General features: G+C 43.7%; 1 protein-coding gene across 8 annotated transcripts; it reads left to right on the top strand.

Moving 5' to 3' along the window:
- The first annotated feature begins 12,052 nt into the window (after positions 1-12,052).
- pcdh7b (protocadherin 7b) lies at positions 12,053-132,606 on the top strand. 8 transcript variants are annotated; one of them, XM_039609644.1, is made up of 4 exons: positions 12,053-12,555; positions 12,850-16,114; positions 67,271-67,490; positions 128,112-132,606. In XM_039609644.1, exons 2-4 carry the CDS (start codon positions 13,040-13,042, stop codon positions 128,582-128,584), a joined length of 3,768 nt encoding a protein of 1,255 aa, XP_039465578.1. In that variant the 5' UTR covers positions 12,053-12,555; positions 12,850-13,039; the 3' UTR covers positions 128,585-132,606. The 8 variants fall into 8 exon arrangements, with proteins under 8 accessions (XP_039465578.1, XP_039465577.1, XP_039465582.1 ...); XM_039609643.1 differs by having other exon boundaries at positions 12,669-16,114; XM_039609648.1 differs by adding an exon at positions 126,841-126,859 and having other exon boundaries at positions 12,053-16,114; positions 67,271-67,466; positions 128,112-128,250.
- Positions 132,607-132,955: the final 349 nt, after the last annotated feature.

Below are 132,955 nucleotides of genomic sequence, written 5' to 3'. Positions count from 1 at the left end.
CACGATGTCTAAGGTGTCCGCACGCTTTTGGCCATTAAGCTTAGTTCTAAATCGCCGCGACGTCGGCTGTTAAATGACCTGAACTCATTAACTTTGTTCACTTTGATTTTATTTGCAATTCCGTCAGCTTACACAGATCATAATCGCTTCTGACAAAGGTACCAAGACCTGCACTGTTTCACAGACAGGACCCAGGAGATAGACATCATGTTTTAGTGAAGAATGGACTTCTGAGTGACTGGCAGATACCTCACTGAGACAGAGAGCTCTGGCAGTGTTCCAGCGAGAGGGAAAGAGAGAGACACAGAAAGAGAGAAAAGGCAGCATTCAATGGGAGCTCCACTGGAGAGGATGAGATGCCCTTTCTGTGCGCGCTGAAGGATGGACAGAAGGGGGGCAGGCAAGTGGAGGAAGAGAGAACGAGGGAGCAAGAGAGGAAAAAAAACAACGGGGAAGAGAGAGGAAAGGAGGAAACTTTTCAGCCTGTGTTTTCCATTCAAAGACATTTTGACAGGGCAGAGCCCACTCTGTGGCAGGGAGTGGAGCCATTTTGAAGTCTCCTACCGGCAGCTTGAGGGAAGCAGGGAGCCAGAATAGATATATCTCGGGGCTGCCTGGGTTTTTTTCTTTTCTCTTTTTTTTTCTTCTCCTTCCACCGCACTTTCTTTCCCGTTTTTTGACAGCCAGCTCCGAATCGCCGAGCAGGTGTCTTCTCATTTTCTGCTGAAACAGTGGGACAGTGCACACAAACACTCCATCGCTGTTCATAAACAGATAAACACATGGGCGGACCAGACAGACAGGCAAACAGACACGCACACGCTCGCACATACATATAAACACAGCGGCGGCACTCAAGAAGTAACTATGCATTGGAAATGACTACCCTTCACACATAATGCTTTCCACACGGCTGCTGAAGTTGAGAGAGGGCGCGAGAGTGTGTGTGTGGGGGGGTTGGAGGGACAATCTGTGACTATCTCCACTGACACAAAATGAGTGTCAGAAAACAGAGCGCTATTTTCACTTTAATGCATGCAAATAACAGGCAGCCACTGACACAGGGGCGAGATTTAGTATGCTCTGCAATTTTTAGGTCACAGGAGAAGGAGGGGTAATCCATCCTTATTATCCCCTCACCAGATCCTAATAATGTGGCTACTGTTGCATGCTCCGGCTCATATTTTTCCTCTTTTTTTTCTTCTTCTTTCGGGAGGGTAGGTCGCAGGGCTGCTGAATTAGAGGAGTTATTGTGCCTAACTTCCCTTTTAAGTGTCAGATTTTCAAGCTTTTTCTCTGTGACAAGTGTCGAGCTCATTGATGTTCGGCGGGTTGAAGGGAGGAGTACAGAGTGTTGACACCGGAATTAGCACAATATAAGTAGCCTCGGACCAAATTTCCTCCAAATCAGCCTATTCATGACAGCCACAGCAACCCTTGTCCCATTGAAAATGAGCCTCTGAATAGATGGTTTAAGAGGTCCTCCTTTTGAAGTCTGAAAAGCAGTGTGTCCCCACTGGTGTCAGTGATTAAGTTGTGACTGGGTGTCTGAGTGTCTGGGTGGGGGTGAACAATGTCTACACAATGTATATGCCCCTTGTACTGACTGTCATGATATGGTGCCAGTGCTTGTAATTGCTCAGTTCTTTGAAGGCTGAGTCAAATATTTAAATATTTTGAAATAAACACATTTTAAAAATTAAATACATGTAATATCTTAAAACGTAAAAAAAAATATATATATATATAAAATCATATAAATCAATCATTTATATTAATTTATATGATGTAACCTCTCTTTAGTACCTGTTTGGGGGTTTTCTCAGTGTTGACAGTGATCTGTATTGTACAGTGCTGTGCAAACGTCTTAAGCTACCCCCATATTTCTTTATATTTCGCTTCCAAGCAGCCAGATTTGGTCTTGAGCGATAGTTTCTAGGCTTTCTGAAGGCGTCTGTTTCACTCATTGTCACTCCAGTTTTTTTGTGTCTGGCCATTTTCAGAGGAAGGTTTTTGTTTCTTTGTTTGTCAAGCCACTTAACAATGACCTATGAATCATTTATGCGTAAAAAACAGAGGACGTGACTCAAAGGATGGCCCAGTGTTACAGATACACAACAGAAAACTTAGCAAAGGACTATTTTTAAATCTTTAGGCACTTTGTTACTAGGTGCCTGTCATAAAAATACGCAGTTTTTCCATATTTCTTCAGTTAAATCTGGGGAAAATGCCAAAGATAACAGTTTGGCAGACATAACATAGCATTTTCACCCCAAGGTGATTCCAAGAATCAGGTTTTATTAGCTAATAATACTTGGTATATCTCAGTGTGGTGTGCAATGTGTCCTTAAAATATTTGAGGAACTGAACGATTAAAAAATAAGTAAAGATGAAAGCAGATGAACAGCATCTAAAAGTCAAGTCCTAATGAAATGGGGAAAAAAATCCAGTAAAAACCTGACACAGGACCTGAGAGATGCATGTGGCCTTTCACTTGATCCATCTACTGTTCACTGACAGCTCATCAGAAATGGTCTCAGTGGAAGGCTGGCTGTCAAGAAGCCATTCTTAAGGAAGAGAAACAGGGAGAAAAGACTGAGGTATGCCAAACTACGCAAAATCTGAAATCAGTGAAGCAGGTCTGATGGAGTGATGAATCGGAATATCAAAGTTTGGCTTAAATCGTCATCAGTATGTACAGAGGAGGTCAGGAGAGAGGTACAACAGTGAGCGTCTGCAGCCATCTGTAAAACACAGAATTATAAAAACAGAAAAGTACCAGCAGATTTTGATCCACCATTCAATACCAAAACCTAAGATTGGCAACAGCTTCAGGATGATAATGATCCCAAACACACTGCCAGTGCAGAAAAGCATATCTGGATAGAAAAACACACAGTGGAGTACCATCAGTCATGGTTTGGCCTCCCCAGAGCCCGGACATCAACATTAGTGTGGGATCATCTTTACAGAGAACTATTCCTAAACACTACTGAAAGAAACTGGAAGAAAGCTGCTTCAGAGAGTTCAGGATGTGTTGAAGAATAAAGGTGGTGAAACCAAATATTGACTTTCAAGCTCGTTAGAATTGTACAAACTGTTGTCTTATATTCTGTATCTCCATGTATTTTTTCACATTTCATTAAATCACTGTACCTACGTCTCATTTTCCAAGCAAGAATACTTTTTTCAACATTAAGTAGAGTTGTATGCTGTTTTAATATCAAAGTAGTCACCATTTTTGCCTATTTCACACATCCAAATGGAAAAGCCTCTGAAACAAGGACTGTATTAAATGCTAACATTTGAATTTTCTGTAAAGGTGTGTGTTTAGCATGTGGTTTAAAAGCAACCTAACCCAAAGAAAGGGTGTCAGTGGACCCGGTAGATGTTAAGAAGTTTTTCGATAGAAAAAGTTTTATGATAGAAATTATTGATATTTCTGTATTTGAAACTACTTCTTTGAAATGTAGCATCATTTTAGATGATACTTAATTACCAGTTTACTATCTCAACATAATGAAATCTTATTATTTTTGTTCATGGTCTTTTTCAAAAGTCAGCAGTGACCTAAAAAGAAACACAGTGCATGAAAATTTCACAGGAAAGACCTTCCTCAGCCTTAGCACACATGACACTAAGGATATCTGCACTTTGTATGCCCATCGACCATCCAAGCCACCACTGCAGCTACATGGGCACCATGAACGCGTTGCTTCAATCTCTAAAAAAACAAAACCTAAGTAGCCTTTCGAGGTGATGGAGAGATTGCTTTTGCTACACTCATGTAAATTAAATTAATTATTTGAATTTATATTTGTTATTTTGCTGGTCCTGTGTGGAGCATCGTTTATATTCTTCATAAGCATGAGACATACGACTCTGGTAACCTCCAAATCTTTCTCATTGAAATGCTAGCTGCTGTGCTGACGTTAGCTACTAGTGAGTCTATTGCAGTAACAAAAGATGTGATGTGGGTTTCTAATTTTTTGACTTACGTTACGTTTGCCTGCCAAGTCCTACAGACGGACGTTACTTTTTCAGTTAGAAATAAACTTCTACTAGACATTTGTGGTCTGAATAGGCCGAGCTGTTGTGTACTTTTAAAGGAGGAAACCCCTGAATTGGGAAACAGATGGAGACTGTGTGTGGCATCTGCACAGTGTACATGTTCAAATGATTAAAAAGAAAAGCAGCTGAGCAAGCTTGTGAGTATTAGCATGCAATGTGGCAATAAGAAAATTAAAAATTACTGAAATATAAAACATACTAATAATAAACAGGATGACCAATGGCTGGCTGCTTTATCTGTAATTAGGGGAAGTTTAGGGGGTGAGTGGGAAAAGAAGAGAAACAAACACACAAACCCTCATTCACTTATAGTAATAAGAATAATCTAACCTTGTTTATTTTTGTTTAGCTCTGTCTATTTTTGTATCATTCCCCAAATTTAGTGAAGAGTCCTGGCTTGCTGATATTTTTGACCAATGAAATTAATTCCGAAAGTTTGAAATGTAACATTTTAGCTGGTCTGAATGAATGTGACAAATGTGCTACTTGAAATTCTAATTACTCTTAAAAAGTCCATGTAAAAATAGTCCAGTGTCCCAAATTAAAATCCTCATTCTATCACTTCTGAAAGCCTTGCGTCTTCACTATGGCTTTCATTTGCATGACTCAGGTGTGGGAATTCTTTAATATGTCACTGGCTTCAGCCTGTGCTCTGTTAGAGTGAGATTTTTGACGCATTTAATAAAAAACACAAACAAATTCAGAGTATACTGTAAGATGCGGTGATTAGAAATGCAAACCATCAAGCCGTATCAGTACTGGTGTCAAACCAGCAGCAAATATAACTCATGAAAGTCACCGCTGTTCTGACTGGATGTGTTTAGAAGGAACCGAGAAGTAGGCATGCTGCTTTCTCTTCATATTAAAAGGCACGGCGCCATCCATTTTACCCCCTGTGACTAGCTGAATTATCTGGGCAGTATTGAAACTTTTCTGAACCAATTCTATTGTATTGTGATCTCTTCAACAGTTCTTGCAAAGCCCAGAGGGAGAAGGCAGAACAAGGCGTTGGGAGTCTCAAAATAGCAACTCGCCAGAGGGAGTTAGAGAGAAAAAGGCTCTGCTGAGCTACACCGCCATCATGCCGGACTTTTCCTTCTCCGTGCTGTTGAGTCACCGCTTGTTGATGTTTCTCTCTGCGGTTCAAAGCCGAGGATGCCGTGACATATTACCTCTCGGGCAGCACTACAAAGAGTTGCCTAAGAGTGGCCCGGCTGGCTGCCTGCCCGCCATTCTGCAGACTTTTTACACATTCTTGACGAATGGTTGTATTTCTCTCCCGAGGCCACGCCGTCAGAGTACACAGCGAAGGGGCTCGGCACGCGCTCGGCAAGGGACAGTGACTGACACATCCACGTAGCGGCGTATAAGGAAAAACAGGCACATATGCGCAGAAAATATGCCCACACACAAGCAGTGACACATATGGATACGCACGGGAAAGCAGTGAGAAAGATAAGGGCACGCACATACACGGATGCTAAGGGTTAGGCTCATTCCTCTAACAACGGGGAGTGTCGGCACAACGCAGATAAGACACTGAGTGGGTGTGATTTCTGTAAAAAGATAGCCCTGACAGGGGAGACTGTCATTTAAAAGGCACTGTCCACATTTAGACTGGATTGCATCTTTTTGTTTCTACCTCTCAGAGTCTTTGTGCTAAAGTGTGCACACAGAAATATTGTGCACACTTTTATATTATTTAATGCCACTGCTTGTGTAATGTCTTAAAGGTTCGAAATATATGTAATTATGTCATTGTCTCTTAACTGCCACACTTCTTGCAAAGTCATAATTAATCAAATGCAAAGACAGGCCAGCTAAGCATCTGCGTTCTAATGTTATTCAAAGCCCAAGAAATCATCCTTCCAACGACGACAAATAGGCTGATTTTTTTTCAGACTGTTTAGGGAATGAAGAGTAGAGTTATCCAGCTGTCATGGCATAGCATTAATGCGTGGATGAAAATAGCCGCATATGCAAAAGAAAAAAAAATGAAATGGGAAAGCCAATTAAGGAGTTGCATGCATCCTGAATTGTCCAGTTGTTGTTATGCATAGCACATTTCCAAAGAATGAAATAACTAATAACTAAGTATGGTATGAAAATGAACTTCTTCTGCTTCTTTTTTTAAACTGTGACAGCTTATCCTGGATTGTAGATGTGATGTTGCTGTTATACTCATTATTTCTACCATTTCTAAACTAACTTTCACACTTTCAAAGCAAACAAATATGATGGTATTCCTGCTTTCCACATGAGATATCTGTGGGAATTATCTGACGTTACAATGGTAAAGTTCCATCATAAACCGTTACGAAGAAAAAAACCCCGCTTCTTTTGAATCTGTAATTTCGAAGCCGTGCTTGAAATAACGGCGCCAATTTTGCTTGTGACATCTAAAATTTCCACCGTGAGCCGAGAAGAATACCTGAAGCCTTGTTGGAAAATTGCTAGCATTGTGCTATCTACTGCATCACGGATGAATGCCAATTAGCAAGATTTTGAAGCAATAAAGCAGGGCTGGCAATCGTGCAGTTTGAATGTATGAGTTCAGCAGAGGCTAAATCGCCTGCATTCAGATTGCAAATGCAGTGCCAGTCAGAAAAGTTTTCAAATTTATTTTAGACTTCAAATCAGAGCAAACAGAGCAAAAGCAAAGAAGATGAAAGCTTTGCTTTAAGCCACACTGCTTTATTATTTTCATTCATACATTTTCTTTCTTTCTTTTCTTTATTTTTTTGCTAAATTATATTTTGTGAGGCATGACATGCTCGTATGGCTGTGCCGGGAAAGCCACGGGTCAAACAGGTGGAGTTAGGGTTCTTTTAGGATTTTCAGAGATAAAGCTATTCTTGTATAACAGAATCGAGTCTGAGGCTTTTGCTGTGTCTGAATATGATGCTAAGATTAAGATTCAATGCAAAGTCCAATGTAGTGACCAACGTTTTTAGTCCAGATTGCTTACCTCAACATTTACTTCATAATAAGTGAAAGCAACAAACATGCCTACTTCTACTTTAATTTGACCTAAAGTAAGCTAAAGATCTGTCTCAGTGTTTTGAATGTTAATCTAAGTTTCTTTTTGTTACAAATAACACCTCTAAATTTTACTTTAAGTACTATGAAGTTTGTCTGGTGAAATGCTGTATCATACTACAGTCATACATCAGCTGGAGACAGGAACCCGGCCTAAACCATTTGGACTTGTGATGTCACTGACATTGAAATGGTTGCTCTGAAGGTGGGGACCAGGTCTGCGACCGACTTTGGTGCTAGATGGTGATAAAATGGAAATAAGTTGGAGTCAGTCTTTTGAATGAGGTCAAGTTGGCAGTTAATGGCAGTGTGTTTTTGATAATATGACAACGAACTGTGATAAATGGGCCAAAATCACAAACCTCTTGCTGCCTGCTGCAAATATGTTCCCATCTACATACACAGAAAGCCACATTAAACAGGAATTCATGTTAACTAACATTCATAAATCTGAAGCATAACAAACAATGCTGCAAAACAACATGCACAACATGCGCATCCTTGCTTTGATATAGAAATATGACCAGTATACAACCAGCTGGCAACTCGTTAAGTCAAGTCCCTTATTACAAAGAGAAGTGTTGCACACAAGTTGTGCTCATCTCAAAAAATGACTCAGACTAATTGCAACATCTTGGTAATCGGTCTGTTTATAAATTAGAAGGCAAATATTTACGAACCTTCACCAATCTTTCTGAGAGTGATTGCAGACAAATACATTTGTTAGCAGACAGGTTGCCTACCACCAGGCAACCTGTGCAATCACTTTGTGATCAAAAGTGAGATCCTCAGCTACTTGCAACCAGTCGCTAAATGTGAAAAAATTCAGTGCGGTCACTGCAATTTGTAATTTTACTCTAGTGTCACTAAGCCATAAAGTGGCCAACAGTTTGCAGAGCATTACTTGCCTCTCAGTCTACAAGCTTTTTTACAAAACTGTGTATGTATTCTGTATGTGTGAATAAATTTGCACCATGTTGCTCAAAGTCTTCTATTCAAGTGCAAATATTATCCTCTAACAGCACAGAAACAACACTGCAGCTTTGCCTTCATGTCTTCATCTGCACTTTTAGACACTGTTATTCTGTATTTACTAAGTCCGAGTAGCAGACCTTCTGCCGTGAGTTGAAATCTAGCTATTTAGCAACCTTACTTGCAAGTGATCATTTTTATATGCAAGTAATTACTTTGAACTGCAACATTTGTCAGCGCGCAGAGGCTGTGATAAATGTAGAGAAAGGACTTGCCGAGACACTGGAGGAAACAAATGCGAGGAAGATAGATATACTGTATGTGCACTTTTGTTACCTATAAAAAATTAATCTGTAGAACGATTATTACATGGTTAGGATTTAGGTGTCTCTCTCCATTAAAGCCCTATTGGTGAAATGTGTCAAATCAATCCGGCAAACCTATAATAACACTAAGGTGTATTTTTGTGCTTCAGCCATGCAACCAGTGATTTCAATACTCCCATTCTCTCATCAGCGGACTACAGGAATGTAATTTCATGTTGACAACTAACATAATTGCAATTTTATTGCACACAGTGTCACAGCACTACAATATGCATTAACCACTGTAATGTGCCAGTAAGGACATGGGCAGCTTGTATAATGTTTATGAAATGAAAAGCATTAATTCGACAGACTGTGCAATCATCTCGGTTTTTCATTTTCTTTTCCCACATTTCGTTAATGCTTCCAGACTGTCCATGGGGAATGAGCAAAATAAGTAAAAGTAAAGAAATGTGTAAAAAGATGTGTTTCTTTTGAAGCTATGACCATTTGGAAATCAGCCATTACTCAACATTTGATTCAAAAATTCTAATGTGCAAAACATTTAGTCTGAAAAATACTTATTTTTGTGGCCAAATCATGTGATGCATCATCTCTGATCATACCACATTTTAATCTCGATCAGTCATAGCGTGGGAGTATGAGTCACTTTTTTTGAACATCTCATTTTCAAAACACCTCGCTCTCACTGATGAGGTCTTTGTAACGGCATTGAGTGCTTTCCCTTGCGTCATTTTAGACCACTCATTCACTTCAGAGCCGGAGCAGTGTTACACACAGATATGATAATGATTTTCAGTGATGATGCCGAGCCTTGATCGCTGGGGTTCTGCTGGTAAACATGGTCTCTGAATCACCTACGTGCTCATTTTCACTTAGTAACTGGATATTCCAACAGCCTTGGGGCACAGAGTAACTGCTGTTATTTCTTGCCAATTCTTGTTTGATCAAGTGGAGTCACACTGGTTAATGAAAAGTGAGATTTCAAAGAAGACATCAGTATCAATGTGATTGTGCTTTATTTATTCTTGTCACACAGTCACTGGGTCAAGATTGCGACAGTTTTTCCAGTGCAGCACAGATGCAGTAAATAGGTTAACTTTATGATGTATCTGATATCCCCCACGTTCCTGTTGTCATCATAATTAATGTTGATCTAGGTTCAGCATTACAAATGAGCAGTCACATTGTTATGATGTCATAGCTCTGCAGCGTGGGGAAAAAAACCCTGCCGAAGTCCATTCCCTCCAAAAGAGAAGAGTTAGGATCAGGGTTACAGGGCAATAGTTGAAGCTATGCTTATGGGGAAAAGGTTTGGTATGATGCTGTTTCCAAGTTACAAAACTATGACATCACAACAATGTGACTGGTCACTTGCTATGTTGAACCTGAACCACATTCGTTTTTGATGATCCAGGAACAACACCAACATTAGCTGGTGCTCATGGGTGGAATAGTGCTCTCTGTGTTTATGTTGGGCAATCTAATATTATGTAACTGATTATTAATACAGTAGTTCCTATGGAGGTGCAGTGGTTAGCGCCGCTGCTTCTGGGTCAGGCCTTTCTGTGTGGTGTTTGAATGTCTTCTATGTGCCTTCATGGGTTTCCTCCAGGTTCTAAGGCTTATAAAGTTATATAAAGTGTTTTATGTGTCTACTATAACATACTTAAAGTCTGGTTAAATGTGGCTTGTGGTCTTAAGTGCTTTGAGTGGTTGGAAAGACAAGAGAAGCGCTATATAAATGCCAATCAATTTACATGTCTGTGTGTGGTTGTCTGTCTCTTCGTGTTAGCCCTGTGATGGGCTGGTGACATGTCCAGGGTGTGCCATGCCAAAACAGCTCATCACAGGGTAAAGTAACCCAGTATTGTAATCATCTGACTTAAACAGGACCAGATAACCAACAGACCCATCAATGTTTAGTGCACGGATACATGATGAAGTTAATAATTATCTGTCTCACTAATACAGTCAAAACACTGTGAGTCATACAGAAAGCAGCCCTTATTTCATACATAAATCAAGAACTGCTGTGTGTGTTAGTGTCTGAGTTAGAAAGCCCTTTTTTGATTTTCAGAGAAACTAATCATCTGAATGATCCGCCAAGTGCCCGCAGTGCATTTGCACCACGGAGCTCTCTCTGCTGTGCTGCTGCCCGAAGTGTTTTGAGCGGGTTTGATTTTAGTTCGACAATAGAGGGCGCAAGTCAGCAAGGATAAACCCACTGCTGGAATTCAGAGAGCCGTGTACGAAAGATGCAGCTGCTGAGACTGGCTGCCTCTTGTCCTCTCCCCCTCCTTCTTCCCATCCCACTGCCCCTCACTCATTCACTCACTCATTACACTCATCCACTGTATCTATAATTTCACATGCGCACCGCAATGCTCCCTTATGATGAAAACGGGGGGCGCCCCCCCCCCACCCTCAGTTCAAAGTTGAGGATATCCACACGCACGCGTATTAAAGCACGTTTTTTGTTTGCACCTAACACGACAACGCGTACGTGCTGTAACGGAGACGAATCCACCGTAAGCACCTTAAAAATGTTCTCATTTACGTACCTCGCACCGTGCGTCCGCACAAGGCAATGAAATCATGCTGCTGGAGAGAGCGTCCGCGAGCATGTCAAGGATGTCTCTCAGAAAATGTGCCCTGCACAAGCAGTTAAATGACAACTGTAGTATTCACACACTGCACACACACACACACACACACACACTAATCTGACACAGGGAAGTGGTGTTTGCGCAGTGGCCGAAATAACGAAACCCTTTGCTGTGATCGTCTGGATAGCCATGCAGGGCTGATCTATTTCCTTTCTATCCTTTTTTGGGGGGGTCTTATTCCCTTTTTATGGAAATGAATTCATAGACACGGTCTCTCACATTCCTGGACGCTGAGCGGACTGAGCAGCACGCAGCCGAAAGACACGGAGCTTGCTGCGCCGGAGAGCACAGCCACTGGAGACCACACGCATTCGTATTAGTAACCACAGGGAAACCACAGCTCTGCGCACACAGGAAGCCCTGTCCCGTCTCTCCTGTCCTGCTGCTGCTGCTTTCGTGTTAAACTTACAGTCTGTTTTTTTGTTTTACCACGCAAGTTGTAACATGTGTAGGTGACATTAAAACCGATAACTTGTGTCGGTCTGGCAGTGCGTAAAAGTTGCACTCTGGATTTGCGTTCAGGGTAATCTCATGCAGCACAGGGTGGAAAATAGTATAAGAGCGGTACGTTATTGTTCAAGATTTTCAAATCACAGTTTTGTTTGGTTTGGTTTTGAATCTGATCTCTCGCCATAGCCACAACATAGGATGTTAATGGATTAATACGAAGCATCCGAGAGATCCTCGCAAAGTGCCGAGCCACGTCTCGAGAAAACACCGATGAAAACGAACGTCTGAGTGCATGTTCCTCATATGTCTCCCCCTTTATTATTATTATTTTTTCCTAATATTGCCTGCTGGCCTCTAGACCTGGCGATCGAGACTTAAAGTCCGACCCTGTTTACGTGCGCTGCTGGAGTAGAGGGGGGGGGGAGAGAAGAAGAGAACGGAGGAGGGGGTGGAGAGAGGGAGAGAGAGAGGGGAAAGAGAGAGACTGCAATATCATTTGTGAATCCCTCTCACAGTGCTGCAGATAGGGGCTGCCAACACACGCGGCGCGTCTGCAGGTGTGGGAACAGGAGGGATATGTTGGACAAAGTGAGAAATTCAACCAACCGCTTCCCAACAACTGCTTCGGATGTACATTCCATCTTTGTTTTGTTTTATTTTGTGTATGTATTTTTTCTTTTTTTAAGATTACCTTGATTTTTTTTCCAGTAGGTTGCACATTCGTGCAGCAAGCTCGTAAAAAAAGAAGCGAAAGAGATAGAGCGAGAGTACTATTCTGCTAGTTGCAAGTGACTTGGAGGAAGACAGCCGGACAGGTAATTTCTGCCTTACGTTCGTATCGCCGAGATCAAGACAGTTAACGAGCTGTTAACACAGTCGGCCGGGTGATGACTTGTCTGAACTGAGCGGGCATTTAAATGATCCTCTGACATATATGGACATATCACCGGACAGAGGAATACAGAGGAATACTGGAGCCTCACCCAAAAATTAGAAGAGCGGGAGAAAGAGAGGAGCGTCTACAAACTGTGAGTAAAACGGAGCGGCTTGGACTGAATCTACTTTCTGGTTATTTGATGCTCGGACTATAACGTTTTGGCTTTTTTTTTTTTTTTTTTTTTTTTACGCGCATGACATTCAGATATTTTGGGAGGAGGGGGCCACTGTCCGGAGCGCACGGAGAATCCGGCTTGTTCTCTACATCACTTTAAAACAAACAAACAGAAAATTCTAAAAGAAAGGAAGGAGAGACATTCGAAGGAGGGAAAGCAGAGGAGAGCTGGGTAAGCCCGTGCATTTGCTGATTTTTTTTTTCACTGCAGCAGGAGCGGCGGAAAAGTCGTCCGGGAGGATGAAGTCTCACGCATCCCAGACCAGAGGGCTTCGCTCTGAATGAAAGCGATATTTCCTTCCCATATTCGGACTTTCTATTAGTGATTTTTTTTTTTTCACTTACTATTAAAGTGGACATTTTTTTCCTCTCCATCCCCCCTTCCTCCTCTGGGCTGAACAATGAGGACTACTGGTGCAGTGGACTATTTGTACTATTGCATGCTCATCTTGCAGCTTGTGCATCAGCCCGCTGCCAAGCAAGTGCTCCGGTACCGTTTAGCTGAGGAGGGACCAGCAGATGTCAGAGTAGGGAACGTAGCCACCGACCTGGGCATTGTCGCCGGGTCCGGTGAGGTGACGTTCACCCTCGAATCCGGGTCCGATTTTTTCAAGATAGACAACATTACAGGTGAGCTCTCCACCAACGAGAGGCGGATAGACCGTGAAAAACTGCAGCAGTGCCAAATGATATTTGATGAAAACGAATGTTTTATTGATTTTGAGGTGTCGGTGATAGGACCAGCGCAGAGCTGGGTCGACCTCTTTGAGGGAAAAGTCATCATATTAGATATAAACGATAACACCCCGTCTTTCCCTTCCCCTGTCCTGACACTGTCTGTGGAGGAAAACAGACCCATTGGAACCCTTTATCTGCTGCCCACAGCCACAGACAGAGATTTTGGCAGAAATGGAATAGAGAGATATGAGCTCATTCAGGACAATGGGGAGAATTCAAGGCGATTGGGGTCTTCTGGGGATTCGTTTTCAGGGAAGAGGAGATTTGAGGAGGGAGCGAGCAGGAGCAGTGTCTTTGAATTGCAAGTTGCTGACACTACTGATGGAGAGAAGCAGCCTCAACTCATCATTAAGGGGGCCCTTGATAGGGAACAGAGAGACTCCTATGAGCTTACACTGCGCGTTAGGGATGGAGGAGATCCCCCTCGCTCCTCTCAGGCCATTCTTAGAGTAATGATAACTGATGTGAATGACAACAGCCCTCGGTTTGAGAAAAGTGTGTATGAGGCTGACCTGCCTGAAAACAGCTCCCCTGGCGCCCCCATACTCCAGCTCAAAGCGGCTGACGCAGATGTGGGGGTTAATGGTCAAATAGAATATGTGTTTGGGGCAGCCACAGAGTCAGTAAGGAGACTGCTGAGGTTGGATGAGAGCACGGGGTGGCTGAGTGTGTTGCACCGCATTGACCGTGAAGAAGTGAGCCAACTGAGGTTTACAGTAATGGCCCGTGACCGAGGCCAGCCACCCAAGATGGACAAGGCCACAGTGGTGCTGAACATCAAGGATGAGAACGACAACGTGCCTGCTATAGAAATTCGGAAAATTGGACGCATTTTCTTAAAAGACGGGATAGCCAATGTGGCTGAGGATGTGGTGGTGGACACACCCATTGCTTTAGTTCAGGTGTCAGATCGTGACCAGGGGGAAAATGGCATAGTGACTTGCACAGTGGTAGGAGATGTGCCCTTTCAGCTCAAACCGGCCAGCGAGATGGAGGGCGAGCAGAATAAAAAGAAATATTTTCTCCACACGTCTGCACAATTGGACTTTGAGACAACACAGGAATACAATGTGGTCATAGTGGCCGTGGACTCTGGGAGCCCCAGTCTGGCGAGTAATAACTCTCTTCTCGTCAAAGTGGGCGACACTAATGACAACCCTCCTATCTTCAGCCAGAATGTAGTAGAGGTTTCGTTTCCTGAAAACAATGCACCTGGTGAGAGGGTGACAACAGTGAAAGCCATAGATGCAGATAGTGGGAGGAATGCTGAAATAGCCTATTCCCTAGACTCATCAGTAAATGGGATTTTCTCTATTGATGCAGACAGTGGAGACATCCGAGTAAACACCATTCTGGATAGAGAGCTAACAGAGCGCTACGAATTCAAAGTGATAGCCAAAGATAAGGGCATAAACACCCTTCAGGGTTCTGCAACAGTGGTTGTCCTTGTGGCCGACAAGAATGACAATGAGCCAAAGTTCATGCAGGATGTTTTCACCTTTTATGTCAAAGAGAACCTTGATCCTAACAGCCCAGTTGGCATGGTTACAGTAATTGATGCAGATAAAGACCAAAATGCAGAAATGGGCCTCTTTATTGAAGAAGAGGAGGACATTTTCTCTATTGAGAATGAAACCGGGACTATTTTTTCCACCCTGTCCTTTGACCGAGAACAGAAAGGTACCTACACCTTCCGCGTCAAGGCTGTGGATGGAGGTGACCCTCCCAAATCTGCCACCGCCACGGTTTCACTCTTTGTCATGGATGAAAATGACAATGCTCCAACAGTCACTTTCCCAATAAACAGCTCCTACACCCTTCTTCCTCCCTCCACTAACATCAGAACTGTGGTCAGAACCGTCACAGCTAGTGATGCAGATACTGGCATCAATGCGGTCCTGAACTTCAGCATCATTGGGGGTAACCCCTTCAGACTTTTTGAGATTGATGCAGAGAGAGGGGTGATTTCGCTAATGGCAAAGCTGGAGCAGAAGCATCATGGCCTCCACAGACTGGTGGTTCAGGTGAATGACAAGGGGCAGCCTTCGCAGAGCACCACCACACTAGTTCATGTGTATGTTAACGAGACACTTTCCAACTCCTCAGCTGTGGAGGCCCAGGTGGCTAAGAGCCTGAGCACATCTCTGAACACCAACATCGCCGGCGACCCCAACTATGACCTAAGCAAACAGCGGTTAAGCATTGTAATTGGAATAGTTTCAGGCATCATGACAGTCATCCTCATCATTCTTGTTGTTGTCATGGCCCGTTATTGCCGTCCAAAGAACAAGAACGGTTATGAGGCCGGCAAAAAAGACCATGAAGACTTCTTTACGCCACAGCAGCATGACAAATCCAAGAAACCCAAGAAAGATAAGAAGAAACAAAAGTCCAAACAGCCGCTCTACAGCAGCATTGTCACTGTAGAGGCCTCGAAACCCAACGGGCAGCGCTACGACGGCGTCAACGAGAAGCTGTCCGACAGCCCTGGCATGGGCCGCTACCGTTCAGTCAACGGAGGGCCGGGAAGCCCAGATCTGGCCCGGCACTACAAGTCCAGCTCGCCACTGCCCACAGTGCAGCTTCACCCGCAGTCACCGACAGCTGGAAAAAAGCACCAGGCAGTTCAGGACCTGCCCCCTGCCAATACCTTTGTTGGCACCGGAGATAACATTTCCCTTGGATCTGACCACTGCTCTGAATACAGCAGTCAAACTATCAACAAGTACAACAAACAGGTAAGAAGACACATTTCAGTGTTCTTTTGTCTCCCTCCACTACTCTTAAATGTCTTCTGCTTTTTCCTCTTAGTGTTCTCTCTCCCATAATGCTTTCTGACAGGGCTAGTCTCAGTAGTCTTGTTGCCTTTATGGTGCTAATGTGTGTCAAGTTAGCGGTATTGATCTGTTTTGGTTTGGAGTGCCATTCACATGTAATATTGAAAGGAAAGAGAAAGGGTTTAGATTAGCTCAGGAAAGGATACTGTTACAACTTAACCAAATGTCCGACTATTTTGGACTTTCATCTCAGCGCGTTAAGCTGCCTTTTCCGTCATGGGTGCCACAACTCCTAACCTTGGCAATATGTGTTAGAAAACTGTAGACAGCTCACATAAGGATTTGGTTTGCAGTTATTTTATCCCAGAGGGGAGCATGCATGGCAGGGGCTGGCTGCACTCCCCTCTGCCCTGCCCTCTGTCTGTGACAAGGCTACCTTTTCTTCTCATGCAAGGGAAGAAAAAAAATGAACAAAGGCAAAAGAAAAAAGGGAAAGGTAGATGCAACACAAATGTGGCTTTGTAAGGGCTCTGAGTCACTTTGAGAGAATCTACTTGACTAAGAACATCCGGCTCCGAGTCACATTAACATCATGGTGTGCTTCAAGGTCTGCATCAATTCATTGACCTCGCAGTGAAAACTGACACTTTTATATCAACTCCCATGTTGTGCTTCAGCTTCACATACTCCGTCTTTTCTTTTCCTCCATGTTTATAAATGTATGCCGTCTTGTACCTGCTCCTCTTTCTCTTCCACACGTATCCGCCCTCCACTCGTCTTTCCCCTTTCATGTTTCCTTTTTCTTTTGCCTTGCTTCCTCCCCCTCCCCCCCACCTTTAATTCTTTTCTTTCTTTCACAGCACAGACAGAACTTGTAGGTGACGCTATTAGATATTTAAAGTTGAGGAAGTGTGCGCTTTTATGGACTCGGTCATTATATTTCTCTGGCTGCTTTTGCACTGTTAGGTGAAGCAACAGCGAGGAATCAAAGATAATACTTAATGAAGCCAGCTTATTTGCGTTTTCGGGAAAAAGAACACCATTGTATTTTTCCTTTTTTTTTTTTCCTATGGAAGTCTAATGAATTATTGATCTTTCTTTTACTTTGTGTCAGCACTACTCCTTTTGAAATCGGTAGTGTTGCTCGCTTGCTTGCACTTTTTTATTTCCTGGTTTCCCCCTTTTCCTTTAGATATCTTTGTTCTTGCTTATATTCTTCCCCTTCCCCTCAAACTCTTCCTTGGACCTTTGTAGAACTCCCTTGCATGTCTTGCATCCACCTGTGCCGCCTTTTTTTCCTCTCTGTAGCTCTTCCTCTCACTCTATTTATTCCAGCCTCATCCACATCCTAGCCCGCACAGCCCAACTCCTTTTTTCCCCTACAGAGCTTTCCTTTTTTAATCTTTACTGTCATCTCTCTGTGCCCTTCTCTCCTTCCCCTCTGTATTTCTCCCCTTCAAATCATTTCAGCCCTCTTTTAACTTCTCTTCCTTCTCTTTCCCTGCTCTGTCTCTAACAGCCTCTAATATAGTGCATTCACTGAGCTGCTTCCCAGAGTGTGAGGAGTGCTGTTGTTTTCGGATGTCTCCTGCATAATTAAAAGGGCACTCTATTTGCTGCTGCGGCAGCGGCATGTATTGTGTGTCACTATGCTCCACTTATATAATTATTTATTTACTCTCTACATTAATGCACCGCTAACTTTTATGGACTGTGCATTTCTTACCATCCAGTATCTTGGAGGAGGAAAAACAACAACAATCTGCAGCACATTTTTAAAATGTATTTCTTTATTTTTTGATTCACAGGTGCTTAATTTTGGAACCCAAATGGCATTAAAATAGTACAAAATGTGCTTAGTGCTCTACTGGGCAATAACATCTAAGATCACTGTGTCGTGGTTTATCATTGAATATACAACTGATAGCATGTGTTCAAATATCCATTTATGCACTCTGGCCTCAGTAAATACTTACTGTTGATGCATTCAGTTTGGGTCATAAGGACATAATTAAATGGCTACACAAGAGAGCTAATTGAAGAGAAGGTGTGTGCTCATGTGCTCCAATTATGGCATTAAACAGCCACCTCTGTATGAGATTAAGTAGTGAAGCGGTCACGCTCTTGATTTTAAGATCACTGCATCTAAAAATATTCTGTTGTCTGGCGAGTGCTACTGAGGCTAAGGACATAATGAAACACTCTAGGAAACTCGTGTGCCTCGCTTATGGGAACAATTTGTGCACAAAAAAGGATAAGTGTTAGAAAATGATAACATCAAAGAATGCTGCCTTTTTATCATGTTTCATACATTTTTAGACCTAAACTCATGTTCCTGAGCTTATTTAAATGTCAGATTGACCCTTTTATCACATTTGGCCACAATTAGTTTCTTATAACTTGTGCTCTTTCGGAATATTTGTCACCGTGCACGTGTTTTGTTACGCACACACACACAAAACCTTTCTTTCTCGCTTTTTTTATCCATCTGTGGGAAGGAATAGAGACGGGCGCAAGAATGACGGCCCTGTTAGCGGTATAGAGAATGGCCCCCACTGTTTCACAAGGGACTTGGGGTTGGGTGGAAAGACAGAGAGAAGGACAGCGAGAGAGGGAGAAAAGTGCTGACCACTGACTGTAATGTCGGAGGTATCGGGTTCCATCTTTCTCCCTTCTCGCTCTCCTAATCTTACAGTAACCGCACAGGCAACCTGCTCGGGCAGGTAACCAGGCAACTGAGGGAGTTTATCAGTGAGGCGAACCTTTCTTTTTAGCCCGACAGACATTTAAACAGTCATTAAGTTGAGCTAACTGTGAGGGAGAAGCCAGCGTGTCACCCAGCTGCTGCTGAGTTTGAACAGGAGCAGCAGCAAACCTGACATTTCATCTCTTCCTGCCACTCCATTGATTGCAGCTTACGTAATTTGTAATTTTCTTTATTTTATTCTTCTTCTTTTTTTTGCTATATGTGCACAACATTATGCGTGGTCTGACTGCTCCTTATATACCCACGGCCAAGCCATTCCATCCAAAGGCTGATGAGAAGCGCATTCACTTAACAGAACACTTAACTTTATTACTTTTGGCAGTAGCTTCTGTTCTGCGCAGCGGCAAAAAAATAATGCCATCCAACCTTGTGAGGAATGAAATCACTTAGTCACTGAATTAGCACAAGCCATCAGCTTTTGTTTTATCATTACACTTCAAAGCGGCGCTCGTGCCCAGGTGGATCACTTTTAATCAGTAGTGAGCCACAGCAGCTTGTATTCTCTGCTCTTGCAGCGTAGCCCCTCAGGGCAGTCAAAGCCGCCGTCCAACCACTTACACCAGGTTATCTTGCCTCGGGGCTGATGCGGCAAGCATAACTGGACGCTGCCCTTAACCCGGATTCCCTAGTGCTCGTCTCCTGCACTCTGGCCAGCTGTTCCTCCTGCACCTCTCCTGCACGAGCTGAATATGGCCGCGAAGCATCTGATTTGCATAGGGCAAACCCTCGCCCCTCTGCACTTATATAGGACAAACAATATCGCCATGCAAATGGAGGTCACTTGGGTGGTGGTTGTAGCCAAAACATAGGATGCGATTGCCCTTCAGACTCTAAGACGATCAGGAAACCAATATGGAAATGTGACTCTTTGCCTATGGCATCATTTGTTTTAACTTAGGAAATGTAGCTGCCTAAACACCTGTAAAAACCCACAAGTGCACCAATTTAAACTGACAAAGGATCAGTTAGCCTCTATATTAATGCTTGTATTTAGGATTATGTAATCATGTCTCTGATTTCAGCCCTTTACATGTGTTTTTTGTATTCTAAATACACATACACAGGCATCAAACTCTAATAAGTGGGAGCTAGTGACTCATTCAGCTCAGTAAGACAATTACTTGCTAAAAGGTTCTGCTGAGTCTGTCAGAAGTTTAACAGGTTTAGTCATGCCCCAGTCTCCATCTAATTGTTGATTCAGATCACTTATTTTGCTTTGTTATAATGTGAGCCAGACAGTTGCAAAATCAGGTAAGCAGATAGCTGGGCATGTGGCTGGTTGATATAATCAGATCAGATTTCGACTGAGCCAGATCATGAAAATTGATTGTTCAGATTCAACTGCGGGATATTAATATTTTAGAATTTGAGATACATTATGAAAACAACCCATAATGCATTTGGGGATTGTGTATTTTTGGTTCTGTCAGATGAGTTTTCTGCTTAATAAAAAAAAAGGAACCTGAAGGATTAAATACATTGCTTTATTGCACAGCTCTACGTCCTTTCATTTAAAACCACTTAGAGTCGACCCTCACTGCTGGCTGTTCTACCTGCTGTTCTTTGCTCAGCTAGCATCCCACACTGTGATATGTAATTGCCTTTAGAGTGCTGCTATTCGAGATTTGGTAATCTTGCATCAGTGCACTTCGGTCTAATGCTGCTTTGAAAAACTGGCACAAAACTAAGTTGGATTTTCTGATCCCGGACATGGGATTTCCAAACGCACATCATTAGGACCCAGATTAAACATTTTTGGCCAACTGGCACCATTATCAAATTAGCAAAACTGATAATGAAAACATTTGAGCTTCACAGAAATTTCCAACAGAATGCCAAAAATGGGGGGAAAAAAAAGAATAATCTTGAAATCTTGTCTTTAGTAAGAAATAAGATAATGTGCAATGAGCTGGTTTGTTTAATGCCTCATTATTATTATTAGTGCTCGTCCTTTGTACTGCTGACTGTGGCTAATTTGATCAAAATTGTTTTGGATCTATTACGGCTTAATTCAATCTACGGCTGCTCGGGCTTTTGTTGTTTATGTTCCTAAAGGAAAATGGAGGGAGTAAGAGAGCTCAGTAATACTCATGAAACTGCAGCGGGCAGCATTTTCTGGTATAATGTGGTTTGGTGATTTGAATGCACTCGCTCTAAGGCAATTACTAATCTAAGGATTAGACTTACCTGATATATGGGCAGAAAATGGTGGCGACTGAGAGAAAAAGGCAGGGAGAGATTGCAACGCCTGGTTGCTACAGTGTCTGCTATATTACTCTGCATAATATTTTAATACTGAGTGTGTTTTTTTCCTCCCCACACTTTCTTTACTTATAGCACGAAAGCATTTCTTCATTGCTTTCCCCCTTCTTCTTCACCTCCCTCTTTTCTTTGCATATGGCAGCGAGCACATAAAAAATCGCAGCGCTTGGGCAAAAAAGGTTCGACTCACCTGCAACGTTTGTCACGATAATACGCCGAAAGACAGAGGAAGAGAGGGGGGAGTGAAGGGAGGCGAGGGAAAAAACAAAAAGACGAGAAATTTAAGCCGCGTGCCACCTTGATTGCTCTCCACGCTGCTGATTGTAAGTGGCAGTGTCGAGGATGCCACCTTCTCCTCGCCGCTTCTTTCAATTTGATGTCATCGAAAATGGAATTTCATTTCATACTCGGCAGCGATCACATTAGATAGGGCTTACCAGGATAAAGCCGATTCATATTTGCAGATTTGCTTTTCCTGTGGCACTATCAATCACCGCGCACTCGCCATATTGCACACTTGTTTTTCACGGCAATTGTTCTGAGGAGTTTGTACAGTAAATTGACTTTTACAAGGCTCCCAAGGTTTATGATATGCTATGCTAGCCTCGTTGCTTTCCCCGTTACCGTCCCCTCGCATCGACTCCACAGCCCGGAGCTCAGCTAAATGAGAATATCACTTAGCTCTACTGCTGTGCTGCTATGCCCCGCCCCCCCAGTAAGTTTCCTGTTGACAGGTTGGCTCACAACACAGATCAAAAAGTAAGAGGGGCTGTTTGTGAGACTAATAGGCAAAACAATAGCTTACTGTGACATTGTCCTCATCAAAATTGCAACAGCGTCTGGCAAAGTCAGGTACATAATAATGTGGGGGGAAAAAAAAGGTCACAGGTCATTTGGTCTCTTGGTGTTGATTCAGTTCATTTTAATGTATGAACAGGCGCTTCCCTTTGCTCCCACTACCACCTGTCGGGGAGGGAGGGGTGGTGATTTAAAACCCCATCCAGCATCGGCCATGTTGTCACATGTGGCCTTCATGAAAATGAGAATAAGAGCCGTGAAAGCCAGACACGCCGATCCATAATTTACCCCTAAGTGCCACCCTTTGCCACCGGCAGGCAACTGTAAAGCTCCTCAGTGCAAAAGTGAACTTGTTTATTAAGCTGACAGGTGGAGAAAAAGAGGCTTTAACTGGCATGCGGTCTCCCAGCTGGGCAGAGGAAAGATGCTGGACTTAGTAAGACAATGTGTGTGCGTGGCTGTGTGTGTGTGTGTGTGTGTACGCCATGGTGTCGACAGGGGGAAAGTTAAGAAGTTCAAAGGTGTAATTGGAGCGTATTTAATAGGTACAGCGTTCATTCTGGATTCAGTTTTTGTTTCTTTTTTGGTTTTTTGCACCTGTTCTATCTTTCTTCCCACATTTTTAAAAGTCCTTTTTTTGTATTGAAAATCTGTTGAAATATTAAGATGGACAGAGACCTCCTGACTGCATAAGACAAAGTAAGAATTGTCCGTGATAAATAATGCATCCAAAGGCTTTGTTGTTTTTTTTTCCTTTTCTTTTCTTTCCAAAGGATTTGCCTTTTTATTAACAGGCTGCAGTCATGCATATTTACTAAGCAGCAGACTATAATGGATATGACTTGACTTGGGTAGGGGAGGAATAGGACAGCTTGACTGCTTCTATTAGCCCTGTTTTGGTGCGGCTCCCACCATGTGGCCCCCAAATGAGATTATATGTGTATGAAACAGGAGGCAGAGCACTCACCGACCATCCATCAAAGCCTGGGGGGACCTGTGTGAAAGTTTGTGCATGTGTACTCAGTGGGTTCGCTCACTGTGTTGATGCATGTGTGCATTTGTTAGGGTGTGATAAAGTGTGTGGGTGTACAGTATGCACGTGTGTGTGTGTGTTTGTGCATCCTGCGAGGACTGGAGAAGAGAGCAAACGGGGGCCTCCACAGTTCAGCCTCTCCATCATCCTGCACGCCAGGCACACGCGCAGCGACATGCCTGAGAGGGTTTCAATATCCTGTGTATGTGTGTTTGTGTGCCTGCGAAGCTGTGTTTACCCAAGGAATGCAGTTCATTATATTTGTATGTGTGTCTGGTTATTACATATACTCTCTACACACATGCGTAAAGAAGCAGATGGAGACTGAAGGCAGGGGCAATACTTTATCTACACCTTTTAAAAATCCACAACAAGCTCCAGCAGTCTGGGTGTTGATAGTGCGCCTTTTTTCGTGGCTCTCAGCAATCACAAGTGCAAGGGACTTGGAACTTCTTCGCCCCGGCTGAGCTAATTATTGCAACGCCAGCGCGTATATATTTACCCTTTTCAGCTTAAACGTTCGCAGTTCCACGTATATTAAGTCCTGCAGATATGCTTGGAGGAAAGAAAAAAAAAGCTGAAATATTCATTAGCAAAGTACTGGCAGGGGCAGCAGAAGCCCCTGTATCGATGGGGCCTTACCTGGCAGAGAGCAGGCTATTAGCCAGGCCCGATAAATCTTGTCAGAGGGTGGAAGAATCTGCCTGCCTGCTGAAGAATGAAGGTCACGGGGCAGCTGGAGTTACGACCGGCCTCGCGAGGTAGCTGCTACCAAATCAGCTGAAATATGAAGTACAGCTAGTCTTCTTTTTTTTTTGAAAAAGCAAATTTTTCAATTTGCCTCTTTCTTGGTGTATAGTTCCCTCCGATAGCTTCTTTCTCTGTGCTGCATAGAGCAATGTGAATAAGTGCTTCCTACATGCATTTTTTAAAAATCTGGTCTTTGTACTTGAAATAGAAGCATTGACAGCAATTTGAGACCAATCCAATTTTTGTTCTGTGGCATCAGTAGTGTATGATTTCATAATTATTATTTATTCTTTTTAGAATTGAAGCAATTATTGAGCTGTTATGGACAGAAAATCAAGCATAACAGACAGTCACAGTTTCAGTCTCTTGGTAGCCTAGGGTCTCCAACTTACATTATAAAGCGCTTTGAGGGGACTGTGGTGGTTTGACGCTATATAAATGAAACTGAATTGAATAGAATCTTACATGTTCCTGTTAAAAAGGGAGTTTTTCCTTCCCACTGTTGCCAAGTGCTTGCTCATAGGGGGTCATCTGATTGTTGGGGTTTTCTCTGTGTTATTGTAGCGTCTTTACCTTACAATATAAAGTGTGTTGAGGAAAATGTTGACGAGATATGGTGTTACATAAATGAAACAGGCTTGAATAGAATCCTACATGTTCCTGTTAAAAAGGAGTTTTTCTTCCGCACTGTTGCTAAGTGCTTGCTCATAGACGATTGTCTGATTGTTGGAATTTTCCCTGTATTTTTTAGGGTCTTTACCTTACAATATAAAGCACCTCATATCCCGACTTTTGTGATTTGGCGCATGTAAAAAAAGATGAACTGAACCGAATCTTACGTGTGAACACTAAAAGTATTTTTCTAACAATGCGGATATCTTTTAGTTTTAGAACTTTGTTTGAGAAAAATGAGAAAAATCAGTCTGAAGAAGTTAATTTGGGCTTTTGGGAAATGACTAGGTTTCACTAGATCAATAATAATCAAAATACAATCTGTTGCGCCTTAGTTACCATTGGAGTAATGGGTCTGGAATTCAAATATGTGTTCATAACTTTCGGGATGATACAGCGCATCTGTGGTAGATTTTGCTGATTAAAAAGAAAAGAAAAAAAGATGTCTAGACTAAAAATGAGTTAAAGTTTTTGCACAAATCTGTATCATCCTTCAAGAATAAACGGCACTGTATATAGTCTGACACCAGCCCTTGTGCGTTGTGTGTATGTACTTCCACGACCGGCGCTGTTGGAAACTGCAATATAAAGCAAAGACGACTGGCTTTAGTCAGACAAATTCTACTGTGGATTGAGGAGCTCCAGACATTTAATATGGTTTCATGTATTGATTTGCGGCACCTTGCCCTATAGCCTGTTTATTATCTAGCTTTGGTTTCACCTTTTACTATTTTTCTGACAGAATCTCAGGAGATTGAGTCCTCCCAGTTATTTCTCCTCCACTCTTACCGGCAACAAAGTTCTTGATAGCGACTACACATTAGTCTCTCTCTCAAACTTTGCACTGGGCAAACAACTGGCCTGCTGTTTAGGTTCGCTGATGAGTGGGCGACCCCAGGTGCTTGAATAATAAGAACGTGTTCTGAGCTGTGGCTTTTGCTCAGTTTTCTTCAATTATGGAGGCGAGACAAACGGGGGGTTGTAATCAAGACTGAAAGACTGGCCTTTGACAAGGTTCATTTACTCTTTGAGTTGCTCCAGTGCAACACTTGGGACGCAATAGCCAATTGTAAATTACAGAGTGGATTCAGTGGTGAGAAGTGCCTTGAGGGGGAGCCGGTCCACAGAGTCAGGGTGGGGGGAAATAGGGGAATGTTGTTACATTTGTTGCCATTCGGGTCGAGGTTGATGAGGTCTGGGATTGGGGAGAAAAGCAAGGAAATCAATCAAACTGACATGTCCGGGGCGGTGAGATTATTAGAATAATGGTAAACAAAGCAGCTTAAACATGACTGGGTTTTTCCTGTTTTTTGCTTTTTTTTTTTACCTCAACTTTATTCCTCACCCAGCATTTGCTTAATAAGCTTCACTTAACGTCAGATTCATCACTTTTAATCTGCCTGTAATGATATATTAATAACAGTCTTCAGTGGAAGGAGGCAAACTGCTGTGAGCGTAAGTGTATAAAGGAAGCCTATCACACAGTGAAGGGCTCTTATGAACTGGTGACGTGAGGGGACCTCAAAGTGACATCGACAAGCGGCAAAGTGCCTACACGGGTGACATTTACAAGTGCGTCGCGGAGATCCCCAGCTGGACTTAGAGGGAAGATTGTTACTTTCTGTTTAATCACCATCAGAATTCTGCGGGTGCTGCATCAAATGTTTGAGTAGCGCAGATTACTCTCCCCCGTGAAGCCAATTGCGGGCAATCGTTTGATGTCTACGCAAATGTGCTTAACATGCATAACCGTTCCTGCCTCCCTTCCCTTCCTCTGCACATTTGAAAGATTTACGTCGGGGTGTGAGCATGTGTGTGTGCGTGTGCCTACACTTTAAAGTCTCTTTGAATAAGCTTTTCTTTGCAGAAGCAGCCTCTTCTTCTCTGTGAATTGGGGACATGACATGACAATTGGAGACCTTGTAATTTATGTTTAAAAATGCCAGCGTTATCCGTGCCAGCGTGATTTTGTTTGAACACGGAGGCACACTGGCTAGGGTCCTCAGTCGCTGTTTAAAACCTTATGCCTGTGTTTGCTCAGGAATCCTTGGTGGGCTATCCATTGTTACTATGGCAATATACCTCCGCCACACTCTTCCCCCACCCACCGCAACTTCTCCCGTGGCCATATGCCTGGAGTTTTTTAAAAGGTTTTCGCTGCTCTCTCATCTCGCTTGTACCCGGTAATTCAGACCCATCAGTGCCAAAAGCTGAGCTCAGGGGCAACGTCCTGCTTAAAAAAAAGTCACGGTATTTTAACAGCTTTGGCCCGAAGTTGGATGAGGCGTGGGAACGTCATGTTCCGCTAAACTGTTTTGATAAAGCCATCTGGGCAAGCGGGGAGCATTTCAAAGATGAAGGTCCCTGAACACTAAATTGGCAGCAGTTTGCTTTACTACAGTGGGCTCATCTCTTCTCTGTGTCACATCTCCTTAGGGAACCTTTGGGATTTACTGCCCTTCCCACTTTGAGTTCTTGATTCATGAGATCAAATTAGACAGTGAGAGAACATCAGTGGTTGCACAATGCTTTGCTCTTTAACTCAAGGCCAGTATTTTGGCAAAGCCTCAAATGCGCTCCACTTTGCTGGTTAACCATTTCCTACATCTATTTCTGCTCGAAATGTGTGAATCATAATATGAAACCGCTACAGAGAGATTTGAAATACTAGTCAGGACCACTATAGCCAAAAGACGATCGGGAATTCCATCTGCAGTAAATTATACTGGGTGGTATGGCTCTGTTCATGAACTCTGCACATGCAAACTTGCATACTTGGAAAGACCCATCTCACATTTCCATGAGCGTACGTGGAAAGTCAGAACCAGGTAGAGCAGCGGTGAAAACAGAGCAGGTATCAGTGACAACAGATGTGCCATTGATTCATTCAGACGCAGCATTAAGCCTAGATTACACTTATCCGCTAGGGTACGCTTTGGTCCCATTGATGTAAATTTCATCGGGGTCTGTGCGCACATCCTTATGCCTATCTGACTCGTCCATGGTTTCTTTACATTACACTGAACCGACTGCACATGCATCTCAGGCGAAGGACCTCAAGTGGACTTTGAAGACGTATAACAGGAATAACAGTCTCCAGAGTTTAACCAGGTCTTTAGAGAAAATGAGCAGGGTTGGAGGAGGGTTACAAAGGAGCTTGCAGTTGTGCAGCAATTGTGGGGAGGTTTAAACAACTTAAATAGTTTGCCTTATGTGAGATTGGATAATTTTATGTTTAGAAGGGTAATAGCTGAGGCACCAGCCGATGTGGACTGGCACTGGGATCAGCTGACCTACTGGGATTGCCTGAGCTTAATTTTGTGGCTCAGTTATAAGCATTGTTACAAGCCCTTTTGAGCCAGAAGAGAGAAAAAAATATGCTTGATGTGGCTAAACAACAGCAGTTCCAGCCCTTCTGAGACAAGAAATGCTTTGCAAGGTCGAGCCTATTATTGATGGGACGTATTGAAATCTTGTGTTTTTTAAACATTCCACACAATCTCGTCATGAATCAAGAGATGAAACAAGTTGTCTGTATTTTATTCCATATCTGAGGAGAATGACGACTGAATAGCAATTAATCCAGTGAATGATGGCTGAATAGCAATGAATTCATTCAGGGAGATTAAAGGAACTGGTGTTAAGGATCAAAAAGAAGGAATGTTGAATGCATACAGTGAATGCCTAAGGACTAGAGCGAATGACTAAGTGTGTGTGTGTGTGTGTGTGTCCATGTGGTTGTGTTTGTGTACGTAGAGTGAAAGGCAGTAAATCACCCTATCATAACAAGAGGTACACAGGAAGCTCATCAGCCCGCGGCTTAAAACCAGAAGCAAGAATAACAGGAGTGAACTCCAGAAGTTGTGTTTGTGTAACTGTGCGTGCATGTCTGTATGTGTGTGTGAGTGTGTGTAAATCTAGCTGGAGAGCATCTCTTCACCATAATGACTCTCGGCAAGCATGCGGCCTAATGAAGTGGGACTTTGCCTGTGTGACGACATGAATGCGCCTGATTGGGAAGTTGCTGCGAAATTGCCCCCAAAGACTACCTGCAGTGTTTGAACACGTTTGCTCCGTGTGTTACGCTCGGTGACGATAAACACTCACCTTTGTTTTGTTAAATCTTGCAGTTCCACTACCATTTCAGCGTACGCACCTAATCCTGTAAGGAGGTGCTGTATTTGAGTTTCTCACTCACTCACTCACTCACTCACTCACTCACTCACTCACTCGACGTTTAAAAAAACAAAAAAGAGCAAATTTTAATGGAACATGAGATATTAACCTGGATTATACAGTCTCCATAAGACATTGCTAGACTGCAGTGGCAACTTGAAGGATTCTCTTACAATAATAATATCCCTCCTCCTCGTTCTAGAAAAGCTATAGCTGCCTTTAGGAACACACATTGGCTCCTGTATGATTACTGGCCTCTGCGCCTCTGCAGACTTTGTGTCAAAGCTCATAATGAGCGCTGTGGGCAGTGAGCGCCGGGTTCCTGGGTGCGTGATAAAACGAGGGGCAAAGAAGGTGTCTGTGCATGCTTCTCAGACGTGAGCAACACTAACACAAGCTACCGGCTGCATTTTACCTGTTCCACCTGCAGCAGCGGCCTGATCTGCTTTGCCTGCTTAGCATGTATCTCACTCCAGGCAAGGCTGTGTGAGAGGCTCAGCTGTTTTTATTAACATGCAGGAGGTATAAAAAGGTCGAAGAGGAAGGCAACCAGGTAAAAAAAAAAAAGAAACCAGCTCCACTTCATAAACTGCAGCTGATGGAACTGACTAGGCAATGTGTACAGTTTCTTATATATTGCCTCAGCCATCGTGGCTTATTTATACCGCTCATATTTTCAGGCGTTTGTGTGATTTTTCAGCTCTGACTCAAATACGCCGCACGATATTGTGTGTTGTCAAAACGCAAATGGAATGGCGGCGAAAAACCCACCGCACCCCCCTGAAAAAAAACACACGCACCCTGTGTCCCTCCCACAATAAGGTTTGTCACCTTACAGTGTGATCCGAGAGTGATGCATTGTGGGAGGAAATGGACGCTGCTGCCTCACGTGTTTGCCGTGCACAGGCACAATGACAACAACAGTTGCGACAGCACTAGGAGGAGGCCCCTTTTGTGCAGCGCGAGCTGATACACCGAAAGGGAGTGACAGGTTTGAAAAATTGGCAAACAGTGTTTGCTGGAAGGCTTCCTTGGGGCTTGGGTACCTTTTGAAATCATGTGCGAATGCAGAGGAGTGTGAATGAAAAATAGCTGTGTGATCCTGCCATGTTGCTTCTGTCAAGAATGCGTGATTTTCTATCTTTCTTTCCCTCTCTCGCTCCTTCTCCCTCCTTCCCTCCCACAGCTTGCTGTCATCCTCATCTGCCCCTCAAAGCTCACCTTTTTTTCTTCTTCTCCCTTTTCCCCTCTCGCTCTCCGTTTCTCATCGTCTCTGTTTTAACACTCCCATTCTCTTACCAACATGCCCTCCTCCGTCTCTCCTATGTGTTTTTGCTTTTCTCTCGTTCTCACCCCCCACAAATCCCCCCACGCCCCTGCCCCCCTCCCTCTGTTCTTCCAGCTTAGCGGACGTGGTTATTTAAGGCTTAGAATCCATAAAACCCGCCTTAGGTGTGTTTGCTTTTGTTACTTTCCCAAAATGGTGCAGTGACTGCCACATTGTTTGCTGTTGATCCTCATTCAGCCACTGCCTGTTAAGGGGAGAGCTTCATGTGGTTTAGCGGTGACTCGCGGCCTTGATGGGGCCCTCCCGTCAGTAGGTTTTAGGTAGCGTACATTCTACCTGCCCCTGACCCTTCTTTTCCTTTCAGCAGGGCTGTAAATGTAAGTTATGATTACTACCGGTGTGCAATACTGCAAATTTCAGTATCGAGCCAATACCAAGTAAATACTGGGCTAATATTCCCGAAATTGATAGCAATACTGATACTTTAAACTTATAAAGGCAGAGGACAGAAGTGTGTCACGATTCATCAAGCTAATCATCATCGATTTGCTAATTCTGAACACATTTTAATGATTATTTACACAATAATTACACATCTTCCAGATTTTTCAAGGCCTGTCTTTAAGGCCCATTGGGTCAATTTCTGTTTTTTAAATGTGTTATAGACCATAATTAACACATTTAACAGTCAACACAATAGGGTTCACACATTTTTCGTAGTTCATCTTTGAGGTATATTTTTTAATTTCCAATTCAGTGGGATGAATATATATTAATTGTCTATCTGAATGTAGTCTACATGTACTCTGGGTTAATGTTAAAGTCTGACTGCATGAGAAAAGCGGTGTCTGCACAGATGTGTCTCCTTTCTTGATGAACGGGTTCAATGTACTGAACTTAGAGGACAGAAACAAACAAAAGTATCCATCTTATCGCGCTTGTATCAATCTGATACCAATACCAGCATTTGTAGCGATACTAGCATGATTTGGAAACCATAAATGCAATCCTGAGACTAGCAGAAGCCCAACCCGTACAGCGGTAGAGCATGCTCAGCTCCAGACCCATGTGTACGAAACAATTAGTTAATCTCCCCATCTGCAACAGCAAGATTTTTCTTCACCCCCTCCCCTTCGCTGCAACTCAGACCGAAAACAGTCACAGCGTGATTCTTCCTGCACAACATCTGTCCCAGATTGCTCTACCCTTCCTAATTAAACCCTGTTTACCTCAACAGTCTTAAAGCAGACTACTGACTAATTATTAGGCACAAGCTCCTCAAAGCCATGTTTAAATTTCACAAGCTGATGAGGGTGCTGGTTGTTGGAGCTGGTGAGTGAGCATTAGAAAAAGAGAGAGAGAGACAGGAACGAGAGCCTTTCCCCTTGAGCGTCCCCCTCTTCGTGTCGTCGCCTGGCATCGCTCTTTCACACCAAAAAAACTTTAATTAATGCTCTGAACAGTTGTTAAACATTGTTTTGGTATATTCAATGGACGAGACTATAAAAGAGTAGAGAAAAGGGGATATGGAACTTGCGGCAATTTCCAGTCATACATTTTTAATGTTTATTTCACGGTTTCTTAATTAAGTCCATGCATCAGAAAAGCCCTAGTATCAGAAGGGAGTTCAGGGGTTGGGTTAGCTGACAAATTTATAATGCGTTTATTTTCATGAGAAGGCCCATGAGGGATTTTAATAGATATATATATTTTTTTTTAAGTGGAGTTACACATTTGCCCTTTTGGTGGAAGGACCGGTGGCCCTGGTTAGTGTGATTTCTACTCGGGAAACTGTGGATACGCCGCAACACATCTTTTCACATGTGAAAATATATTGGATGGTTATCTGAAGCATCAGCACAGAAGGATATATTTTAATGATTTTTCGGCCTGGTTTAACAGACTCTTTAAAAACACCCACAACTCCACAGCTTCTCTATCTTGTGCCTCTCTCTCTCGCTCACACACACACACACACACACACACACACACACACACACACACACACACACACACGCACAGAGTTATCCTGGGCGGCAGCCTGATTCAATTAGTAGGAGGTGAGGAGCAGAGAGATGAGGGTCACTCTCGCCTGTTCCAGCCCGAATGGAGATGCTTCCTGGGAGACCCAGTTTGTCTCTAAATTTGGCTGCTCCTGGGTCATTGTTTCATCACAGCCCCAGAATGGTTCCCCGGGCTCTCCGTGACTCTATAAGTCTATCTATACATCTATAATGTATATTTCAATTTAAAAGCGTCTGCTCCCTTGCTGATTTTGTTTTCTTCCAGTGTTCCCCGTGTCACTGGAGTGAAAACCCAACACCCCTCGAAGCTATTGGGAGATGCTTTGTTTGTTTTTCTCCCCATACACGAGCAAAGCAATGAAGCTGGAATTTACATTTAACGGCAGCGTAAGTACATGCGTATTACTACACTGACATTTTATTTCCAGCCCAGGATTTTGCCTGAAGGCTTTCTTTTTTTTTAAAAAAATTAAGGATGGTGGAAAAAGTAATATAAACAACTTCTATAAAATCACTTATCACCTATCCCTGAAAATATAATGATAACTAGCCATGCTAGTGCTCCGGTGTTATTGAAGATTTTTAAATGAGCATTCATAACAAGAAAGGTATTAGATATAGATTTCCTGTAATGGCAGTTACTGACAACGGCTGGCCCTCCCATCAAGGTGTAATGGACAGAGGGATCAATGGTGAATAAACAGCAGGCCTCAGTATTAGAAAGCTACTCAAACAAGCAGCAGTTCCAATCTCTGATCAGAGTCCCATCAGACCGCTGAGCCAAGAGGTGCAGCGGTCTGATAGGATGCAGAGAAAAAAATAAAAATTCTTCCATGCGAACCAGTCCATTACATGTATAAATAGCACTTCAGTGCAAGCTCACAAAGCATAAAACTCTGTGGCTGCTTGTGTTCACACATTATTGAGGTCTTTTACTTTGCCTTGTTTGTCCACAATGAAAGATTCCTAACCTTTTAGAGCGAAGGCCTCGAAAAGCCTTTCTGGTTGTGTTGATTTTTATGAGAGGCGGTGGATTTAATCAGCGATTAAACAGGCCGGAAACATCTCTCCAGGAGAGCCAGCTGTATGTGTTACCGTAGTTTTACCTGGATTATCAGTGGCTGTAACTCAGCAGGTAGAGCAGGTCATCTACTAATCTGAAAGTTGGCGGTCAATCCCTGGCTGCTCCAGTCTGCATGCCAAATATCCTTGGGCTAATCCCAAGTTGCTCTCTGATGCATCCATCGGAGGGTGTCTGATATGTGAATGTTAGATAGAAAGCACTTAATGGGCGAATGAGGCATGTATAAAGCTCTTTGATTGCTCAGGTAGAGTGGAACCAGCAAATTAGCATTAATCAGCATTAAAATGATCTCCTTAATATTATGTAGATTTCCCTCATGTCGCTGACCTATCGAGGCGCGGATCCAGGACATGTGGGGGTGTTGCGGGGCGGCCGGTAACAGAGCCTTTGGGTTGGGGATCCAATCCAACACAAAAACCCCGCAGTCTGCAGCGGTGTGGGTGGTACCTGTGGAAGTAGCGCGCAACTGAATACCAGAACCAAAGGTTTCCCAGTGAAACTTTACCTTTAAAAAAAAGTTAATCCCCTCACCTGCCAGTGATTTTAATGTTGTGACTGATCTGTGTAGCCGCGCTGATACAATATGCAGAGTGGGGAGATCATCTAAAGACATCAAAGGCACAAAGCAAGAAAGGGAGCTAGCTGCGGGGTGCCTATATTACAGATAATGATGGACAAGGAAGGAAATATTTATGCATCTCGAAAAAAGAGCAGCCTAGAAAATTGCGTTTATTTATAAAAGAAGTGGTGGAAATATAATGTTTTCCCTCCCCTGAGGCTTAATTTGACTTTATTTTGAAATATTCAGTGTATTAAGAAAATATAATAAAAAAAGAAATCATGTTTTCCTCCTTCAAGCACAGTAATTTTTTTTCCTGCATTTTCAAGACTCCGGCCCTGCGTTGGTGTCACCTCTGCGGAGAGAGTGATATGTATCAAAGCGCAAATACAAAGGCACTTTTGAACGCTTACAGAAGCTATCCAGGTCTTTTTGGTCTGTTCGGGATGAACAAAACGAAACACCAAGGCATCAACAGCACCCGCAGGATTTAATGTCTCATCCTCTCCACAGCCGTGTCTACATGTATTAATAGCAAATCTTACAGGTTTCGAGGATACGGGCGCGAGTCTCCCAGAGTTAACATTGTCTGAAGTCGAGTGAGTTCTGGCACTCGTCTCTGAATCAAATTGTGTGTGAGGCATCTTCCCCTCAGGGGAGAAAGGGAAGATGTGAAGAAGCAAGGAGCTCAACAAAAAACAAGTCTTTCTTGTTTTTTTTATTCCACTCAGTGATCGCTAATTACAGACTGACAAGGCTCTTGTTAAAACAGTATAAAAGGTGTGTGTGTGTGTGGTGGTGGGGGGATAAAGACATGAAGAAAACATTAAATACCCAGCGTAATTACATTTATTGTGGCACGCCGGATGGAACTCACTCCTCTTATTCTCCGGAGACTCCCACATGCTCGTGGAGGGAAATGAATCTGTTTCATTTTAATTAAATAAACACAGATAACTGATAATTTACAGTAGGTGATGGCTTGTGTCAAAGTTAAGAAGGTTTTCTAAGAGTTTTGGAGTGATTTCTACACTCCATTGAATACCTCAAAGGACCACCGTTGAATACCTGGCTCCTTTCCTGTTGACAGAAGTTGTCGCCAAGGCCAACTGTTCCCCTAACTAGTCTAAGCTCTTTGCCAAGTTTTCCTCACATTTCCTTACTTTACTTACACGCCCAGATCATAAACTTCAACCTACCTGGTTTAAGTGAAAAGGAAGCGGGCGACTCAGATCTTTGTATATGCCTCTATTCGCACCATAGTAATAGTAATAGTATGGCAACAACTGTAGTGCAGTTTGGATTAGTAGTAATTCTTAGATGAAAGGGCGCATGGCTTAGAAAAACCATCTCGTGCCAAGTTTAACGTGAAAACATTGAGGTTTTTCTTGAAGTCATTTCTTGTTTTTTTTGGCTTGCTTTTGTGTTCCAGTGGGCGTGTCCATCCTGTGCTGTCAGGCTGGAATGAAACAGTAGCTTGTTCCTGTCATTTACTCTTAAGGCATCCATGTGGTTTGTTCTGGTTTTTCCTGTTCGGTCTCCGTTCGCGTGCATCTCTTTCGTCGCTGTGGCACATAGTTCCAAAAGTGTTTATTTCATGACTGCAACAAGGTCACAGCACTCTGCAAGGTTATTCCACGTCAGGGCTCCAGTACTTCTAATGTCTTAGGGATCGGCAGAGAGTTGAAAGATGTAGATGTGGAACAGGCAGGCTGCTCATATCATAGTGATTTTTTTTTAATTCAAGACATTTCTGTAGCCTTTGTAAAGGTTGCTTCAAAAGCGGTACAGTCAGAGAAGTATGAGTCACAGGTAAATGATGGTGCTGCATATTTAAGGTGAAGGAAGATTAGGCCGAGCAAATCAAAGAGATTTTCCCATTTGGAGGTGCTGATATCTGACCATTACAAAATCAATAAACAACTTAGAGAGTTCCACAAAGAAGACTTTAATATGCTCTTTCTTCAAATTACCACCTTTAGTGTAATAGTTACCTTGCTTTTACTTTTAATACTTTCTATACACGAGCGCAACAGCACTTCCCTCGCTTTTATACTCCAGAAGATGGGAAACGACTTCTGCGATTTCTTTGAGACCACCACGACACCTGCCTACCTGCCTCTTTCTTTCTTTTTTTTTTTGCTTTCCGAGATTTATGTGATCCTACAAGGAAATGTTGGAGTCTGTGTACAGTAATAATTCATCTCATGTCTCAAGCTCACAGGAGCACTGTCTGTTGCTCACGTTTCAAGCCCCTCTGCATCATTAAAATGCCTCTGGCAACGCACTCCTCGTGTAAGCTGTTTCTTGTCTCACACTTACTATCCAACATCTCATTTTGGCAGAGCGCAGTTGGATCACCTCAGAAAAGTCCAAATAAGGTGTTTTCTTGCAGAAACACCTTTTTTTTTTTCTCCTCCTTCTCGCTTTCCACTCCCGCTCTTGCGGCCCCTCATTTTTCTAAATCAGCATGCTCTATTAAAACAACGCCAAACAAGGAGCTGTAAGCAAGGAAACAAGCTTAGAAAATTCATTAGTCAGGGCGTTGTTTTTGCAAATTAAACATTAACTTTTCTTTCTTCTTCTTTTTTTTCTCTTCTTCTTCTTCTTCTTCCCGGCACCTCGCATGAGACACGGTTGCCTGAGTGTTGTTTGTAGCTGTTTCATTCGCCTGGGATAATGAGAAAATTCTGCATATCAATATTAGCCAAAGAAATCTCATATCCATAGTAGGATGAGGCTGGGTAATTTGAATTTATACCAAGGGATTTACAGTCATTCTGTGTTTTCTGAAATAGGAGGTGGAAAAAAAAAGATGTGGTTTACAAACCCTTTTTGCTCTCTGTCAGCCCGTCGGTTTGATAAATGAGCGATGTTATGCTTTTTTTAGTCGATCTCGGAGTGTAAGTAAGGAAGGTGGCGTGTGCCTAATCACGATGTGATGCACAAGGTTTAAAGATTGGGAGAGGGCCCCAGTCTTTCTATCTGTGTTATTAGATAGGTCTCACTGGAGGAAAGCTACTGTCACTGTCCTCAGGTAGCAAGTAGGGTTTTGCAATCTAGCAACTCTTCTTAGTCTGACTGCAGAACCAGGAAAGATCATGTAGAGGAAAGGGTGAGTTTAAGGCCTGATTCAGACTTCTGTGGTGAATCTTTGTGGAGCCCACAGCGTAACCAATGGAAGTGGCTGATGTCATTGCCAACTTTTACGCTTGTCTCTGGTGCATTATGTCTTAAATCACTTTTATTTTCAGTTGTAATTATATAGTATAGTATACCAAATCACAACAGCAGTCACCTCAAGGTGCCTTGTACTGTAAGGTAAAGACCTTAGAATGATACAGAGAACACCCCAACAATCAGATGACTTCCTGTGAGCAAGCATTTGGTGAGAGTGGCAAGGAAAAACTCAATTTTAACAGGAAGAAACCCCTGGCAGAACCAAGCTCAAGGACGGGCATGCATCTGCCGTGACCAGCTGGGGGTGAGGGGAGGAAGACAGGACAAAAACACAAAGTGGAAGAGAGGCATCCTAATTAATATGTGGTCATGTCCTGGTGTTTTATTTGGAGATAAAGTATCTGAATTTCAGGAGCGGGAGCATGACTCCAAACACGCTCCTTCCGGTTCTCATCTATACGTTTCCCCAGTTCTACAAGCTATTCATTCTTGTTTACATGACCCACCCTCCCTCCCCTTTTTAATTCTTTAACTTCTTCACTTCTATTTACTACATGGGGATCTGCCAGGCCCGAGACGCCACCAGTCCCCATCAAGACCTTCCCCAAACTGCAGTTCAATTCATGTCCAAGCCATTCACCTTTATCTACTAAAATGCTGTCAAACCTCAAATGAGGACGTGGGCCCAGCGAGTGAAATGCTGTGCCAGCCAATAGAAACAGATAAAATCCTTTTTGTTGTGGTCAGTTTTTTACAAAAAAATGTTGCCACTTCTTTGTACATTCCCTCAAATCCAATTCAATAGTTTCCCCCTCCAGAAATTTACTGATATTTGTGGGTGCTTATAGTAATACTATTGAGATATTGAGGTGATCATATCACTGATGTACTCAGCAACTGCAGCAAAAAATTAGCCATGCATAGGATGAACATGCACTATCACAATAGCTGCGGTTTGCGATGACCCAACGTGTACTTAGATTTCTTGAGGGGTGCACGTCAGGTTTCAGGGTTTCAGAGGGGTTTGCGGTCACGACGTAGCAACGCCGTTGATTTCTCACTGAAGCATAAATCCCTGGTCTTGCTTAGAATTGAAGACTGGAAGCCAGAAGACTTCACTGATAATGAAGAATAAAATCAGTAAATATACAAAATAAGCCAGCAATGCACAACAATCAAGTTATGTGTAACAAAGCTTGCTGGGTTAACTAGACAATGAAAAGATGTACTTTGAATTGACTGATGTTAACTTTAAAAGATTTCTATGGGGCAATTACTACAACAATTTGCAGATCCTATAATATTCCATTGGACATTAATATAGATTGGACTTTAAAGAAGAATTTAAAAGATGTGAGACAAACAGCTGTAAATCCTGCATTTATGATGTATTAGTGTGCACACTGTACTTAACAGCAAAGTGTGCGGATATATGTCTCCAAACACACATTAAACTTTATCTTTCCCTAATGGTGTTTATATGACCTACAAACCTGGCCAAGTACCATTAGGTCAGAGTGTGCCACCAGCCTGGCTCTTTCTAGCAAACACATAAATTTGAGTACGTCAGTCGGTCGAGTCTCATTTTCACTTCATTACTGGAGGTAACCGAATGCATTAATTTAGCTCTGCATGCGGAAAATGTGTTAGCCTCAGCATTTTCATCCATGGAAGGCCTTTTTTAATGAGAGCTGTTTTTATAGTACAATGCATTATTCAATTAGAAGGATGAGTAAAGAAAGGCCCGCTGTAAAAGTCTCCGACACGGGGTACTGGCCAGACAGATCTGGGACCTCATTGAGACGACTGGAAAGAGAAGGCAGAGATGGTGAGATGGAGGAATGAAAAAGTGGGAGAAAGAAGGAGAGGAGCTGAATAAATGAAACTCGGAAAACATTCAGTCTCAGTCAGATTATTAACATGAACCCAAACACACACTCACGCTACCATAGCCTTGCTGGTGGTAGCGTTACTAACCCGCAAACGAAAGCAGAATGATAATAAAATATTTTAGCTTGATTGGCGTGGTACATATAAGACTGAGAGCTATTGTTGAGTTGCACATTTCTTCGATGTTCTTGCTTTTTTGGATTATTAGGCCAGCTATTTAGCGCTGTACATCAAGTTCTTTGAGAGAATTGGAAACTGAGTCCGTTCAGGATATGTTTTCCGCAGAAAGCGAAGGCAAGTCTTGAGCTTGAGGAAAATGGTGCCTTTATGTTTTCATGTGTCCCAAGCCAAGTTTGCCTTGTGTGGTGTCAGGGGCCCATTAAAAAACAAGCAGGTGCACAAACATACTGTAGCTGCGTCGAACAACACTTGTCAACGGTTCCTTCTCACTCAGGCAGTGAGCCCAGTTTCTCAGGGTCCCTGAACAAAATGAGCGCTGATTGAGCCTGATGTTTTCAAAATGCTTCGCTGCTTTTCCCCTTTCTGCGCTCACACCGACACACATGCCCGCATGTGGGCGCAGGCAAATAGCCGGAGTTGTGTTAAGAGTAACACGCAGCTGAAAACGAGTTGAGATATCGCCTCGAAATAGCAACTGCCAGTTGATGTCTGCTCAGAGATTTCTCTTCCAAACAATAACTGGGACACAGTCTCACTCAGCGGCCAAAGCGGGATAAGAATACAAATGCCCGTTTTGTATGTGGGAGAGAAAGCGAGGCAGGCTGGGATTGCACACAAAGTCCCTCAAATCCTCAGAGGCGCTAGGGGCCATCATGTGCCGAGCGGTAAATTGATCGTGACATAGCTCTGTGGAAAAAAAGGAACCGAGAACGTACGAGCATGTCAAAGGCACAAAAGATGAGGCGGTGGATGCAGGGCCAGAGAGAAAGGGAACACACACCGACCGCATCATTTAAACATCTTCGCTGGAAAGCGGCGCTGCGGCGTCTTTATGTCGACGCACCTGTGCGCCCGATATAAGAGGATGCCACTTTACCCCATGTACAGAGAAAAATCGGTTATGTTGACATTTTGCTTCAACTTACAGTTAAATTTAAGTTTACAGGCTTTGAAAATATAGAAGTTGAGTAAAAAAAAAGGATGGTTTCAGAGTAGATTCAGTGTTAAACAAGCCCTTCCTTTGAAGTGAAATTCTCTGACCCAGAGTGTGCAAGCACTTATGCGCACAACCTTGAAATATTAAAAGCCGCATGCTGCAAAGATATCTCTGGGAATCCTCTGTTTGCTTTTTCTTGCATTTTTTTTTCTTTTTTGGACCGTCGCACGCAGGACAGTGACCGTCTGGATAAACCTTGCAGGATTTAGTAACATAACCAAATGACCAAAGAAGGCAAATCTAGCAGTGAAGTATTAGGAATGAGGTCAGACCAGTGACTGGCTTAACCCAAACAATCTGGCATTTTTAGAGTGAAGACACAGTAGAAATGTGACTTTCATCTTGTGCGCCTATGCTGCTAAAACGTGAATGGTCCAATGCTTCATATGACAAGCTGTTTTGTTTCGATGAGTGTAAGCTTGGGCCTTGATGACAGCAAGTTTTATGTTAACGCTGTTTTTACATGTTAGGTTTAATAGTTTATCCAGCCTTGTCCTGGATAGGGAGGTTGCTTTGCTAGGACCATATTCTGTTTTTTATCACTGAATCTCTGGATTGATTTTGGATTGTGGTCTAAACTGGCCACATAAATAACCCTTGGTTACCATTGGGCTACTTGAATGTCCTCTTTTGCTAAGCCATTGTCCGACTTGCTTCCATACAACTGCGCTACCCCCCCTCTTTGAAGTGATGCTTACCCTCAGTCTGCCCTTTGATGTGCTCGCCTTGGCCTCCCTTGAACTCTTAACTCAGTAAATTTCTGCACATGCCGTTGGGAGTCTAAGAACAGGCTGAATGAATACGGATAAATGAAGGCCATCCCAATATCGCCGTTTCTCTAAGGGGCAACAAAGCAGTCTTGAGGTTTTTTAAGGAGCCTGTGTCTTTTGTTGCTGGATTTTGTCTTGCATAGGAGCCTCCTGCTGAGGTTTAGAAGGATTTCCCCAAACAGGTGCCCTTGCACCTAAAAAAAAAGAGGAAAAAAAGGAAAAAAGAAGAGAGAGAATAACCATTGTGCTTGTGAAGAGTAAGTGCCTCTCCTAGCACATTTTGCTTTTGACCAGAGAATTGTGTCAGAATATTTCTGTCTCTATTCATACGATACCCTGCCCTGTTCCCAGCAAGTGATTTGGTTAACCATTGAGCAGCTAGTGCTGATTCTTTATGACTCACGCCAACATCTTTTTCCCTCATCACAGTAGAGGGGCGACCACTTTGTCTTTTTATACACCCAACAACAATAGAAAATGCTGTTGAGTTTTATTCCTCCTTTGACATCAATAGCATTTTAGAACTATGCTGTTGAGGCGCGGCTTCTCTGCAACCGAGCTGGCCTCTCTCTGCCTGGGGCTACAAATGATGCGTGCAGCATACCTCAGCAGTGCTACACAGCTGAAGAACCTTCGCCCCGGTCCCCTCTTGTCTCCAGTCCCCTTCTTCCCTCACTCTCCCGGCCAATTACCAATTCCCTTTTGAGATACAATGACATTGAGTTTTGACAGCTGAGGGTTTTCTCTCTTTTTTTTACTTTTTGTTGCCACTGAACTTTTTTACTACCCCCCCATCTTCTTTCTTTCTCTCTCTCTCTCTCTGTCTATTTTTGAAGGTCTTTAATCTCGGCTCAAAGGCAGGTGGGGCGGTTTAGCCGAACACTAAATGAAAGCCTGTGGAATTGTAGTTGCCTCTTTGACCTCAGGTTCTCCTTCCTCAAGAGCGGGCCTCGTTACCAGCAGCGGGATGTCACCTCGGCGCGAGCCAGATCAAACGCAGCGAGAAGCGAGTGCTCGCTCGCGTGCGCGCATCAGCCAAAATCCTATTAGAAAACCTGATAATGTCAAAAACTGATGGGGGATCGAGATAAAAAAAAAATTAAAAAAAACTTGACACGGACGCATTTTAACCAGCTTTTCAGGCGTTCAGACTCCTCTGACGGGCTCGAAAGTTTTAGCCGGAGGATCAGATTCAACTCGACTGTCATTCTGTTTCAGCTCGTCTCTTGATAACCATCTGCGATTTACAACTTAAAGGTCAAAGTCTGCATGAGGAAAACTGAAGCTAATCCATCTGCTGAGGATAACTCTTTTTTGATGACACTTTCTGATGAGTATGGCGACATCCTGGGTTTGGAGAAAATCTAATATTTGCAACATGCTGTGTTATTGAAAATGAGATTTTCCATCGTGGATGGAAAAAGCCTCGGTAGACAGAAAAAAAGAAGTTTCAAAACTATTTATAATATTCTCCTCCTGCAGTTGTTGTGTACTTTTGATGCCCGGAGCAGCATCTTTCCCACTATTACACTCTTCTTCTTCTTTTTTTTTATTCATCTCTCCTGTTTATTTAGTTTTGTCTCCAGTCCCCTCATTCAATCTTTCCTCAATCTGGTGCTTCTGTCTCCAGTGCGGGAACAGGTCAAGGGCAGGAAAATGATAACATTCACTCATTCTCTGGTCAAATTAGGAGCGCGGCAACCTGCAGACTATCAGGCACACACACACACACACACAGCACTGATGGATGAAAGGTCTCACACCAAGGATGTAAACATGATTCATGGTTCCTTTGTGGGTATTAGTCCTACACACATCCACGTGAATGCGCGTGCACGCTCTTGACTGCGCTTGTATTTCAGAAATGCACTCTTTTGTCAACACATTTTCTTTATAATGCCAGATGGATTCCACCCCTGGCACTTCACTAGCAACAAAACCTACTACACTGTTTGAATGTCAACAACAAGAAAGAAGCAGGGAGCATTCAACACACTGCCTCCAGTCAGTCACGGCAGGTGGAAGAAGGTTCAAGGAGGTGTTTTTATACCCAGACACACTGCCACACACTCAAACACACACCCAAGACACAGATGTCGAATGCCTCTGATAGTATTAGCTTTGTTTATACGTGTAGGCTTACGCGCATCAGGCGAAGTGACGCAGCAACTCTTCCTTGATGAGTGCACCCCCCCCCACTGATCTCTTAAACAGGCATACATTCAGTCTTCAGAAATTCCAAAATGCTGAGTGGGAAGAAAAGAGAAGAAGGCACAAAGAAATGAGGAGAGAGGTAAAACATAGGAATGAAATGTGAAGGATAAAGTGGGTTATGAAGAAGAAAGGAATGAAGGCAAAGACAAGGGTAGAAAAAGATCAAAGAAGAATAAATGGTCTGGGTCTAAAGCATAAAGGGAAAAATATTTCATGCACAAAAATGTGTGCAAGACACACTGAATGCAAGAAATTATTATATTAACAACATGAGGATGCAAGATGTGTAGTCTATAGTCACACTAGCTGCTCTAAATGGCTGTAGCTTGACCATCAATTATACAAATTATAAAAGTTGGGGGACTTCACTCATGACTTTGTGAGGTCCTATTTCGGAGCCTTAATTTTGAGCATTATTGCTATCGCAGTCCTTTGGAGGTGGAATTGACAATAATCAGAAAAGAAGTTTGAGTTAAATTTTGTTAGTAAGGTACATCCATAACACGTATTGATGCTTTACACTGACACAGATGGCTGCTAATTAGTGCTGAGCACAGACTTCTTGGCCATTCCAATAGGCTCTCTGCCACAGTGTGTCTTTTTTCCTGGCTCCCCCACCTCACCACCAACTAGTTGCAGCAGATAGCTGCCCCTCCCTGAGCCTGGTTCGACCAGAAGTTTTTTCCTGTGAAAATTGAGTTTTTCTTTCCCTCTGTCACCAAGTGGTTGCTCATAAGGGGTTGTCCGATTTTGGGGGTTCTCTCTTTACTTTTGTAGGGTCTCTAAATTACAGTATAAAGGACCTTGAAGGATCTGTTGTTAGGGTTCCCTCTAAACGAGTCTCCAGTCTATCGGAGAGCAAATACCATTCACACCTGTTGCCAGTTTAGACTCACCAGTTAATCTAACCCTGTAGTGCCCAGAGAGAACCCATGCACAGGGAAGAAGATGCAAACCCTACATATGGCAGATCGGAACCCAGGGTCTTCTTATTATAAGACAACAGTGCACTTTCACACATGGTCCTTTGAGCCAAATGCCTTTGAACCATCAGCAAGCTAGCACACAAATAGCAAAAGGGAGAATATGTTAAAATGTTAAGTATATTGTTTAACAAGGTTTCTGTCTTAGTTTAACTTATTGACAAAGTAATGTAATATATCAAAAACAACCATGAAGGACAAATCTGAGGTTTGCAGTAAAGAGATCCCTGAGATCAAAACATCTATCCTCCATGAACTTTCATTTCAGTAGCTGTCTAAAAATAAAATATATGAGTTTCATGTTGGTAATAGACCTACATGCATCATGGGATCCCCAAAGTCATTAGGATTCACCAAATGCAGAACATCAGTGTCTGGATTTATTTATAGTAAATGGTAGATGTACATGTTAAGAAGTCTCTCTGAATGGGTAATAGCACTGACCCACACCACAGCTTCTGCTGGAAAGTAAATAACTAACACGTTTCATGGCAATCCATCAAATAGAATTTGAGATGCTATATTTACTCTCTGGACCAAAGTGGTGGACAGCCCGACAACACTGTGCGAATCTTCAGCATGTGACCATTTTCTCTTTGACACACAGTAATAATTTAGACATCAGTCTCTGAACTTAAGCTCCTTTTCGCTCATCTTCTTCCATGCCCCCACTTCTTTCGTTTCATCTACTTACAATCTCCTTTATCTTATTCATTTCACCGACTCTCATCTCCTCACTGTATCGCTTTTTAAAGTCCCCCCCCCTCCCCCATGCGTGCACGCTCACACAAAAGTATCATTTTCCCTCTCTTCCACTCATTTTTCTTTGTTCTCTGTTTGGCTTTTTATTCACACACTATAGATGATGTCTATTTTGTCCCTGTGCTGGATGCTGAAATCTGACCTATTTTTGCTGGAAGATTTGGAGGCAGTTTTTTTTTTTTTCTTTTCAAACCAAGGCCAGTCTAGCAAAGCTAATTGTATAAAATCCTCACCACATCATCTATTGTGAATTCCTCTGAGAGAATTATTTAAGATGCCTGACCAGGTTGATATGGATAAATGTTCCCATTACCACTAAGTGAAACCCGCAGCTCCGCTCTGATTTTAGATGACACTGACAGCAAAGACAGCTATTTCTCAAAAGAAATGTAATTTAATTCTCGTGTACTCGAGATTTTTCATCATTTGTCGCCATCAAAATTGAACTCTGCACACTTTGCTATTTCTCTCAAGCTTATTTCCCACAGTCACGTTAGTATGTGACCACGGGTAGGCTCATAGCTCACCCATTGGGTGCTGTCCAACGGATTTGATCCCCTGCTCTGGCCACGGCCATCTGTGTCTGTTGGCGTTGTAATAACGGAAATCCGCCCGCTGGTCTCTCCTCCAATACTCAGCCTCGGTCCTTGTGCTTGTGCTGAGCGCTGGACAATAGTAATTTGGTACAGGCCTTTCATATATTAAGACCATGTAGTCCTGTCCCCCTGCTTGCATAACCTTGCGGATGATGAAAACCGGATAAAAGGATAAATATATATTTGGAAATTGAAAATGAGCCAGGCACAAACAAGTACTATTTTGCTGTCTCTCTGCTCAGTTAGGCTAAAGAGATAGGGGAAACATTCTGCTTATCCCTTCAGCTAATCCCTTTAGACAAACGCTGAATCCCTCAGAGCATGGTGCTCATTGCAACACTAGCCAATGTGCTCTATCGTAACTGATGATTGATTACTGTCCTATATTAAAATATTTCTTTTTTTGGTCATTTTTCAAATGAATTTCTCTTCTTCTTTGACTCCCCATTTGTGCTTGCAACAAAATTTTGACTTTAAGTTTATGAAATATTAGCAGACGTTATCTTTGAGTGGTTAAAAATACACATACCACAGATAATTCTACAATTTAAAATATAGCATGACCAAGATATTCAAAATAAACGTAATTTCGTATTCAGTATGATACTGGATGAGTGACAGAGCACATAAACGCTGCAAGAAAGTGTAGACAGAAATCAATTTTCTCATAGACTTCTATAGGACCAAAAATCCTATCGCCATCTGATAGCCTTCAGACAGACTGCAGGTTTTAGGCACTTCCGCATTAGCTTCTTTTTTCCAATGTGGAAGCTATGTCCATGACGTCTGTGATCTAAGTGAAAATGGCGGTTGCGCCTTCCCTCTCCTAAGCTGTCTTTGTGTAAAGCATCATTTTCTGTCCACCTGTCTAGCAATAGATTTGAAAACTCTAGCTATACTACAAAATTAAGAGAATGTTACCTATCAGTCAGTAGGCTTTATTGTGTGAACAAGCACGCATTCATTTACAGCTTCATATGTTAAGCTACAGACAGCAGATGGCTAGCTTAGCTTACCTTAAAGACTTAAAATGAGAAAACAGGTAGCCTAGCTTTGTCTGAAGATAACAAAATCCATGTACCTGAACCTTAAACTCAATAATACACCTTGCTTGAGCTTTATAAAACTCAAAAGTGTTAATACAGCATCTTTGAACCATCAAATAGGGTATGCAGCCGAAGATATGCTAGGAGGTTGCTGACATCGTCAAAGCAAGGCTAGGCTAACCAGCTATAGCTTAGCTTCTGGGCAGAGGGTGGGAGGAGCGGTATAGGTCCTTTCATCCAACCTCCAGTAAAGGGAATAAGGGTAGGCTATTCCCAGAAATGTCAAACTATTCTTTTAATAACGAGTGTCAAGAGGGAGAGAAAGTCTTTAAAGTGACTTGTGCATAAGAGTGAAAGTGTGTGTGTGTGTCGGGCTCTAAATCCCATAGTGGGTGCCTCCCCATAATAATGATGCTATTAAACCCTTCTCTTAAGCTGACTTTGCTTTCCTTTTCCCTCGTCCTTTATCCCCCCCTTCCCGCCTCCATCTTTCTCTCTTTCTATCTCTCTCTCTCACTCTCTCTTTACACCCCTGGCCCCTCTCTCACACTTTCTGAACGCTCAGTTGACCACCCCACCCCAAACGCCCAGTCCCTCCGTTTCTTCCCCCCCGCTGCATTATTAGTGCGTATGGCTCTCTCCTGGCTCTGCAGAAGCCATTAGCTGAGATTAGCAGCGGAGGAGCCAGGCTCTCTCTCTTTCTCCCCTCCTTCTCTCCTTCTCTCTCCCTTTCGTTCACTCACTTTCTTTCTTTCTTTTTTTTTTTTCATTCAGGCTAGCTGTAGCCGCCACGCTTGCTGAATGATTACCATCCATTATAGGACCTTATTGTGCTGACAGAGGCAACTTCAGACCCCAGCCCTGGTCATAAAGAGAAAGAAAGAGTGAGAGGGGGGAGAGGGAGAGAGAGAGAGAGAGACACTCACAATCTTAGGTACATTCCCTGTAAGTGTAATGTGTAAAGTGGAATGTGTGCAGATGCATGTGTAAGGTAGAGAGGCAAAGAGTGAAGGATGGAGGCCCGAAAGGAGAGGAGGGAAAAGATAAGGCAAAAGAGAAGTGGGGTGTCTGCATAAGGGATTTGGAAGCAGGAAGTGGCTGCTATGAATGCGAAACAAGGGGTGGGAATCTGGCAGCGATCGGGGCGGTTATTACCAACTATTCGTCGAGGTCTGACGGATGCTACGGTACTGCACAGCCGGATGCTCATGCACACTACAGGCAGCGATGTTAACCTTCTCAGCGAGGGACGGGGCTCCCGTACCCTTGCTGCGATCCCTCAGGCAGGAGGCATCCAAACTCTCACACGATGCAGCTTTTTGCTGTACCAAGAAAATTAAAAAATAAATAAAACACTAAAACTTCAGACAGGGCGACAAATCAAGTGTCATTTTTATTTAGAATAGGGGGGTGGAAGAAAATTTCAACAAAACAAGCTGGGCTCATTTCCTGGCTGCTGGATCGGATTGTTAGAGAGACAGAGAAAGACGCAAGCGAGAGAAAATTCTGTCACTTGACTGAAACAGGACAGGCATGGAATATCAATCATTTCTCTCATTTTCTTCCACCACCCCCCCCTTTTTCCCTTTTGTTACAACTTCTCCCTATATATAAAAGAAAAGGATGCTCTCTGTTGGCAGCATTTTTTTTTTCCTCTTTTAGCCCACAAGGCCTGCAGCGAATAATGCGAAGCTCAAGCTCCGATCATAAAAATACATTCTTTTGTCCCCATTTCTTTTTCTCCTAAATGTTGTCTGGAGAAGAAGTGGGCTTTAAAAAGTTGCAAGTATAGTTGGGGAGGAAGGAGGGGCGGGAGGGGTTAAACAGTACAAATCTGTGTGATTTCATGTAACAAACAGGAGGAGGGGGGATTTTTTTCAAGTGTTAACAACTCTCAACACCCCCAAAACACCCTCGCTTCCTCCATCTATCAGTCTGGTGCCTCTCTCTCTCGCTCTCTCTCTCTCTCGCAGCTTCTTCTTCAGAGGTTTGCTGAGCTGCATTTCAATGAGTTTGTCCCAAAAATGAAAAAAAAAAAAGCCCCGTCAATTTTCTTGACAGATCTCTAGAGCGTGATACTGTAAAACTAGATAAAAATGACAGGCAGCGGCAGAAATTCACCTGACTTTAAATCTGTATCTGGATTTTTTTTTCTTTCAAGAAAAGGCATGATGAAGACAGAAGAGTGTGTGTGTGCGTCTGTGTGTGTGTTCCTCTTCCGCATGTGCACAATTTACTCCCTCCATCCGTCAGCTCATGGTCACCACTGTGTCTGTTGTTGACAGCCCTGGTAGTCTTTACAAGGTCTGGATTAGCATAGCATCAAACCTTGGTCCCACCCCTTTCACCTTTCATAGTTGCTGTCTTTAGCCAATACTAATACAGATGCCGACATTTTTAACCTGTAGAGGCAGCTAATGTAGGGCGAAGTAGCGTGTTGTGATTTATGAGATTAATCAACATTCGTTTGCAAATTCTGAACACTAAATCATTGTGATTTTTACTTTCTATAATAATTAATTAACACAAAAAACACACCTTTAAGCTGTTCGTGTACTTTGTGCCTGTCTCTAAAGCACTTTGTCTCTAAATAAGCAGTTGGCTCTAAATAAAATAGAAATGCCATTGAAAAAACAAACACACACACAAAAAGGTTCATACATTTTTCACAGCAGATGTTTGAGTTGTAGTTTTTTAAAAAACAATTGACTTTGATCCACATGTATCGATGCTATCATACTAGTATCGATCCGATACCAATACCAGCGTTGGTGTCCATGCTATCTATATTTGGATCGATTCGCCCACCTCTACCGAATACCTCTGCTCTTAAGTTTGTGCGTGTACCACTTTCACGTGTCCTCAGATACAAGGTGCAAGCCATCTCTGGCACTGGTTAAAGCATCACCTTCCTATATTTCGACCCCATACATTAGCACGTCCTGCAATTGCATCCACTTCGTCTCCACTCTCCTCCATCTCCCCCTGCCCCTCCGTACGCATCACTCTCAATCACATCTATCTTCTCGGACCTCCTCCTCCCATTTTCCCCTTTCTTGAGACCCTTCTTTATTTGTAATCTATTTTCTCTCTTTTAGTGAACCTTCTCCCCCCCCCCGCCAATACCTTGCTATCTCTTCCACTTCTCCCCTTCTTTTTTATACTACTTTCAATCTCACCCCGTTCAGCCATGCTATTCTCTTTTAGTTTTCCATCTCATCTCGCTTACTCCCCCTCTCTGTCTCTCTTTCTCTCCTGCCTGTTTCTCACCAGTCAATAATGAAAATTGCTTGCTACCTTGAATGGATTATGGGTGTGCGCAGGGGCCCCAGGTAGTTTGTTTGAAGGCGCAGCGGTGTCAAATGAAAAGGCCCGGGCCATTTTCTACCTGCCACGGGCCTTCTGCCTCCATCACCGTTCCCGGGGAAAATAAACAACAACAACAAACTGGCGCGCACGGCGGGGCGCGGGAGACACGCACGAACGGCCACATGATGGAAGGAACCGGACGTGAGCGCGCGCACACGTGCATCCATCTCATCGACGACAGCGGATCAGGCGTCGCCACCGCGCTCAGGCGCTCTCCTGCACCTTTCGTCTCTCTTCATCTCTCTTTCTCTCTGTCTCTCTCCTCCCCCTTTCTCCCTCCGGTCATGTATTATGAATGTTGCCTAATTACGCAGCCCCAGAAATTCCTCATACGGGCTGGCGCATTTATTTGTTTGCTTTGTATCTCTTTGCCTTTCTCTTGTATGCAAAATCCTTCTGTGATAGACTTGTTTATTCTTTGGCTCTGCCTCGCTGAGATCAAACAATGAGCAGATTGAACGGGGACCGGTGCGCGATTGATGGTCAATCCTCGGGGTCGGCACGCGCCGATGGGGGCCAGATAAAGTGGTAAAACATGCTAAGCAAAGGGTGCGTGTCTCTCCAATCCGAAGCACATATGCTTCAGCTGTGACGCGTTTTGTTTGCCTGCCGTCTTAATTATGCTAACCAGTTTACTGCAACGACTTGTGCAAATGTGTGAATGCACGCGTGTGTGTCTAAGATTCAACGTATTACCACACTTTGGTGCTGTGTATGATTTTTTTCGATCATTTTCTCTTCTCTCTGTCTGTCTCTCTTTTTTTCTTACAGCAGTGATTTCTCCCAACGGTGACTCATGACAACTATTAATTAGGCCCACGAGTGGGAGTGTGTTTTGAAATTCGGTCAAGCTCTGACTGACAGCTGCTGCGTTATCGCCATTGAAAACATAATCACATAAAGCTTTGCATATTGCATCGTCCTCCGGCGAGTGTAAAGTAGCCGCATCTGTTTGACAAATATGTTAAGACGTCGCTTTTTCAACATTGATGCGGACAGAGAGAGATGGTCTGTGTGTGTGTGTGTGTGTGTGTGTGTGTGTGTGTGTGTTTGTCCAAACGGGGCTGCCTGTTTTAATGTCACATCCACTTAAACGCCATGTCCGTCCCTTTGCGAGTGCGCAGATGTGAGCTTGCGTTGTTTCGGCACTTGTGTGGGAGTGTGTGTGGGAGTGTGTGTGTTACTGTACTGGTGTGTGCGAATGCACACTTTTATTAATGTATAAAGATTTGTGCATGTGGGCTTCTCTTCTAAAGATCTTCGCTCATATAGTGAGAGGTAGGTTTTTTTTCTCTTTCTAAGCTGTCCAAACACATTTTTAGGATAATGAGGATCAAATTGAGATGTGTATATATAAAAGAACACAGCTCGGGAGTGAGAACAGGAGAAGGGCATTAGAGAGGGAAACAGCACTACCTATAAGCATCTTGTACGAGTGAGCAATCTCCATTCACTGACCTTAATCGTGAATTTTAATATAAAGCAAATGTTGGTTTTTTTTGTTTTTTTCCAGCCAGCGACCAAAGTAAACCTGGGTGGAACAAAGACAGGCCTCCTTTGCATCTACAGCAACAGGTTTTGGACATAATAGTGCTTTTGTCCTTCACCCTGCATTTTTACTCCTGTATAAATTTGTGCAGAAATCCCCCAAAAAAAGAAAGAAGGAAAAGAGAAAAAAATCCTCTTACAGAAAACCAATAGTGCTTTCTGACTGAAGTCTGTGAATGCAGAAGGAGCTTTGGGGCTAAGATTTCACAGCCACTAATAAGCATTCAGCCTCATCTCCTCCTCTGCCTTGTGGTGACTTGGCTGCTAATGTGTGACTGACAACCCTCGGCTTCTGTGTTGATTGGGGCCGTTTTGCAGGTTGGATAAGCGCATGGCTTGATGGACGGATCTGGGCTGCACGTGGGATGGGCGTGTCTCCTGTCGTCTCGTGCGGCTCGGGATCATACGCGTCAAAGCTTCGTCTTTTGTTGGCTACGCTTCCGCGAGAAGGTGTGCGTCTCTGCTCTCTTATTGGCTCGCGTCGCTGGGGCTTTTGCTGAACACTATAATGCTGAAAAAGTTTTCGGTGGATTTCAGCCATCTCTCTGGGATGGCCTTGGTTGGCTGGCTGCAGCGGGGAGCATTGGTTTTTTTAGTTTGCCAGATTGCTGGGCCTTGCCTCTCTTGTTTGCCTGCTTAAATTAGCCCAGCAGGGACCTGTGGTTGCCAGAGTGATTTTATCTGGTCAAATTTTAACATAAAGTCGGTCCATATCTCCTTTTCGCTCCCTCCACATATTCCCTTCCCTAACAATCCGATCGATACGTATTAGCTCCAAGGAGGCTAGCAGGCTTGGAAGGTCACAAGGTCACGTGTGTGTGTAGTGCACTGCACAGAAAGCAGGTTTGGCTCTCTGTGGTCACTGCTAATTATTAGTTGTCCCAAATCAGCAGTAGTCCTGACCCACATCAGTGGTCATCAGAGCCACCGAGCATTGTTTAGTGCTCTAGAAAAGCACACTGAGCTCCTCTCTGTGTTTACGCAAACTCGACTTGGTATCTTAAGCAGATAAAGACTCGGGAATCTTTTTAAATCCTATCCAGAGCCACCGTGCTCGCATCCGAGTGAAAACAACAGCATGTGACTCGCATCGCATATTGGTCCCTGCATTCAAATAGCACAGCAGTGCAGAATGGTGAGGATCTCCTGTACGTTAACAGCCCCCTCCTCTTCCTCTTCCCCCTTCCCCACACTATCTTGTTCTGACATTCTGTTTGTTAAGCCTCCCAGCACTGTGAGGTATGGGCGGGGTTAATCAAAGGTCTTGAATGAATGAGGCATTGTTAATCCAGTTCAGATGTTGTATCTAGGGTAAACCCACGGAACCCAGCATGCACCAAAGACCTACACAGCACACAGTTAATGCTCCTAAACAGATGTCTTTTGGTGAGAGCGCACGCCAACGACACGCACACTAATAGCAAGAGCTTGCAAATTTATTGTCAAAACACACAGCCTCGCACAACTATTGTACAAATATTCAGCTGGACTAAGTGGCGTAATTAACCGTCATTTTACAGTCCACTGCGCCTCCAGCAGCCATGGTGGTATCACATTCTTACTTTCCTAAACGAGGAATTTTGTCCCACACCAAAGAGAATCTATTCTCGAAGCAAATGGCTGCGGTCGCCTCTCATTTAGCTACGCGGCACTTTAAAACCCGAAATCTTCGTTTATTTATGTGGATTCTGGTGGTCTCTTTGCTATATCCGCCTCACTCGCTCCATCTCCGCCTGTCAGCCGCCCACCCACCCGCTCCTCATCCTCTTCCCATCCTTCTTTTAGTCCTCTCCAACTGCAGCGAGGGCTGAAATTAATTTCAACTTGTTAATTCTGTTTGAAAAAAAAAAAAAGGGTGCAGAGAAGGGTGAGGAGAAGAAGAAGACAGAGAATTAAAAAAGCAAGCCAGGTCGCTGTTTGAGTTTCTAATTGCCGGGGCCCCGAACGTGACCTACAGATGTGAGATTCCACCACTTGATGAAATATTAACTAGATTGTAGGACTCGGCGGAGATCAGCTGTGCCGGGAAGCGCTGCATGGAGAGAAAGGGGGGGGGTGACGGTGAAGAATATCAGGGAGACGGTGGCATCTCAACACGATTGAGGTTGATAGGGTCATGTAAAGGAATGTGGGAATGAAATGGAACTCATTAGTGGAGAGGGAGAAGGATGACAGGGACCTTTATTCATATGTGTGTGTGTGTGTGTGTGCTTCCTCGTGAGTGTTGAGACACCCGAAAGTTCCCCCAAGGTCTTTACATGGCAGACAAAGCGTAATGTGAAACATACCGCTCACCTTATCACTGGATTTACAACCCAACAACCCCATTCGTCTTTCTCCACCTTGTTAGTATTACGCATCAGCCCCAAAGTATTGAGATAAGCCGAGCGCGAGACGCGAGAATTAGGGAGTGGAAGTGAGCGTGATGGATGAGATGGCGTGAAATATTCTTGACAGATGGATGAGAAATGAAAAGTTGTTGGTGCTGAAAAAACAAACTCACTAATGGCGATGATCACATCTGGATGGGCTGATACCTTGCAAACGTTGGTTTAAATTTTAGAAAAAAGGCGCTTGACTCCTGCAAAAACACCACGAGCATTGTCTCGTTTTTATGCTGAACACGTTTGTTTTTCGGCTGCTGTCTTCAGCCGTTACGGGACCATTTCTATACCGTCAAGTACCAAAAGAAAAGGACACTCACCTCAAACCCAACCCTCTTCAAAAGCACTCCCTTGGGAATACATGTCAACATTAAAAATATATATATATATTTATATATACTACAAAGGCAGCATGTGCAATTTTCCAGGACTTGAAATAATATTCAAAGACAGATTTGCCTCATGGTGGTAAAGTTGCATTGCATGCTAACCACTAGCAGGGCCACCACTCACGCGTCTTTGTGGTGTATTATTCTGTAATGTATTGAGTTGTCATTTCTGCCTGACCTGCTTTTCTTTCTGGAGTAGAGGTAGAAAAAGAAGTAGAAGAAGAGGAAGACCAGAGGCACAGTGATGGGTGGAGGAAGGGTGGTGGGGGGGGCAAACTAAGTACATGGGGGATAACAGAGACTGTAGCCTTCTAAATAACTAGCCTTCCAATGCCCCAAATTCATAATAATATAGTCTGCACTGCAGATAAATAAAACACACCCAATTTTCTTGTTAGTGTAGAAATGTGGGCCAGGCAGCTGCCTCTGTGTCTTTTTCTTTTTTTTTTCGAGATCTTTTACGGTATTTGTGAGAGAGGAAGAGAGAGAGATTATTGTTGTGTTCTCTATCCAACTCCCTCCATGACCTCTACCTCTCAATTTACGCAGGGGGGTTAAATTAGCCAGCCTGATGAGGGCCGTCATTAGTGCGGCAGGGTGCTGGGCTTTGCTGTGCTACAGCGGTTGGCTCTTGCTTTTGCTTTTGTGAGACGCTGAATAGGGAGAAAACCTGTTCTGCAAAAACTAGGTGCAGCAGAGTGGATGGGGTTTGGAAACAGCCCAGTCTGAGGAAAACCCTGGGCATTGTTCTTAGATCAAAGAAAGAGAAAATGGCAATGTAATACAAGCTCAAATTACATGGATGTTTTGTCTTTTTATGTGACAGCCTCGATTCGGGGGCCTTGAGTCTTGATGTTGGGTTGTGGCTTCATTTTTTTTTCTTTTTCCCAAGCAGCCCTGTTGTGACTAGATGACAGAGGGAGGAAGATATTGAAATAGAGGTGGGCAGGATGGAGGAGGAGGGACACCGAGAATCCACAAGGACGCTGGAAGGCCTATTTATGGCAATCACAAACACATATGGGTATTGATCTGGCATCACAGACTCATGATCTTGCCGCTTCACGTGACGCGTGGCGCTCGTCACTGATAGCCGTCACGCTGGTCTCACTTTAAATCGATACCCAGACTGCCGCACAGGATCACTGCCACCTACATCAGCTATAGTGTAAATACAGGGCCTGCATTGCATCAGTCCAATGCCAATACCAGCGTTGGTATCGATGCTATCGATATTTGGATTGCTCCGGCCACCTCTAACACCAGCTCCTTTGTGGAGCTAGCGAGCAAAACCAGGTGCCGTCACTCCATATTGTGTGTATGCGTGTGCGAGCACAGTCTCATATATCACCCTTCCTCACCATTAGTCCAGGTTACCTCAATGGCAGTCATTGTTTTTCTGCTCCCCCTCAAAACCCCTGGCCTTCTAATTTCTTTCCATGTCTTGATTAAAAAATTGTTAGGGGTGGAGGTGGGGGGCTCATGCTTCTGCATTCCAGTTAGGTGCTTTCACCTGCACCATTATGAGAGGAGGGCTTTCACTTCAACACAGGATCCTTTCCATCTGCACCGCTGACGCTCTCCCACCCACAATATTCCTTCATCCTCCGCCGCTGCTGGCTATCTCGCTGAAGACTCTTTTATTCCTAGGATACCAGCTGCCAGTAAGGTGATAGGTGAAACAGGTGAAACACACATGTAGACATGCACACAATTGGGCGGGGACCGAAAGCACAAGGGGGCAATGGTACGCTGGCACCGAGCTCCCAAGGGAACAGATGCAGGTGTCGAGTAATAATGGCTGCTTGACTTCTCGGTACCCTTCGTATGGCTATATATCTATATACATATATATATATATATATATCGGTTCAAATATTTTCTGCATTCTGCCTGATGCCTTAACAAAGAGCTTCATTGTTGGTGGTGTCCTATGTAACCTGACCACTTCTTATTCAGTCAATGGGAACAGCTTGCAGGCTACAGAGGGCAAAAACAGGGCCAAAGTCAGTCAGTTCTGAATGAATGTCTTTTGTACTCCTCCTCCAGTGTTTTCATTTTTTTTTTTCCTGCGTTACTTTTGACTTATTTAAGGAGAAATACTAGAGGGAACAAACAAGCCGGACTGTTAATTGTGTTTTTCGACACTCCTGTGTTCCCTTAACAAAGTGCCACAAGCAGAGTGCTGGAAAGCTGTGACAGTGGGGACCAAAACAACCTGACGCCATTATCAAATTTCCCATTAGCTTCCCCACTCCCACTCAGAAAAAAAAAAAAAAAGTCTGCCCAGTCAACAACTGAGTAATGAGATCTAATAGGGCTGGATGAAAATGAGACCTTAAGAGCATGTTGTGGACCTCCCTGGTTTTATCTTCTTCTTCTTCTTTTTCTTCCTTTCACTGGGAATAGTGTCAGAGAGAAGGCAAGATTGAGGAAAGGAGAGCAGAGAGGGGCTGCTTGCTAAGTGCACTCCAAGAAGAGCCTTGGAGGAAAAGGACTATTTTACATGCGGATTAGTGTGCATATCGCCGTCATCAGACAGTGATACGGGGCCTTGATAGACTGTCTGTCTTTGATGCCTTCTGAGGCACGGGAGCCTTATCCCTTTTTGCCTGTTTTCCTCAAACACACATAGACTGATTCAGCTCTTTAGAGCGGCTGAGATTCTGCAGATTGGATTGTGAGATGCGTTTGCCACTTTTTGTAAAAGAGATCATGTGCCTTTCAAAGTGCAGGCAAATATCTGAACTGGCCCGTGTTAGTATGCAAACGTGCTTTAAATGGCACACACACAGGCACACCTGAGCCTTTGTCTTACCTTTAAACACCACACCTAAGTTTGGGATACTTACTTTTGAGATTGGCTCACACAGAGACCCACAAAATGTGAGCGTTTACCGTTTCCATACAGTTCGCTGCTGAACAGCTGTGTTGTGCACTGCTACGGCTACTTCATTTTGCATTCCTACGTCAGACAAAATGAACTCCGTCGGCTGGAAAAGCGGTGCCGCCTTTCTTCTTCACCCCCACCCCAAATGCTATTAAAATTTTTGTTATGTTTTCCACTTCACCCCCCCACCCCCATTGGAAATAACACTTGGGGATTGTCTGGGCAGGAGCCAAACACACATAAATTTCAATATTAATTTGGTCGGCACCTCGGCAGCCTCCCCAGCCTCCTAATCTCCTACTGCATATCTTCATTATCTGAAAGTGTGCTTTCATCTTAATTCCATTTTCATCCATCAAACGTCGGGGAGGTTTGACCTTGCGTGATCTCGACCAAGATAGCGAGTCAGGAAGGGAGCCGCCGAGAGTGACAGAGACGGAGATAGCGGAGCGAGGGAAGGGGGGAAGTTGGGAGATAAAGGGGTCCGAGTGGAGATGATGAGCAGGGATGGAAGGATTGTTGTTGAAGCCGTGTTAAAAATGTCTTTTGAATGCTTTCGGTAATAATCCTTACGTAACGCCGGCTGGAGTGCAACGCCGTGACTCCTCGCTCCTCTGTCGACTCCTCTCCTACCCCGCTTCTCTTTATTCATTCCTTCCCTCACTCGCCCTGGGCTCTTCCCATCCTCCTTCATACCTCTCCCTTCTCACCGTCAGTTTATTTATCCTGACATTAGGGTTTAATTACTCATTTGTAGTAATTGTTTTCATAATTGTTTGGATCGTAATCGTCCCATGCTTCTGTTGTCAGGAACAGGTGGTGGATGGGACCTGTAAGGGAAGCCTCTGTGTGTCTGTGTGTGTCTGTGTGTGTCTGTGTGTGATCAGGACATACAGTTGGAATTCATTTGATTGAGGCAAAGACACGCCACCTGGTGGTACTGTTTCATTGAAGTGTGGGACGTGTGGGTGTTTCTAAAAGATGACAAGAGGGCGCAGACAACAGACGAGAGCTGCAGACACGCAAGGAGACGCACGCTACTTATCCCACATGAATGATACATGCCCCCATGATCATACTCAAATAGAACGCCTCATTAGTGGATAAGCTGGATATGCTCTCTAACCTCCCTCAATCTATCTCTCTTCTCTCTCTTTTTGCCTGTTTGGATGGCAGCCCTGATCCCCTAAATGCAGGTTATCTGTCATCAGTGACTCAGGATGGTAAATAAAGAATCATTTATCAGCCTTATTAAAGGCTCTACAGTGTCTCTTTCTCTCCTCCTTATCTCTGTCTTTTTCGTTCTTTGTCCCTCCCTCTCCGAAGTCTGTCTATCCCCTTTGATCATATCGCTCCTTTTTTCTTTTTCCTCCCCTCTCCCTCTCTCTGCGGTGGCGTTCGTTTTCTTTAGATATGGCATTTGAAGGCTTTTTACATCTTCCATCTGTGCATGTGTGGGACAGGTAGCGACGCAAGCGAGCTGCCGCCTCTCATATCCTCAGCGGCGAATGCTCGGCTCCTGGCATTTGGCCGCTTTGCGCCGACTCCGGGCTTTGTTGATGCCATGTCATGCTTTCTGCTGACACCCAGACCTGTGTCACAACGAGCTAATGTTAGCGCCAGCCCCAGGCTTGTCACAAACTGACAGGAGTAGGCCGTTGGTCAGACGCGGCGCTGCCAGTGCCTGTGATGGATCCCCACATGCGACACCTAGATACCCGCCCACCCACCCCCCAAATGCCAGAGCTGAGAACCTCAGCTGAGGGGGGTGACATGAGAAATGACATGAAGATGCCAAAGACATGACACATACACATGAATGCTGACACTCAGACAGAGGAGAGGGACACTCGCACACACCTGAATGTGCAGGGAGCGATTTCAACTCGATACGCGCACACGCTCAGTGAATGGCACGCCATTCAGCTGTCATCGCATAAACCGAGCACTGAAGTAGAAAAGGAGGGGGTAAAAAAATCCAGGAAATGCGATCTCAGGATTTGCAGGCAGACTCTATGTAAGCAACACCAGGGTCAGGGTTTGGTTGACACTCGTTCCCCGTGTCTGCCAGCACTTGTGTCAGCAGCAGCGGCTCTAACACGGCGACACAGGAGAAGGTCCCATCCATTCCTAATGAGAGGATGCAACATAATTCGCAGTTGACGGCAGCGGATGTTGGTGTTGAAACCCGCAAAAAAAGGGGGAAAAAATTACCACCCTATACATGGAAGTACATCGACACTGACAAGCGTCCCTTTTGTGAATTACGAAGCTTTCATTTATGCCTTTGAATGTCCTTTTTTTAGCCTCATGCGGTCTGCTACATGACACTGGGCTCGCCTTCATAGTGTTCTTGGAGTCCAGCATCCAAAAAGCAGCTGAATCCTACAAAGGATGTTATTCGTCAGCCCAAAGCTAATCCACTGCCAGTCAAATCTACCCCAACCCTCCCCCCTTCTCTACTGTCACCACCAACAACAATTCATTTTGCTCCAACACCCCATAAACCAAAAAAAAGGACTTTCTCTTTGGCATTCAGAACAGGTCAGGGGTTGGACTAAGCTTCTGAAGATGTTCAAACCCATCCCCCCAGAATAGTATCTCTGTTACACCAGTGGCCTAATCCGCCACTTGAAGAGCAATTAAAAGTTTAGCCCAGACTTTAAGAAAGTAACCACGTGTGATCTTTTTCCTGTCTTTTTTTTTTGCTTCCTCCGGGCCCGTCTCTCTGGCTTTGTGCATGGGGCGCATGCTAATAGCAAAGCGCTAGCAGTGGCACTCTTCCAAAGGCATTCCAACCCCACTGAGGAAAGAAAAGACTAAAGTGGACGAAGAAAGGAAATGGATCTCGGGATGGAAGGATCACCAGTTTTTATATCTTTTTTTTTTCATTTCAATTCTTTAACCTTTCTTTATTCCCTACGCTCCTTTTCACACTCTTTCCAACGTTTGCATCTTTTTTTTTTTCCCAACTTCAATGTCCACTTCCTCTTTTTTTTTTCTTTCTTTCTCAATCCAAAGTGGTTCCCAAAGCACAAGCTCTGAGAATTGATCCCCGCAGAGTTTCCTGTGCCTAGCAACAACTTTATATGGCACAACCCCAACCATACAACAGTAAGAGGCATCGGAGAGTTCGTGTTTTGGGTTCCCCGCTGTCTTTTTGAATTTCCTTGAATGGTTTTTTTGTCTTGCTGGACCGCATATGTTTATACAACTCTTCCTTATGCCAAAATTGAGGGCAATAAAGGGTCAGTGAGACCCAAGAGAACGGCGGTGGACGAGCACCGGAGGACAGTCAATTGATCGGCGTTCTGTCAGACCATAAAAGCGACCGCATGGTAAAACGGAAGAGTAAAAACTACCCTCACGATTCCAAAGATCGACGGGAGAGTGCTAATGGCATCAACGCTTAACGAGACCGTGCGCCGTGTTGCCCGTAATGTCTGCACCTCATGTAATAAAACTTTTTTTAAAAGGTGTTTAAAAATGTTATTATCAAGCTTTGCGCCCATGCTTATTAAAGGACCCCACAGCTCACTGACGTAGTTATGAATAAGAGATTATGTGCACAGTTAGGGCTAGAAGCTGGAAGCTGGATGCCCTTGTAAGCCTGGCTTTTCAAAAAGAAAGTTAAAACAAAAGAAAAAAACTTTTCCTGAACTCAGCAGAATAGAAAAAGAAGAAGAGGAGGAAAAAAAACAACACTCTTTGCATCTTTGTTGACTCTGAAGATAACGTTGGAAAAAATTAAACCCTCAACTCGCATGAGCCTCTTTTATCTCGCCTTTGTTTTTCTTTGGTTTCTCCTGGAGTCTCGGGTGTTCTTTGGAAACGGTACCCCAGTTTGTCTTCTTCCTCCTCCTGTCTCTCTTTTTCTTTCTTTTTTTTTATGGGAAAGAGTGACCTGGGAGGAATGTGCACGGAGCAGTGAATTCTGAAGAAGACGAGGAACGGGAAGAGGAGCGCTGGAGCTTGACAGGGCCAAAGCTATCAGTCAGGCTAGAACCTGATACCTTCGACTCTGCGGGCGGTTGCCCTAAAAGAAAAAAAAAAGTTGCAGCCAACTGCTCTGTGAAAATTCCCACAACTTACTCAGCCCTAACTGAATCATTTTAAACCTCCGCCTCCCCACCAGCCAATCACAGGGGGGACCTAACGGGCTGGAGAGACCCTCCACTTTCAGCCTAACGCCGCTTGCTTTTAACTGCTGAGGCTGCGACGCATCAGCAAACTGAGCTGCACCCAAATAGAACCTGAACCCCTCTTGATCAGATTCCGATTGATTTCCAGTCAGTTCACCTTGAGGACATTTGTCTCGTTTAACGCTTCAACATCAGTGCATCTCATGATCTCTGGAATTTGCGGTACTCGAATCACACCGCGTGCATTTGATCTTTGCAAAGCGAGCAGGCGCAATTGGGTTAAGCCAATTTTGGATCTCTGTAAGTATGTTGTTTGGTGTACCCTGGCTATTTGGCACTTTCTTTGTGTCTCAGGTGGCGTATCACAGGTCACTGTCTGGTTGCCATTAAATATGAAACATGGGTTCTTAATTACCGATTGGCACTTTTGGCAATCGCGAATGTTCTTGTGTGCCATTCCTTTCTCTTTACTCTATCCTGGCCTCTTTTTCTCCTTTCTTTTTTTAACCAGGGTCTGTATCTTTCCTTCCATCTCCCTTACTCAAACTTCCTCCTCTGGATCCTTTCTCTTGGTTGACTGCAAAAAGACACTGGTCCTGCAGTTTCTGTTTGCTCCCCTCGCCCCACGTTCAACCCAGCCACAATTGCTTCCTGTGGTTCACGGTAGCGGGTCACTGCCATCTGCCAAGGGTATTTACAGCTGAAATTACACACACATACACACACACTGTGCATTTCAGCCAGACTCACTTCCATCGTTCTTCCATCCTTTTCTTCATTCAGGGGCTCCATTATAAAGCCAAGTCTTCCTATATGAAGAATTTAAACACAGAACACACACATTTAGTGTGTGCAGTGTCACATTGGCATTAATGAGTCAGTTTTGCCAAGTTAAACAAAGAAGGTAAGTGGACTTCTAATAATAAAGAGCCCCTTGACCGTACTTGACGTTAAAGTCATTGTATAACCTAGACTGATCTTATCAGCTATTTTCAACCAGGGTTGTTGGTCTGAGGTTTCATGAAGAGGCAGAGCTCTCCACTTTAAGCAGTGGGTTATTGTTCAAGGTTTTCTGAGAGATAAAAGAAGAAGTAAGGCTCACACAAAGTGCTGCTGACAGCGGCTCAGCATTTTGTTTTGGGGGGGAAGAGGAAATGAAAATCAAATCCAAGAGGTCACACATTATTGACACTAGTGGCACGGGTCTGTTTTTATTGGCTCCAGGTTCGTTTGAGTGCAGGCTGCCCATCTGTTTTCCCTTTATCATCCAGGAAATAGGCCGGACCGAGCTTCAGCCAGAGGTCCCAGTAAACCCGTGGCTTGTTTGCATTGTTCATTTTTTTTGAGGGATGACGGATTTGCTCAATCATCCGTTGCTGTCACAGCTGGATTTAGATTGCAGGCACACCCCTTAAAGGCCCTCTGCTGTCAGGACCCTATAAGACTTCCTGGCATCTGGCAAAAATAAAGCAAAGGAGCGTTAACTTGTAATGAAACCCATATATTAAAAGGTTGGCTACTCTCTGACAGGTCACAGCATGGGGTTTTTACAGCGTACTTTCTCACATATAAAACTATGGCTTTTTGTACAATCTCCCTCCCCTCATCCCCAGCGGATCGCAGCCTATCTGAGCTGGAAGTTTCTTCCTGTTAAAAGGGATTTTTTCCTTCCCACTGTCGCCAAGTGCTTGCTCACAGGGGGGTCGTTTAATTGTTGGGGTTTTCTCTTTATTATTGTAGACTCTTTACCCTTGAATATGAAGCGCCTTGAGGCAACCGTTGTTATGATATGGTGCTAAATAAAAAAAATGAATTGAATCGTCTTCCAATGTCCACAAAATATCCATCATATATTGGACAGTCAATAAAGTGAAGTGGCTTAATCACAGCTTAAGTTTTTTTTGTTTTGTTTTTTTAAATCCTATGGCTGTACTTTAAAATGCAATTTTCATTACATGTGTGTATGTGTGTGTACATGTGTGGCAGTGTCTCTGGCTCAGTCACTGCTGAAATGACTGGCAGCTGATTGGAGCAGAAGGGCAGGAGGTCAGGGTAGGAGGTACGGGGACCAGCATCAAAGGGCTTGTAGTAAGTCAGGCTTAACAAACACTCCAGGTCTGAAAATGGCCAATAGCTAGTGAGAGGAGGTCAACTCTGTGCCATATGACAGCATGGATAGACAGTGAGGAGGGCAGCTTCGCTCACTTTTTATTTCTCCGTGTGAAATCTCACTTGCCCGTGCTCATGCATTACATTATCTTTGAGCAAAATCCCATTTGTCAACCCAAGTCCTGTGTGTATGCATGCGTGTGTGTGTGTGCGTGCGTGTGTGTGCGTATGCAAAGCAGATAATTGTTAAATTTTCCCTGCGGTTTGGACATGTGTCGAGTCCCAAAATGGTCTTCCCTGTGAATGAGAGAGAGAGAAAAATTGGTCGTGACAACCAGAAAGCCATATGTTATTTCACACAGCATGCTGGACAATTATTTATTTATTTATTTTCCTGTGCTGGCAACTAGTGAAGCACGCACCTAGATGTAGGCACACAAAAAGAAGTCGAGAAAAAAACTAAGAGAACCACAGAGAAAGAATCACTTTAAGAAAGAAAAATTCATTTATTTAAAAGACACAGAATGAAGGGAGCGAAGGTTGCTGTGCAGACGGCGGCGGTTGCTGCAGATTCTAATCCAAAGCCTCCGGCGATCTCTGCATGAACTCCATTTCTGGTCTGCAAACAAATTAGGTTTTTTTTTTCTTTTCTATCTTGCTTTCCCTCCAGTGAAAATAAGGGGGGAAATTCAGGTGAATAAAATGCATTTGTTCATTTTCCTTTCTTTCTTTTTTTTTCCTTCTTTTCTCCCTTCCAGTCAGCTTCTTTCCCCCCCACCCCACAAACTCAATTTTTTCTCAGCGTGCACCGGCTCGAGTGTTTCTTTTCTTTGCCGCGATCTCGCCTGCTATTCATTAGGCAGCAGTCATTTAATTTGTATCATTAGAAAACCGTGTTTCCCAAGGACTATGGCACTGCTCTAAATCTGATCCAGACAAAGTGTTTGTTTTTTTTTTAGCTCAAATGGACTTGTTAACACACACCTCTCACTAAACAAGTGTTTTGAAGAAATAGAATAAAACCAAACAAACAAACCAAAAAAAAACAAAAAAAACAGGGTTTAATATCTTAACATCTCTTCAAGTGTTATTACACTTATAGAGAGCAGTTCTCCTTCTGGGCTCCGGTTTTAATTATGCAACAAATGTTTGACTATCCAAGTGAAATTTGCATGAATATTTATACCAATTCATTTGTTGAGTGTTGATTGTAATTACATGGAAACATGATTTATTGCCAAGATTGCTGTGTTAGCCAGCCAGCCATAGAAAGACAACCAGGCAGAAATATATAAATATATGTAAATTTGCCCACATACACACACCCGTTCAGCAAAAAAAAAGCTCTCTTTTTTCCCAGTGGCTTGTGGGAAATTTTCATTATCAGAAAACGAATACACCACAGTGTGTGCCTGGCAGAAGTTTCTTAAACTAAGTTTAAGTGTGTAAATGATGGAGAGGTCCACTTTAAAAAAAAAAAAGACTGTTCACCTCAAAATCAGGTTTACAGCTATTGACCGTGACCTGTAGTGCTGCGCTGTTTCGGTGTCAGTTTGCAAGAAATCGTCTGTAGACATGCTGGACGTCTCTTGAATATAATGGAAGTGAATTGCACTCACTGTGTTGGAGCCCAAAGCACCAGAACAGTAGATTTTACAAAAACTCAGCATCAGTGTTTCTTGTCATAGAATCATGGCCTGGTTACTTAAGAAAAAAAAAGGGGAAAAAAACTGATAAATGAACTGTAAGTAATTATATTTGATCTTAAGTCATGAGGTGACCAGAGACTTTTGGCGACTTAACTGACTTTGAGCCAAATAACCTTTGGCGACTGTTGGTGGATGGGACCCGAGATAGACTTTTCTCAACTTATATGCACGAGACTGAAGCGACTACCTTGAGAAGATAGGATACCACTGACTGAGACATGAAGTGGTAGTACATCCAATAGTACGGTACCTAGGCAACGGGAGCCTGGAATGTCCGAAATGGACTACGAGTCTGTTTCAAAGCAAATTGTTTCCAGGTGAAAGACAGTATAAAAAAAGGACGTAGTTACCGTGACATTGCTCATTGTTCTTTTGAAGTCTCGTTCAGATTCCTCAAGATGAGCGTTGTCAAAAAATAGATGTGTCGAGAGGTGGTGGGTCTGATTGTAAAACCACAGGCTGAGTCGCTAACGAGTTCTACTGAATAACTTACAAAATATACTTAATTTTTATTCTAATATCACCTAAAAATGAGTGACTGAACCCATGAGCAGGAAAGAGTGTACAAAGGTCATTTTAGAAACCCATTTTCCAATAGACCAGTAATCTTTTCCCACGTGTGAGACTAATAAAGGTTTATCTTATTTTATCGTTTATGTAACCACTGCTATCGTCCTCTGATGGCCTTTGCTATGTCCATGTTTCATGCCAAGTTCCAGATACAACCGAATTCGGATGTCCGAACTCAGGAGCAATGTCACTTAACGTCTAGATGCACCAATCAAAAGAACCAAGCAGCTGGCCAACATCACAGCCAAGCTCGTCCTCATATCACCGAGCTAGATGCTTTTTTGGGTGGTGGGATACGGTTGGTATTTTCGGCAAAATCAAATATGTTTTCTTTTCTTTTTTGAGTAATTTGGTCCTGACAATAGACATTTGTGCTGAGTTTTTTTTTTTTTTTAAAAAAGCATTTTTATCTATTTATTTATTTTCGTCTTTTGTGGACCACAAGGCTATTAACGTCTACTCAAGAGAAGGGAGACATTTTTAGAGCTGATTTCTTCAAAACTAGGCAACTGGGATCGAAATGTTTGACTTTACAGTGAGCTGTCCCTTTAAGATGGCCTTTGTTTTTGAGCTAATGGATCTCTGCCACGTGTAAATATCTGTTGACAGAAGAAGTTTGACGCGATGCTGTCACATCTGCATCTGAGATTGAGCGACAGTGTTAGATGAGTTACGCATGATGTGCACATTTCAAAGTGCAGGCAACCGTGGCTGATAATAGATTGTACTTCATCAGGTGTCGCGAATGGGGAACGAATGGAGGGAGAATGCTTTAAGAAAAGAACATTTTTGAGTAATGGGCCTCTGTCCCTGTGTAATATTCTTATGATGAAACGAGGAAACAAGGAGAGCAGAAGGAGGAGTGTGTGTCTGTGTGTGTGGAGGTGTGTGCGTGGGGCGGGGGGGTAAAATCAGAAGAGATGGAGAACACGAGAAAGTGATGAGGTCCAGTGAGGTGCAAGAGAGAAGATGTGCTGCACCAGAGGCGAGCTCCGACAGTGTTTGCATGTAATTAATTAACGGCATTAGCCATTTGTTATGCCATTTATTCTGGTAATGACCAAGCCTGGTGTTTGGTTCTTCGCCCTGCGCTCATTCTGTCTTTCATTTCTCCTCTCTGCCATTTACCTTTGTACAACGCTAAGACGGGGGATTAGGAGACACGGAGAGTGGAAAAAGAAAATCAGGCTGATACAGTGAGAAAGAGGCCTCGGCTTTAATGACATGCTCTGTTACTGCTTAACACAAGACACTGTTCAATAATGTGTTAGAGCGGGCTACACATATTGACAGCGTGAACCCACAGCTCATCAAGAAAAGCCTTTTGTGCGTGTGCACTTAGTCGCATGCTGTCAAGTGGGTGTGCCTATTTGTGTGCGCCCGTCTTTTGCCTTTTGCGCCTTCGCTCTCTGGCGGCGAATCAGACCTCCCGGAGAGCTGAAAGCTTGTTCACCTTGTCCTCGTTTTAGTGGGAAAGTAAACAAGTGAATGAGGCTGATGCACCACCATTCCCCCACTCCCACTCCCTCTTTCCTTTTTAGCTGTATTTAACACACAAATCTAGCTAGCTACCATGTCTCCTTGGTCCCTTGAGTTCTAAGCGTGCTTGTGAAAGACTCCTTTGTGCAGCTTCTTCTGTGTCCTTTTGAAAGTTTTCAGGGTTAGAGAAAGGCAAAGTAGTTCTTTCTTGGCTACTCTGATAGAAGAGATCATAGTTTTATTTTGGAGGGGGGCATTAGAGCTAGTTTGGTTGCTAAGGTAGCTGTTAATACCCTTAGCCATGCCCTTCACTGCAGTCTACGTATCCTAGCCTCCCTTGTTTTCCTAACCTATGTCCCTGCCATCCTGACTTGAATCCCTTCTATTTCCAAAGGACCCCGCTCCCAAGCTGACATCCAATAATAAAAGTTGAAAAAAAAAAAAAAGCAAAGAAGTCCCTTTAATAGTGACCCCCGGCCGTTTGGTTTCTCTTGTAGCCGTTTCGCCGAGTGACCTTCTCGGTGGTGAGCCAGCCCCAGGATCCTCACCAGCAGGGATCGCTGCAGAGCTGCTACGACAGCGGCCTGGATGAGTCGGAGACACCGAGCAGCAAGAGTTCGTCGGGCCCCCGGCTGGGCGCCCTTCCCCTTCCCGAGGACAGCTACGAGAGGACAACGCCGGATGGCAGTGTCGGTGAGGCAGAGCACATGGAAAATGGTAGGGGCAAACACTGAAAGGAGATTTAGAAACCGTTAAGACACAGGAACAACACATGCACATAACTGGCTAGAGAAATCCAAGCGGGACGCTGTAGAAAGCATCACAAGCAAAGTGCAGAAACACACGAGCATCCCTTTTTCTTTCTTTCGTTCTTTTTTTGTGCTAAAATGCTTCTGTTGTCAGTTCGACATTTCTCTGTGCCAAGGGTATGGATGTGGTGTGGCGCTTGTGATGCAACTATTTTTTACTGAAGCCTAAAGCTCATTCAGTGTACATTGTATGAACAACGAGGTCCGGGATTTATTGTAAAACCGAGGTCTCTGTTTCAGAAACAGAAGGCTTATTTGATCAAAGGGGCTACAAGAGGGAATATGTAACAGACGAATTCTTTTAGATCAACCACCTTTCAGGGCCGTCTTTATCCTACTAGTTTGTTGCTGCGTTGCACCGTTTTACAAATCCTGCTGAATTCCGTTTGCAGTCTAGATCTCAGCTGCAGGGGAGGATAGGTGTTCAGGAGGATCTCGCTTTCTAGCTCGCCTTGCATTCTTTGAGATAAAGTAAAAGAGGTGTAACGGGGAGGGGGCTAATACTCAACCTGAATTGTTTAGAAGCTGTACAGGCAGCTGCTGCACTGATTTGTGATTTGCGTTTGGCCTCGAGGCCCTCACGAAGGAGTTCATTTTGCTTCAATTAAGGGATCGAACCGATGATCCGTGTGTTGTAGTGCATAAAGACTCCAGCCTAGAGAGAGTGGACGGGAGCGGTGGCAAAGTGAAAAAAAAAAAATCCTTTTGTAAAAGCAGTCTCCTGATAAAGTGCAGCTTCTTCTCTTGCAGAACCTTCTCCTCACAGCTAGCCTGAACTAGTTTCCTACCAAAGCCAAAATATGTATGTATGTGTGTGTCTCTATGTGTGTGTGTGTGTGTGTGTGTGTGTATCTGGGTGTGCAGTGAGAGATGAGGGTAATGGTCCCATTCATAGTCTAGGAGTCTGAGGCGATGCTTAACAAGGAGTAGCTGTCTTGAGAGTGCTAAGCCTAAGTGCAGAGGCTTCCCCGCTGCAGCTTAGGATAAGGATATTCAAATGGCTTAAAGATTCACATCCTCTCTTTTTTACAATGGAGCTGTTAGGCGGATGATGCCCTTACCTTATTTTAAATCAGTGCGGTCAACACAAAGCGTCATTGCGTCCACAAGGTGGAGCCTGGACAAACGCCTGGTTCTACCTCGAGGGCCGATGTCTAGTTATGGTGTTTGCACTGACTCGAGACAAGCAAACAGAAAGTTAGTCAAATCAGACAGATGGGCACATCAAACAGGCCGTTACACCGGAGTGTCCACAGTGAGCTTTTTCAAATTTCGGCCCCGACGCAGATTAAAGGGGATTTGAAACACTTTGATGTGAGCATGTGAGCTGATAAGGCTACCTCGTGGATATTAAAAATCTCAATTTTCCGACAACGGGCGCCCATTAAGTTACCAAATTAGACTTTAAATTAAAAGGATCGTTTCATTTTGGTTTCTGTTACAGGAAGGGGGGTGAGTCGATAGCGATCCAGTTAAGGAGCCTGTCTAGTAAAACCACTTTTACAATAAATACGGCATAAATAGTGAAATGCATTGAACCAAAGATGGAGCGTTTGATACCCAAGGAGCTCTTGTACTGGTCCAAATATGCCCACCAGTTTCACTTCTTAGCTCAATGTGCATGTTTTGCTAATTCCTCAGTTTGGTGAAAAGCAGGAGATTTGCTGGAGAACAGAGTCAAGGTCAATTCATGAATCAGTCTCCATCTAAGAGAAACAACACGCTCCGCTGTTGCTGCTCGCTATCTTTAGTGATCGGCTGAACTGGTGTGTATGCGTGTGTCTGTGCGTGTGCGAGAAAGGCAAGGCAACAGCACATGTGTGGTTGGAAGAAAAGGGAGCGCTTGTGAACGTTGACTTGATATTGTTTCCAAATCAGCCTCTACATCTCACATTTCTTTTGCAGCACAGTTATACAAATTGGAGTTCTTACACAGTTTGTACTTCGAGGCTATGAGCTGATATAATCTGGTAGGCAGCGGGGTGGCCTTGTGGTCTGAGAGACTGTAATTGGTCTAGGTCCTGTGATTCAGTCCCAGAGAGAGAGAGCGAGAGAGAGGGAGGAGAAAAAAAAAAGCATCTCTGTGCTTCCAGTTAAAGCGTCCTTGAGGACGCCGCCGAGTCCCGGCTTGCTCACTTATGGCAGGTCGCTCTGAATGAGGGCATCAGCTAAATACCTAAGTGTAAAGTAAATGCAATCATCTAAGGTTAGGCCAAATATTGGCAAACTGCTTCAGCCTCTGCGGTCATTAGCATCCTTTCTCGTGTTGTGGCAGGAGCTCGCACAGAAAGCATCAGCACCGCATTTACTCAGTGTTAACCCCCACCCACCCCCACCCCCCAAACATGCTTTTTTTCCATTTTTTTTTAGAAAATGAGGGCATTACGAGGAAGAAGGAAAACAAAAGTCAGCAGATGGCTTGCTGCGGTGCTCGATGCCGACAAGGGCATCATTAGCGGCATGTAACTATGTAACTGCAGACATTTATGTGCGTAATGCAACGGCTATTTGTTGGGAGGGGGGGCGTGCTCCTGTTGTGTCCCATGGAAGGCCCAAATCTCAACCTTGCCCCTGGAAGCATTAGTATCTGTTTGACAACTTTAGAAAGCGAGGATTTGAGAGTTGTTGTATTTCCCCCCCCCCCTTGTTATCGATCCATCATGTTTGATTGCCGTCTCTTTGTGTTAGGGTGAAATGCAGACAAAGGCGAGTGTCCGCTTTTTTCGATTCGGAGCATTTTCCAGCTCTCGGTTGCTCGTCGTCGATCGATGTTCACACGGTGTGCGCGAACAATCGGCCTCCACTGCAGCTGCTCACACTCATGAATGCATGCATGCAAGTAGCCCCCCCCCACCACCACCACTTCTGGCCAGAGACAAACACACACACGACAACGCACGCACTAACACACTGTGTTCACCCTGCCTCCTTTTCCCTGTCCTTCCTTTCTTTCCACCCTGCACAGATGTGCTGAGGGACCGTGTTTTCTTTTCCTCATCTCCTTCATCAAGGTCATGTTGCAAACTTTATTATTTTCTGTTGGGTTCCTTCTTTCCGTGGGGAGCGTTAAAAGAAAAAAATTTAAAATAACAAAAGCAAAACAAGAAGAAAATATCAACCTCTCCATCCAAGACAGATTCTTCCCGCACTGACTCAGAACAGGGAGTGTTGGGGTTCATCGTGGGAATATGAACACATTGTTGACCTCAAACACACACTGCTTGATCAGCCTGAGAGACAGCCAAAAAGTCGGTGCCAGGAAGCGATGGGAATTTTCCTGCACCTCTCCCAACGCCGCTGAACAAGACTGAAATTTCATACTTGCGAGTTACCAGCTCAGGACGCGAAATAATTCAATTTTGCTGCCATTATGCTCGGGCCTCCGTATCGCTCAGCGACACCACTCGGTACGTCTCAATGAAGTCTTGATCTTTTTTTGATGCTCAGTTGGACCCCCACCCCTCCTCGCACCCCCGCATCCTCACTTATTCATAAGCTTACCCCGGCGCTCATCAGATATTCATAAACATTTGGAGTCAAACAGCCGATTAGGCCGTTATGGATGTCGAACAGCCCTTCCAAATGTACGCCGTTATCGGCGGGTCAAAGACTCGTGCTCTATTATTGATCTCCGCATCGCCAGGGGGGCAGAGGATTTTTCAATTTTTACCGTGTTAGTTCAAGTGCACTCCAAACTAACATGCTTCCACATTGCTCTTTCATGATGAGTTACGTGTCTGAGGTGTGCAAAGTGTTTTTTTTTTCTTTTTTTGTAAAGGCTCTGCATGAATCTGAGCAGCTCCCGGCACTGAAGATGTAATAACATTTTTCAGTAGATCAGTGCAGCTATGCAGTGTGATGTGCTTGTTGCTGTAGGTCACGCTGCCAAGGATGTATCGAATTTGATCCACAACATCACATTATATATATATATATATATTTTTTTTTTTTTTTTACAAAACTGCTAATATATATCTTTAACCTTTTACTTTTAAGGTTCACCTTTTGCATTGAAACCTTGTTATGTGCACTGAGCTGGCAGTGGCTATGCTGGGGTTAGCAAGGCCTGCTGATACTACTGTATGTGGACATAGCACCAAATCACAACAGCAGTCGCCTCAAAGCACTTTATATTGCACGGTAAAGAACCTACAGTAATATAGAGAAACCCCAACAATCAGACGACCCTCTATGAGCAAGCATTTGGCGAAGGTGGGGAGGAAAAACTCTCTTTTAAGAGGAAGAAACCTTTCTCAGAGAGGGGCAGCCATCTGGCCTGACCATTTGGGATAGAGGAGAATGTAGAGGACAGGACAGTGTTAATAAACTTTGTATTTTCTGCCTGAATTTTGTTTTCAAGAAATATACAATGCTCGTGTGATATGCGCAGTATAGCGATCCCCTGCAGGTACAAGTCAGGTTATACGTTAGTTGACTCAACTTTTTATTTACCTCTGCATCACAGTGCAGATCTCACAGAGGCTGACGCCTGTGCTGAACGCAGAGGCAGAGGAGCGCTGCAAATTTATTGTAGCCTCTAAGAGAGTGATAGCACGTCCTACTGGCTGCTAATGTTAGCATGCCTCCCACGTTTTCTTTTCTGCATTGGCTGGCAGACAATCACCCACCAGCACACACACACACACACACACACACACACACAGACCAAACACTACCTTTCTCCTGTCTGTCCTGCTGAGAAATCTCGGGGTACCACCGCTGGATTACAAACATCATCATTTAGCATTGGCTAGTCGGTTCAATAGAGTAGGACAGACAAGTGGCGCATCACAGCGGTTATCAATCAGGTAGTCAGCGAGAACAAACACCATCTGAGCCTTTGCTAACAAAATCACCAAGTACAAAGCAAACACCGGACAGACAGACGCTCAAATGCCCACTTTTAGACAAAAATCAGCTCTTTGCCGTCTTACACACACAAACACGCGTGCACGCACACACATCCACCCTTCATTCGGCGCAATGAGCCACTGAGTCATTTTCCAGCTCTGTGAAGCACCTCACTAGATCACTTCATTGTTGTTGTTTCTCCATTTCCAAAGCTTTACCCGTTGGAATGCCGCTTTGCCTGGTTAATAATGTGCGTGTGCGTGTTTGTGTGTGAGGCTGTTCATTAGGCAGGCCCAATTGTAGGGCCAGATGGCAAAGCGAGTTTGTTTAATTAAAACCATTCATATTTCAAGAGTCGAGCGGCAGCGGCGCTGGTCTTAGGTCTGATTTCCCTCAACTTGGTGGCGAGATGTGTGTGTGTGTGTGTGTGTGTTTCTGTAACCGGTAGTGTAAAAAAAAAGGAAAAAAAAAATCACTCAGCGGAAGGGAGCCGTGCTATCAATCAGCATGTTACACAATATATTCACCCCACCGCCTCCCGCTTGTGCATTCCCCAAGGTCACAGCGTAAAAACACCACAGCATTAATCCGAAAATTAAAGTCGGCAAAGGAATGAAAGGGAATGATAATCTGTTACATCTTTAAAAAAGCCTATAAATTATTCGGACGCTTGTGCATTTTGCAGCAGGGTTTGTATTCTGCGTGCGCCTCCAGTCGTGCCGTGTGTCTCTCATTCATTTCCATCTGTCCCTTACCACTCGCCCCTTATTTTCTTTTTTTTCTGAGAGTGTGTGTGATATCCTCAGGCAAGGGGACAGCATGGGAGATAGAAAGAACAAGAGAACCTGGTGTGATGATGTGAGGAAAAAAAAAACACTGGGGAGGGGGCATAAAAAGAGGCATGAGTGGCAAGACGGAGTAGATGAGTAACATGCCGCACAGGAGCCTAGAAATGGATGGGAGGTTGGAAATAGACCAGGAGATAGCGAGGAAAAAAAAATAACAGACAACAGGAGCGAGAGAGAGAGGAACAGGAGGAAAACGCCAGGGATGGAGGTTATGGAGTCGCCGGCAGGGAGTGGCGGTTGACAGTCAGAGATGATTGATCACTGCTCAGGTGGAGAAGGCAGGTATTCAAATCATACCCTAGTGTCACATCCGCGATCCCATCTTTCTCCTCACACAGGCACATTTGGACTTTGAAGCCCCTTCAGTGCAGCTTTCACTTCAGTGCCGCAGCACGCTGACAGAATTAAGCTCGAGGAATACCTGCTCTTAAAAACCAAGTGGAGAAACCCGAGGAAGGAGCGGGCGAAGGCTCATTTATGTTTACGATGAAGGATCGGTTCAAGCAAAGTGCCGAAAACAAAACTTTCTCTCATTTACTTCTGTTTTCATCCACGGAGCCACATAAATCATCTGCTGGCATCATCTTTGACCGACATCTGAATGTTGAGTCTCGCTAAGCTCACCTGGGCTTCGATGAACTGTTTAATTCATATTTTCATTCTCTCCCGCTTTGATCATCGCAGCTCACAGTTTTCATAGTCCGTCTCCAATTGATGCAGAATGCAGCAGGTCACATAACACACCTACTTCTGCTTCCCTTCACTGGCTCCAACTGAAATCCACTTTAAAATCCTGTTATTAACATAAAGCGCCACATGGGCAGACCCCTCATTATATATATATCCAGCTACTGAGAGCTTATCGCGGCGGCCGACTACTCAGATCATCTGATCAAGGTCTCCTGACTGTTCCACCCTTCTTACTAAGGCCGTCGTGTTTATAAGGTTGTTGCGCCCAAACTTTGGAAAAGCCTTCCTCGGCCTATCAGCTCAGCCGAGTTTGTGCTTTGTTTGAAATGGCTTCTGAGAACTAATTTCTTTACGTTATATTCACTTTAATCGTTCCCTCAGTTTGTTAAATTGTATGGAAGTGTGTGACTCTATGGTTGATGACGTGTCTGTGTGTTTGAATGTGTATGCTTACTTTTAATAGTGTGGCTTTTATTCAAACTGTGAAGGACATTGTAACTCTGTGTTTTGAAATGTGCTATACAATTAAAGTCATTATGGAGACTTCACGGTTTATTTGAACAAAATTTAATGATATACATCGGAGTGTTTTCTTTTTTTTCCCCCAGCTAACAGAGTGGAAAAAATGCAGTTTAAGAAAAACATGAGGTTACTTTTCTGTGGACAGAAGCAGCGATTTCAACTCAAAGGGTAAATAATGGGGTTATTTTGTTGGGAGATGATTTAAAGATTTAATTGTGCAAAGTAATTATGTCATTTTTAAGTTTTTTGGGGGCACAGATTAAATTAAGCTCACCTGCCTGCAATTTCTTTAGGGAAACGGGAGACAACGAAAGGCAAACAGAGGCAAACCAATCCACTAAATCAGGGATGTCAAACTCATTTTACATTGTGGACCAGATGTAGCCCACTATGATCTTAAGCGAGTCAGACCAGTGACACTCCTCCTTCTGTCAGTGTAAAAAAGTTTAACTACATATTTAATCCCTGAGATATGTTAACATAAAAAAAGGAACCTCAACAGGACATTGCATTTTTTATTACATGATTAAGAAGTGCTACTGTTGTAGATGAATGAAACCTGTCAGCACCAGTCTTAGTGGTGAAAAAGTTCTGTATGCGATAGCTAACTATCTGTCCTGGAATTATAAAACTGAAAGTTGTGGTTAATTAATTAATTTTACTGACATTGTGCATTGTACAAAATATAAAACAGGAATTTTCAAACATTTAATTTTTTATCTATAACTTTAGTGTTTGAATAGCCATGTGGGAGGTCTTTAGCAGTAACGATTAAGTTGTAAAACCTATAAAAATGCATTAAAAGGACAAATATTTTGCCTTCTTTCATGTTTTCTAAAGGGATTCAATAGGGCCGATATGGAGTCCTTGCCGGGCGATTTTGGCCCCTGAGCCTTATGTTTGACATCCCTGCTCTAACTCGATTAAAATGTGGAAGAAGATACAATTAGCAGAGATTTGTTTTAAGACTTGAAAAAGAAAAGATTTGTTGGTATGGTTCTAATATCACTACCTGCGATGTAACTTACAAAGCAACCTGCCACAAACTGAAAACATACGTCGTGCACACACACACCTACACACACACACATACTGTGGCTGTCTGAGTGTGGATAATGGAATTGCTGCTGTGGTGTTTTGTGAAGCCAGGGGCAGACTGACACCCACTCCTGACAGAGATTACAAAAGCCATTCTAGCTGGCTTACAAACACCGATACACAGAGAAGCATTACACAACCACAATGGCCATTTGGGTTAAGAGAGAAAAAAGTGGAGCCATTTTAGATCGACTCTGTATGTATGGTGTACGTACATACACACACTGGAAACGTGGCAAATGCGTTTCTAAAGTGTCATTGTCAAGTAATTGCAATAAGAGCCCCCCCCGCCCAACTTAGAGAGGCAGCCATATTGTTTTGCCAGGAATGTGGAAGGATACTCGCGCCTCAGAGTTGGCAGTCGGTCGCATTTCTTCATCGTCTTCTCCGATCCGGATGCACTTACTTGATAAAGCGGGCGAGTCGGGTCTTGCAGCAGAGAGATTAAAAGAACAGAATGGTTTTTCACGCCGTTCGCTTAGACACGACCGCCATTTCAATGAGGGCCTACAGTCACGTGCGCCGGCGTGCGCAATTCGTGGCTTTTTAGGTGCAACGAAGCAGCGACGAGCAATTTGGCTCGCCTCCAAACGGCACAGGGAAAAAAGCGCTATCTTCAACAGCTGTTAATTTGGTATGCGCCTAAGCTTCACACGTCTCTCACGATATCTTCACTCCTCATCTGCAGGTGTGGAGTTTGAGGGCGACTGGGATGGGGCGGTCTTCAACGAAGACAATTAAACACCTCCAGGACATCCACCTCCACCCAAAAGCTTCCTGCACTCCACTCTCCATTCCACTCCTTCCACCCCCACCACGTTTGTCTCAGGGCGCTCTCGTCTTCTGCTCGGTTTCCCTCCTCACCTCCTGCCCTGATCTTACCCTCCTCTCTAACTCTTCTTCTTGTTTTTCTTTTTCTTTTTTTAACTTTCCTCTCTCGCGTCCCAACATCCCGTTAAGATTCCGTGCACGGTTGCGTCGAGGTGCAGAAGTTGTGCAGAGCGAGCACTCTGGAACATCAGGTGTGCAGCACTGGGACACAGTGGGTGCTGTGTCTTTCCCAGCGTGAGGTCCACAGCGAGGGAGGAGGATTGCCCGTAAGGCATGCCAATAATCCTAACTCGCCAAGTGTTCATTTATTTATTTGCGCATTTTCGGATTCTCAAGCACGCGATGAAGAGACCGTAAGGTCAGAGGAGTGCGTGTGTTGCAGCACGCCAGCTTCACACCTGAAGCAATATCTGAGAGGAATACTGAGAAAGACAAAGCATTAAGGTCCTATTTTTATGTATTTTTGCTTTTCTCACTTCAGGGAATTCGTCCAAAAAAAACCCCCCACAAACATACAGGATTCAGGTGTTCGCACGTTCTGTAGGCCGACGCCGAGCCGCGGCTCCTCATGCATTCATTCATGTGTTTGCCAAACATGCTATATTTTATGTGCAAACACCGTCTCTTGCCACACCGCCTCGTCATATCTTGCGGTTAGGAGATGGAGACAGAAATGCAAGCGTAATAGCCCTCCTGTAGGTTTTTTTCCTTGCTTTCTTGCTCAACATTCCACACATCTGAAAACTTTCAATGTCATTTGCACGCAAGGAGTGCTGCACTGATTGCAAAAACCAGGCAGACCTTTTCCCAGAGAAAGAAAAAAAAAGGTGAACAGGGAACAAATCAAACTGTCCAGAATGGGATGTAACCTACTTGTAGCCAGTACATGAACTGTAAAATGTAGCTCTCATTTTTGGAGAAAGTTTGTCAAAATTGCTGTAAGATATTGTGACTCTGTGTGTGTGTGTGTATGTGTGAGGCTGTGAGAGACAGAGTTTCAGCCTGAATATAAGCAGTGACACTGTTTTTGACCTTTAAGGTAGAAAATGCAAATCGTGTATTTTTCCCCCCTCTCTGTGTTTGTGCACGAGCTGACTCATGCATGTTGTAGCTCTTCCTCTGTTTATCTTACACATTATGTATGTGTGGCACCCAGCCTGCCAGCAGCTTAACCTTTGACCTTATGTCACACTGTGCTTTTTTGGCCACCCGCAACTCTACCCCTCATTCACATTTAAAGGAGTGAAAAGCGACACAAAAAAAAGAAAAAGAAATATATTTCCAAACTTTAGTTCTCCTCGTCTCGCTACCTCGTCCGAGTTTACCCACGTGTGTCTATTTACAGAGCAGCTTGCTGTTCCACATCTCCAGTAGGCACGGCTGCGGACTGGCATTCCTTCTGGGAAAGGATTTTGTCAGGAAGCTTTGCCAGCAATGTCTGCTGCTACCGCTAATTGATAGCAATTAGGTCGCATTATTTAGGAATTTGACATCGTGTTTGTCTTTAATCGGGCTGGTTTGATGAGTCAGAGGCACGGCTAAATGCTGTAAAACTGTCACAACACAGGAAAACAAATGCTTGCTTGCTGCAGGCATTGAATAAAAAAACAAAAAAAAAAAACTAATAATAATCAGTGCGTGTTTCTTTGTGATAGGATGGCCTCGGTGTATTGTGTGAAGTGTATGGATGGTATTACCTTAAGATGCATTGTGAAACGTTCCCATGCTAAAGCTACGTATCTTTGTTAGTATTGCCTGGAAATTGCTGATAAGCAAAATAACTGTAAATCTCAAGCATCATTTTCTTGTCGTGACAACTGAGCGAACGTCATTCGACGGTGGAAATGATGAAATGTTCAGGAATAAACCCCGGGCCTTAAAGGGGACTTGCAATGTGCATTTCCACCTTTGCATTTCTATGCTTGGACTCTACTATAATAGCTTTATGTGATTCACAGATAACAGAAATAATCTGTATTTACTTTTTACTGAGTCTTGGTGCAGCCTGTCAAACAAAGCCCAGCAGATGAGTGGCGCTCAGTGGAGCTCTATCCGTGACATGACCGTTATGCAATACTGCGCAAATGTTTGAGTTCCATTGTGTGTTTTTCTATCTAGGGATGCTTTTACTGCATTGTCACTTTCCAGATGGAATTGCACGGTGGATCAAAATCTCGTGGTTATTTGTGTGTTCGGTATTTTATCGGTTCTGACAAGATCCCCAACAAAACTGACTGAAATGTAGCACCAGAACATGACGGAGCCTCCACTGTGTTTTGCAGTTGAGCGTAGACTCTCAGTCCTGGCCTCCGTTGTAATAACACTTTATCAAACCTGTTGCTGCGGATTTTTAGGCCAGTTCCTTTGCAATTTGACATGCTTTCCCTTTCCTTAATAGTTTTCATACATCGAGAGCAGGCAGGACTATGGCAATAATGGCTTCTTGACAGCCACCCTTCCACAGAGACCATTTCTGCTGAGGCTACAGTGATAGTAGTTGGATGAACAGAAAGGCAGATGCGTCTCTCAGGTCCTTCATCTGCTAGTTTTAGGCCTGACACTTCTTTTGTTCTCCACTTGTCCAGTTTCTTCAAATATTTTAAGGACACAGAGCACACCACGAAGAGAAAGGGGAACTTTTCTGCTTCGCTTTGTTGGTGCAAAATTACTATTTTATGTCTGTCAAACTGTGCTATCTTTGGCATTTTTCACAGATTCAACTAAAGAAATGGAAACACGCTGTTAGTAACAAAGTGCCTAAAGACACAATTTAAAAGATACAATTTAAAACTGGTGCTTTGCTCAGTTGTCTGTTATTTGCAGACATAACTCTGGTTCAGTGCTGGAGTTAGGTACTTTTTTTTAATCCTTGAATAATTCATAGGTCAGCGTTAAGTGGCTTAACAAACGAAACAAAATAATGCAAGAAAAAAAAGAAATATTTTCCCTTGGAGGGAAAATATAAAGACGTGAGGGGGAGGCTCAAGACTTCTGCAAGTGATACGTGGTCTGACTGACGCCATCCAGAGCATTTACAGCAGCCTCAATATGGAGCTGTCGTCTCATTATTTGTGAAGACACCTGATTATTTGAAACTTTGGCCATGTGTAATAAAAGCAAACACATTATAATGTCATTTTAAGAGGCTTAATTGGTGCAGAATCACACACCAATACAGTTATGTTATACTGTATCGTCTATTAAACTCTTCCCATACCAGCTATAGATACTTCGATAATTACTTATTATCAGTCATTATAGATAATCATAACCTATCAATTAAGCATTTAAAGAAGTGTTAACAAATGCTTAAGATGGCAGCATAAGAAAGTGGAGGAAATCAGTTCTAACTGCTGTTAGTGCGAGCATGTCTGTGTGTGCATAGATGCACTCGAATCCAAGCAGAGATGCATCATGCTCTCAGCGGTGCACCAAGACTACCTCGGCCCACCAGAACTTATTTTTACTTCCCTCTTCCCCTCTCGCCCCTCCGCTCCCCTGCTCTTCGCCTCATAAAAATAGATGAAAGCGTGTAACAATGGAAGAAGGGGGATTATCCTTCCGCTCTCTCTCTCTCTCTCTTGCCTTCTCTCTTTGAGGACACAATTAATGTGTCTCATATGGTGGAAGAGCGAGGGAGGAGGGAGGAAGCAAAGCGAAGCGAGGGAGGGAAGGATGGACCGAAATGAAAAGCTAGCGCACGGTCTACAGGCTGGGACCGTCCGGGCCGCCTGTGGCACATTTCGCGTTCGAGATCTCCGCGCGGGCCCGCGCTGCCACCTTTGACATCGGCGATGCTGGAGGGCTTCACAACACCGACACACACCGCTCCGAAAAGAGTGACACGGCTGCATACAAAACACTTTGACACACACACACACACACACGAAAGTGCTCACAAGTACTTCTATATACAGCTGTATGCATGGATGTGCACACCTCCATTCACCTGGAGGGACAATATCCTCCTGAGCTCCTGTAGCTGAGGAATTTCATTATTTTCTCTCTTCTCATTTCCATTCAGCTGCACTTTTTTTTTTTTTTTTTTTAAATAGGAACTGTGCTCATGGACACAATAACTCTTGGCCATATATGTATCAGCGAAAAGAAAAAAAAATCCTCTCTCAAAGCAGATGTGTGATTTTTTCTTACTCTTTTTTCTATTTCGCAGGGAGGAAGAATGCTCATTATTTTTCTTACCCTGAACAATCCTTCCGCGCTTCTCTCAGAAGTCGCCGAGAATGACTTAATGCATTTTCCAACCGACGTTTTTTTTTTTTTTTCTTTACAAAGGCTCGTCCATTTAGTCCATCAAAGCAGTTTCCCTGGCGAGAAATTCGCAGAACGGTCAGCATTAGCACCATACATGTTTTATGAAGGCCGGGAGCTCACCCTACTTAAGACAAACGGCACGCATTCGCATTCAGCGCATTCACGTGGCTGGGAAATGGTGTGGTTTGTAGGTGTGTGTGTGCAAAACGAGAAAACTGCCTGTGTATAAGTGTGTGTGCTGCCAATATTTGCACTCTGTCTGCTTCTCCTTTGTTAGTGTGACGCTACTTGCTTATGCATTGTTGACCCATTTAAGGGCTTTAGTGCTCTCCTAGCTCACAGTGTAAACACTTTATTCCCCTACATATAGCGTCTGCAGTCACAAACAACAGCATAACTATATACAAAAAAAATCACTGCATTTGGATGCTTTAAAAAAACAAGATTTCTAAGCAGGCCGGCCCTTATTTGTTTTCTCTTCATAAATACTCTCTCTCGCTCGCTTCCTTCCTCTATAACCTTGTCTCCCGTCTAGGAATGCGAGGATTTGCAGCTAAAATGAAATGTCGTGAGTCGCAGCAGGCAAAAACATTGCCTGGCTCTGCTGACAGCTTGGGAATTATTTTGGGGCACAATGCACCATTTCCCACCCCCCCTCCCATCATGCTGGGGGATGAATATGCACCCGGTAATTGAAGTGCGGCGTCAACTCGAGCCTGTGACTTGACAAATTTCACCTGGCCCTGTTTCCATCACTGCACGCCACTCCCTCCTCCGTGTTGTTTGCGACTCGGAACGCACCTGGTCGTGAAAGGCAAGGAAGCGTGCTCAGATATTAGATCCCGCCCTTCCTCCAGGTGTGGATGTTATTCTTTCGAGTTTGTGTGTTTGTGTGCGTGTGTGTGTGAATATTTCTTAACCCGAGGTCACACAACAAGCAGGAAAAAAAAAAAGGGAAGAATTCTCCCCATCCTTTGTGTGCCATTCACCGTGGCAGCTGTCCTTTCAAGCCTCTAAATGCAACGCAATCACCTCACAAAAGCAGGCGGCTCAGTTATGCACGGGCTCCGATGACTACAGTCCTGAGCGTGCACAACTTCCTGTGAGGGATGATTAGAGTGGCCAAAGTGGCTGTCAAAAGCCTCAGTTTTAAAACCACAATAGGAAAGAGAGGCCAGGAGCCAAAACACATAGGCAGGGACGCGCAGTCAGAGCGACGTAACCCGACACCTTCAGCCAAACAATGAAGGTAAATGTGGTGTGGATTTGATGAGTGATATAGCCTGGTGACTGTCCACCCCCCAACCCATCCTTCTGAGGTTTACAAAAAGATTAGCTCCTTGAACAAATGCAATGAGGGCACACCTGGGTTTTTTTGTTTGTTTTTTTTGTGCACTTGTGGCAAAGTATGTGTTTCTTTGTCTGTTTCCTGCCCTTTTGTTTCCAGTCTCGCCCGCAGACTAATGGCTACCTTGAAGGCTAAAACAATAGCATTTATCTTCTCTGCAGTTCAAACTTAAGCTTCAGGCAATCACTTTAGCTGAGGTTTGTAAGACTAGAAGTGCCTGCACACAGGGCGCAGGGAGGATTGAGTTTAAGTGGTGGAAAACTAGCGAGCAGTGATCAACAGAAAGCCAAAGAGCTGTTTAAGGAACTGCTTTCGAAGTCGTTTTTCTTTTCTTTTATTCCTTATTACTTCGTGTTAATTTTTTCCCTGTTATCGCAGGATCAAACAACCCTTTGACTTTTATCAGGTGTTACGAGTGAGCGAGCAGAAAGAAACAAGAAGATATGATGACAAAAGATCCCCTTGCCGCTGATGAACTGACAAAACAAAGCATCCAAATCTAGTTGGCGCATACTGAACAGCACACAATTGTGCAAAAAAGCTCATGTTCAGGATGAGATTTGAACACATGCAAAAAAACTCCCAAAAAACAGATATATATTCAATCTCTTTACACATGCCTATGCCCTGGGATCAGCTTTTAGCAACTTCTACAAACATTGCATTGCCTGCAACTCACTGCGAGGTGTTTTGAGCAGTCGTTGGAGAGATGCTGCTGGCGAGATGTCGACCTCAGGCTGTGTACATACGTAAGCAGGAAGGTGCTGTAGGTGTTTAGCCGGCTTTGGAAGTTTTGAACGATTATGAGAAAATGCGCTCGGCTTACTCCGCTGCTTTTTTTTTTTCTTTTTGCTTGCACCGGGCTACTGTATGCACTGGGGTCTGGGGGATCCAGAGTAGCGCTGTTTAGGCTGCCTCCCACACACAAATGCACAGCTCGGATTTGAAAATCTCCTGGAAGTGACAGATTGGGTTCACGCACGCTGCTGGGAAACAAGTTACTGTCATTATCCAGTTACAGCTGCCGCGATGAACTCGTCCTCCAACTGCTCTTAGGGTAGTTGTCTCGTTTCATCTGTTTGTCCTCTCTCGGCGCTCTCCAAACCGTAAACATTATTGCTTATTACGGCCTTTAAATATTTAAAGGGTAATTCACATCAAACTCTGTTCGAACCTCTGGGCTGCAAACAAAAAAAGTATTTGGATGTTTTTCTGGCTCCTGGAGGGAACCGAGTGTAATCTGATGAACTGCTTTCAAGTGATGTCACCTGAGACAAAAGAAGGACTCAGGTGGAAGACTAAAAGTCTGACAGTCACAACAAACTTAGGGTTTAGAGTCAGGCACCTTTTTCAGCTGTCATCAGCCCATTAAATGGGCATTATCAGTTATTGTCAGTCCGTTATGTGTTGCCAAAAGGTAGTTATCACCTCACTGAAATGTGGCCGTTCTGCTCTACTGAACAGGAGGAATGGGTGGTGTCTGTCCGGTCTGAAAATAGCAACAAAAGTCCACATTAGGAGGTAGTAAGGGTGTTGAAGAGGAAATCCATTTAACTTTCAGCAATGATACATGAGTTTGAGACGCGTCGTTTGAACTTTATCTTCTATTTTCTTGGCATAAGCAGCAAAACTTTTAGTTCAGAGTTGGAAAAAGGTCACAGTGTTTGGTTAAAACGCACCTTTTTTTCTCCTTACAATGCAAAGCACATATTGCAGTGCCATAATTTGCTAGCTTGCAGTGGCATTCATCCACAAAGAATTCACACATCCGCAAGGTCTCCTACACAATCTGGCTCGCTCTCTGTTTATCACTGATTAGAATGGATGATAACCACCTTCCTAGCTTGCTAGTAGGTGGAGGAGGGACTGATAACAACTGACAACGGCAGTTTAATGTACTGATAGCATCGAGATCGGATGAGTGAGAAAGAAGGAACAAGAAGAGCGGCCAAACCTCTGTAAACATCCACGTCTCTGCTCGAGGCTAGCAGCAAACCGGCGGTCAGATAGCATTGTGGGAAATGCAGATGGCGGCTTTTGACAAGAACGTGTGTGCGATAAAACAGGTGCCTGAATCAACTGCACTGGTTGTGATGCATTTCTTTTTCTTTTTTTTTTACAGTTCTTTGCGAGTCATTTCATCAGAGTGCGACGCTAAGTCTGCGAAGTGCTCTTTTTGTGACACCCAGAATCCTCTTGTTTACGCCGAATGCACTTAGCCTAAATAGTGCACTGGCGGTAATGAGAATCAACACTTTGTAGACGGTTTAGCTTTAAGAGGAAGAGCTCTACAAGTTCGATTTTTTTTTTTTACTGACAGCGAGAAGGAAAGAGGGAGACAGATGAATGATGGTTCCATCACCTTGCACACTGTGAATGTGAAGTCACTCCAGGGCAGCATAAATCATCTTAATCCCTGAGTGATTGGAGATGAAGCAAGGACACACACACGCATCCATGCAAACACCTCACCTTGTTCCAAACTCCCGAAATCACTGTTTAAATCGCTCATCCTTATTTTTAAATGAAAAAAAAAAAATCTCCTGCCCTCTCTTAATAGATCACGGGCCTCTAATCATAATCAAAAGCAGCTGCAGATTATAACTAAGAACAGATGGTTTGGGAGTGAAAATAGTATTTTGCGGGCATTTCTTGATTGTTTGCGCTTTTTTCCCCCCCTCCTTAACCCCTCCTCGGTGTTATTATGATTATTACTATCCCTGCTTTTGCCGATTTCATTTCGGCCTCATACGCATTATCAGAGCTTAAGAGTTGCTGACCAATTCCCAAACCCCCCACCACCCCCAAAAAACCCCACTCCTGTCACGATCTTTCATTAGCGTCAAAGTCTTAATCCACCTCAATACATACATGTGGTAATCCCCCCCTCTCCTCTTAAAAAGACCATAGCTGTCAACACTCGTGTTCTTTGGCTGAACTCAGCGTGAGGACAAAGCAATTTGTTTCTAAAACATCAGAGGGGTTAGCGGGGGGGGGGGGCTTTGGAGGAGGCAGACGCCAGAGTTGGCTTGCGGAGCGGCAAAAGTGCGAAAGGGATTGCGAGAATAAAGACAACTACCTCCTTTTTTTGTGGTTTTTTTTGGGGGGGGGGGGTGCTTTGATACGAAGCCTGCAAGGCAAAGACTTTATCCTCTGGCAAAAAGTAATGATGGAAGAGAGGAAGGAGCGGGAGGCAGAGAGAGGGAGAGACTGTGGGAGTGAGGCAGACGCCATCGGATTCTCTTTCAGGTGTTACGCAACCCGGGGAGAGCAGACTCTTACCCTTCCTCGTGATTAATTGTGTGTCTCGGGCAGGAGATTGTGTCAGTTTAATCTGAAGTGCTGATTGTGTGAATAGGGCAAAAAATAAATAAATAAAAATAATAATAAAGAGAAACAAAGAATGCGCATTTAAGAGCCAGAGAGCACTTCCCCTAATGAAATGCAATGTCTGGTTTTTCATTGGTGCGCACCCTCTAAATGAATCCCTACTCTCTTGATTTGTTACAGAAAAAGAAGAAAAGTACAAAGGAAATAAATTACATTGTGTCGCTAAATTGTTTCTCATATATTGCGTTCCTGAATGTCACGTACACGTACCGGAGTGGATGCAGCAGAGCGATCTGTGTGCGCTGTTCTTCCAAAAGAAAAAAATTGTAAAAAAAAAAGAATGTTGTTTAGCTTCTACCTGGTGCCAAAACAGAGCAGTGATAAGGTTTTCCAATGTGAAATCACTTGTTTGTGTTGGAGTGAGAATTAGGCCACAGACTAGCCTGAGAAGAGAGAAACACACGAATAATCTACAAGTTGTTTCAAATCAGGCAAAAGGCAAATGTTTACTACCCACTCAGTGACACCAGGGTTTTGATTTAGGAGCTCGATGTGTGTGTGTGTGCATTTATGTGTGTGTGTTTGCGTGGACTGTAAAGGTCCGCTGGACAGGGCTCTCTTTACTCACCCTGACAGGCAGAAAGCTGTAAAAAATTGCACCATATTTCCTCTCAAGTCTCTTCAGATACTGAGAAGCAATGTTTTCACAGCTGCCTCACTCTCTCTTTCCTCCAGTTTCCCACTGTGTGTGTGTATACTGTACGTGTGTGTGTGTGTGCTTGCATACTATTTCTTTCCTCTTTTTATCCCGTGTGAGCAGAAATAAAAAACAAAAACTAGGTGCCAACTATTTGAGGCGCAGAGAGACATGGAAGAGAGGGTCTTTCTTTGTTCCACAAACTTCTCCCCCCTCTCCTTGTTGTCTCAGATCTGCTCACATTTCAGCAAAATACACCCCCCACCCCCCTGTTTTCCCACTTCTCTGCAAACATCTTGTTGTAATGATCTGTTCATGCAAAAAACCCCAATATGATTCACTGACTAATCAGCCTGCCACCTCCCCGAGAAATGTTATTTCTCGTATTTTGGGGCTTATTTAACTGAAAATGTGATTCTCGACATTCGATGGCGACTCGCAGCATGTGAAACATGGATGTGGCCTCCTCTGCATCCAATTAGAAGCCAGTCATCTATGATGACAGCGCCGTGTCGACAGGGAGGGAGGGGGCGGCTGCCGCTGCTGCTGCTAATAATAGACTAATAACTCTGACGGTGTCTGTGAGTGGTGTTATGTTGCCACGAGATGTTCAGCAATGTAGGAAAGTTTCATGTTCTTATTGCAAGAGTGTTCGGTTGACATTTGCATATGAGTGAGTGTGTGTGCCCGTCCAAGTCCAAGCATCTGCTGCTAGGTTGTTGAATTTTTGACCTTCTGCAGTGCTTTGTTTTTTGACAAGGCGTGAATCCTTAATAAAAGAAACTGAAAAAATAATCATGTCACTCTACTTCCATAGAGCTCTGGGTTAGCTCTCACAGGCTTAGACTCATCAGTAACCCTGTAGCAATAATGTATTCCTCGGCTGGTTGCTGGAGGCTGCTGGCTGTAACCAGGTGAAATCAATCACAAAGAGAGTCCGGACCAAAAACCTCCCGGCGATTACTTTGGTCGGTGGCAGACTGCTGCAGTTGACCATAGCTAGCATGCAAGATAGAAGTCGTCTGGTCTGCAAACAGTCTCCAACTACTCACCAAGCAGTAGCTGACCTTTTAAATGTGCAGTGGAAACTTCACCTTAAAATTCAAAATTAACCCTCTTTACAACCAAAAAGTTTTGAAAGGTTCAGGTTTTATTTTGAAAGCGGACAGTTTTGATTGCTGCCAGTATACCTCTTTGTGAGGTATTTACTGTTGTGCATTTCATGTGTCAGCTGGCATTAATGACATGCTATTAACATTTAACTCTGTTCAATCCTCTTTTTCACCTGCCCTGCATCTACACTGATTACTTTTTAGTGAAATTGAAAGAATTTGGACTTTTTGCTGCTCTCAGTGCTGCCTTGGTGTTTTATTTCAGGAAATAAAAGGTGTTGGGTCTAATAGCTAATTACACCAGATTTAACAAGCAGATAAGCAGGGTGCAGATCCAAAGAAGGCACCAATAACTAACAGCAGGATTACAATTTTACCAGTAACACAACAGCAATCTTCATAGAAGACATTTCAAAAAAGACAGAGCTCGTGATTATTTTTCTATCTCATCCAGAATGACACGCGAACTCAGATGTCGATGTTTTTTGCTTCCTACCTTAAAATTCTGTGCCCATAAACCCCACATCTCCTGCCAACCTTGACTACACGCTCCCTCTTTACCTTTAGGAAACAGGTCGAACACAGAGGCTTGTGCTGCTCAGCTCACCCCACGTTCCAGCAGCTTGTACTGGGAGAAGATATCGATCTGGATGTATTGCATGAAACCTTGAGCGTGGAAGGGTTGGTGTTTGTGCTTCACCTAAAGTCCTCGAGCTGACAAACAGGAAAAAAAAAAAGTCATTAATGATGTATCGTCTGCTGCCAGAGCAGACAGATCTAAATAGGTGTAAATATTTGCGAGCCGGTTAATTGCGTGTCCCCGGTGAGAGCGCGAGTTGCGGATTCTGCCAGCAAGACCATCACACCTGCTCTCAGAAGCCGCCACAAATGAAAATCAAAAGGAGTAGCTGGAGAGCCCTTCTATAATAATAGACGTTAAGGTCTGCAAGCAAAGCTGAGTGTTAGAAGAGGTGTTTTCATAATGGGATAGGGAGAGTGTGTCGTGGTGTGCCATTGTGTATATACGTGTGTGTGTGTGTGTGTGTGTGTGTGTGTGTGTGTGTTTGACCAATAGACAGCAACAAAGAAAGCCCACTCCGTTGTCTCACTGTATTCCTCTCTGTGTGGCACATCTCCCTTCCCCTCCCCACCTATGCATTGTACATAACCTTGGCTTAACTGTCACCCGCACGCCATGGCAAGAGCAGCAGGACACAAAGCCACTGACTGACTGCTGTGAGGCCAAAGGCTTAGGCAACCTTGTAATGTGTTTAAATGTCAACTCTTCTTAAACAATTCTCTAACCTTGGCTGCCATTCAGCCATACTGTGCCCTCATTCACCTTGTGTAAGGTCAACGGGATCACCCTGAAGCATCAGTACTATAGACGTGGCAAACAAAGTTACCGGTACTGATCTTTGCGTCCACCTTTAGCTCGATACACTTAAACAGGCTGATTAATAGAAACGGATACAAGGTTAAAACTGACTGATGCATAACTACTTACAGTTCGCTGTACTCATAATCATCGAGTCAGATGCAGCTCTTGCCTATTTTTTAAAAATTGTCTTCTACTTACAATTTTGGTAGAAGGTAGAGAGGCCCAAAGGTAATGTTCCTGAGAGTAGCTGCTGTGATTTCAGAATGGAGTGTTTGTGAGTGTGTGTGTGTGTGTGTGTGCACACTGCTGACAGGAAGATGATATACCGGCTGTGGCAAGTGCTGTCTGACAGTAAATGTCTCTCCCCAACCCAACCCCCCTCCACCCAACCTCCTCCATGTTTACAGTCTTAAATGGATTATGGTCCATGGGCAGCTCCACATCGGCTTGCGCGCACATCTGCTACCGGGTGTTCACGTGCGATGGGAAAGAGATCCCGTAACCGGCACCTCCACCGGGTGCGAACGTGCCCCCCCCCTCCCCCAGTTGAACACTAGCATGTCACTAATCACGTTAGCATCGATCGCACGAGCGCCCCGGCTCTGACCTTGGTGTGCTGCGCTCCCCTCTGAGCTTCGATGGAGGTGCAGAGCAGCGTTAGTCAAGCTGCACTTCTTATGGAGCACTTAAGGGCACGAGGCTAACGGTGTCAGTGCATTAAAGAAGCACTAACATGCGGAAACTGTGCAGAAGCTATCACTCAGCAGACTCTTCCCGCTTTCTTTTTTTTGACTGCGGTTGGAACTGTGGGGTTGGGAGAGCTTACATGTTTTATCCCCTTGTGTCAGTATGATGTGTGAGTGTGTGTGTGTGTGTGTGTGTGTGAGTGTGTGTGTGTGGGCTGCCACCGCAGATACCCCCCACCCCACCCCCCTCTTGTAATGCGCTAATATGCATTAGAATTAAGCTCGTGCCTCTGAAATGAAAACACCGGAATTAGCCGTCAAAATGAGAGCCACTGTGAAGAGAGCTGGAAAGAATAGGGGGGGGGGGGGTTCAGGGGGGTGGGGGGGTTAGCAATATTATGAATGTAATGTTTCTTTTCATAAAGTCAGGGATGAGGTCGCCACAAATGATTCCCCTCGACGTAAGTCCGGGAAATGAAGCTTGCTCTTTTCAACGGGGATAATTAGCTGGGCTGACAGTCGATCCCCATTTGTGACACTGATTTTTTTTTTTTTCTTTCCCCTCTCTAGTTTGGGACTATAATCCCTCCTTTGAGGCTGCGCGAGTGACAGAAGTATTTTTGTCCTTCTAGAATATTCCAGCAATTAGAGAGGGGTACAATAATACCCATCATCTCCTTGTAATTAGCGAGCATTTGAGAGGATGCGAGAGAAACTGAGAGCCCTTTTGACCTCAACAAGGGGCTGAGCGGCGGTTTTGTGTGTCTCTGGGTCTCGGCACGCAGAAAAGAGAGTCGAGTTAGGATGAGTAAGCAGTGTGCTTCCCACCAGAGCACGGTGTACCCATCCTTCACCGAAACTGCTGATTCGGCGTTAAAGCCCGTGCACGCACCTTCAAAGAGAGTCGCCGTGTTTGTGTGTTTGTCTGTGTGAGGTTGCGGTTAAAACCCGGGGGGCAGCACCTCTGTGTGTGTCTTTGAAAAGTTCCCTTCACGTCTGTTGTTGTTTTCAGCTGCCAACTTGCTGTTGACTGTCTGTGTCCGGCGATGGTTATCACAGCTGATGATGCCCTTCCCTGTCAGGCCGTGACCCCTCGCTTCCAGTGAATTATCATCCGTCAGAGACAGAGCGAGGAAGAGGGGAGGGGGAGGCGGAGGAAGGATACAGAAGCGCAGGGGACAGAGGGAAGTTTTGGATGAGTGCCTCCGAGGTGTTTAATTGTCTTCATTGGTGACCGCCCCCACCTGCTCGCTTGACACGCGCTTCCCAGCCAAGGCATGTCGTGCATAAACAAATAACTCATGCGCTGAACCGTACACCCATATGCATCTGATTTTTTCTAGCAAATTGCAACTTATACCTTTAGGGCCACTCCAGCCAATAGGAAAAAGTTTGAAACCATCTGTTTTTTCCACAATATTCACTGCACTGATTGACAGCGAGCATAGCTTCTTTTTATTTTTGTGGTTTAGTGGTTTTTGTTGCTGTCTTCAGCCCATCCCTTCCTATATCTCACTCCTGCTCCATGTCTCACTTGAATTACAGCCTCTTTGCAATGACTGAATTAACAAGTGAACACTAGGGGTCATTAAATTACGGTTACCAGAGATTTATGACATCTCGGGGTCTTCGACCTTGGCCCACTCCTGATTTTATTTCACCAGCGAAAAAAGCTAAGTCGCTTCAAACGACTCAGACAAGTCCTCGTGTCATTAAATTTAATTGCGTGGTACCGGATGAGAAGGGAAAAAAAAGAGTAAAAAAAAACATGAGCTCCAAATAACACTCCACCCTCCTACCCCTGCTTTTGAAGCAACCTAGATTTGAACATAAACACACTGCAACAGTTGGAAATGCAGTGGGATGTTGCTGCAAAAGAACAAGTCAAAACAGTAACCCACTCCTCTTTCTATTTTCCTTCCCTAGAGTTTTGCTCAACTTGGATGGGGAAAAAAAAAAAAGTATTGAAAAGTTTCAATTAGGAGTTTCAGCCACGACCGCGTTGCGCTCGATCTCTCCCCTGCACCCCGGCTCCCGCTCTTCATTGCAGACGGTAGTTTGTAAAGGTCAGCCCTGTCTGCCGGCTTTATTTGAGAGTGTCTGAAGACCCATTTAAGACTGGCTTTAACTTCAAATGTGCTGACCTAGACAGCGCTGATCTGCTTGAGTCCAGGGTAGCAAGCTGTGATTTCCCTTGCACTCTCCAGCCATCTTTCTACATTAGCCTCTCGCAGTGCTTCATTCATTTAGATCGCTTTCTGAGAGAATGCTGAAAGCCCTTGTAAAATGCTTAAGCAGGCTAAATACCACATGCAATATTCAAAGAGGCCTTTAGTTAAGATGTGGGCATTTCTTTTGGCAATGCATCCAATGAAAAAAAAACAGATTCATATTATTTTATTGTGTGATTAGTATGCTGTGCACATGCGGCACATTGGTGTCAAATTAAAGGGAAAAAAAACAACATAAAACTATTTTTGTAAGGTGTTAGGTACCCACATGTCATCCAGTGAGCTACTATATGCTTTAGCATTGTAGAAGCAACTGGAACTTCACTGGATGGATACAACACACATTTTTAAAAGCTCACTCATTCAGGGTTTTGCTGAGGAGGATAGAGACCTAACATATTAATGTCAGGTCTAAATGTATTATTATTGTAATATTATCCCATTCTTACTTATACAACAAGTGAACCCACCAATTATTTCCTTTAATTTGTCACCCCTCTGTATACTAATGCTGTAGTGAGAGAGCACATTTCTCTGATTTTAGCTTCTCTTCACTGAATTCAAAATCCTTCTCCTCACATAGAAAATCTGTCACAAAGACTTCATAGCACCATGTGATGCTAACAGAGTGCTTCGCTCTCAGACTGTTGCCTTACTTGTGGCTCCTAGGGTATTTAAAAGTAGAATGGGAGACAGAGCGTTCAGCTTTCAGGTCCCTCTTCTGTGGAACCAACTCCCAATTTGGATTCAGGAGATAGACGCTCTCTCTACTGTCAAGATTAGGCTTAAAACTTTCCTTTTTGATAAAGATTATAGTTGGATCAGGTGACCCCGAACCCTCCCTTGCTTATATTACAAAAAGCTGGTGGGGACTTCCCACGATGCTTTGAGTTTATCTTTCAATTACCTCGTTTCACTCACTATTTCTTTGTACACCATTCTGCATTTAATCATTAATTATAATAAATCTCTGGCTTTCTTTCGCAACTGATCACAGCAGCTGGTTGCCCTTCTCTGTTCCTGGCTCAGCCGGAGGATTCTTCCTTTTAAAAGGGAGATTTTTCTTCCCACTATCGCCAAGTGCCTCCTCTTAGGGGGTCGTCTGATTGTTGGGATTTCTTTCTCATATTGTCTTTACCTTACAATATAAGACGCCTTTGGACTGTTGTTGTGAACTGATGCTTTATAAATAAAATCTAAGTAGATTGAATGTGTTAAACATTTTTTAGTGATTTAAAATGACTCTTCTTGCTGCCTCCAAGAAGCTACCAGTCATTTAATGTCTCTGGACACCCTGTTTTTTACTCCTATGATTGCATCTTACAAGTAGATATTACACTGCCTTTATATAAACATTTTAGGGCACTGAAAACTCCACCTTTTTCCTGTTTCAACCTCATACCCGTGTATGACACTAACTGATTCAGACTGAAATGGAAGAACCAAGGGAGGTAAAAGACATGGGGGTGTGGGAGGGGGGTAATGGAAGCAAAAGAGTGAAAGGGAGAGAGAGGGAGAGTCGTAAAATAGCTGGAGGTGATGCTGTCGGCCAGAATGGGCCATTTGTGTGTGTCTGTGTGTGTTTTTGCGTGGCTACGGTAAATAGATGTCAGGCCCTATCATCCTCGCCAGCTTAACGAGGCATGGCACTCTCACTAGGTGAGGCCAGGAGGGCAGGCAGGTTAGTAGTTGTTACAGTAGCAGGCAAACTCACACACATGCGTGCGATACAGCCTCCCTCGCACAAACGCACTAAAGCTTTCTGCCCATGCAGACATGCTGTGGGCTGATATAACATTCCTGTTACATCAGGGGAAAAGAAATACATAAATACATTTGTCAGCAGGTTCAGATCCTAGGTTTCCCTGTTAGATGCGAATTCCTTTGCAGAAAAGCTCTTCACAAATTTGAAAATGCACTGACAGGAAGCGCAAAAACTCCCACAACCTACTGGACCACCAGGTGTGAGTAAGGGGAAGTAGGAACATGTCCAGTTTGTGTTTGTGCAAAAAAATAAAAATAAAAAAATAAAATACAATAAAAATTAGAGGCTCAGAGGCTGCGTGCACTCGGGATGAAGATGTGTGTGCTTTTCGTGGAGGACGCTGCAAATGTCCTGCCCCACTTCTCGCGCCCCTCATTTCTCGTTGAGGTAGTGAGGGAGGCTGCTCTTTAAATAGCCCTTCCCTTGGGCGGGTGGGGGGGGGGGGCACCGCTGGACACATGCAAAGTCAGCCTTGCTAACCCGCCGACATTTACCCGTTTACCCTTCACAACACGGGCGCATCAGCAGCGTTAAACATCGCCAGTCTGATTCTTCACGGCGCTCAGGCCTGCACTAAAATCAGCACCTGCTCTCCATTTCCACAAAACCATCTGTATGCCACATGTCTCCACCTCCTCACGTATCATCTCGTCTTGTCTCACAACCCTGCTACTTGTCCATCAAATCCTTCCACCACTCGCTCATTCGCTCAGCTTGTCTCTCCCCGACCATCACCACCTCCACCTCCACCACCACCCATTGTTGCTCTCTCTCCCTTCGCCGGCTCCCTCCGCTCTCTTCAGAGCACATCCAATTTGCGGGGAGTGAGTTAGAGAGAGGTGATATGAATCTTATCTCACCGATGCTTTAATTATTCCATCTTCAAGGTGCGTTCCTTTTAAAGGGGGCTGGGGTTATTAAATAGTGTCCATTTTAATCAAGGCATGCTATAGCCCCAAATTGGGCAAGTAATTAAAGGTGGAATAATGAAATTGAATCGGAGAGTCGACCGCACATTTCTCTGAACTGGATTCGGTTCATTTTGCGGTCGCCAATTGGTCCTCGCTGACAGGCGGCAGACCCCGTGGGACTGAACTGGATTCTTTTCTGAAGAGTTCCTTTCTCAAACATTTAGTAATCTCCCCCTCACCTTCTGTTCCTCAAACTCTACTCCATTCCCCTTTCTGTGTTTTGACACAAATGGGCACAAAATGATACTCCATTGCTTTTTTTTTTTTTTTACCCCCCCTCCCTTCTTCTGATCTGTTCTCTTCCTCTCAGTGTCCTCAGTGTCTCTCCAGCACTTTGTAATGAAGCATTACTGCTTCTGTCTCCCAGGCAGACAGTGATAATTACCAGCAAAGTGAAGCAGACTGCAGTGCGGTGGCTTCATATACCACAAAGACACCTTTTATGGGATTAGAGTGTCCCTTTTATTGTGCTCCTGTCATGTGGAACAAGTGCACATTTGTGCATACGCGTTCGGGTTTCCTTAGCAACGTGACAAATCGCCGTGTCCGACGGAGTTTTGTTGTTTGTCAATCACGTATCTGCGAGCTACTTTTAGTGAAAGTAAAAGCTTTTAGATGGAGCCTGTTAGCTGATGTTTTCTATCCGAGTACACTATGTGCCAGCACTTCCTCTTTTCCAGCCTCTGATCTCGCAGGAAAATACCGTTTCAGAATAAAAAGAACCACGAAACTCGGTCACCATAATCCTCCATTTATGGTAAGTGGCCATTTAATATTGCTATACATTAGGGCCGAACATATACAGTAGTAAGATAAACACTGTCCACGCATTTTTCCTTCAGGCTGGAGTTCTCAGATGACACTAGACTGACATTTTTCCAACTGTGAGGAATGTTGGTTTTCTTGTTCCCATCACTGGTAACTTTGCAAATCAATGAGCTGGATGTTTATTGCAAACTGGATCTTTATACATATATATAGATAGATAGATGTGGGTAAGTACAATGAACATACTTTACATGTCTGGCACTTCAATGGCTGGCTAAAATTTTTCTAAATCGATTTTCTTGAGAACGTACTACATGCCAACTTTTTTTTTTATCAATAGTGCAAATTACAATAACAAATCAAGCAAAATAAGATTTACATGACGTCCCTCTTCACTTTCCTACATTCTATCTGCTGGTACTTTGGTAGCAGTTACTTCCAGAGGTGTACAGTAGCTCATGTTGACTGTAAGGCTTTGCAGACTTTGCTGCAGAGCATGGGGAAAACCAGGGATCCAGGAGGTTTCTATCTACACTGGCGTCACCAGAACTTTGGGTACTTTGGGTATATGCATCGTACCTCCCGACATCTTCAGCGTTCTCCCTTCAAGTGTGCACACATAACCGAGCATCGCATTCGCTCTCCTCTGCTTTCCCGTTACCTCACATGCCTCTTCCCGTCTCCCGTCTTTGTGCCCCAAGGTGCCCGAGTGCCCTATCAACTGCTCTCCAAACAAACAGCCGCTGGATCAGTGAGGCTCCTTGGGATATGCCTCGGGGATAGAGAGAGGAGAGAGAGGGAAATGGAAGTAGGAGGAGAGCAGAAAACAGGAACTAGGAGTGAAGGAGGAGAAGTGAGACGCACAAGGAGGAATCTGAAATGGGGAAGCAACAGAGACGATGACTGGTGAAAACAGAGGAGCGTTGGGGGGTTGAGAGCGTATGTACGATGTGCTTTGGGGATTGGGCTGCAGAGAGAATGAGCTCATTAGTCCTTAGTGTGCTGTATATTTCCCTCTTCCAGGTAATTACACTCAACACCAGGGTGTCTCATTCCTCTTGGAGCGATGAATAACAGCCGGGTGCGAGTGAACATACAAGTCCACGCGTGTTGTTCTACTGTATGGATTTGCATATTCAGACTCACATCAGCATGCATACGAGGCTGTTTGTTAGCAGCGCTGATGGGTTTTTTTCTTTTTTGTGTGTGTATGTGTTCTTAGTTGTCTGAAGGGAACAACGAGGAGCGGTTCGCATATATAGATATATGTGTGTGTGCGCGTGTGTGTGAGAGAGTGTGTCCGGGGTGGTAAAGACGTTCTTCGCAAACCCAAGAAGCATGAGCGACTCTCATTCTGTCCCGAGCTCTATTTCTGTTTGTGCCTTGGCAGGCCGAATGCAGAGCCTCTGTAAGCAGGTAATTAATGGGAATGAACACTGCAGCTATGGAGAGGGGAAGAGGGGAGGGGCCAGTTTAGAGGAAAGCAGGAAGGGGGGAAAAAAATAAAAGATTCTGAGCTGTAGAGAGATTTTCCCTCTGTTGAGGGGAAAATAACGTCAGGCTCAACTTCACGTCCTGGTTGTGAAATCAAAATGGCTGCTGTGGAAAAAGGCTTTTATCCTTCGTGAATGTGCTGTTTGCTGAGTCACAGCTTAGCTCTTTAGCAACGCTTTATTACTCATTTCACACACTCGAGTTTTCCATATGTTAAAGGCAGCGGAGAAAAGAAACGGGTCCGGGGGCTGGGGGCCAGACGACGCTGATTGACGTTCGAGTGTTGATGCAGGTTATAACGCAGGTGATCGCGCCTGACGTGCCTCTCCGTGGTGTGGTGCGGCAGGAATGCAGTCCCATCCCTAAAAGGACAAGTCATTTAGGCTTAATGATGCGCCACCTGCATAGATTCCAAGTTGGAAACCCAACGGCTCACTTCTGTCCACATGCTGGCATCATTAGCCGGCTTGTGTCCACTTCCCGAGTCAAGGGTCACGATGACAATTCGTCAGTACCGTATTTAGGAACATTACCGCCATAACTCACAGCAGTAATGAGGGGAGCAGCAGATGGATGCCATTCTAGAAACTGTTTTTAATGACTGAACAGGGGATTGGGCTCCTGTCCCCGATTGGACCCTGCAGACTCTCGCTCTTAAAGGGCAACTGCCAGATATCCGAGCCAAATGGAGGCAGGAGGGCTCATTTCTACCCTTTTTCCCTTCTTCTTCTTCGTCATTTTTATTTATTTATTTATTTGCCTTTTTAGCTCTGTCTTGCTCTGGCGATTATTCTCTCCCTTGTGCTTGTGGCGAGTGGAAGCAGTAGATGAGAGGGGGAGCATTATCCTCGGTTTTCTGTTTTTCTTTCTGCGCAGGCTCGGCGAAGCTGGCTTTGGTTTTATCCAGTGTCGGCCATTTGGGAGAGCCTTGTGTTGCTTTTGTCCGCCTCCTAACCCTCCAATTCCTGATTCCTCCACAATCCTCTGTTTTGTAAATGGATGCTTGTGATGGCTAATCAATACTGGCAGATTTAGAATGGGATTTAGCATTACAAAGGTGGTCCCTCAACATTGTAATCCCACACCCCCTTTCCTCCCTCACACTTTTGTTAGGGAGCAGAAAAACACTGTATAAAAATAGCTTTCATCAACATAGACAAGCTTAAGAGCTCTTTCCAGCTTTTCCTGTGCTTTTCCAATTCCGCCGCCGCCGCATCGATCAGTAATGCCGACATTTTGCAGACTAATATTTCAGGTTTTAATTGCTGCACAGAGAGCCTGAGCGCTGGAGAGGATAACAACTTGCTTATTTCCTTCCTACTGACACGCGGTCCTGTGTGTTTTCAGCCGATCCTCACGACAGCTTGAGATTAAGAAAATAGCTGTTTAGAAAGTTGCTGTAAACCTCCGGGGGGGAGATGGGGAGCAAAAGGTTGCAATCGGGGAGAGACAACGGAGTCAGGGTGCACATCCTAACCCCTCGAGGCTCTCTTGCCATTACCTCATTTCCCCTGTTTGTAATTAGCGGCGTGTATTAGCGACTAGCCAGCACAGATGAAGGCGTATCAGGACATCAAGGAGGCCACGGGGGGTATACTGCAACAGGATATCAGGCCGTCTTCTCTGGTCCCAGAGGGCAAAGCAGGAAAACAGCTTAAGCAAACAGCCTCCCAGGTAGTGTCCTCATTAGTGCTATCATAGCTATTAACAGCATTAGTGCCAATGTTTTGATTGCTGTCATTATCATTAGCAGCTTGAGCAGCACAGCTACCTACCAGGAAGGGGCTGGCAGTGGGGTATGTGACAGGTGTTTTAACTCAGCCCTTGCTGACAGCCCAAAGCTAACAGGTTGTTGTTTGCAGGCAATCAAGTCAGCGCATTCTTGGTGCCAATGTTGTACATTCATCTGAAATGGATCAGAAGTGGGAGGAATTTGAGGTTGTTTTTTTTTCTACGTTCAACTTATTTGACCAGTGCAGGTGCTTCAGTAAAAACCTGCTGTTTCAAAAACAAGCCTTTTCTGTAACGCCACAGCGAGCTTTAAGTGAAACCTCCAGGCTTCGTTTGCTGGTTTCTCAATCGCCCTCACCGCTCTTGGCTGTATTGACTTGATTCTTGAGGCCGTTGAGTTTTGCAGCAACAAATTGCTTTCCACCCATAATGCCCCGCCCACAAACTGATAAGCCAAGACTCATGAAAACCATGCTGTTCAAACGCACTCTGATTGGACTCTTGCTAAACATCTCACCAGCTTACCTCTGTCACCCATTTGCATGTTAGTTTGACATTTTAACTGTGTGTCTCCTAAACAATTAACCTGTCAACAGCCAACAAAGGTTGTACACAAAGACGGAAAAGACCAGTGGAGGTACAGGTGGACAGCATGGAGGCAGAGGGAATGTGTACAGCTGCACATTTTCTAGCTTGTTGCTGCACTGAAGCACATATTTCTCAGACCATCACGATTGACAGCTTTGGTATCAGCGAGGGAACGCGTGCATGGGGGAACAGGTGTGCATGCACGCAATCACAAGTGTGCTTTCTCCTGTTGAACAGAGACATACAATAGAAGGGAAAGAAAGACGAGAAGGGGAGAGAGGTGGTGGTGGGGGGAGAATTATATTTGAAATGAGTGAGTAAGCAGCACCATAAAGGTGAGATTACTTCAGCAAAGTGCAAACTCTCTTTGTCTCTCTCCTTGCTCTTTCCCTCACGTGGCGTTGTTCAATCGCGGATAATCATATAATACAGGAAATGGAAACAAGGGAGATAAAAGAGGGAATCAAAGATGGCAGCCTTTCTATAGCTCGTCTCTGTCTTTCGCTCTTATTTCAAATGGTCCTTTTCTAACACGCGGTGGCATCTCCCACTCTGGGCCTATGATCAGGTAGTGGTGCTAACAAGCGTTCGACAGGGGGGAGATTAAACGTGCAACTGTCAGACGCCGCACCCAACGCATTAAATTACAGCTGCTTACATGTGACATTAAGAAACCTGCCAGTGCTAGACACATCAACAAAAGAGATACAGAGAGTGAAAGAGAGGGGACGGGAGATAGGCACTGGATGTGATGTCAGAAGAAATTAAAGCCTTTCAACTACTTATTGACTGTTCTTCAAGACTTATAGATGGATCTGGGGAAAAAAAAGGGAAAGGAATAGGAAAAAAATGCCAGTGACTGCTTCCAAGCTCTTCACTGAAAGTAATTTTTCCTCTCAGCAACTTTGAAGTCTCTGCGTGCTAATGTTATAGTGGCTTAAGTAGTTGCTGACTGCCACCTTTTGTACTGTTCTCCCATCCACTTAGGGAAGCACTTGTTCTATCTATAAATACATTTGCAGCTATGTTTATTTGTCAGTTATATTACTTAACAACTTAAAGGTACAGGGTGTAAAATCTCACCACTAGATGTTAATAGATTGCAGATTGCAGTGAACAGAGTTCTGTTTTATTATACCTCCCAATTGAAGTGCATAATCCTAGCTACAGTCTCCACTGTTGGACAAAAAACTCTGGCTGCCATTCATTTGTGAGTGTGGGCTGTCAGCCCGCTGATTAATTCAGCTGTCCACATCCATTTACTCTGGAGGAAACTGTAAAACTTTCTGAAAGGAGTCTGATATGAGTGATGATGATTCTGAAGTGAGTTGTTGAGTATTTCCTTAACCACTGTTAGCCTGTGTTAGCTGCTGTTAGCCTGCGTTAGCTGCTGTTAGCCAGCATTAATGAAACTTTTTCAAATTGATCTAACATTATTGGACTCAGACATTTAGTGATTAAACTCTCAGAAAATGTGATAATATAATCAAAGGCCAAGTGTGATTTTTGTTTCAAGCCTAATATTAGCTAGCATAACGTTAGCTTACAATCGGGTACTATTGTCATTTAGCTTGCTAAAAGGGTCGCATGTCTAATCTGCTGACAATAAGTTACTGCTACAATATCTGGAATAAATAAACCTGTTTATCCACATATTCATGTGTTAGAGCCCTGACTTCAGTTCAGGCTTGACGTGAGGAGGAAGAGGATGACATTTTATTGGATATGTTCTCTCTTTCCTTTACATTTTCACTCCTTTGGTGAAAGAGACCCTTTGCTCTGACGATAAAATGTATCTTGAGTCTGAAGTGTAGACATGAATTAAAATTAGCCTCTACATATGTGTCTGGTCTTTAGCCACAAATACAAAACACAATTAGGCGGAATGGCGATGTTAAACTCACACGCTTCCACAAACCGGCACCACTCCTATGTATAATTTAATGGATTAAGTTTAAGTTTATAAGAATCCATTTTTTGAGCTAATCAAAGTATATTTATAAGTACAACATTGTGCTATTAAATAAACCCCAAAACAACTGACTCTACCTTCAACAATATGTGTTAATGTCGATAATAGATCCATAATCCATAATGTGGGGTTTAATGCAAATACTAACATGATTGTGTCTACTTTTTCTGAAGAGCAAACGTTGACATTTGCGCACTGTACACAGAGAGAGTGGGTTTGAAAATAACTATTGGCATCAACCCAGGATACCAACATCTTTACAGTCTAATCCTTCACTGAGGCCATTGCCAAAGCCATGGGGGTGCTATTGATTGTAATCTGAAAAGAGAAATCTATGGTTTTTACACACTCAATGGCTGCCTCCCTGGTGCCTAACATTGGAGATGAATCACGCTCCCCTTAAGGCCCATTATTCACCCATTATTGGCAAGTGCTTGTGCTCACTTAATTGGACAACTTGTCTGCAACTGCCAACCCCCTGGGCTGGCCAAGACAGAGCCTAAGCCAATCAGTCTAATTGATCCCAACAAATGGTATTAGTCACTGTTCGTGGTTGCTGATAGTGGAATCATTTTTTGGAGAGTTTTTGGTGAGCTTAATTTGTGGGAGCTCTGGAAAAAATAAATGAGATTGTTGGAAAAATCTTATGTTTTCATACCAACAGAAATCAACAAAAATTGTTTATTTACTTATTCATTTGGCAGATATTTCCCAAGCAGTCTTGCCAGTTTTTGCCCGTTCTTACGCCAAGATTTGCTCATGAGGGAAAAAAAATTAACCTGTAAAATATTGGATACATTTCAGCACTATAACACATGCAAGCTTCAGTGTCCTATCACCAAACGAGAAAGCTGCACTGGAAAGGTCTCATCTTGTCCTTAATTCCCAAGGGCGATGTAGGCCACCCAGGCTGAAGTGTCCTTTTCTTGGCAAGACGCGAGACAAAAGAAGGACTCCTCCTAAGTGATTTAGTGCGGTCTCTGTCAGCAAACATCGTTCCATGTCAGTAGCTTCCAAAGCTAATACGTCTAGATTGTTCAGATGCTCTGCCAAAGACAGAGGCGTTATTTCCAACTCGTTTCACTCCTGTGTTGTGAGGAAGAGGTGAGACTCGGGTGTACATAGTTGGAGGGCGGGGTGCAGAAGAAGAGACTTGCCCTGGAGTCAAGCTCAGACTTCCAAGGCCTCTTGTGTTTCTTGCTAAAACGCTCACAGCCAAGAATGATGCACTATTCATGGGTCCTGACGGGGGGAAGAAAGGCTTTGGCCCAAATAGAAATAAATAGCACGAGGAACAAGATGCATTAAGAACGGGAGTATTCACATCAAATGAGCTCATCTTCGCCGTAAGATGTAAACGAGGGAATTGTTGTGCGATAAGACGTTATCTAACAGGTGAGGGGACAGAGGCAAGAGTCTGCGGCAAATGGGTTCAATCAGCTGAACCACAGACCTGATGTTGTGTCTTTTGCATATACAACAGCAACAAAGTCAGAGGAAAGAAAAAGGAGTAGAGACGGGAGGGAAGGGGAGGAGGGGAAGATAGCAGAGCACTCAGCGGGCATTTTAAACACTTTGGTGTTAAGCAGACACATACTGATTCTGCTCCTATCGTTCCAACTGGAGCCAAAGATGCATTTACATTCAGCTGCTGATTAGAAACATAAAGAGGAATGTCAGGAAAAGCTGTGGAGTCTGAGATTTCTAATCACACACTCTGCTTCTTCTTTTTTCCACCCCTCCTCACTTTTTCAACTGAAGACGTCTGTGATAGAGTAAAAGAGTACCTTTGAATTTGATGTGCTTTTGATCCAATCTGGCAACTCCCAAATAAATGGGGGTGAGGTTGGAGGTGGGGGGCAAAGAAAGAGGCACGGAAATAAATATATAAATAAATGGGAGAAGAGGAGTCGGGCTTGTGCGCGGACGCCTGCTGTCAGGTCCTTCTGTCAGTGTGAAATATTGCTGATCCCACCACACTTCCAGTGGGGAGGTGCTTGTAATGATTCAGTCCTTGCGGGGTTTCAAAATGTCATCTGTCTCACCTACCTCTGAGTGTACTGGTGTCCTCTAAGTAAAGGCCTCTGCAAAATAGGGATGGCTATTTAAAGTGTAGCAGCGTAGCAATGCATTTAATGCTAGTATTAGCACTGGAAGCTAAGCAAAGCACATTAAATGCTTTATTTGCTTGTGAAGGCCGACGCTGCGTTTTGGTACTGCGCGGAAGCGAACGTTGACTCTCGGATTTTCATCCAAAGAGAAATCGACGTATTTCCCACATTAATTACCGGTGTCAGGGGTTTTGCCGCGATGCTTTCCAGCGGGCCACATTCCAGCTCTTTTTCGCTCGCACGCTTGACCCTTCGAGTAACCCCGCTGCTTCCCCCCCCCCAAAGCTAATCGATAACCTGCCCTGATGAGCGGAGACTCGATGTCACCGCCTCCTCGGCCGACAGCAATCAATAAAAAAACAACAGCCATCTACATCCATGAACTCGGGTCCCATTTGTTTTTCCTTTTCACCACTTATGGATGCCGCTCTATCGGAACGCCTTCCAACAGCACACAAAGTGTGAGGTTGAGGGGGGAAAAAATGACTATGAAGAGAAGTGTCATTACTTCAGCAGCTGTTGTGGAATGCACGTTGCACAGATGGCAAAGCTTTTAATGTCTACTAGCATTCAAATGTATTCAACTAGTCAATATTTATCTTAAAAATGTATCGGCATTAAAGAATAAATCTGCCGCTAGTTTGTCTGCTCGCAGCAGTCGAAACGTCACTTATCGCCAGTTGCGTCCAAATAAAGCTGATCAGCCCATCGACCAACTTCTGCATCTGGCAATCTTTAGCAGAGCATGATGAATTGTTTATGTCTCCTTTTTTTATGTTTTTTCAAAGGCCACAGAAATTCTGAACCTCCATACTGTTTAGTTTAACATTCACACACTGGCACCGAGCAGTGCGCATCTCAGTAATATGCTCCCTCGCTTGTTTGTGTCAGTAAATATGCGCTCACTTACAGGAAGATGGCCTAATCCATACTCAGCTGTTAGCGGCTGATATGTTTGTTGTGTATTAAATATTTGGTCGGATTTCCTGCCGTGTTGTGATACGCGCAGCTCAAATCGATTGGTAGAGATTTAGCACCCGGGATGCGTCTGTGTTTGAATTCCAAAACCTGTGCATAGTTGCATAGTGTTGAAGATCGGGCTGCCACATTTGTATGTCATTGCACTCCCACACATGCAAACACACAAACGGCGTTTACAAAAAAAAAAAAAAAAAGCCTTGTGTCAGGCAATTTGAAGGATGACACAATGTGTTCTTTATAGCGTACAGACGGAAATGAAGAAAGAGATAACCGGGCTGGTATTGTATGAACTGTAGCAGTGTGTACATTGCCTCTTTTCTTCCCCTCCCCCCCGTATAGACAGAGGTTTTTAACATGACGCAAAAAATAAAAAAACATTTGAAAGCACTCTATAGCATATTTATTTATGCTGCGCACTAACTCCCCAAAATATAGGACAAATAGAATCCAAGAATAGATGGCATTTCATAGCCTAAGCTCATTCCTTTGATTCTTTTGAGGCTCCCTTGCTGCTAAATCCAATGAAAATGTGGTTTTAGTCTCCTTTTCCCTATTCTTTTTTTTTTTTCAAAGGCATCATAGTAGGCAGGCTGTCTCTGAGCTTGGCCAGCTTTATAAGCAAGGTATGCAGTTGCATGGAATATTTACTGACGAATAGCTTTGACACATCAAGGACTACACCTACACAGCCCCCGAAACGGCCAGGCTGACCTGCAGAAACAAACCGGAGCGGTCATTATTTCTTCACACTTTATAGACTGTGTTGGATTCACATTAATTTAATACGCCACAGCTGGCGCTTGCATAGCAGTGCGACTTCTTCAGATTTGAAGACTAATCTCAGACTTTAGGCAAAGTACAATTAAACGGTATTGAACGGATGAGCCGTGCCATACATCAAGTCCCCATCCTGTGAATGATGGAGCCCACTGTGTGCTGCAGGCCTGGGAGAGAGAGAGAGAGAGAGAGAGAGAGATAAGTGATCTGGGGTGAAAAGGTTATGACTGTGGCCAAAACAAATGACGCAAAAGGAGGAAACTTGAGAAAGAAAGGGAATATGGCGCATTCATCCGCTGGTAACGGACTCGTATTTTTCATGTCTGCTCTTAACTAGTGAAACAATGTAAATCTCCAGATATTAGCTGCATGCCGGAGCAGTGTTTTGGTTTGCGGGTTTAAATAAAAGGCAAAGAGAGTGACATATTTGGACTTATTTGGGGTGGCTGTAGCTCAGGAGGTAGAGCAGGTGTCTATCCCTGCAAAAACACACTGATCCCCAAGTCGCTCTCCGATGCATCCATCAGAGAGCGACTGTTAGATAGAAAGCACTTAGATAAAAAGAGCATGGAAAAAAGTGCTTGTATGAATGGGTGTGAATGGGTGAATGACGCATGCTAAGTAAAGTTAGAGTAGAAAAGTGCTGTATTAGATATTAGCTAACCTAACCACTACAATTTATTTGGATAGTAAGTTTAAAAAAAGTGACAGGAGGCCAAGCTGGAGGTGGCAAAGATGTGGAGATTTTCATTGGGAGCGACCAGGATGGAGAAGATTGATGGACAGAAATGAGCATGAGTCAGACGGACCACTCAGGTTGGGCGGCTTGTGGCTGAGGACATGTGCAGAGGAGGGACAGTGGATATATTGGGCAAAGGATTCTGAAGGTGGAGCTGCCAGGCAGGAGGAAAAGAGGAAGACCGCAGAGGAGATTTATGGATGTAGTGAAGGAGGACATGTGGCGGGTTGGAGGATGCTTTGGAATAGAGTGAGATGGAGGCAGATGATCTGCTTTGGCGACCCCTAAAGGGAGCAGCTGAAAGAAGATGAAGGAGAAGAAGGTGTTGCGTTGTGCCAAAAAAACACTTTCTGAATGATTAAAAAAGATTTTGTACACTATCCTCTCAAGAGACTAGTTCTAAATCTCAGCATCACTCTTTATTATTGAATGAATTCATTCAAAAAAAGGCAAATTAATTGGATACAGTGATGTTTTTAACAAACTTTGTAAAAGTGTCGAGCTGGCACAATGCTGAGCCCTTCTGCTCTGCACCACAACTGGCTGCTCGCAGACGAGCATTCGCTGGATTTAAAATCGGACTTAGCGACCGCAAAAGTGGTCTTTGTCCGTTTTCAAGGTCTGACCACAGGTCCAGCAGGTGATTTTCAACTGTTGGCAACTGTGTGCACAGATCCTCCATCAATTTGTTCTTGCTGTCAGTGAGAGGCTGCACACTGTGCCCTGACAAGACAGAGAACATTCATAAAGTCCCGAAAACGTCTCAGCAACCTTGACAGAACGCTGTGTGCATGTCCCCACCCCTTCCTCCAACACAAAAACCACCCCAAAAAACAAAAACCACCCAACTCATCTGCAGAGGCACGAATCCAAGGGAGCTCCGCTGCTCACAAGTAGCCGAAGAGCACCTGCCACATTCTCTGCGCAAAGACGTCAATAAATCTGGCCACTAATGTACCGCAAAATCTTTTTTCTCTGACTCCCTCGCTTCCCCTGCCTCCAATATTAATGAAAGCCAGCTGAATGCCGCCACGGGCAAAGACAGAAACACGTTCTTTCCACTAAGCTAACACGAAAAAAGGTGATAGCTTCTTCCTTAGCTCCCTGAGTGGAACTGGAAGCCAGCTCACTTGGCCGGCGAGGCTTTGCTGCAGAGCTACGGGTTCGCATTAGCCGAGCGATAGGCAGGAATTGATGACTTTGAGAAAGGATATTGAAAGCCGCACAAATGAACCTCCCGGCAACAGGAAAATAATTCTCAAGCTAAGTGATTAAAAGTTGCAAAAAAGAAAAATCATCCAATACCGCGAGTGAATAATAATGTGCGGAACCAGTATGGTAAATGTACTTTTCCATCACCACCACTTCCACCCTGAAAAATAGGATAGAAAGGGTAGGTGGTGGTAGCGGTGATGGTGGTGGTGGGTGGGTTGCGGCACGTGATGAAACCTTGGGGCTATTTTTAGAGAGCGCCTTTGCCTGCAACTCAGCAGTTGTAGCAATGAAAGAAACTCTCTATTCTGTATTCTTCTCCTAAAAGAAATTGTGATAATGAGGCTTCACCAGAGACCGCGTGTGCATTAATATTTGATCAATCTGAACACACTCGCATCACACGCCGGGTCTCACAATACTGTACACAACATATGCAATCAAGGAAAATATCAAAATGTGAGACGCTGTTGAATATTTCTGTGTGTGTGTGTGAGAGAGAGTGTGTGCTGAACTCCCAGCCCACCATCTCTTCGAGAACTAACATCAAATCATCAGGGTGTCTGTGTGGATCTGTGTGTGTCTTGATATACTTGGCCTATATCCTCTTGTGATAGTCACATGGCTTCTCTCAGACAGCAGCCATTTGTTACTGTCCTTTTAATCATGCTAATGCAACCCCGCTCTCCATCAGAGAAGCCGACCAAACTCTGGCACACATAAATTTGTGAGAACACACACTCGCATGCGTGCAGACATTAAAGGCGAAAAGAGAGAGACGGAGAATGGAGTGCCCAGAGTCCCCAAAGGCGTATGAATATCTTAAGTGGAGAGTTCTATAACTCCGTATCTCCACGTGCCCGTGGGCACACTTTTTCCACGCGCCCGTACACGGTATTCGCGCAAATCGTCGCGCCCATCGGCGTGCGTAAACATAAGAAGAATACAAATCCGAGATGCTACAGTATTGAATCAAATTAAGTGGTAATTTCGTAGCACCGGAATGCTGCCGCTGTCTTTTCCCCGCTCCTTTTTCTCAAGTGCTCCACTTTATTAGTATTCTGCTGAGAAGCTACTCCGCTTTCTTCTCCGGCTCTCCTCCTCTCCCTCGCTCTCCTCCTGGGAGTTGAGCCCAGTGCATGTTAAGTGATATGGCTTCAGAGCCTCACCGGCGGGGTTTGTGGGTGCCACATAACTCGTGTGTATCCAGGAATCCAGGAAGTGGGGAGAAGAGGGTGGGTGAGGATTGGCGGGGAGAGGGGTTCCCTTTTAGTAAAGCCACCCACCCGTGGAAAACTGATCAATCTCATGAATTTGCCAATTGGGAGTCGTTGGCCGATGAGCGGAGACAGAGGCAGATAATGAGAGAAATGAGGGTTGGGTATGGGGGCGGGGGGCGGGAGTGACTACAGGGACGACGACGAGGGAATATTGAAAGTTATTGAAGGGAAGAGGGGAAAAAAAGGAGGGGAAATTGAGCAAGTGTGAGAGAACGGATTAGGGAAGACAAAAGAGCAGGTGAGCCTTGATAGACAGAGTTGCTTTAAAAAAAAATGGGAACATCAACGTCTGCTCAGTTGTGCAGAGGGAGGGAAGGTGGAAGGGGGGGAAGAAGAGAGAAATGGGGCATGTTTTTTCTCCCCTTTCACGCTTTGCGTCCCCCTGTCTGAAAGCCAGCAGGCCGTTTTGGCGGCAGTGGAGCAAGGTACATGTTTGGGGTTCTTCTTGTCAAGCGTGAGCAGGTCCCAGTGAGGTAGTGACAAGAGAGCGGATGGGGCTACGGGGTGGTGGTGGTGGTGGTCGGTAAGGCAACTGCAAAAAAAAAAGGGAAAAAGAAGTGCCTGTCCTAAATTTAAGGCCTGGTATAGCCTTAGGGTGATTCCTACACTACTAGACAGTGTGGTATGTAAATGTCACAGGAATCAACAGAGCGAGAGGCTGTCTTTCTCTGTTCGTTTGACAGGACATGACAGGTCATGGAAAGGGTGGGGGTACATTTCTCAGCTGTGCTGGTGTCAACATGAACAGTCTGAGTTTGACATACCTGAGTAGGGTCGCACCTAAAATGCGACTCAAGGAAAGTCTGTGAAAGTCACACTGAGCAGAAATTCTGAAATACTCAATGAAACCACTCAGTTCAGCGCTTATTTGCCTGTAAACATACGGTGGACTTCAAGCATGAAATACCACTTAAGGTCAGGATGATGTCGCTCTTCCTGGTCAGTGTGCTTTGGATCCTTTTCAGAATAAGGCCATTATTTAGTGAAATGCCATTTAGCCCATAAGCTAATGAGTGCGATCATGGTGGTTGTATCCACTTCTTTTGTTCAGTCCACGACTGCAGGAGACCCACGTTGTAATGTCAAAGGTTTGCGGACACTTTTCACATACTGAGTTACTCAGACGAAAAAACCATCTCTTCCCTCTTCTGTTCTAAGCCCCTCCCTCCATATTATAAATCATGGATGTCATACCGTTTTTTAACATCAAGATGAGAGTTCCCGCCATCGCGATATTGGATGCAAAAATAACGGCTATGACGAGAAGGGGTGCGCCTGTGAAACCGTAAAGTCACTGGCTAACAACTTGTGATTGAATTGTTAGCCAAAGACTATGCAGATAATCAATTTTCAAACATTGCATGACCAAAATAGACTTGATGTTTTTATGCATTATCACCCAAACGAACGAGTGAGCCTGAGCAGGAGCAGTGTTTACTGAGGTGAAGACAGAGATGTTTTCTTCTGTTGGGCTATTGCCACAGCTATCGCCATCTGATGGCCTTCAAATAGATTGCAGGTTTAAGGCACATTAGCATTAGCATCATTTTTCCCCCCTGGAAGTTTTGTCTGTTTTTTAAAATACTTTCTGTGGTCAGAATGATCAAACATTCAGGTAGAATTTCTGACTGCAGATTGGCTGTGGTCATTTTTGGCATAAACTGTCAGTGAAGGAAATTAACAGTGAATAAATTATCAGCATTAGTCCAAATGAATGTTGCACTGGTATTCATTTAATCGTGTTTTTGAAAAATATCTTTTGTGATTAACAGAATGACCCACCATTAGTGGTTTTTTAAGAAACAAAAAAAGAGCGTTGCTAAACAAAACAAAAACAGAGCTTAACAATTAAAATTACACCTCAGAGTTTTCCTCTGTATTACACAGAAAGGTTCGAAACACAGATGGGGCGGGTTGGGTCTCTCTTGCATCCACCGCTCAAGTCCACTAACAGTGAACAAAGCTGACTATATTCAGCTGGAGTCAGAATAAGTGTGCAGCATGTGTGACCTTAAAGAAGGGAAGTTTGGAGAATCGCAGCGTAAGGAGTAGAGAGTGAATAATTCTTTAAAGTGTAGCCTGGGGCGCATTAGCATACTGCGCTAGCTGTTGCGGCGACACGTGGCAGTTTTTTTTTCTTTCGTTCTTTCTTTTTTTTTTCCACGGCGCTTTTAGCACACCCCGTTTGTCAGAGGGAGGCATCATCCTTTATCGGCACATTTCATGTTTCCCAGAGGACTCTGTGAAGCGGGTGATATTATTGAGGAGCGCTGAGCCTTATTAAATTCCCAAGCATATTACCAGTCTCTCTCTCTCGCTCTGTCTGTGTGTCTCTCACTCTCTCATACACACTTGCATCTCTCACTCTTTCCCTACCACTCTCTTAATTTGGCTGCACACTCCACTGTAACTCAACAGCCGCCCTCCTATTCCATTCTCAAGAGGAAACAAAGGAAGTAAATATATATTATTACTTTTTTTTCCCCCTCACTCATCAGGTATTAACACAGCATGCCCTTTCGTGGCTCCAGAACCTCATATGACTCACTTGCTTCCTCATTGTATATGCTATAGTGCAGCCTCATCTGCTCTGTCCTAGTCTTAGTGAATTCTTTTCATCGCAGGACAAAGACAATGCTAATCTTTCATCCAGTGAACTGGATAGAAAGCGAATTCTCTGTCAGCTTTGCGAGAATTAAGTTAGGAGTCATCAAAAGGTTTTTTCTCTTCCTTTTCTGATCTAGCTGTGTGCATTGAAAGTGATAATTCCAGAGTACTATGAGTTTAATATCGCGGTACAACCAGTGCAACTGTAACTTCTTTCTCTTCTGCGTTCTCCATGATAACGCTTTTAATAGAGCCCAAATCGTATCTGGTCTCAACACATGACAGGAGAACATGTGAGCGCGATCTGTTGGGGTTATAATGGGGATGAAGCGAACATACGTCTTCATAGCCAGTGCACAGAGCCGAAACTTCCAGAGCTCTCTATTTCCTCATATATTATTTGCTTAGGCCAAGGGAATGCGTGTGACTGTGCGCCAGGCATATTTATCAAACAAGGCTTTTGCCATTTTTTATGACGCTGACACGGATGGTGATGCCTCTGTCTACCTTGCTGCAAGCGAAGCCTATTTACATATGACCTTGCGTTCAGCAATTGGTGAAACGGGGATTCGCACAGTTTTATTTTGCTGAAATGATGTGCTTTTACCTCGGATGTGACAGCAGAATATGAATATGAAAATACGAAAGGAGCGGTTGAGTCAGCACGGGTCGTGATATTCATGAGGATTAGACATAATGTGTTTACTAGCTTGGCTGCTGATGGTACTGTATATTATGTCACTGGACTGTACGGCATGTGTGGGCTTAAGACTGTTTACATTTACATATATGTGGCTCATTTCACATGTAGCACATATTGTTCCCTACATATGAATTAGAAGCTGTCACTTAATACTAGAGATGGACCGATCCGATATTACGTATCGGTATCGGTCCGATACTGACCTAAATTACTGGATCGGATATCGGCGAGAAATAAAAAATGTAATCCGATCCATTAAATATCAAAAAAGCACCTCACAAAACTTGCTACACGCATAACTCGGCTCATAACCGTAGCACGTTGCAGCAGTGTGCCTCATGTGATAGAGCGGCTGTGTGTATTTGTAGCCTTGCTACCAAACCAGCATTTCATCTCCGAGGAAGTTATCCCAGAGAGAAGTAAAGCAAGTGTGTAAGTTCATCTCTGAATGTTTGTAAAGCGTTCCCACGTTAAGCTTAACAACCGATATATGGAGCGACTGCCTCTCTCTCTCCCTCACCTTCCTGCGGCTACTTCAATCATGAAACTGATCAATGATCAGCTGATCTGCTTTTCTGTGGCGAGTCTGTCTCTCTTCTTTGTTTTTGGCCCACTTTGCACCAGAAAGAGGAAACCAGCGGCTGAACAACAGCAGCACGTTTAAGCTTGATAAGCTGTTGTTAGAATTTCTTTAATATTACTTTCTACACCAGGATCCTTTTCTACGTAGCTGACGGCTGGTAACTGTGCAGGGGCGGATCTAGCAAAGTTTAGCCAGGGGGGCCGATAGGGCATTAACAGGGAAAAGGGGGCACAAAGACATACTTTTCTTTCTTATTCTCATTTAAAATGTCGAGCTTTTAATAAACAATTATCTGAATCTTACACCCAAAGTTTGAATCTGATGTAAAATGTATAGAAGTCCATTACTGTATATAGTAACTGTTAAGTCTAATATACCCTAGTAAGCTATAGTACTTTTTCCTTTGGGAAGGTACCATCTGTGAATTCTGCAATTCTGTTGAAGAAAGATGTTGAATCTATTTAATTATTCTTGAAAAATAATTTATTTCTGTGCATTTTTTTTCACCCTGCATCAAATTAAAGTTGATTACATCGATTAAGCATCATGAGGTGGAGGGTGGGTGGTTCCCTATTAGTTAGGTTGCTTAATATTTCTGCTAAGTACTCTTTAAAATATCAGAATAGGGAGGATGGAGCAGGTTTAAGTTTATTAGATTGATCAGTGTTGCTGAACTATAAAATATTTTGGGTGCAGTGTATTTTTTACATACAGGTATAACAGAATAGCTTTAGTGTTGTTGTTTATTTAAACTTGAGTATGAACTTATACAAAATGCAGCAAGATATTAAGAAAACAGTTTTATTGATTAAAAAACACACTATATCGGATTCATATCGGTATCGGCAGATATCCAAATTTATGATATCGGTATCGGTATCGGACATAAAAAAGTGGTATCGTGCCATCTCTACTTAATACTATTACAGGTTCGACAAATGATGTGAAAATAGTAATTTAACCTCACCGGGGAAGAGTGCGTGTACTATCGCTATGTGCAAAAGTCTTGAGCAACCTCATCTCATTTCGCTGTTTTGTTTCCAAGGAGCCAGACTTTCCTACAATTGTTGCTTGTAGTAGTCTTGTAGCCCCAAGCGATAGTTTTTTGGTCTTTTAAAGTTTCTCTTTAGACATTGGCTGCTTTTTCACTCAATTTAAGTCCCGTGTACGTGACCATTTTCAGAAAATGCCTGTTAAACTACTTCAGACTAACCAATGAATAAATCAAGCTTTAAAAAGGCACCTAACTCAAGGGATGAAGCAGTGTTGTGTCTACATATGACTCCAGACAACTGACTGGTTTAAATTGTATCTTTTAAATTGTGTATTTAGGCACCTTATTACTAACATCCCATTTCTTTAGTTGAATCTGTGAAGATATCAAAGAATAATACAGTTTGACAGACATGAAATGGAACTTTTTGTACCAACAAAGGAGTGCCCAAAGAGATATTAGCTGAAAACTTGGCATATTTTGGCACGGTGTGCAGTCTGTCCTTAAGAAATGTGAGACAACTGGACAAGTGCATGGCAGACCTAAAAAACTACCTAAAGTAGGTGAACATATCTGAAAGTTGTGTCCTTAAGAAACAGGAAAGACCAGACACAGGAGCTTAGAGATGCATCTGGCTCTTACATTAATCCATCTAATATTCACTAAAGCTTCCTCAGAAATGGTCTCAGTGACACGTGGCTCACGTGGCTGTCAAAGAAGCTGTGCTGGATTTATGAACATAGATACAATCAGATTTTGGTGCACCACATAACCATGTGGTTATGAACAGATGAAGCATTTGATTGGCAAAAACCATGGCATCATTTTTCAGCACTGATCCCAAACACACTGCTAAAGCAGCAAAAGCATACCTGGATAGAAAAACACAAAACTACTATCAGTCATGCATTGGCCTCCCCAGAACCAAGACCTCAGCATTATTGATCACACAGGCATCATCACAGTCATCATCACTTTGGATGTTCTTTAAGAAGCCTGGAGAACTACTCCTGAACACTACTTAAAGAAATGACATGAAGAATGGCATGTGTTGAAGAATAAAGATGGTGGAAAAAATATTGACTTTTAAGCTGGTTAGAATAGCACAGACTCTGTTTTTGCCTCATATAGTGTCTTTCCATTTACGTGTATTTTTTTTCAATAAATCACTCTTTTCTCCAATTTTACTAGCAAAAGACAAGGAAATGAAGGGCAGCTCTAGACATTTGCAAAGTTTTTTTTATGTGCACATGCAAGAGAGACGATAAACACCAACATAAAGCATGGCTGAAGAAAAGGTAAGAATAAGAATACACGGCATACGGTCGATGAACCGTGAAACAATACTTGGTCTGTGTCCCTTAAAGAAAATCAAGAGTGGGAGGGAGAGAGTCACACGCTTTAAGAATTTCATCATTTTGGGAGAGTGTGCGTGTGTGAGACAGGGCTGTCGAGACTGCTTGATGGTATGAAAATTTGATGCCGAAAATATCCTGTTGGCGCTGCATTTTTAATGGAGACCACGCAGATGCAGGAATTATCTTCAGAATGCTCCCTCTGGCCCCCAGTACCACCTCATGCATAGCACCCAAACAATTCTGCATCTTCAGGACAGACTTGTATGGATTTGCTTCGGGTATTTCAATCATTCTTAGAGAAGTTCTATTTGTCTCTTAAAACATTGTCTCTGACGAGTGACAGCTCACAGGAATCATCGCAGAATCCACAAACACTCCATCACTCGTCAGACGGCTGGTGTTTTGGTGTATATTTTTCTGTTCTCCATTCAGTTGTTGGAAAATGAGTCTGGCCTCTGGGGCTTTATTGCCCTAATCTGCAGTCCAGCCTGCACTTCTCCCACTGGTGATTGATATTTGGAGACATCGGTGGGACAAAAACAGTTTGAGTTCTGACGCTCATGAAAGACCCATCAGCTCTGTCGTCGATCAATGTGAATAAATATTTCCCACAACCCAGAAGCATTAGAATCAAGGACGGGAAAAAAAGACAGACAGAGGAAAGAGGAAAAATCAATTGGTCGAGAGCTTTGCTAAAAAGAGGGTGGGGAGGCATGGTGGTTGGGGAAAAGGGGGTTGGAGGAAAAAAAAAAAGAAGAAGAAGAGGCCTGTCAGGCTGGGTGAATAATGAAGCATGTTTTCAGTGCTTCAAAGGCAGAGGAGAAAAGGCATAGTGAAGTCATGTTATGGACTCTGTGTCATTTAATGTCACTTTATTTTTGGCTCATATGATACTCTATTAAAGTACAGAATGCTGAGGTGAACACGAGGCTTTTGAACTCTCTGGCATTAATTTGCGGTTCTCAAGTGTCTCTTTAAGGTTCAATCAGTAATATTTGCACAAAGTATCAACAGGAGTTCTCAATAATTGCATATCAGTGTCAAGTTAGTACTCTGCTCCTGCTTTTTGGGGGGGCTTTCAAATCATGTGAGCGTTAACTGGCTCTGTGTAGTCACTGAAGTGCTCCCCACCTTTGTCCGTGACCAAATGCCCACTGAACTAGCCACTTATCATTGCAACATTTAAAAGAGACGCTTTAGACTGTTAGTCGGACACCTGTTAAGTAAAAGCCCTTTAAAAGGCTGGTTTAAGCAACATGAGCTATGCTATCAATAGTAGCTAAAAGCCTGTTTTGCCAACTTAGCGACTTTGTCGCTATATTTAGCGAGTTTTCAGACCCCCTTAGCGACTTTTTTTTCTAAAAAGCGACTAGCAACAAATCTGGCGACTTTTTCTGGTGTTATTGGAGACTTATTTATGACGACTTTTTGACGTGAAAGAGTGTATCGCTCTTACTCTCAACAAGCAGCGGGTGCTGCCATGGGCACCTCGCTCGTGCAAAAGCGCTCACGGTTGGAGGATAGTCCTCCCCCAGCTGCTATCAGGGCAGGAGATGTTCACACCTATGCGTCCAAACTGCAAATGAATCGCGCATGAGCAAAGCCGCTGCTCCCGCACTGACTATAACCCAGTCAGTTCTTCCTTTACTGTTATGTTGTTTTGTGGGTCACAAGGTTTAAAAATACTTATAAACACACACAAACACACAGTAACTCCACCAGAGTGCCTATTTCGGGTCACTTTTGCCGGTCCAAACCCGGATAAAGGTGCAGGCTTGGAATTGTGAAATTTAAAAAAACACATAATTGCTAAAAGAAATTTAATTTGTAGTTCTAAATAAATTCTAAATGCATTTAGGACGTTTTTAGCTCACTTTATGTCTCTTCCACGATGTTATTTTTCTCTCCTACAACGTAGGTTACAATTACATTAGCATGACCAATTATGCAAATTAGGCGATGATGTCATTTAGCGACTTCTAGCGACTTTTAGGACAGCCAATAGCGATTTTCCTTACTGAGGAGTTGGCAACACTGGTTTTTCCATGTCCTCAACTAAATGTCAGCTTACAGTTGCATCACATTTACATTTAAAATTCATTCTATTTCACTTACAACTGTTTCCTAATAAAAATGGCAGAATTCAAACTTCAAAGTTTTCTGTAGTTACCTGAGCTTATGCTAGAGTTGCATTATATTAGAATGTATTTTTAAGATATAAGCTATTAGTGTAGCGTGTTAGCATGGTGGTTAGCACTAATGCTACACATCAAGAAGACCTTTCTGTGTTCTCCCCGTATCTGTCTGAGTACTCCGGCTTCTTCCCACAGTCCAGAGTACCTGGAGTTAGGTTGACTGGTGATTCTAAATCTAAATTGCACACAGTGTGAATGTGAGTACCTCACGATCCTTGACTGGATAAGAGCCTTCGATTGGATAGTTTGGAGTGCAGGTCAACATCAGCACCTTTGTTGTGTTCTTGGTATTTGTGTGTCACGTTGTCCTAGAGAGGTTGTGCTTGGTCTTCAACATGCTGGGTGGTATGTAAATCCCAAGGCTTTCTGCCAGTTAAAATGTAATTATTTACATTAGTGGTATTAACGTCAGTGTATGCAATGTGGCTTTCCACAGAAAGAGCTGAGAGGCTAAACTGTTTCTATCATGCAATATATGTGACCATTTACTCAGTTCAGCTGAAAAAACTGCCTTCGTCCTTCTGTAATGATAGCGTTTCTATCCCACATCCAACAGCTGTAGATGTTCACTAGTGGCTGCCCACCTGTCTGTACTTCATCTGCCTGCAAAATGATTGTCTTTCTTGCTATCTTTCTATCTCACGCACTCTCTTTATTTTGATAGGGGATCCATTTGGTTTAAATTGACTCATTTTGTCAGTGGGAATCGGAGCAGAGAATCTGAAGAGGGAGAAACAGCCAAGGCTGCTTTGATCCCTCTGACAGGCAGCGTGAAAAGTGCATTTCATAAAGGATGTTCGCCTGTGATGAGCCCGCCAGAGTGACAAATTGGGCCCCTGGTGCTTTAAATAATACACTATGTATGGCTCCAGCTGTGGCACTGCGTTTCTATATTGCTAAACTGGCCCGTTAAAAGGGGTGTGCATTGTGAGTTGAAGGCAGGGCATGGGTAGTAACTTAAATCCAGAGCACGCTTCACTTCCGGTCTGAGCCTTTTCTTGTTCACCAGTGTGAAGCGTGCAAATGTTAACGTGTCACATGCATTCACGTCTAGATTTGGAGATGCAGGGACGGAAAGCAACTTTTGAGCGATGACTAAGAAGAACCTTGTTGTCTCCCTGTGGCACTTATTGCTGAAAAGACATGTGGTGATGAAAGTTTAAAATGTGGTGTGCCACTGTTACTGACACTCCCCTCAGCTGGCGACGCAAAAGCACCGGATTGACGCTTTGCTTCTTCCTCCTGAATAATTTGCTCCAACATGCAAAACCTCAAGGGAGAAGACATGGGTACTGCACACGCTGCTTTCAAGCTGTGCGTTGCAGTAATATATGTTACATTTCAAATGAGAAAGAAAGTCACAAAGAAAAATATCACACAGGCATATGCTGTGCTGACGACAGGTGTCACTGTGCCTCATTCATCTTAACCAGTGATGTCAAACTCATTTTACATCGTGGGCCACATACAGCCCACTTTGATCTAAAGTGGGCCAGAAACTCCCCATCTCTGTCAGTCTAAAGAAGTCTAATTACACATGTAATCCTTGAGATATCTTAATATAAGAAAAAGCAGTGCAGCTTCAGTGTTTTCTACAAGTTATAGAAATGCTGCTGTACTTAATGAAAGAAATCTGTCAGCTCGACTCCTAAATTGTAAGAAAAAAACAGGTAAAATTACAAAAAGTGCATCCATGTGTGCAATGGATAGTGTGCCACTAGCTTTCCATCACCTAATTACTTTGGTGTAGCATGAATGGGCAAGTGGGAGGTCTTTATCAGTAATGATAAGGTGTTAAAAATTTTAAGAACACAGTTAAAAGTCCAAAATTTCCAATAATGCTGTCCAGTGGGGCCCAATTGGTGTCTTTATTGGACTGATTGTGGCCCCCGGGCCTTATGTTTGGCATCTCTGATCGAAACTCTTTGTTCGTCTCTTGTATCATACAGATATTCACATGCAACAGATACAGACTGTCAACCAGCCCCACCATCTCTCCTCTTCTCTGGATGCACTCCATAATGGAGGAATCATCAGTGAAAATCTGGAGGTGGTGTGACCCACAGTTGAGTCTCAAGTCAAAAGATAGATTGCGAATAAGGCAGGTGACAGCACGGTGCCTCACTGCAGAAGCAAATCCAATATATTGCTCCAGAAGGGAACAAACTGTGGCCTATCTGCGAGATAGTCTATAATCCAGGACACCTTGGCGTTATCAGGCTGTATCGCTGTGAGCTTCAGCCTGAGCAAGAGTAGCTGGAGAGTGTTTAAGGCACTCAAGAAATCAAAGCTCTCCATTCCCACTGAGCTCTTCTGTTGAAATAAGTGACTTTTTGTCAGTGCACGGTACATCTGGATATGTTTTGTACATATAAGCAGTATGCAGAAGTGGCTTATTAAGACCTTTTCACTAGATGTCTGCCATAGTCTAGGATGAGGCCTTAATGCTGTCACTGAAGCTTTCGCTTTCATTCTTGAACACTCAAACACCGCGGGAGGTTTTGCACAGCAGAGGCACCCTGGTCAGACTCAAGGATACATTAAAGAGGTGCTGGAGAACCTATTTGCTGACTGGCACATCCTTTTAGCACTTTCATCAGGGGCTGCACTCTGCACAGCCATTTGTTGCAGTTTGTTTTTTAACCTTCCCAGTAGGTGTTCTGCCTGTTCTGCGGGGGAAATTCTCCAAAATCTGTCTGAGCGGTTGTTTGGTTTTCCAGGTGATTAAAGTGTAAGACTATGTCTTGTAGCATTACTACATATTCACATATCTTTAAAAAAAAGTCAAACTAGAGGGAAAGGATAAGTAGCCAAAACGACATACAACGAAATCCCATGGGACACAGCAACAGGTGTCCCAACCAATCAGATCATTATCACATCGTTTTCTAACCTTTATTATAAAGTAGATTTTGAATCTGCTATTAGTTTAACGTGCACCGTATTCACCGCCCGCTCAAAATTGCACTCGCTAATAGGCTCGGCTTTCCAAAAAAAGGAAAAAAGAACGAAAACCAACTTTTAATCCTCCTTAAATCAGCAGAACCTGGTCAGCTCTGTTTCCCCTCAGAGTTTTTCAGGTAGAACACAAAAGTCCATCATGTTTTCAGGACCTGCTGAAACACGGAAAACAGATCCCTCTGGGAAACACAGGCCCCAGATAATTTGCCTTTCCTGCCCCGGAGTGGAGCTCACTTTGCCTGTTTATGAGCCTACATGGTGAAAAACTGAAAGCCTGTCCCTTTAGGTCAGCATAATTACCCCCTCCACATTTCCACCACTAGCTTTCCATTAAGGTGGTGACTCACCATGCCCGGCTCACTCTGGCCTAGAATGTGCTAGCAGCTGAGAGCTAATTACCACACACAGGATGACAAGAATGGTAGATAGTAGGTGTTATTTGGCTGACTCACAAGCTAACTAGCTCGCCTGCTGCTGCTAACTACTTATTACAAGTGGAGCCTTTGTTTTAGACGTTTTCGTGCGGAGATTACTTATGTGGGCTTTTTTTTTTTCTTTTGGTCTTTTGTTATTTCAAATAGGGTCGTTTATTTTTTTAAATAAAAATGACGCAATGCATGAACATAATCTGAGATATGTGGGTCACGACGAATCTTTCCAGCAAACAGGATGAATAATTCTGATGCAGATATGCTGCTGACGTGCACGCGTCCTCGCCACGTGGTAAGATATTGTACTTTCTCTTAAAGAACGTGCGCTGAACATGAAATGTGTTCTTTTTAAACCGTATCAGATTTTTTTTTTCTCAAATGTGCCCATCTTCTGAGCAGCAGCCTGCTTATAGTTTGTAGCTCTTTCTCCATGTGGACCTACAGTACGTCCATGAAATCCTATGACTTAGATGTTTTCTTTTAATAGTACAGTCACTAAAAAAAAGCACAAATCACAGAGTTTTCTTTTTTCTTCTTCTCTTTTTTTTATTTTAGGGAGGATTTAATTGAAATTGTATTTTGACAAATAACCATTTAATGGTGTAAAACAGGCTATTGTGTGAGTGTGTCTGGGAGTGTGCGATAAGAGTAACAGTGGAGGGGAAGCAATGACACTTCTTTTTCTAAAGACTGGAGAGAGAGAGAGAGAGAGAGAGAGAGAGAAGGGGCAGCTGGGATGGAGAGTGTGTGTGTGTGTTAGTGAGAGAGAGAGGGGATAATTTATAGGAATAGTAAACAACAAAAAAAACAGAAGGAAAACACACATTTTTTACTGATTTAAACCCTCGCTAACGCTCTCGCAGCTGCCTTGCGGGCCCTTGCCATTTTGTACACCGATGTGCGTTCTTGTGTCCGCCCCGTCAGGTGACGTAGCGCGCTCGTCTTCTCATCTTAGGCATAAGCTTCTGTGAAGTTTGCTACGGCGGGAAAGAAATCGCCAGCGCCTGTGCGAGCGCGGCCGTGTTGTTGTTTTATCGGTTGCTAGCATGTGCTGCATGTGTTCACCATAGCAGAGCGGCTAATTCTAATCCTCACACGGGGCTTCCAGAGTGTTCTGTGTGAGCTCAGAGTAGCATGCTGGGGAAAATGGTGGTAATACTTTATTATATATTGTAATTGGGTGTTTTTCAAGCGGAAACAAACTGCGTATAAGAATGTGTTGAGTCGCGGCTCGTAAAGGTGATTATAACTGCTACAATGCTAATATGAAAGCCTGATGAGAAAATCGCCTTGTTGTAAGATTCTGGGTTTGTTGGGCGTAGCTTGGAAGCTTTTTTGAGTTGTTTCAGTTGACTTCAGTGTGTGTGTGTGTGTGTGTGTGTGTGTGTGTAAATGGCAGGAAGCCAGCATCATCAGTCTTATTAGGAGCGTGGATGAGTCACTCGCCTCCTCTCCTCGCCACATCATCTTGCAGTCGCTCTCCTTATAGATAGTTGGGTCAGAAGTGCACAGATGACACAGTTTGTTGTGTCTACATTTATGCATGTGGCTTTTACCTGAGAGAGAGAGTGAATATGCTCCCAGCCAAACATGACAACCACCTGCTGTACAAAGAGGCTTCGCCTGCGCTCGTATGTGCACTTGCACACAAGTCTGCGTGCTCGCAAGATGAGTGAGGGAGCGTGACAGGCCGGGACGCTTTATTTATGGGGGTCTTTGGCTTTGAGTGCTGAGTGTTCAAACGGGCCGAGAGAGGCAGAGACCCAGGGAGGGAGGACATGTGCAGAGGGTAGGGGGAGAGCGCGAGACTGCATTTGATAATTGGCTGAGAGATCGTCACCAGAATGAAATTATGCTAGTTAATCTCTCCTCAATTAATTACCTCAGGAGCAAGCCGCAGTACATTCATTATTGCGGAAAGAGTATTGACCCTGCTGAAAGAGAAAAGCAGTCCATATCATACCCATAATGCCTACTTGCAGCCTTATTGTAGTGCTTGTTAGCGTATAGGCTGCAGGCTGCAAACGTGAAATGGAAATGAAAGCGGTGATATCTTCTACCTGTCTATACGGTGACCTAGAAAAAGATCCTCCCATAAGTTCTCGATGGCTTTGTGTGTATATTTTTTCAAATGTTTACGACATTGTTCACCACAGAGGTTAGGTATCTAGGGAAATGAGGAAAAGGGAGGCCACAGCTCACTGCGAAACCTGATCAGAGCTTTATGCTCATGTTCCTCTCCCTCAGTCTCTCCTCTTACTGTCAGGTTTTCCTCCAGCTTGTCTTGCACCTCTCAAGGCAAGGTTTTGGTGGGGTTGAGGCGGGGGGCGATCCAGAATATTCCTTTAGTTGCCCTTCCCAGGGAGTAAATACTTCAAGAGGCTCAGGGAGGTGCAGAATACACCTGCTGCCACATTCAACAGCGTTCCTCCGACCGGCCTACGAGCACCACAGCTAAGGCAGAAAGATGTCGGTTATGAAGAAAAAGGGCACATTTGGGTCAAGTAGGCTCAGGAAGAGAGCCTGATTTGCATAAAAGTACTAATAACACTACTAATAACACTAATAGTCATTTGTAGAACGGTAATTACAGGATGGGAAATTTGTTATTTTATGCTCTTTCGATCCAAGCGGCCTAGCACTTGCCAGATTTTAACTGCGGGGTTAGATGCCACTGAGAGGGGCGAGAAAAAAAAACAAAAAGAAGTATCCGCTGTTGATGTTAATGCCGCTCCCGCCGGCGGTGCACACCACGTCTCGGGTTCTCAAAGGTCATTACTCCCCAGGACTTCCCTTTTTGTTCTCGTTTTCCCCTGCGCCGCTGCTTATCTTCCATCCCTCCTTAATTGTCTGGCAAACATCTCAGCAAGAGAAAGACAAATATCGCTTTTTCCTGTGGATATTGTTCTGTCTGAACTCGCCGTCGCCGCGTTAATAATTTAGCACCTATTCCTTTTTCTCGCCGCTCCTCTCTCCCAGGAACATTTCCTCCCTCACCTTATTTTCTCCTTTTAGACCCTTCTCCCTCTTTCTTCTCTTTCTTTCTTTCCTTCTTTTTTTTTTTTGCTCTCCATTTCCTCCCTTTTACCCCCCAACCTCCTCCTCTAACCCACCTTTGGTTGGATCTGTGTGCATATCTGCTGCTAGGGCTGTCTACCCGTCTGTCTTTGATGCTGAGGACCTCTCAGCTTCAAGGCAGTGCCACAGGGGCCCTGCAAAAAAAAAAAAGTGAGACCGCCAAACACAGAGAGACTCGCTCTGTGCCATAATTAGTCGGCAAGTTTTCAGCTAATTAAACGGGACCCTATTAGAGGCGCGAACGAGTAGAAAGAGGGAAACAAGAAAGACGACTGCTGAGCAACTGTGGGGGGAACGCTAGCTCTCTTTGGTGTTGTTTCTTTTTTTTTTTGCTTGATCCCTAACTCGGGCTCATTTGTTCCACTTTTTTTTGTCTCTTCGTACCCCTTCACATTTGTCCCCCCCTTTTTTTTTTTGCATTTTTCCTCACAGACACCAGAGCGTTTCCAAAAGCTGCTCCAACGACACCCGGCAACGTACGCCGTCACTGTGCGCCGTGATTGCAAAAATAGAAAAGTCGATACAGGGAGGGCCTTTCACCAGGGCTGCAGGGCAATCACATGTCCGTTTCTAGGCTAGACTCTGCTCTCACACACAGACACCTTCTTCAAGGCCCTGACATCTTTCTCTTATCTCTCGTCTTAATCGAGAAATTGAAATCATGCGGACGGGTGTAAATGGCATTTGGGAGGTCACAGCCTTCTTTTTTTTGCCTTCTTAATAAAGGAGAGTGAGACAGAAGCACATTAGATTGAGTTAGAAGAGAGGTGAGTGGCGCCTCGCATCTGGCTGCACACAGGACCTCATTGTTTAGAGGAATAATCTGAAGCTTGAAACGGGCTAAATTAAGGCTTTGGATTGATGAGTTAATGTGCGCTTGCTAGAGCAGACATGGAGTGGCATACCGGGAACTATTTACACTACAGCACATATTCTGTTTTATTCTTCTGCCCTTTCTTTATCCTCCTGCGATCTCCCCCCTTTCCTGTCTTTGCTAATGTCCTCAATTCTTCCTCATCTCCCCCTTGTCTCCCCTACTCTCTTCTCCTCTGAACTGCTCTCTTTGGCAGTGTGTTTGGCCTGTGACGGCCCAGAGGCAGCCATGCTGTCTTCTCCAGTCAGTCTGCTGTTTTTCCTTCTCCCATGCCCCGACCCTGCTATACTCAGCACACACAAACACACACGCTCTCTATCGCTCTCCTTTATTCTCTTTCTGCCTGTCCCTCGCTCTCTACATCATCCCTGTCTGCGTCTTCTCCCTCATGCCCTTCGCCTCCTTTTTCCGCTCCGACCCCTATCTGCTATCCAGACAAGTACAATGTCTGTCAAAGACACAGAGTAGACACACATACAAAGAGAAAAGAAGAAAAAATGCATGCAGGCGCATCATCTCTATTTTATTTCCTCTTTTTTTCCTCATTTTTCCTCCATCCCTCGCTTTGGCTTTTTGGGTTGAATCTGCTGGCCAGAAATGAGAAAGCCTCAAAAAGTGTTGCAAAAAAAAAAAAAGTGACCATCACATGAACCCGCTGACACGCTGTAGTGAAAACGCGCGATACACTACTCTGACACAAACAAAACAGAACAAACTTTAATCTGTAAAGTGTGTGCAAATGCCCAGAAGCGTTAACAGTCTGGCGCTCTGTTTTTTTTTCTCTTTTTTTCTTTTTTTTTACTACCACTGCAACATCTTAGCAAGCGCTAAAGACACCGCGTCAAATCGCTACTGTACCCAAGCGGCGGAGGCTCTTTGAAATACCCAAAGTGTAAGCTAGTCAGCTGATAGGGGTGGCTGACTAAAGCCCGCTAAGAAAAGCCGCGGCTCGACGATTGGTGCAGCCGCTGGCCCACTTTCAGCCTGCTTCTTTTTTTTTCTTGCACAGCTGAAGGAGGTCTTCTTTTTATACCCCTTAAAAATGTGCGCGCAGCATGGGGCGCTGACATCTCAGAGCGTCGCTTGTACAGAGGCATCTCAGGACTTTTGTTCCTCTTCTGGCTCTTGTCAATCCCCGAGTCATTATCGGCACTCCTCCCTTCATCCTTCAGAAGCCTCCTTTTGAGCAAATGTAAAAGAGGCCTAATGGCTTACGTCGTGGGCCATTATTAGCAGACCAGCCTCCGCTCGGCTGAAAGTTCTTGTCTTCCAGCCATGTAGAGACGGGCATCCACACTGTCCACTGTTTTCTAGTTCTGGATCCCCATATACAAAAAAAAAACAATAAAATAAAAGGTCTGAGCCCTGGGGATGTGACCCAGGATGGAGAGGCCTCCTTGTTTGGCTCTCAGTGTCGCAGTAGGCTTTTTTAACACGCCAGATCTGACCCACTTGCATTGTGTCGTATGGTGGTCAGCGAGCGTGGGTGTGCAGGATGTTTGCGAATATTGTAACAAAAAGTCAGCGACTCTGCTGTGTGGGCTCAAGGGCTTTTCCTTTGAAGATAGTCTATACGACCTCATTTCTGAATTGGCTCTTGAAAGGGCCCCGTGCGTGTGTATGGAAAGCAACACAGCGCGCCCGCTCCATTGAAACAAACGGGCAATAATTACACTATTTTATTTTTCAGCTTTCATTGTTCAGATTTACATCCTTAAGATTTCGAGTGAGCAGGAATCGAGCGGCCCAGCGTGGGCTCATAAGTGGGAAAATGAAGGAATAATGTTTCTTTCTCTTCTTGCTAAGATAAACAAACAACGTGATGCTAGATTTAATTTAGCACTGCCTCAGCCAGCAGGTGGAGGAACTACTCTGGGCTGAACCCGGCTCCGGCTCACTTATTTGTCCAAAGCTAAAGGACAGATGGATTTAAGTGGTTTCATATTGATGGTCCAACCTCGGGGGGAGGTCACGCTCGTGAAGGGAGAAAGAGAGAAGAAGAAGGGAAAAAAAGTATTTTTGCTTTGATATAGCAGCCCAATTCATTAGCTCAGTCGGAAAGGTCTTCATTTTTAGCAAGCCTGCAGAGTCAATGGACCGCGGCTAGAAAATCAGCCTCCTTTCTGCGTGCACAACACACTGAGCGCCGGCTAACTACCTCAGCATCTCACTGCGCGGGGCGGCAGAGACGGTGCTGCCGAAGGTTGACTGCTTACCCACGAGAGCTGGAGGTAGCGAGTGGTCGTCCCTGCCCTGCTGTTTTTTTGTTGTTTTTTTTGTGGAGTAGTTTGCCTGAATGTGAGTGAGGTGAGAATCCAGTTGGATGAGCATTCAGGAGCAGGGCCACGAAACGGGCCCCGAGAGAGCTGCTGTGCATTGTGGGTAGCTTAATGGCTCAATCCTATGTGTAAATGAGCGAGACAATCAGTACTTGGTGTCTGCTTGTCTCCTTGATAGCTGCGAGGCAGGGAAAAGGAAGGAAGGAAGGAAGAAAACACGGTGCCGATCCGAAGCAAAGGTTATCATTTACATCGCACATCAGCCGCCATGTTAACTGTGATTGCGCTCGCATCTATTTCACTTTATTTTCCACGCCATTCTTCTAATTTCTTTAGCTGTTTACAAGTCATTAGGCGCAGATACTTGTATTGTGAGCCCTCAGACATGGAAAAAAACAAAGATTTGTTTTATTTGGTTATTTGGGTTTCTTATTGCCGAGCGGCGCTTACGCCCCTGAGGCTTTGTCTATATATTGACTAGCATTACACAGTTGACGCCGACATGAAAACAGACCGCAAACAGATTTTTAACAAAGATAAGCTTCCGAGAGCGTAGGAATGGCACTCTTCAAGTCCTATCAGATGCTTTGCTGAGAGGCAAATTTCATAGTGGAACAAGTGATTTGTTTGATGAGCTGAAAACCAAATCAGCAGGACTTTAGAAGACCCTCATTTCTGTGTTATCTGTCTCCCCTTTCTTTGCTGTCCTTGTCTCGGCTGCATTCTGTCCTCAGTCATGTGTCTGCTCTGCATAAAACTTTTTTTGTGCCGCTGTCAGCGTGTCTTTTAGTTACAGTTTGAAGGCTGCTCAAGGTTTCTCATGCAGTACATATAATATATATATATATATATAAAATGCGTGACATAAAGGCATAAAGATTGATTTCAATTTTTTTTTGTCTTTTACAGGAGAAAAAGAGCATTAAAAGTAAGCCATGGTCCAAACTCTTTTATTTTTCATTTCTGTTGTTGTTTTTCTTAAAGGCAAAGGCATGCTTGGCTTGGTTTGCACTCACCTTCGCTTTTGCTTGATTTTTGGGTTTCCATACTTTCCATCAGGTCATGAATAAAAAGACATTAACACAGCATCTCTATAACACCGGCACTTGTGTTACCTTTGGCACTGTGTAGCGTCTAAGCATTCGGGATCCTGCTTTTCTTCCTTCCTTACGGTTTTGGTCTCATATTGAACCAATTCATTAGCTCTGCTTTGCATTTGGGTTAATATATTTCACAGAGTCTGACAGTAGCTATTGACAGAAGGGTTTCTGTCCAACCTGTTGTCCTGATTTAGCACTGTAAGCACATAATTTGCTTTCTACAATAATGCAGTAGACGTGGTTAATCTGAGGCCAGCGCCCTGCTAGGCAATTTGTTAAGACTCCTATTACGGAATTTAAGAGGATATCAGAGCGCTTGAGCCACGCAAAGCTATTAAGCTACTTAGATCAGAGCATGATTGCCGTCTGCCAATCACCAAAATAAGAAAACGGGCTCTTGTCAGTGCTCTCTTCTCCCAAAAATCCTCAGCCGCACGATTATTAGAGGCACACACAAGCACACTCCCACACAGAGCAGGCTTAATTGTGTGTCTTTAAACACACCAAAAGTGTAAACTGACCTCTTCTCTTCTATCTTCATCGCTGGTCCCCTCTCCTCCCTTCCCCTCTCAGCACAAGCGCGTTTTGAAGCATGACATTATTTCAACTCTGATTCACGCCACAGTTTTTTTTTTGTTTTTGTTTGGGGCTGTTGTCGTACCAGTGGAGTCTTCTCTGTTTTTTTGGTTTTACTTTTTTCTGTCATGTGGTATGGGTTCTGCATGAAAACGAGAACAACCTCTCTCCGTAAAAGCCTTATTGGACTCACTAGGGATGAAAAATTGGAACTCAGATTAGCTGTGGAAGTGGGTGCCTGGCAACCATCGTGACCAGTTTCTATTGTTTTCTACCTTCTTCATTAACATTGAGATGCGTTGATGACCTCATTAGGGAAAAGTTACAGATTCACGCATCGAATGAAGGAATTCATGACAGCCAAATCATGTAACACATACCACAAACAAACACTTAGTGGTAGGAGAGTGTGTCATTACCATCGTTAGTTTTATCATTAAATAGCCCACTTTAGCAAAACAAGCAGCGTCACTTACTTTTGGCTTTCTCTTCTTCTTCTTCTAGACTCCCGGCCCTTGCCTGACGTAGCCATGACTGGCAAGTGCACCCGGGAATGTGACGAGTATGGCCACTCGGACTCCTGCTGGATGCCTGTGCGCACGTCGCCCGAGCGACGGCCATCCAAGTCAACCACCACCCCCCAACAACCAAAGCTTTCCACTTTCATGAGCGGCAACGGCAGCGGCAGCAGCAGCGCCGAGCAGCCCGGCAGCCAAGAGACCCTCGCCATGGCCGCCATGGCCAACGGAGACCCCACCGCTGCTCACATGATGGGTGACCGCAATCGCAACCTGCTCAACAAGAAGATGGCCTCCTCCTCCTCCTCCTATGAGGCCTTCGGATCGCCTCCCTATGGCTCGCCAGGAGCCGGGGAGGAGGTGCTGGGCCACCCCACCGAGGAGATCCCCCTTGCACCTACTGGGGAGTACAAGCCCACAACCTGTGGTACTCTGACGCGACGGGAGGTGTATCTGTGAGCTGGAAGAGCTCCTCATGTGTCACAACGTGTGGCATTCAAACACAACAATAAGCATAGCTGCTTACCCACCACCATTACAGCTTTAGAAGCTTTTAGCCACCCTTGTTCTGTGCAAGGCAGGACTAAACTTTCTCCAAAGACTTTTTTGCGACAGCTTCTTAATGAAAAATCCCTGTGGATATATAAACATAGTCACCGTTTTTTTAAAGTGCTAATTCCGGCCATTACCTGGACGAAAGGAGGAGGAGGAAGAACTGCTGAGGGCACTGATTCAACTTTCTCTGAGGTTGTTCTACTGGCGAGTCGGGCTCTTAGGACACAGTCTGCTGCCTGACAGTCAGTCTGTACAGTAATCAGCTCATTTTACATATACAGTGCATGCATGCATTAACCCCTGTTCTCATTAAGGGCCCCATTCCCTGAAGTTGACGCTATACAAAAGAGACCACATCGGTTTTTTTCTGTTTGTGTTTTTTCTAGAAACAAAGCTGTACATGTAGACTATTTTGACTTTACAGTGTGTCTGGATATGCCCTTTTTTTAAAATTTCAAAGAACAGTGTCTGGACTTGATGTTTTGTGGCTGAAGTAATATACTGGACAAATTCATGGTCTCATGGTGTAACACGGACCACGGATTCTGTCATCTTTACTGTTTGTGATAAACGTTGCAGACCAAAAGTCAACCGCTTTCGAATCTTATAAGGAGGGGAAAGACTAAGCTTTAAATACTCGTTCCTCTCCCGATGTGGGAATTCGTGGATGGAAATGGGAGCCAATGCAGTTTGCTGCAGTAACCCCCGTGGTTTGACAACAACCCTACTGATAGACTATGACAAACTTTCGATGACTGACTCTAACCTACCAGTGTGCACGCTCTTTACAGGAGTCACTCATTGTACATAAACATCAGCTCATAGCAACAGCGCTAACCGCTCTCATTCCCTTTTGTCTCGCTACCTTTCCTCAGTCTCTCGTTCTTTGTCTTTGATTGGCGAGATTGAGACCCGAACCTTCCTAATAAATGCAAGATCTTACAGCCATCGTCTACAACCGCATTGGCTAGAGCAGCATGTGTGTCCACAATTGTACATTTCGGATCACCTTAGTGGGATGCTAGTATTTATACCAAGTTGTGATACTTACCCTGTTTTTCTCAAACACAGACATGCAGACACACACATACAGAAAAGGCAGATTCATTTAACTGAGGCCGGTGGCACTGCTATACTGACTCACTGAAAATCCTGGGTAAGCACAGTGTGTGGCATGAGATTAAAATTGTCAAGGTTCAATGGAAACTGTGTGTGTGTACGGGCCAGATATGCAGTATATAGTGTGTTTGTATAGGCCACTGTAGATGTACACCAATAATAGGCTGGGGGGAGGGGGGGGAAGCATACACATGGCCTAGTTGGTCCTAAAAACAGCTGCAAGTACAGCTTTTTCTAAAAACTGTTATTTTCTTTTTTGTTGTTGTTGTTGTTGTGTGATAGGACTGAGCAATAAATATCATAATGCACATGTGACCAACAAGCATCAACTTCTCTTTCTCTTCTTCTCAAGCCTTCAAGGTGACATTAACCCACAAGTGGCTGTCTAAGAGCCGTTCTACCAGTAGTACATGTCGCTTCCCTTAGTACACGGCGAAGGCTCTTTGGGCATGAATGTAAGAATCAGCTCAATGGAGAACAATCAAAACGCAACTTCTGAATGAGCAGATTCCTGAAGGGTTTTGGATTACAGGCTGAAAAATTTGGTGTCACAGTTAAAACCAAAAGCTTCGCAAGTAATACGAAGCATTCCCTTTTTTCTTTTTTTTGTAACACGCAGACACAAAACGGAGAGAACTTTGCTGTAATACACGAAGAACTATTCTTGTTTTTAAATGAAGGTTTGAGTTTGAATGATAAGAATGTGATGTCTCAACAAAACATCCATTACACCCACAGAGCTGATGCTTTATGACCAGTTAAACAGACACATAACAATGTTGAGATGTTGTGCCTCCCTGTCTCCAGTGACTTTTTTTTTTTCTTTGCAGCTACAGAGGTGCAAAATCTCATGACTGTAATAAAGCGAAAGATGCAATGGAACTTTTTGTATGTTAGCAAAACCCCTTTGGTTTGACCGGAGATGCTTTTTCTTGCATTTCCGGTAATCTATAGTCTGTAAGTACTACTCGTTGTTTGAAAGAAAGTGCTCCTATACTTATCAACTGTATACATAAATACTTACTTTTTACTGCACGTTTAATGGGAACTTACTTCACTTACTGAGAAGGAAGAAGAAAAAAAAACTGTAAAACAAAATGTACAAAAAAACGTTATCCCTGTAAACACAGAAATTCATCGTTTTTGCTTTTGTTATACCTAAAAACACGAGTTACGTAGTACAACTTAGTACATCAATTTGGACTATGCTGTTGATTTTTTTTACCCCCTCCGAACATTTTTCATGCTTAATTTTCATTATTGTTTCATCTCGCGCTACAACAAAAACCCATATCTTTCATATGTTTTCTTTTTCATCAACTTTATACCTTAAGCTTTTGATTGCTTTTTTTTAAATACTCCTCTTTTACTTGATTTTTTTTTAACTCACAGAATGATTTGTTTCACAATAACAGTCAAAAACCGTGAAAATGATCATTACAGTATACTATGTGTTTTTTCTTTATCTGGTGCCACTTTGTATATTTAGAGTGCTTCTGAAAAAAAGAAAAAAAAGGGAAAAAAAAAGAAACATACAAAAAAAAACTAGAGTGAATGCAAATATGCAATTGTGCCTTTTTATACCAATCGGTATGATTAAATGTTGGTTTGGAATGGTGCATAAACAATTACGTTGACATGCTCACAAAAATAGATGGGGTGGCATTTAAGGACTGAAATACATTTGCATATCTTAGATGAAATCCCATGATGTCAAAGGCTTGTTGAAGGACGACCAGTCAAATGTCAGTGAGCCTGTAGGTCTAATAGTCAAACGGCTATTGCTCTTTGGGTTCAATTACCTTGTTGAAATATCCATTCCTAGCTTAGTGCATTACCGAATGAGTGCGGGTACATTCAAAAGTTGCTTGTTGGTAGAAATAATAACGATATAATGGATTTTTTTGTCGTGTTCCACTCATGTACGTGTGTGACATCCGAGGTCAAGTAACCTTCTTTGTGCATGAAACAAGCTCTAGGACTGATTTTAGAAGCTTAGCGGGATAGAGAGCAGGAAAAAGAAATTAAAAAAAAAAAATGCTTGAAGACATTTGACTGCTCAGAGTTGAGGGAGCCTAGAGATAAAAATGCTAATGTGACGGTTTACTAGGAGTGGAAGTGTGGGGGGAAAAAGCTGCAAGGTAGAGTGGCTGACAGAACACACACCTCAGGATGTGCCATGCAACACAACACTCGTACAGACAGATTTACAGTGTATGCATATCAGCAGATGATGAAACCCTGTCCTACAAATAAGCACGGTACAGGGTTTGTGGTGTTGCAAGGTGATGCCTTGCATTTCGAGATCAGATAAAATGAAAACAAAGACTCTGTAGAGCAAGTGTCTGAAAAAGAAGCAGAAATGAAAGCAGAAGCGCAGTCAACACCATATAATCTCTGAGTGGTGATAGACTGTTTTTATTTGGGGGTAGCGGTACAAAAATCTGGACAATAGCAGGTGGGATTTATGTTGAAATTCTCTTTGTTGCTACCTGAGGTATGTGTTCAGTCTGTGCTCTGTTCTATACGTATAGCATTCACAATGTGTAATGAGATTTGTAATATTAACCATTACTATTTGTCCTGCGACTTGGATGTTGATATAGAAATCGAGGAACAAATTTATCATCGTTTAATATGAGTCACTATGCACGCAGCTTAGCTGAACATGGCAAAGTGTATTGAACGCAAGTCCACTTCTATTTATGAGATATTTTACATAATTTAATTTGCTTTTGTACAGGTTTGTGTAAATAAATTGCTTGTCATTTTTGTCTCTGCAGAAATTAAAATATAACATGGTAAAACAACCAGTGTCTTTGAAGAGTTTTTAATTCCATTTTTTTAATGTGTATGTTTAAAAAAATTAAAAACTTTTGATCATTTAATTGCTCAAACTACTGTTAATTCTACAATTACTATTTTTTGTCCAATGCTAGATGAATTGTAACCTTGTAAAGGTAGCTATTGCTAATGTGTTAGCAGACTGTTGCATACATACATACACAGTAACAGTTGCAGTGTCTAATAATCTGTCTATACTAAGTATCTTACAGTTTTGTTTTGCTTTCCTAAACTTACATTTTTAGTTTTGACCATGAAGTAAACAAATTACTTATCGGAACCTATCTTTTTAAAAAAAAAATGTTTATTTAT

Source organism: Oreochromis aureus, linkage group 3 (genome assembly GCF_013358895.1).
Source record: "Oreochromis aureus strain Israel breed Guangdong linkage group 3, ZZ_aureus, whole genome shotgun sequence".
NCBI lineage: Eukaryota > Metazoa > Chordata > Actinopteri > Cichliformes > Cichlidae > Oreochromis > Oreochromis aureus.
This window is presented reverse-complemented; position numbering and strand designations above follow the sequence as displayed.

Bases quoted from the DNA above. Each gene is read 5' to 3' on its own strand.
- pcdh7b (XM_039609644.1), top strand. From the start codon at position 13,040: ATGAGGACTACTGGTGCAGTGGACTATTTGTACTATTGCATGCTCATC. The intron at 16,115-67,270 runs GTAAGAAGACAC...TTTCTCTTGTAG, and splicing joins TCAACAAGTACAACAAACAG to CCGTTTCGCCGAGTGACCTT. The intron at 67,491-128,111 runs GTAGGGGCAAAC...TTCTTCTTCTAG, and splicing joins GGCAGAGCACATGGAAAATG to ACTCCCGGCCCTTGCCTGAC.